This window comes from Microcaecilia unicolor, chromosome 9 (genome assembly GCF_901765095.1).
Source record: "Microcaecilia unicolor chromosome 9, aMicUni1.1, whole genome shotgun sequence".
NCBI classification, from domain to species: domain Eukaryota; kingdom Metazoa; phylum Chordata; class Amphibia; order Gymnophiona; family Siphonopidae; genus Microcaecilia; species Microcaecilia unicolor.
In genome coordinates, this window is record NC_044039.1 from 128268030 (window position 1) to 128389925 (window position 121896).

At 42.4% G+C, this 121896-nt stretch overlaps 1 protein-coding gene across 3 annotated transcripts; it reads right to left on the bottom strand.

Annotated features, from left to right (window-relative positions):
- Positions 1-22082: 22082 nt before the first annotated feature.
- On the bottom strand, positions 22083-121641 carry TEDC1 (tubulin epsilon and delta complex 1). 3 transcript variants are annotated; one of them, XM_030215323.1, is made up of 9 exons: positions 121416-121476; positions 113776-113843; positions 113390-113474; positions 102620-102822; positions 87762-87932; positions 77416-77514; positions 49258-49344; positions 44612-44821; positions 22083-23488 (listed from the first exon to the last, which is right to left on the bottom strand). In XM_030215323.1, the coding sequence occupies exons 2-9, from the start codon at positions 113776-113778 to the stop codon at positions 23087-23089; spliced, it is 1260 nt and encodes a 419-aa protein (XP_030071183.1). In that variant the 5' UTR covers positions 113779-113843; positions 121416-121476; the 3' UTR covers positions 22083-23086. The 3 variants fall into 3 exon arrangements, with proteins under 3 accessions (XP_030071183.1, XP_030071184.1, XP_030071182.1); XM_030215324.1 differs by having other exon boundaries at positions 113776-113846; positions 121416-121468; XM_030215322.1 differs by lacking the exon at positions 113776-113843 and having other exon boundaries at positions 121416-121641.
- Between the last annotated feature and the right edge of the window lie 255 nt (positions 121642-121896).

Here is a 121896-nt window from a genome sequence, read left to right on the forward strand (position 1 = left end):
TTTTCACAGGGCATAAAAAATGTGGCTCTTGCTGTATGTGTGGGATTATGTTAGAAAAAAAGATTTTTATCCATCCAAAATCTTTTCGCGAATTTGATCTAAGAGTCAACACTAACTGTAAATCAGATCATGTCATCTATTGCCTAGTCTGCCCCTGCGGTTTACTATATGTGGGACAAACCTCACGGACGCTATATGTCCGTCTGATAGAACATCGCAGTGTGTTAAATACACAAAGAATGTCTACACCTTTGGTACAACATTATAATACAGCGCAACACTCCTTTGCTGAATTAAGATGTTTTGTCTTACAACAAATAGAGATATCCCGAACCCGTATTGGAGTTGACAGAAGGAGGATTCTGTTCCAGTGTGAACAAAAATGGATACACCGCTTAAACTCATTAACCCCTATGGGTTTGAATGCTAAAATCGAATGGGGACATTTTTTCTAATTTTGAATGCTTTTTTCTAATTTTGAACATTTTTTCTAATTTTGAACATTTTTTTCTAAGTTAGAATATTCTTTCGACTGACAACATCATCTGAATACAATTTCTCTATTTAGAGTGTTCAGATTACTGACTATAAGCTTTTTTGAGGTTTTTTGAAGTCTTTTTTGAAATCCACTAATTTTGTGTTCCGTGTTAAGAGAATGCAAGGAGATGATACGAGCTGATTGGTGAGCCAACCATTGGCATCTGATGTAAGAGAACCTTTAAATTAGAGAAGCCATCTTTATTTTAAGCTGGTCTGTTGTAAAAGGTTGATCCTTCAGCTGAGGTGTTTTTGTAAAGTATATCTTGAGAGAAATGTAGTATGTATTGCTGTATGAAGGTTTTAATACTATAACAAATACATCTCTCTGTTTTGGTTAGACGCAGACCATATGACCCTGAAGCAGGCGACGAAACGGTGGCCATTGTTGGTCTTGGTCGCGTTCAGCATGTACTAACTAAAGAAGGTTTGGACCTTGCAAGAGCTAAGTAACTCTTATGTCACGTTTAACTTGACGTTTGCCCATCATATGTTTAAGAGAAAATTTTATATAAAAAGAAAAAAAGAGTATTAATACATATGATTGGGATAGGCTGCTCTAAATACGTAGGGGTGTTGCCAATGATGAAGCGGTCCAGCCCCCATGAGCTTGTAATATGATCTAGCCGGGGGCTTCTTGAGGCAACATCTCCTCAAATGAACTATATGTATTAACTTCTGTCAGAGAATTAAGCCGATGCTATCATCCTTATATCTCCTCCATATTTGAATGCACTAGTTGATAATAGAACTAGAAGGAGATTACCTTCATATTTTTCTTATAATTTGTCTGCATACAATGCAACACCACAGAAACAGAAAATGTCTTCTAGTATTGTGCAAAATATAAAGACAGCAGATGTAAATTTGAAAAACTAACAAATACCAATCACCACTTTACAAATTAACAAATAGAAATAAAACAAATAATATCATTTTATTGGACTAATACATTTAGCTTTCAGAGGCCAAAACCTCCTTCCTCAGGTCAATTCAGTATAGTACTGTTACAGTGTCCTATCCTGACCTGAGGAAGGGGGTTTTGTTCTCCGAAAGTAAAATGTATTAAAATTAGTCCAATAAAAAGATTACCTTATTTACATGTTCTATTATAAACATTTATTAACACAGCTACAATACTACTTTATCCTAAAGCAAAAAAATAAAAATATATATTTAGACTTTGTTGTCTCTGGTTTCTGCTTTCCTCATCTTTTCACTGTCTTCCTTCTATCCAGCATCTGTCTTCGCTCTCTCTCTGCCATCCAGTGTCTGCCCTCTCTCTCTGCCCCTTCCATCCAGTATCTGCCCTCTCTCTCTGCCCCTTCCATCCACTGTCTGCCCTCTCTCCCTTCCATCCACTTCTGCCCCTTCCATGCACCATCTGCCCCAGTCTGCCATCTCTCTCTCCCCCTTCCATCAACATCTGCCCTCTATCTCTGCCCCTTCCACCCACCATTTGCCCCAGTCTGCCCTCTTTCTCTCTCCCCTTCCACCCACCATCTGCCCTTTCTCTCTGCCCCTTCAATCCGTCTGCCCTCCCTCTACCATCCATCCAGGGTCTGCCCTCCCTCACGCTCCCCCCTTCTATCCCCTCTCTCTCTGCCCCCTCTTTTCAGCCCCCAGTTCCAGCCCCATCCCATATCTCCCACCTGCCCCCCTTTTCAGCCCCACTATCCCACCAGTCCCCAGCCCTTTTCTCTCATCAGTCCCGAGCTTCAGCCCCCAGCCACTTCTCTCTGTCCTCTTTTCAGCCCCTAGTTTCAACCCCAGCCCTTTTCTCTCACCAGTCCCGAGCTTCAGCCCCAGCCAGTTCTCCCTGTCCCCTTTAAAGCCCCTAGTCCCCACAGTTTCAGCCCCCTTCATCCACCACATGCCTTGCATCCCCCCCTTTTCAGCCCCAGACCCATTCTCCCACCTGCCCCAGGCATGGACCCATTTTCCCTCCTGCCCCCTTGTCAGACCCCAGTTCCAGCTTCAGACCCCTTCTCCCATCTGAGCACTCCCCTCCCCCCTCCCCTCCCCAATCCCCTTCTCCCCTCTTTGAGCACCCATCTGAGCTCCCCCACCCTCCCTAATCCCCTTTAAGCACCCCTCTGAGCTCCCCCACCCTCCCTAATTCCCTTTAAGCACCCCTCTGAGCTCCCCCACCCTTCTCCAATCCCCTTCTCCCCTCTCTGAGCTCCCCCACCCTCCCTAATCCCCTTTAAGCACCCCTCTGAGCTCCCCCGCCCTTCCTCAATCCCCTTCTCCCCTCTCTGAGCTCCCCCACCCTCCCTAAAGCGAATGCTACATACCTGTAGAAGGTATTCTCCGAGGACAGCAGGCTGATTGTTCTCACTGATGGGTGACGTCCACGGCAGCCCCTCCAATCGGAATCTTCACTAGCAAAGTCCTTTGCTAGCCCTCGCGCGCCCGCGCGCACCGCGCATGCGCGGCCGTCTTCCCGCCCGAAACCGGCTCGAGCCGGCCAGTCCAGTATGTAGCAAGACAATACAAGGGAAGACACAACTCCAAAGGGGAGGCGGGCGGGTTTGTGAGAACAATCAGCCTGCTGTCCTCGGAGAATACCTTCTACAGGTATGTAGCATTCGCTTTCTCCGAGGACAAGCAGGCTGCTTGTTCTCACTGATGGGGTATCCCTAGCCCCCAGGCTCACTCAAAACAACAACCATGGTCAATTGGGCCTCGCAACGGCGAGGACATAACTGAGATTGACCTAAAAAATTTACCAACTAACTGAGAGTGCAGCCTGGAACAGAACAAACAGGGCCCTCGGGGGGTGGAGTTGGATCCTAAAGCCCAAACAGGTTCTGAAGAACTGACTGCCCGAACCGACTGTCGCGTCGGGTATCCTGCTGCAGGCAGTAATGAGATGTGAATGTGTGGACAGATGACCACGTCGCAGCTTTGCAAATCTCTTCAATGGTGGCTGACTTCAAGTGGGCTACCGACGCAGCCATGGCTCTAACATTATGAGCCGTGACATGACCCTCAAGAGCCAGCCCAGCCTGGGCGTAAGTGAAGGAAATGCAATCTGCTAGCCAATTGGATATGGTGCGTTTCCCCACAGCCACTCCCCTCCTATTGGGATCAAAAGAAACAAACAATTGGGCGGACTGTCTGTTGGGCTGTGTCCGCTCCAGATAGAAGGCCAATGCTCTCTTGCAGTCTAATGTGTGCAGCTGACGTTCAGCAGGGCAGGAATGAGGACGGGGAAAGAATGTTGGCAAGACAATTGACTGGTTCAGATGGAACTCCGACACAACCTTCGGCAGAAACTTAGGGTGAGTGCGGAGGACTACTCTGTTATGATGAAATTTGGTGTAAGGGGCCTGGGCTACCAGGGCCTGAAGCTCACTGACTCTACGAGCTGAAGTAACTGCCACCAAGAAAATGACCTTCCAGGTCAAGTACTTCAGATGGCAGGAATTCAGTGGCTCAAAAGGAGGTTTCATCAGCTGGGTGAGAACGACATTGAGATCCCATGACACTGTAGGAGGCTTGACAGGGGGCTTTGACAAAAGCAAACCTCTCATGAAGCAAACAACTAAAGGCTGTCCTGAGATCGGCTTACCTTCCACACGGTAATGGTATGCACTGATTGCACTAAGGTGAACCCTTACAGAGTTGGTCTTGAGACCAGACTCAGACAAGTGCAGAAGGTATTCAAGCAGGGTCTGTGTAGGACAAGAGCGAGGATCTAGGGCCTTGCTGTCACACCAGATGGCAAACCTCCTCCATAGAAAGAAATAACTCCTCTTAGTGGAATCTTTCCTGGAAGCAAGCAAGATGCGGGAGACACCCTCTGACAGACCCAAAGAGGCAAAGTCTACGCTCTCAACATCCAGGCTGTGAGAGCCAGGGACCGGAGGTTGGGATGCAGAAGCGCCCCTTCGTCCTGTGTGATGAGGGTCGGAAAACACTCCAATCTCCACGGTTCTTCGGAGGACAACTCCAGAAGAAGAGGGAACCAGATCTGACGCGGCCAAAAAGGAGCAATCAGAATCATGGTGCCTCGGTCTTGCTTGAGTTTCAACAAAGTCTTCCCCACCAGAGGTATGGGAGGATAAGCATACAGCAGACCCTCCCCCCCGTCCAGGAGGAAGGCATCCGATGCCAGTCTGCCGTGGGCCTGAAGCCTGGAACAGAACTGAGGGACTTTGTGGTTGGCTCGAGATGCGAAGAGATCCACCAAGGGGGTGCCCCACACCTGGAAAATCTGTCGCACTACACGAGAATTGAGCGACCACTCGTGAGGTTGCATAATCCTGCTCAACCTGTCGGCCAGACTGTTGTTTACGCCTGCCAGATATGTGGCTTGGAGCACCATGCCTTAACGGCGAGCCCAGAGCCACATGCTGACGGCTTCCTGACACAGGGGGCGAGATCCGGTGCCCCCCTGCTTGTTGACATAGTACATGGCAACCTGGTTGTCTGTCTGAATTTGGATAATTTGGTGGGACAGCCGATCTCTGAAAGCCTTCAGAGCGTTCCAGATCGCTCGCAACTCCAGAAGATTGATGTGCAGATCGCGTTCCTGGAGGGACCAGCTTCCTTGGGTGTGAAGCCCATCGACATGAGCTCCCCATCCCAGGAGAGACGCATCCGTAGTCAGCACTTTTTGTGGCTGAGGAATTTGGAAAGGACGTCCCAGAGTCAAATTGGACCAAATTGTCCACCAATACAGGGATTTGAGAAAACTCGTGGACAGGTGGATCACGTCTTCTAGACCCCCAGCGGCCTGATACCACTGGGAGGCTAGGGTCCATTGAGCAGATCTCATGTGAAGGCAGGCCATGGGAGTCACATGAACTGTGGAGGCCATGTGGCCCAGCAATCTCAACATCTGCCGAGCTGTGATCTGCTGGGACGCTCGCACCTGCGAGACGAGGGACAACAAGTTGTTGGCTCTCGTCTCTGGAAGATAGGCGCGAGCCGTCCGAGAATCCAGCAGAGCTCCTATGAATTCGAGTTTCTGCACTGGGAGAAGATGGGACTTTGGATAATTTATCACAAACCCCAGTAGCTCCAGGAGGTGAATAGTCATCTGCATGGACTGCAGGGCTCCTGCCTCGGATGTGTTCTTCACCAGCCAATCGTCGAGATATGGGAACAGGTGCACCCCCAGCCTGCGAAGCGCCACTGCTACCACAGCCAGGCACTTTGTGAACACCCTGGGCGCAGAGGCGAGCCCAAAGGGTAGCACACAGTACTGGAAGTGACGTGTGCCCAGCTGAAATCGCAGATACTGTCTGTGAGCTGGCAGTATCGGGATGTGCGTATAGGCGTCCTTCAAGTCCAGAGAGCATAGCCAATCTTTTTCCTGAATCATGGGAAGAAGGGTGCCCAGGGAAAGCATCCTGAACTTTTCTTTTACGAGATATTTGTTCAGGGCCCTTAGGTCTAGGATGGGACGCATCCCCCCTGTTTTCTTTTCCACAAGGAAGTACCTGGAATAGAATCCCAGCCCTTCTTGCCCGGATGGCACGGGCTCGACCGCATTGGCGCTGAGAAGGGCGGAGAGTTCCTCTGCAAGTACCTGCTTGTGCTGGAAGCTGTAAGACTGAGCTCCCGGTGGACAATTTGGAGGTTTTGAAGCCAAATTGAGGGTGTATCCTTGCCGGACTATTTGAAGAACCCACTGATCGGAGGTTATGAGAGGCCACCTTTGGTGAAAAGCTTTCAACCTCCCTCCGACTGGCAGGTCGCCCGGCACTGACACTTGGACTTCGGCTATGCTCTGCTGGAGCCAGTCAAAAGCTCGCCCCTTGCTTTTGCTGGGGAGCCGAGGGGCCTTGCTGAGGCGCACGCTGCTGACGAGAGCGAGCGCGCTGGGGCTTAGCCTGGGCCGCAGGCTGTCAAGAAGGAGGATTGTACGTACGCTTGCCAGAAGCATAGGGAACAGTCTTCCTTCCCCCGAAAAATCTTCTACCTGTAGAGGTAGATGCTGAAGGCTGCCGGCGGGAGAACTTGTCGAATGCGGTGTCCCGCTGGTGGAGATGCTCTACCACCTGTTCGACTTTCTCTCCAAAAATGTTGTCCGCACGGCAAGGCGAGTCCGCAATCCGCTGCTGGAGTCTATTCTCCAGGTCGGCGGCACGCAGCCATGAGAGCCTGCGCATCACCACACCTTGAGCAGCGGCCCTGGACGCAACATCAAAGGTGTCATACACCCCTCTGGCCAGGAATTTTCTGCACGCCTTCAGCTGCCTGACCACCTCCTGAAAAGGCTTGGCTTGCTCGGGGGGGAGAGCATCAACCAAGCCCGCCAACTGCCGTACATTGTTCCGCATGTGTATGCTCGTGTAGAGCTGGTAAGACTGGATTTTGGCCACGAGCATAGAAGAATGGTAGGCCTTCCTCCCAAAGGAGTCTAAGGTCCTAGGGTCTTTGCCCGGGGGCGCCGAAGCATGCTCCCTAGAACTCTTAGCCTTCTTTAGGGCCAAATCCACAACTCCAGAGTCGTGAGGCAACTGAGTGCGCATCAGCTCTGAGTCCCCATGGATTCGGTACTGGGACTCAATTTTCTTGGGGATGTGGGGATTAGTTAATGGTTTTGTCCAGTTCGCCAGCAATGTCTTTTTTAGGACATGGTGCAGGGGAACAGTGGACACTTCCTTAGGTGGAGAAGGATAGTCCAGGAGCTCAAACATTTCAGCCCTGGGCTCGTCCTCCACAACCACCGGGAAGGGGATGGCCGTAGACATCTCCCGGACAAAGGAAGCGAAAGACAGACTCTCAGGAGGAGAAAGCTGTCTTTCAGGGGAGGGAGTGGGATCAGAAGGAAGACCCTCAGACTCCTCGTCAGAAAAATATCTGGGGTCCTCCTCTTCCTCCCACGAGGCCTCGCCTTCGGTGTCAGACACAAGTTCACGAACCTGTGTCTGCAACCTCGCCCGGCTCGACTCCGTGGAGCCCCGTCCACGATGGGGGCGTCGAGAGGTAGACTCCCTCGCCCGCATCGGCGAAGCTCCCTCCGCCGACGTAGTCGGGGAGCCTTCCTGGGAGGTGGCCGCAGTCGGCACCGCACGCGGTACCGACGTCGGGGACCTCACCCCGGGCGATGGGCCAGCCGGCGCCACGCTCGACGGTACCGGAGGCGCAAGCACCGCCGGTACCGGAGGGGTAGGGCGCAACAGCTCTCCCAGAATCTCTGGGAGAACGGCCCGGAGGCTCTCATTCAGAGCGGCTGCAGAGAAAGGCAGAGAGGTCGATGCAGGCGTCGACGTCAGAACCTGTTCCGGGCGAGGAGGCTGTTCCGGGCTGTCCAGAGTGGAGCGCATCGACACCTCCTGAACAGAGGGTGAGCGGTCCTCTCGGTGCCGATGCCTGCTGGGTGCCGACTCCCTCGGCGACCCAGAGCTCTCGGTGCCGACGCAGGGAGGAGACCGGTGTCGATGCTTCTTCGACTTCTTCCGAAGCATGTCACCGGAGCTCCCCGGCACCGATGAGGAGGACGTAGAATCCAGCCGTCGCTTCCTCGGGGCCGAGGCCGAAGGAGGTCGGTCTCGGGGGGGCTGTACCGCAGGAGCCCTCAGGGTAGGGGGAGACCCACCCGAAGGCTCACCGCCACCAGCAGGGGAATGGACAGCCCTCACCTGCACTCCCGACGATGCACCACCGTCCGACGACATCAGCAGACGAGGTCCCGGTACCACCGACGTCGATGCAGCTATCCGATGTCCCGGCGCCGATGCAGAGGGCCGATGCCTCGATGCACTCGATGCACTGGCGGCCGAGGATGAAGCTCTGGACGCTGAAGACGTCGATACACTCGATACCCTCGGTGCTGATGCCGACGAAGAGCCCGAGAACAACACGTTCCACTGGGCCAATCTCGCTACCTGAGTCCGCCTCTGCAAAAGGGAACACAGACTACAGGCCTGAGGGCGGTGCTCGGCCCCCAGACACCGAAGACACGACGCGTGTCTGTCAGTGAGCGAGATAATCCGGGCGCACTGGGTGCACTTCTTGAAGCCGCTGGAAGGCTTCGATGTCATGGGCGGAAAAATCACGCCGGCGAAATCAAAATCCGAAATGACGAAAATGAGCACCAAAAACTTTTAGGGAGAAAAATCTCGACCGAGGCCGAAAAGAGGCCTACCCCGACGACGAAAGAAAACTTACCGGGGCAAAGACTGAAAATACGGGAAGGGGCAAAACGAAACCCGAGGGCTTCCGGAGTACTTCCCGACAATTTTTAAAGATTTTCCGAAGAAAAAAACAACACGTCAAAGAAAAGGACGCGCGAGGTCGACTTTCCGGGGCTCGACACGGCGAAAACACGACCGTACCGAGTGCGGACAAAAGAAGACTGGCCGGCTCGAGCCGGTTTCGGGCGGGAAGACGGCTGCGCATGCGCGGTGCGCGCGGGCGCGCGAGGGCTAGCAAAGGACTTTGCTAGTGAAGATTCCGATTGGAGGGGCTGCCGTGGACGTCACCCATCAGTGAGAACAAGCAGCCTGCTTGTCCTCGGAGAATCCCCTTTAAGCACCCATCTGAGCTCCCCCACCTCTCCCCAATCCCCTTCTCCCCCCCGACCCGACAGCTGAGATCCGTTCTCCTGCTGCTCCTACCCTGTCCTGCCTTAAATTTTTTTTTTTCGAAGCGCCGGAGAGTGGCAGGCAGCACGCCTCGCACCTGCCCTGCTAGTAAAGAAGATCTCATCGACGTCATCATCGTCCTTCCCACACTGAGTCCCGCCTGCCCTCATGGTAATAGGAAGTTGCCTCAGAGGGGGGCGGGACTCAATGTGGGAAGGGCGACGACATCAGCGAGATCTTCTTTACTAGCAGGGCAGACGCGAGGTGCGCTGCCTGCCACTCTCCGGCGCTTCGAAAAAAAAATTTTAAGGCGGAGCAGCGGGAGCAGAGCACCCCCCCACCTGATGACACCCGGGGCGGACCGCCCCCACCGCCCCGCCCTTGCTACGCCACTGCTGATGGGTTCATCTTAATTGTTGTTGTAATCTGCCTTGGGAAGCCTGTTATAAAGATTGGAAGTAAAATTAAACTCTCCTTTCATTGGGACACATGAAATTATATCTTCACCTCATCTCTTTTGTACAAATGGATTATTCTGTTTTGAGCATGTTTCAGGGACAAGTGGTTTTCATAAGTTAAAACAATAAAAATAAATATTTTCTTTCATGCAGATGTCTCATTTGTTTAAACATAACTAAATGGGCTATAAGCCCCTAAGGTAGTCCATTGATTTTGTTATATTTTGTCCTTGTGATGACTTATACTGTTCCAAAACTGGAAAAACAGTGAGACAGAATAACAGAATTCAGTAACATCCAAAACCTATTTTTTTATGTTTTAATCATCTTTATTCAAAGCACAACATGTTGGTTGATAAGCTTCATACAGAACAAGAAAAAACGATGAACTGTACAACATGGCACAATAAAAACTTTTACAGATAACATATCCCAAGAACTCTTCCCCTCCCTTCCTATAAACCCACCCATTTCCACTCACCAAAATAACAGAACAGATGTGATCAGTGGGACCCAAGCATTACGAAACATGTAAAGTCATAAACAACACGGTGGGGGGAGTATTTTAGATGCTTCCAGGTTTCAACCTGATTAATGTCTGATGCAGGAAATAATTGTCATAAATAAGTAAAGAAATATATAGATAGGAACTCTAAATGTTAAGCACCTGATTTCCATAACATGATTTCTGTTTTAGTGGTGCTTTACCAGGAGAAAGAAACGTGTGTATGAATACACAACACGTGCTAGGGAGTCTCTATAACCAGCCCCCCCCCCCCCCCCCCAATGATTTATCACACTGATTACGATTTATAACAAATTACTACACTACCTATGAAAAGTTATTCCATTATCCTACTTCCTCTGTGTCCATCCATATGCTTCACAAGCTGGCATGTTTGAAAATATAAGTGAAATTATATAAAAACTAGTAAAAAAGCCCTGTTTCTGATGCAAATGAAACGGGGGGCTAGCAATGTTTTCTTCTGTGTGCATGTGGGAGTGTGTGTGTCCCTGCCCTCTGGCCTCTCTCCCCTCCCCCCTCTGAGTGCTTCACTGTTACAGAGCCAGCGATTTGATTTTGTGCTCTGCTGTTTTCCTTCACTGACTGTGTTACAGAGAGGGCGGGGCAGACACTCATAGGGAAACCGGATATCTCGCCCCCTTCACACTTCCGGCTGGAGGCTTCATAGAACGTTGGTTTTGCCTTTTATATAGAGAGATGTTACCAATAAAGAACTGCAACGTGGATGCAGTAGCTCATAGGTTTGTTTGCTTTGAGTGGACATAGTATGACAGCTGCATGGAGAAGGGGAAACACAGACTAAACAAAGTAGCTTCAACTTTTTGACATCATGCCCTCTCCTGTTCTCAATCAAACCTCTTTGGTTTGTAATGCTTTACCCCCACAGCTTTCCTATTGGTTAATCTTTATTCACACTCTCTGTGATTAGAGCAGCCTTCTATTGCTCCACCCCCACAGTCTTCCCATTGGTTAGATCTTATTCACACTCTGTGATTAGATCAGCCTTCTACTTCCCATTGGGTAGATCTTATTCACACTCTCTTTGATTACAGCTGCTCTAGTGCTCCACCCCACAGCCTTCCCATTGGGTCAGTGTTGCCAGGTGGGCGGTTTTCCCGCCCAATTGGGCGGTTTTCCGCGACCCGCCGCAGGAAATTTTTGCCCGCGGCGGGTCGCGGTTTTTTGGGCTTCTTTTTCTTCTGTTCCGCGGTTTTTCGGGCGGTTTTTTGCGGTTTTTTTCGGCCGCGGGGGCGGGGTTAGTGATGTTTTGGGCGGGGTTAGTGACGTTCTGGGCGGGGTCGGTGACGGGGAGGCGGGGCCAATGACGGGGAGGCGGGGCCGATGACGGGGGAGGCGGGGTCGGTGACTGTGGAGGCAGGGCTGATGACGGCGGGGGCGGGGTTGATGATGGCGGGGGCGGGGGTGATGACACGGGGGTGGGGGTGTCAGGGGCGGGGTTTGAGTTTGGGCGGGTTTTGGGCTGGTTTTTGGCCTGGATTGGGTGGGAAAAAAATTTTCCACCTGGCAACCCTGCATTGGGTAGATCTTATTCACTCTCTGTGGTTAGAGCAACTTTCTAGTGCTCCACCTCCACAGCATTCTCATTGACTAGATAATAGATCTTATTTATAGTCTCTGTTATTTATAGTGTCATATTTCTAGTGCTCCATCCCTACAGCCTTCTTATTGACTAGATCTTATTCATAGACTCTGTTTTTAGAACTGATTTCTAGAGCTCTGCCCCCCAACCTTCCTATTTTAGGTCTTACCCAGAATCTTTGCTGCTAGTTTTTCTGGACAGAGGAAGGTCAAGCTCACTCACACAGAGGAGATGATTGGAAAACTACAGCTAGATGGGGGAATTCTATAAATGGTGCTCAAAATTCTGCACCACAATAAATTGGTGCTAAGAGTGATTCTATGTAGGACACGTGACCCTTATGGAATTGCATTTAACGCTGATGCCTGCACTTAACATTGGGTGCCAGATTTACGTTTCCTGAAACCTGAAGAGGTGCTGAGAGAGGACCTGCTGAGGGGAGAAAAATTTCACTTGCGTATCTTACCTGCTGGAAATTGCATTTAAACTTGGGGTAAAAGTAAACTTGGGGTTGAATGGGTAATTTTATTGTCTTGTAAAATTACTCTACTTTTTCAACAGTCAGTTTAGACAGTAGTGTAGCCTTTTAAGTCTGTTAGGGTTTTGTATAAATAGTGTTTTAGAATCTAGTTTTGTATTTTAGGTTGCATTTTAGAGACTGGCATAACATCAGTTTACAGTACAGATACCAGTTGAAGGAGGCCTCTGTTTAGCATTTAATTCCCTCTCTCCCACCCACTCCAAGGCTGATCTTTGATTTATACGTTCTGCAATCAATTAGGAGGTAGACATTGTAGATTGAAGTAGGTTGTTTTTTATTTTTTGCAACAAGTGCTGTGCCTGATTTATATATTTTAGGAATTTGTTTATTAAAATTCTAATTTTATATTGCTGGGAAACTTTTTGCTTTATGTTTTTTTTTCTTATCTTAGTGGAGAGGACTTAGGGGCTCTTTTACTAAGCCACAGTAAAAAGTATCCTGCGATAGTGTAGGCGCGTGTATTGGGCATGCGCCGGGCCAGTTTTTATGTAATAATTGCCTATGTTTTACTTATTCTTTCTGTACTGCACCTTGGGTGAATTTCTTTAAAAAGGCAGTAAATAAAGCCAAATAAATAAATATTTGTTCCACAAGCTCATGTGACTGCATGACAACTTTGTGTCCAGACATGGCTCTAAGTAAGATAAGGGCTGACCTATCATTGGGGTCCTTTTACTAAGCTGTGGCATAATCTGGTTTTAGGGTGCCCTTACACTGGACTTTCCTGTGCACTAAGGCTATTTATACCACAGCTTTAAAATAGCCAATTTTCTATTTTTTGTATTAATGCCCATGCGCTAATTAGCATTCTGCCATTTAAATAAATTACCACTTGAGGACTTACCGCCACCCATTTTGTAGGTGGTAAGGGCTCATGTGGTAATCCTGCACTAATCAGTTAGCAACACACTACTGTGGATGCACTGTTTAGTGTCGGATCACCCACTCTCTGCCCCATGACACGCCCCCTCCTAAAAAAAACATTACAAATATTTTTTCATTGCCTTGATTAGCATGTGCTAATTTTGCAGTTACTGCAGGATGCCTAATGCAGCTAAGTAAAGGGGCCCCATCATCAGTGGCATATCAAGGGCGGGGCAATGGTAGACTTTGGAAGAGTCCATGTGGTTGCAGTGGATCTAGTTAAGTAAGGCTTTACTTTACAGCTTAGAGTAACCATTTGTTCATGACAGACATGGATGCAGGATATTAGCCAATTTGCTAAAGTTCCTTGATGACTGGTAAGTCAAGTCTGATGGGATCAAAGAAGACAAAAATCTGCATAGATTTCCTAACTGACTCAATTCTTTTGAGATGGTACGAGAAAGCCCATTTACAGTCTACAGCAGGGGTTCTTAACTCAGGTCCCAAGTGCGGGCAGTAAGGGGGTGCACACTGTGCAGTCACATGGCTGTCGGGTCTGCCGGTCCCCTGCCTCGGAGCAGGAAGGTGATGTCAGAGGGGGCAGGGGACCTGCACAGCTGACAGCTGCATGACTGCTCAGTGCACTCCTTTACTGCTTGGAGGGAGAGGGTTGGTGGTAGGCTGGCGGGGGTGGGCGGGGAAGGTGATGCACCTGGAGGAAAGGGGTGCTCCACCCCGGGTGGCAACCAAGTTAGGTATGCCACTGTCAATCATGCATTACACCTCTAGTGGGACTATATAGGCAGTGCAAGTGGTTAACCAGATAGTGATTTGTAGAGCAGAGGCAAGGCATCAAAAACAAGAATCATTTATTCTGTGTTTAAGAGCCAATGACTGAAGTTGCTTATCTGTGAAACTGCTTTTTCTATAACCATTACTTTTCTTTCACAGAAGTCCTTGTGAGCATCTGTTGTTTACCTTCCAGCATTAATTTTGGCGTAATTTTCTGAACAAGTCTGTTGCATAATTGGCAGATGCAGACGTGTTTATTTGCTTGATAGCAGCTCACAGGAGAGGGGAAGTGACTCATGTGGTACAACTACTTCTAACTATTTTAACAGCTGTTAATTATAGTCTGTATTTTACATTGATATAAAATAACATATAATCAGCTCAATAATACCTAAGCATACTTACTTGTCAGCGACTTGCAAAAAAAAGTGAAATGGAATGGACTTTAAGATAGACACACTTTTTGTTTATGATATTTTGTCCTGCTGGTAAAAATGGATCGTGTTTTGCCTTTATAAAGCTTGGGTAACTATAGTCGTTATCGATCACATGTACATATTGATCACAGCGATCACATATTTTTTTTTCCTTTCCAGACTTGTTAAAGCTCTTTAGGTTGATGTTACTGTAAGAATCCTTCGAAAATTTCTATGGTCTTTCTTGTTATAACCAGTGGCGGCCCCACCATTAGGCCAACTGAGGCAGGGGACTCAGGCGGCACTTTTTATGGAGCAGCATCTTTCCCCCTTCCTTCCTCAACTCCCCTCCCCAGCCTACCTTTTTTGTTTTTTGAAGTCGTTGTCGGCATGTCCAGGTACAATTCTCCTGCAGAACTAGAAAACAACTCCCTAATGCTCAGCGCTGATATCGTGCCTACATTTGCATGTCATTAACACTGAGCATTAGGGAGCTGTTTTGCAGCGCTGTTGTGGTGATATTTTTGGCACTATACTGAACAGCGCCAGAGTTTTAAGCATCTGCCTGTCAGTTCTTAGGATACAACTAGCCAGTCAGGTTTTCAGCATATCCACAATATCTTGGTGTGTCTCAAGGACTGGGTTGAGGACTCTTAGTCTAGAGTAGTGTGTGCCTCTATTGCATGCAAATCTTTTTCATGCATATTCGTTGTGGATATGCTGAAAACCTGACTAGCAAGGAGGTACTCCTGGACCGTCTTGGGAAACACTGGTCTAGAGTACAAAGGGCTTTCTCATGTGGATTCTTAGGAGGTCTTGGACATAACATAGGAATCACTGTTTCCTCATTGATATATAATGATAAAAATTGTGATGAGTTTGTAGAATTACTTTATGATGATGGAACTGTGTGTACTGTTCTTAAGTTACCAGTACTTGAATTTCACCAACTTTTCTAGAAATAAAAGCTCCTGGGAAAAGCATTTTCCATTTAAGGTGGTTCAGAGAAGCAGACTTCAGTAGGTCAAATGGTGACTTCATAGGGAAAATTAAAACAAGATTAAAGTCCTATGGAACAGGGGACTTCTGCAGTGGTGGTCTGATATGAAGAAATCCTTTTTTAAGAAATATGAAATAATAGAAGCTGGAAAGTTATCCACTGGAGACCAGTAGGAAGAAAGAGCACTGAGATGTACTTTAATCAAGGATGTTTGGAGCCCAGGACAGCAAAAAAGGATAAAAAGTAGTGTGATTGCCATGTTAGTCCATGTTAAAAGTAACGAATAGAAATAAAACAAGTTAGTCCAATTAAGAAAAAAAAAGCTATCATTTTATTTTCCTCTCTTTTGTTTATTTCTATTTATTAAGTATTGAAATATGGTGGTAGGTGGACAAGTGGTAGCGTTGTTATCATTTGTGGAGCACTAGATGAAAAATCTTTTCTATTTGAAAGTGCATGTACACCCAGTAGATGGCTTTATTGCAGCCATGATAAAGTCTTGGATAGGTTTGGTAAAACTGGAGCTCACAATAAACACTGCTAAATTTACATAGTGTGAGGGCTAAGTACTTAAGATTTGGTTGAAGGAAGCTCTCATGTGAAAGAATTACTGATGAAGAACTTTGAAGCTTGAATGGTAATAGAACTGCTAGCCTCTTTGCAGGAAGAAACTAATTCTGCAGATATGGCACTATTAGAATCATGATACCTGATCACTGTTGAAATTTGGGTAGAGTTTTTGTCATCTGATGAATGGGGCGGGGGTATGCATACAGAACAGAGCATGTCCAGGGAATCAATAATACAGCTCAAAGGCAGCCCAGCTAGGGTTAGGCATTCAAGGGGATGGAAGGATGGAGCAACACAGAGAAAGCCTCACTTTCTTGTTCTGGCTAAGAGATCAAGGTTAGGGTTCTCCAATTCTTGAAAGATGGTATGCAAGGATGTTGCATCTATGAACCACTCATGAGGCTGGAGAACTCTGCTGAGTTTATCAGCTATCTGGGAGGGTGGGATATAATCAGCCTGTGTTTGAATCTGATTGGCTACGACAAGGTACCAACTTTTTGCCATTTCCCTCAGGGATCCTATTCCTCCTTTTTTTTCCCATTCACATAAGACATTGTGTGTTGTTTAATTGGACTGAAACTAATTCACCCTGGAGCAGAAGAAAGACTTGAAGAGCGCAGTAAATTGTGTGGCTCTTCAATTCATTAGTATAAAGAAGCTTCTCAAAGTTTGACCACCTTCCTTGTGTATGGTGAGCATCAATAGAATTCCCCAGCCCGTTTGATGCTCCTGTGGTTAGCACTAGTCAGTCTTGTAATAGAGGACAGTGGATGCATATTTTAAGACTAGTGTTGGATATCCACCACTGTAACAGTCTTGAATTGAATTGAAGGATGAATGATAAGAGAGGATGGGAGAACTGATTTCAGCAGGACCTGAGGTAAAATGTTGATTCTAATATAGTTGTAGGAGATGGTTTACCCTTATTTTTTTGTTGTTGCAATTTTTTAACGTTTTATTTTTTTATCTTATGGGCTGGTAGCATCCATACTTAGCTGTTTTATTTCATGTTTAGTAATTTTTAGACCTTTTTAGAAGCTTTAAAGAAGTTCTTCATGTGTTGTAAGGACTCTGATACTCTGAGATTTTTTTCTGTGGCTGGAACACATTGATGACATCATTGGAATGTATAATTAAGCTTCCAATGCATTCCACCACGTTTTTATCATTTTTCCTGTTTTAAAGGATTTTTCAGATGTTTTTTCACAGAATTTTAGTTGTTATGAATCCTAGAACATCTCAGGATGTTCATTTTTTATCATTTTAGCAACCTTCCATGGATGTAAACACTGTCTTTTTTTTTAAGCTCTGGGAATGCTCTCAATTTGCTTTTAGTTCTGCACTTCATTCACATGTTTTTATTGGTTTTGGATCAAGTATTCCTTGATTTTAACTGTTTTTTTATGGTTACGTTTTGGTTACACTATGTATGCATGATATCAGCAGACATATCAGTTAGGATGACACAGCAAGTTTGTTTTTACTGCGTTCACAGTGTTTTTATAAGAGAATGATTCCAGAATACGTAAATACACTGAGATTTTTTTAATGGTTTTACCTTGTTTCAGCCTAATATGGCTGTTGTGATCATCTGTAGGGTTTCTATCCCCCCCTTTTTTTTTTTTTTTACTGCTTTCTATGTTCTAACAGCTGCACCAGCCAGCTGAATTTTGCACTTTACACCAGCTGAGCAAGCCTTTCTGTTTGTTTTAAACGTTTTACACTTGTATATTGTTTGAGTACTCAGATACTAGATTTTAATATGATGTCACTGTTAAAGGTGCTTTTGAGAGTTCCTGTTGTTGTTTTATGTTTATTTATTCTATTATTTTCTTTGCAAAATACTGAAAGTTTCTTTTACAAAGACACGGAATGATTTTATTTTCATTTACAGTGACCTACTGCCCCTGACACACCCATTTGTACTGGCGAAACATGGCTATTCAGACATTTTATGTTGAATTTCTAGAAGCTTTTAATCTGTTGGTGGACCGCCTGCCTGTTTTTTGATATAAACCTATTGACATGTAACCCATGACCTAATACTTTTTGCAAATGAACAGAAGATCTAAGGGAGCTTGCTCTCCTGAAGGTCTTTTATATATCTATCTATCTATATCAAAAGCCTTCGGGAGAGAGTCTGGGGTCCCACGTAATGACAGCAAGCTCATGCAGAACCATCTCAACTCCATATATATATATATATATATATATATATATATATATATATATATATATATATATAGATTAGTGGTGTGTGGGTTTCTTTCCTTTGGCCTCCTAAAGACAGGACAGGAGTAAAGAGCCAGGTATGTGACCTGCTTCAGTGGGGTCTTAGGCAATCAAACTTGTCTCTGTATCTATGTAGGTAATGATGTTCCCTCTGTGTGCTATAAGCATAACAGAAGAGACAGTGGTTCCAGTCATAGTAACATAGTAAATGACGGCAGATAAAGATCTGTAAGGTCCATCCAGTCTGCCCAACAAGATAAACTCATTTTACATGGTATGTGATACTTTATATGTATACCCGAGTTTGATTTGTTCTTGCCTTTCTCAGGGCACAGGCTGTAGAAGTCTACCCAGTACTGTTCTTGTACTAAGTTCTGAAGCTAACATCGAAGCCCCTTAAATTTACACTCCAGCCCATCCCTGTCTATTCAGTCACGATCAGGGCATAGACTGTAGAAGTCTGCCAAGCTCCCGTTTTGTTTCCCAATTACTGGCGTCGCCACCCAATCTCCGCTAAGATTCCATGGAACCATTCCTTCCAAACAGGATTCCTTTGTGTTTATCACACGCATGTTTGAATTCCATTAACGTTTTCATCTCCACCACCTCCTGCGGGAGGGCATTCCACATATCCACCACCCTCTCCATGAAAAAATACTTCCTGACATTAGTCCTGAGTCTGCCCCTCTTCAACCTCAATGCCTCAGTCATGGCCTAAACTGAGGCACAGCAGATGAGGGTCATTATTTTGGAACATTCTGGCATACTGTAGACAAGAGAACTGAAGAACTTGAAATCATTTTTTAAATGAAATAAAAATAACTAAAAGAAGCAAGCAATAAAGCATAATCTTGGAAAATAATATCAACAAAACCCTAGGGACAGCTGTGTTTTGCATCCATGCAGCTAAATAGAAAAAAAGAAAACTGAGGCTTTGAGGAGACTGCTTGTACATAGAAAGGGCCATACATGCTCATAACTTTGCGCTAAGTTCTGGGAGAACTGCACCTTCCTGGTGATATGGTATCATATCACACACTTGTTTGTCTGACGCAATCAATGTAAAAAAGTTTATTTGGTTTCCCATGAGCCACAGGGCCTGCGAGCCATGCTTTGTTAGCTTAGGATGTGCTTACTTTTCTTTGCTAATGTCAATAGATAATTTTAATTTTCTGAGTTCTGAATCTGGATAAACTATGCACAATAGAATATAAGTATTTTCTTGTAGAACACGTGCTCATACATAATCAACGACAGTAACAAGACAATTCCAAAATTAATTTTGGTGTCTTGAATGAACAATAAAATGAGAATTGTTGATTCAAGTTTACAATATTGTATGGCTTCAGCCCTGAGGCTTAGGGATCACCAGCACAAAAGGTGCCGGTACTCAAATGCCAGGCCATCCTTCAAGGGTGGGGTCATCACTGAGGGATCCACCCCACAATAGCCAGGCCCCCTGCAACCAAGTCACAGAATCTATGACAAGGCAGAATTGGTGTGTAGAGCCTGAGCTCTTTCATTTAAACTTGGGGACCATGGGTCAATTTTAGCAGACAATGAAAAAGGTACTCAGTACCCCCTCAAAAAAAGCCCTGGAGATCACGAGGGGCATAATCAAAAGGGACGCCTCGCTTCGATTTGGACTTCCTCGCAAAACGTCACATCCAGGGGTGGGGAAACCCGTATTTTCAAAACAAGATGGACGTCCATCTTTCGTTTTGATAATATGGTCAGGGACGCCCAAATCCTGAAATCTGGTCATCCTTAGAGATGGTCGTCCCTAGACTTGGTTGTTTCTGATTTTCGGCAATAATCGAAACCAAGGACGTCCATCTTAGAAACGACCAAATGCAAGCCATTTGGTCATGGGAGGAGCCAGCATTTGTAGTACACTGGTCCCCCTGACATGCCAGGACACCAACTGGGTACCCTAGGGGGCACTACAGTGGACTTCATAAATTGCTCCCAGGTACATAGCTCCCTTGTGTACTGAGCCCCCCAACCCCCACTACCCACAACTGTACACCACTACCATAGTCCTTACGGGTGAAGGGGGGCACCTAGATGTGGGTACAGTGGGTTTGTGGTGAGTTTTGGAGGACTCGCAGTTTCCTTCACAAACGTAACAAGTGGGGGGCGTGGGCCTGAAGTGCACTGCACCCACTAAAACTGCTCCAGGGACCTGCATACTGCTGTAATAGACCTGAGTATGACATCTGAGGCTGGCATAGGGGCTGGCACGAAATATTTTAAAGATATTTTTTGAGGGTGGGAGGGGGTTAGTGACCACTGGGGGAATAAGGGGAGATCATCCTCGATTCTCTCCGGTGGTCATCTTATCATTTCAGGCACCTTTTTATGCCTTGGTCATAAGAAAAACACGACCAGGTAAAATCGTCCAAGTGTTTGTCAGTGATGTCCTTGTTTTTTTCGATTATGGGTCGAGAACGTCCAAGTGTTAAGCACGCCCAAGTCCCGTCTTCGCTACGCGTCTGACACACCCCCTTGAATTTTGGCCGTCCTTGTGACGGAAAGCAGTTGGGGACGTCTAAAATCGGCTTTCAATTATACTGATTTGGACGACCCTGGGAGGATGTCCATCTTCCGATTTATGTCAAAAGATAGGCGTCCTCTTTCGAAAATGAGCCCAAATCTAATCCATATTCAGTGTAATGGTGTAGGGTTTTTATTCATGCAATATTGTATTTGAACATTCATCTTCTTGTGCCTATTTTTGAATAGGATTTGAACATTTAAGTCAACAGCTTAAAGCGCATGCAATGGCCTAACATGTAACAACTAAGGGACTCCTTAAACCGTCTAAAATCCCAGAGTATGTTCAAACTTTTCTATGCTGCATATAGGGTGACTGCCTTCTGCAATCTAACAATGTGAACTGCCTGTGGAGGAATACTTTTAGTTCTTAATTCTATAGTGCTAGTGGAAGATAAAGTGGAGGATATGTTCTGTGGTAGATTCAGGGTTCAATTTATTTATTTGGAATTATTTGCCACAATTTAGCTCCTATGATCCTACTGGGATCATTCAGACTGCTTCTTTGTCTTATTGCAAGATGTCAGGATACCTTTGCTGCCTTTAAACTATAAAAGCAGTTTTCTTCTTACTTAAGGCCTCAGCATGGCTGCCAACTCCTAAAATGGCTGGTATATGCACATTGTCAAGAACCGATACACTGTATGCTAAACATAATATTTTTTCTCCATGGACAGCCAGAATCCGTCGCTACACTGATGGTGATGTCATCGCCTACCTTTAGAATGTCGGAATTCTCCCCTAGCAACCATTTAAACACCACCACCCTGTGCACCCTCCTTCTTATAATTTATTAATCTATTAACTCAACAGTCTTTTTAATCTGCCTAGAAAGTCAGTTGATTTTCTTTTCTCTCCTTAATTTTTGTTTGTTTTTCATAAGAAAGTGTCTCTTTCAAAGCTAGGCTTTAAAAAATGTCCACGGTGTAAAGGAAAGATGTCATGATTAGACACTCATGATTGGTGTGTCAAGTGTATGGGATCCAAGTATCATGTGTGCCAGGATATCGCTGCGGGTCTGCTGCATGCGGGAAATGAAGCTGAAGGATTTCCTAATTGATGCGCCTGTTGTGGTGGCTCAGACCCCGAAAAAGGCGGCGGCAAAGAAAACATATTAGGGATTAAATCCCTACTACCAGTAAAGCTCTGCCGGTTGTGCGGTCTAATCGATCTTCACTGGTGAAGCGGCAAGTGACTGCACAGCGATCTGAGGCTTCTGCACAGCGGTCTGAGGTAGTGCAAGGTTTAACGGTTAACCGTTCCTCGGAGGCCTTATCCATACCAGCGCTATTGACAAGTGCGCTGGCAGCGTCGAAGATGTCCGAGGGCGTCTCGAGTGTCATAATGTAGTCAGGAAGTACCCTCTTCGGCACAAAGCGGTGCGAGCAGGGTTCCTTCTAAATGGCATACAGATTCCTCACCAATTCCAGTTTTAAGTAGAAAGGATGAAGTTGTGGAAAAAACGGTGTTTGGCTTCCTCATCTTTGTGTTTTGAGGTACAGGAAGCAACAAAAACCTTTGCCTCAACAGCCCAAGGTTCAGCAGAGGTTTTGACAACCTATAGGACCAGAAAGTTACAAGGAACAACATTCAGTAAGAGAAGGGGCATTCTTGCACAAATATTCCATGTTAACATGCAAAGAAGAAACTCAGTAGACACAGCAAGACTGTTACATACTACCAGATAAAGAAACCTGAAATTCTACCAACTACATTGTTACAAGCTGTGAGTAGCTGGGACTATGCACTGCCATAACATGCTCTTGACCAACTAGAAAACTACCATATCATCTTTGCAAGGGTGAAGCTTCTAATAATTTTAAATTACACAGAATGCTGAAAATTACAGCAAGACAGAACTGCAAACAACAAAATACTGGTGGCTACCTTTAATCCCATGTGAAGTGGCCTATTTCCCAAAACAGGTTGTTTTACAGATGAGCTGAAATACAGCTAGTTGCTTTGGCAATTATGCTCCAGAAAGATAGCATGTGTGCTGAAAAGTGAGTTAAACCATAATATTGAGCACAGTCAATACATTTTAAGGTGCGTAGATAATTATTTAATTTTTAATTTGACTTTTCATGATACATCAACGTATAAAACAGCAAAGAAGCATTTCACAGCTTTTATGTCCACTTCATTTATCTTATATATAACCAATTTAAAAAAATACAAATGTGACTCATTATTATATAAACTGTCTACTATATACTTTTTTGCTATTAATTGCATTGATTTTATATGCATAAAAACCTTTACACTCCTTCATATATATCATATTAGAACTAATATATTTGGTATTAAAACAGGCATAAACTAGTAATAAAAAAGATGGATGCATTTTCAATATAGTTGTGTACAGCATTGCTCTTGGAATTTTGAATGCTAATCTGAGAAACTGACACAAAACACGAGCAAAAATGAATTTATAAAAATCAAACACACTCAGGTCAAATTGCCTTTTCCACTTTTTTCAATATGGATTTCCTTTTTGATAGGAGGAATACAAATCACCCCATCCATGCTTTCTGCAATTTCATCTAGCTTTTTCCTGCATTCTTTCTGCAGCTTTTTAAATTCTTTTTCAAGTTTAACTTCTTTTCTACGGAGTTCACTGAGGACTTCTGTGGCTTTGATAACATCTACACTAGACTGTCTGTTTACTGATTTGGTGAAGCCTGCTTTGTCATCTTTAAACACCAGTCTGTAAGAACCATGCATTTCAGTTTTGATGTGGGTACAGTGATATTTAAGATCTTCTGTTTTCTTCTTTACTTCTTGTTCAATTTTCATGACAGTGGCACAAAATTCTCTCATGTTCAGTAATTCTTTTTCTCTTGCTTTGACCTGATGAAAAATATTAAACACATTCAAGCTGATCAGCAAAATATGGTCAAATATATTCACATAAAAATATGATGCAAAATATTAGATCAGAACTGTCTTCTACGTTATGGAAGGCTAGATGTGCTTATAAAAATAATGCATTTGATAAAAAGATCAATGGGGTTGCATACTTTTTATTTTCACCTTAGGTTGTGCATTTATTAGCATGATTTCAGTTTGGGCACCAAAAAAAATTTAGGTGCTCATTTTCAAAGCACATAGACTTACAAAGTTACATAGTACCTACCTTATATAACTTTGAAAATGAGCCTCTATGTGTGAGCAAATTGATTATACACACGTATACCTAAGAATTAACATGCATACAATTGATTTGTGTATTCAGTGCAGTTATTTACCCCTGAATTCCATAAAAGTTGCTAAAAATTACATGTGCAAATTTGGGGGGTGCGCCCAATTTGCATGTGTATTTGTATTTACTGAGCCAATTAATCCCGATAATTGAAATTTTAACAAGCAATTAGTGATAATTGGATTTAATTAAAATTTACACTCGTAAATTTTACACTTGCGTCCAAAAATAGGCGTGGCCATGGGAGGATCAGGGGCATTCTTTTAATTTACACGCATGGTTACAGTATAAAGGGGATTTACATCAAGATTTCATTAGTGTAAATGGTTGCACCTGAACGTAGTCGAGGTTCCTGGCACCAAGCACTATTCTATAAGTAACGACTAACTTTAAGAGCTGTTTATACAATACCACCAAGTGCTTTTTTTTCAGCGTTGACATTTTAGGTGCCACTTGTAGAATTTAGTCTTTAAGGGCAAGACTTGTGTGTCTATTGGTGACATAAAGCTTAGAAAATCAAGCCCTAGAGGGGGCAATTTTCAAGCTACCTGCATCAGCACAAAGTACATAGGTATTTTTCTTTTTTAACCTGCAGTGTCTGCAGTAATTTTCAAAGATAAAGCACTTTTTGTGTGGATAGAATTTTGCAGCAGTAGTACACACATTTTCAATCACAACTGATTGTATTAAATCTTTGCTGAATTGGATAGCAGCGAATACACTGAAGGTTTTGGATCATTTTACTGTTTGTGTTTGATTTACTAACAAGTGGTCATATGATCCTATTCATATTGGTAGTTAGGAATCTTGTAGTAAAGCACTAATTTACCTTTAAGGTCCCAAGTGAGGGGCTGTGCCAAAGCTGCATTTTATAAGATGAGATTACTATATAGGTTGTGATTTTTTTTTCTCCCTACCAATGTCTTTAGAACAAAAGGCTAATCTTTGGTTTTGTCCATATTAGACTACTGCAATTATTTATATTTAGGTATTCCAGCATTCCTTAAACAAGCTATACAATTAACACAAAATATTACAGCCTTTATCAGTACAAGTACACACTATAAGGAGCACATTACACTAGTATGCTATAGCCTACACTGGCTACCAGTCAAAAGGCATATCAAATGTAAAATACTGATGTTGAAACTCAAACGCTCAAAGGCACTGGACTTTATCCCTTTAAGGGTGCCTTAGCAGAATATACAGTAGATCTAGGTTATCCTTGTGTTCGGGGGAACAAATTACTAGCCACCCCATTTATAAGTGTAGCTCATTTAAATAAAGATGGACATTTATAGAAACTGGACCATCTCTGTTGCCTCTAATAGATTAGAAGAGGATTACTAAGTATTCTGGAAAAAAGTAAAGGCATAGGGCCCAATATTCAAAAAAAGCTAAGCTCCAAACTTTATGCTAAATTTGTGCCCTATTTTCAGCCCTCTTAGGAGCATTTCAGCTTAAAAATATCTTAATTTAGGATCTTAAAAAATATGCTCATGTGCCTAGATTTGTAAACCAGATTTATGAGCCCTGTGATGAACATCAATATTTATGCTCCTAAGTTGTTTCCTCTGCCCTAAATTTGCCACTGTTGCTACATACTTTTTATGCTCCTAAATTTAGGAGTTTAGTGAAATTTTGAGTATTAAGTTATGTATTCTGCCCTAGTAAATTTGTAGAGGCCATTAGGAGCATAATGCTCAAAATTTAGGAGCACAAATCCTTTGAATTTCAGGTCCATATTTTTTTCATAGGTTTTGCAAGAGAATTGATTTTATTCATCAACTTTTATGCTGCTAGTTGCAAGGGACCAAATTCAATACATGGCACTGAAAAGAATAAGTGCTAAGCCCCTAAATCTATAAAAGTTGCCCAATTTGAGCAGGCAATTTAATTGAATGAGCTAATTAGTGCCAATAATTGACTTAACAAGCAATTATTGGCATTAATTAGGTTTATTTGGCATATCCGCACCTACAATTTACATGCAATCTGAAAAGAGGGGCATGGAAATGGGAGTATCATGGGCGTAACAAGGATATCCCTAAAATTAACACGCATTGTTCTAGAATAATGGACATACGCACCTAATGTAGGTATATACATTTGCACCATGTTTCAGTTGGTGCAAATGGCTGTGCCTAAAGTTAGGCATGATTCCCAAGTGTAAGCACTATTCTATAAACTGTGCAAGTGTGGCTTATAGACCAGCATTTTTTGGCACAGATTTTGGGGGGGGGGGGGGGGGGGGGGCCAGAATCTAGCTCTAAGTTCTATTCTATAAATGGTGGTGGTCCAAAGTTGGGTGCTGTTTATAGAATAGCGCCTAGTGCCAGGATCCATGTCTAACATTTAGGTGTGAAGATTTGCACCAACTGAAACCTGGTGTAAATCCCAGCGCTTAAATTAGGTGTGGATCCCCCGAATTCTATAACACTGTGCACACATTCTTGGAATATCCATGACCCATCAATACCCCTCCCATGGCCATACCTGTTTTCCAGATCCATGCACAATAATTTATGTGCAAATCTTTATAGAACAGTGCATAGTAAGATGTATGCACACACTCTAATTATTGTTACTGTCAGTGCCACAGTAATTAGTGCCCAATTGTCAGCATTAATTGGCTTGTTACTCAAATTGTGCACGCAAATTGGACATGCCTCCAAATTTGCAAGCACAATTTTTTGCACTATATATAGAATCCAGGGGTATATGTTTATTATCTTATATATTTATATCTGTTTGTAAATTGTTTCATCATCAGATTTTAGACTTCTCCTACTTATCTGAGGAACCTGTCCTCAGTGGGTCACATAAAAGTTTTTTTTGTTTTTAATTTAAAAATGTTGTCTAGGCACATACGTTTTCTGCTTCAACCTAAATTCAGCTTTGGGAATGCCTCATTTTGATGTAGAAAAAGTACACCCATTATAAAGGTATATGCAAATTAAGCTGCAATGTGGATGGGCAGTTTTCAGTCGATTAATACAAGCAAAATTGTTTCTACAAATAGAAATCATTTTGAAAATTAATCAATAAGGAGATAATTCTATAACATGGGTGTCAACATTTAGGTACCAAGTATTCGTATAACTGACCAGGAATACTGGCATATAGGCATGGTATATGTGCACATACATAAGTAAATGCTAATATTCTGGCTATGTGCTATAATGCTTAGTTTGAAGTTGCAGTGTGGGCCTCCTCATATTTATGTGGAGGAGTGGCCTAGTGGTTAGAGTGGTGGACTTTGGTCCTGGGGAACTGGGTTCAATTCCCACTGCAGGCACAGGCAGCTCCTTGTGACTCTGGGCAAGTCACTTAACCCTCCATTGCCCCATGTAAGCCGCATTGAGCCTGCCATGAATGGGAAAGCGCGGGGTACAAATGTAATAAAAATTAAAAAAAAATATCAGAATTTACAGCTGTTGCTGAAGATGTTAGATTAATTAATTCTCATTTTGAGAAGTGCTCTACTGGAGCAACTGAGGAGGGCACTCCCTTTAATTCCCTAGTGTCTTCTGTCCCTCCTGAGAGTCATACTGGGAAATAATATTGGGCTCTGTGCCAGTTTGAGGAAACAGATGTGTAGGTTTGTGCTGAAATAGCAACATACACATGTGCTGCCACAGAGATGCCTATGGAATCATATTCCCTCCACTAATGTTCTCTATGTTCTTCTTTGTAAAATGAATGCTCCCACTGTTCAACTAGTGCATACACATCTGCCTGTGTTATGGTCAGCAGTGACGTCATTATGATGAACCTTCATAGACTAGACAATGTTTTTATTAATTAAAAAAAAGCAACAAAGAGAGGCCTTTGGAATATGAGAGCTTATTCTGTAACTTACTGATCAGACTGTCTCATTTTGTTGGTTAAAAAGCTGAACTTTTAAATATTAAAAACATGTAATGTAAAACAGCATTAATACTTGATGGTATCATCATATTCTCAAATATTATCTGAATATTATTTTCAGTTTATTGTAACATTTTCATGGAAGAGCTCCTTTAAAAGGAGTTTCACACTTCACATACAATCAGCAAGGTGGGGCATTTAGAAAGAAGCCACGTTGATTTCTGAGAATTATAATAATCATTTTTTTTTAATGTTAACTAGCCTGAAAGTTAATTAAATTAAATAAAAACTTCTATAAAGAACAGGGCATTCTGTAGCGTTTTAGGAATAAAATACACAAAATTGCCTCTAATTTTAGATGACAGAAAAATACTTTTCATTCACCAACATCAATCTAAACCCTGTTTGGTCCTATTAAATATGCCTAATTCCTTGAGCTGCTATCTGTCCCTAAACAAAGGACTAGTCAGGAGCAGAGCAGCTCTAAAATTGATGCACTTTTTCCTTTGACATTTATAATGCTAAGCAGGCCAGTGAATTTATAACTTTATCCACAGATTTTCAAATCTTATATGGATAGTATAGGGCTGAATACATAACTAATTGGCCCAACACTCCCGTAGATGAAGGGACTTTGTTTGGAGCGTTACAGGGGTGGGCTAAAACATTATCTTGTTAGCTGATGTGGTCACCACACCAAGAGTAATTCTGTAAAGGGGCATCTACTGGGAGCCTATTCTATCACGGAGAGGAAGGGACTGTAGAGCTTAGGAGCTGGTACAGATGGGCAGACTAGGCACAAAATGATGGAGATAGAAACATAGGCAATATGATCTTTAACACTTATGAGAGAACTTTTCAATTTCAATAGCATTTGGTTGACTAGGTTGAAATACCAGTTTTATATGCATTGTCCTTTACCATTAAAGAATGATAACTTTTTTTCGTTCTACCATTTAAGCAGTATTTCATTTTAAATGTCTTATAAATATATGGAGGATAGAAGGTACAAAAAGAGAATGTACAGAATAACCACTAATATGACAGATTCTGAGATAGATTACTAGTAGTATATTATTTATTCTTAAATGCACTATGATTCAGGGCAGCTCCTATATCCCATATTATTGTGAAATCAGACAGTATAATTGAACTCAAGAAAAAGTGTTGCAAATGTAGTTGAATGGAAGCATTATAAAATACAATGAAATTTACAAGGGTTTTTGAAAAGGAGCAACAGCTACTGATGACATGTGGAATAACACAAGCAGCTGCAAGTCAAATTTTGCCAGGACTTGCAATTTCCTGCAATTAGATAATGTATGCTACATCCTAAAGAGGACACTTATTCTTTAAAAAAAAAGCTAGTTCCCAGGTGCATTGACAGCCATTCTGAAACAAATTGAAAGTGAAGTGCTGGAATGCCAAAGGGCCTAATCTAGCTAGCTGTTATGAGAAACAGAAGGTCTTCTACTCATAAAAAGCAATTATAATTGGATTACTTGAGTTAAGACAAAAATTACAGGTTTAATACTGCTCATGTGTTGTAGGGAGGAACAGTGACACTACTACAATATATTTGATTACAGTACCTATAAACAAAGTCCTTGGTACAGCATCACTGTAATGCGATTAAAGCTGACAGAGTGCTGCATTTAATGCTACTTCAAAAGGCTTTTAAGAATTACTAAACTTTCCATTCGTTTTTGACATTACTACTTCAAAGCAGGGGTTTATAACTAAAAGTTGCTATCAGAATAGATTAGAGAATAAAAATTTGAGCTGCAAAGAATGAATGAACAAATAAAAAATATGTAGATGAAATGTTGTGCCCGTCTGCTGACATTACTAACAATTTAGAGGTTTTTTTTAATGACTGAACTACAAAATTAAGTGGACTGGTCAATACATTTACACTGCATTTGTGAATATTTTTAAATCTTATCAACTGCATTTTGAATACAGAGACAGTGCATTAACATAATTTTAGGTGTAGCCAGTAATTTCTTTAAAAAAAAAAAAAAAAAGTTCCCCAAAATGACTAAGGCCCTACATCTTGTGATAAGAGGGTGTCCTATACGGTGTAGGCCACTGGAGGGCGCTAGAAGAAGGTGGAGGTCGCTAGGACCGGGGAGAGCCCTGGGAGGTCCACAGGTGCAGGCGGTTATGGGCTGGGTCCTGTATAGCTAATTAACCACTTTATACCCCACCTGAGTTGTGAAAGGAAGGGAAGTGAGTTAGCAGCAGAAGAAGAAGAGAGAGCCCCTGAAAGATACTGGCTAACCTTATGGACTTGGGGTGGACTGGGTGTCCAAATGCGATCAGCAGGCTGAAAATCCTGCGGTAAGAAGTCCCTAAAGCATTAGTGTTTGACTGTGTGTCCTCAGTACTTATAGGAACTGTGTGTTCAGTGGAGGGACTGTGTGTCTAAAGAAGAAAAGACTGTGTGTCCGGAACTGTGTGTTCAAAGAGGGGACTGTGTGTCCAAAGAAGAAAAGACTGTGTGTCCAGAACTGTGGGTTCAAAGGGGGGACTGTGTGTCTAAAGTACTGAGAGAAGCAGGCTGCAAAGCCTGGGGTTGAGAGTCCCCAAAGTATTGGTGTAGTACTGAGCCCATGTATCTGTGTGGGGAGGCTCAGTGTGAAGATCTATGAAAGTATAAAGTATTAAGCTAGAAAAAGTGTGCCCAGGGGCTGGAATAAAGAGTTGCCTGAGAAATATGCAGTTGGTGAGACCTGTTTAATTTGCTTAGTGGGAACCAGGTCACCCTGAGCGAGAAGGGGTAGCACACTAATTTGCATATGATCTGCATATTGAGAACCAGGTCACCCTGAGTGAGAAGGGGGATATCACAATCTATAAAAAGTAAAATGCCTAAATTAGGTGCCAAAACATGTTGTTTGCCTAATTTTCTGCACATTACTAGGCCATCGCAGCCAACTCTCTGCACTGAAAAAACAGGTGGAGCATGGGCATTCCTTGAATTTCCATGAGAAAAGTGTATCCAGGAAATGGAGTAAATCCTGATGACGCCAAAGATCCACGCTGAGTTTTGCACCTGCTATAAACAGCGCTCAAATCTAGCCGTGTTTGTCTTTTGAGAGAGTGTGTGGGCGTTTCTGATTATATTTTGTGATATTGGTGTGTGCCTTAACCCTCCCTTAAACCATACTCACCTGAATTCTGTCCTTCCTACTTTTTTCTTTTCCCACTCACCTGCTATACCTTACCCCCACCCCTTCTCTCCTCTCTGACCCTCTATAACATCCCTGTGTGCAGGCAGGCTTGTATGTGTATCTGCAGCCACTGTTGTTTGTTTTGGTGGTGTGTGTGTATCTGCAGCCACTATTGTCTGTCTTGGTGGTGGTGGTGGTGGTGGTGTGTGTGTGTGTAGGGGGGGGGGGGGGAGGGTGTATCTGCAGCCACTGGTGCATGTCTTGGTGGGGTGGGTAACTACAGGGGAAGGATGACTGCTGTGCATTTCATTTCTGCCTCATTTCAGGCTTGGCATAGGCAGAGAAAAGGGGACAGGGAGATGTATATAGACCTAGGACACAGATACCGCTTTGGCAGGCAGAGTACCTGGCAGGCAGAGCACCTCTGTGAGTAGCTGCAGAAAGATATGGAGCCAAGTAATTGAAGGGGACATGCGCTGCCAGTGCATGTCAAGGTGACCATAGCCCTGGCTTTCCTGGGCACAGGAACATTTCAGATCCCTGTAGGAGATGCTGCAAGGATCAGCCAGTCAGCCACATCACATTGCATAGTGTAGTTCCTGGACTGTTTTCTGAGGAGGGACACTCAGTACACATTAGATTCCCCATGTGTGAGGCAGAACAACAGATTATCATGCAGCCTTCTATGAGGTGGCAGGCTTCCCATTAGTCCTGGGAGCCATAGATAATACCCACATTGCCTTCAGGTCACCTTCAGGCAGTGTGGCAGCATACAGAAACATGAAGTCATATCATTCCTTAAGTATACAAGTGGTGTGTGATGCATTTTAGAGAATAACTACTACTACTTATCATTTCTAAAGCGCTACTAGACGTATGCAGCGCTGAATAACAGATGTCTGTGCAAATTACCCTGGTTCCTGCCATTATGCATATGTCCTCAGACAGACATCTATAAGGATTTTCAGAGTGCAGAGATCATAGGGGTATGGCTGCTAGGTCAGACCCACAGTACAACCTACAACTTTCAAAGCACTTACCAATTCTCTCTGTTTCCTCCTACAGGTTGTGAAGTTCTCCCCATTCAACAGGAAGTGACATCTTGAGTTCCTCCTGACAACACTTCCCCCCATCCAGGGAAGTGTAGCAAAAACTCCAATAGGCTCCTCCTCCCTTTTAACAGGAGGTAACCTTGTAGCATTCCCTCCTTCTCAACAAGAGGCACTAGGGAACCTGAAGTCTTACACAAGGAAAATAATCCATAGAAAAATTCTCTTTCAAGTGCTTTTTTTCCCTTTCAAAGTCAATCTGCAAGGCTTCCCCTTTAACTCAGGGTGAATAATTATAAGACATCTGTTATTTTGCCCAACATGCCTTCCTCTGAAGTTTTTCCTGGTAACATGTCACAGATCTGTTACCCTCCTAACACCACCTGGTGCTCTGTCTGGGGAATACCACTTGACAAACAGGCTTCACAGGATATGCAAATTAACTATTCTAAATGCAAATCCACTCCAATTAGCTTCTGCTAATCACTCTGTAGGGATTACTCTTCTTTCAACAAACAATTCATTGCACTGTCTTCAACTGAGCTCTCCACTGGGAGATAAGGGTCTCAGAGAAAAACAGCCACCACCCCTTCGATCGACTTCACTTCACCTCAATTTACAATCCTGTCCTCCACCCTCAGCTGTTGATATTAGAGTCTTATTTCAGGGCTCACAGTGTTCCCTCCACACTGTGGTCAAAAAGTTCCTTATCCTTCTCATTATTCTAGACTTCAAGTAAGTACCTTGTGTTTCTTTACAGAGACTTTCCTTTGGCATCCAGTCATGTTACTTGGCATTCTTCTTGGAGGGCTCCTTCCCCCTTCTCCTTGGAAAAAGGAGTTTTTAAAGGGCTGCATCAAACCAACCCCATCCTTCCTGGGCTCATGCTATATTCTGGAAAATGGACTTGCCTTCTGAAGGGAACTATTCCTACCTTCTGCCACTGGCCCTCCCCTTTCAACTTAGCCCTCCCCAGCTGTGTCTGGGCTATTGTTGAGGAAGGGCTCCCTTTAGTGGTCGCTACCCATCTAAGCAGGCTTCTTCTACTCCTGAGCATCCTCTAGTGGCTCCCTTCAGGTCATTACAGCATCTTCCACCATAAGAGCTCCCTCTGATGGCTAGGTTCTGTCAGGCATGTCCTATATTTATCACAAGGTACATGGCCACCTATGCCCCTGAGGTCTGGAGTATGCTAACAATACTCTGTGTTTATGCCAATGCACACAACAGAAGTGTGTGTAAATTTTCTAACATCTCTCCTCGTTCCATGCAGGTGACCATGGCTATCCACTCAAACCATGGCTGATGACACCCATTGTACACCCGGGGGACCAGCATAGGAGCAGTACAACGATATCCACCTTAAGACCTGGGCTGTTGTAGAGAGGACATTTGGACTACTGAAACAAAGTTCTGGTTCTTGGATCGGTCTGGGGGGGGAGCTGCTGTACCGCCTCGCAAAAGTCTGACATTTTTACAGCATGCTGCATAACCTAGTACTGAGCTGCTACATGCCACAGCCAGAGAGGACAGTGATAATGAATAGAGATGCACCACCTCAGGATCAGCAACTCCCCCAGATCCAAGGGAGAGGACGGGATGTTAGACATGACCTGATCTAGACACATTTTCTGTGATAAGGTGAGCAATTTATTTGAACGGTGCATAACAAAAGTGAAAACGCAAAACCATCAACCCCTCCTTCTCTACCACTCCACCCATTGTGAACCATGTACTGTGAACATGTGGTCAAAAGCCCTCCTACACACCCTACCCATTGTGAACACCAGTGTACTATGAACATAACTTGGTCAAAAGCCCTCTCCCTCCCTCCTCCCCCCAGGGAAGATACAATGTCCTGTAAGGGGATGCAGCTTAACAAATAAGGGCCAATATCAAAGTCAATATCTGGCGTCAGCATCTACCACTGCCCAACAGTGAGGTGGAAGATTCCAAAGAAAAGCAATGGGAGGGATCTGTGTAGCAAAACCTGAAATAAGGTCCCATACAGAGGCAGAGTCCCTGGCAGCACCATGTCCCTTTGGCCAATAGAGTGGTTGGGGTATGCGGAACGGCCCTCACACCTCTTGCTCCTCCCATGTCCATGTGCCAGTCCCAGTCCACCCTTGCCGTGGCTGCTGGTGGAGGCCTGGTTGATGGGCCCCACTAGCTCCTGCGGTGATTGCCCTAGTATGGAAGTGTGGAAAGTCTATGGAGATGACAGATGTTGACATTGTCAATATGGGTGAAGGCTGGCAAGTATGTGGAGCCCTGGAAAGACTTGACAAGATGCTGGAAGGGCTACGTTGTCTCACTAGCTGGGAGGGGAGGATGGTGTGGATGCCCTCTATGCTGGTACATAGCGAGGTGAAGTGGGTCATGCATTGCTCTTTAAATGCTCTCCTAGCACTCACCTTCCCTAATGAGGGCGACAGCTCTACCTGAGCAGGACTTGTTCTTGATAAATATTCTGTGCAACGTTAACTAAAATGTTTTTTTTTTCCATCCTGCTCAGGGTAGCCTGGATGGTATTGTGGCTTTTCAAACTCCTCTAGCTGCTGGTCCTCCTGCATGGTGTCAGACACCTCCTTCTTATCGACCTCCCCCTACGTAGCCTCATCCAGCTCCTCTGCTGCTGTTGGTGCTTCCCTGACCTTCTACCAGCTCCTCCTCCCTTGGAGACTCTGGAGCCACAGCCTTGGGCAGCCTGAGCATCTGCATAAATGGTCAACATGGGACATTAGCATAGCCAGACATGTGAAGACTGTTGGTATGTGGACACACAGCAGGACCCTGCAACAATGAGGACTGAAATGGACATGCTGAATAAATATGGCAACACAGTTCACTACCATGCATGGGAACAGAGGCCTTTGATATATCATCAGAGGCTTCCTGGCACGTAAAATGTTGATTTTCTGACCTGTTATACATGTGTCACAGATCACTGAACCCTAGCAGTTAGCACGCACAAATGTGACTAATAGTGCTGTTACCATGAGTCAAGCTGTGGTCATTTGGTTGTAGCTATCCACCACCAAGTGGGGTTATACAGGGGTGACCATTGGGAATAAGGATGAACAACCAGTGGAATAGTTACATGAGAGTATGGGCAGGGCCATTTACCAGATATGCGATATGCAGAGCCATTTTTCTGTTGGATTAGAGTACTCGCACCCTTTTTCCTGGCTTCCCAGAATGTTCTCTCCAGCCCATGATGGATTCCACCCCCCGCCCCCCCCCCCCCCAAAAAAAAAAAAAAAATTTTTTTTTTTTTTTTAATTAACAAGTTTTGTTTTCCAATAGTGCACAAGCCAGCCTTAAACCTGTGACTCTCTGCTTCAGAGGCAGCCACCTTCCAGGTACAGCTATCTTCTGAACACTGCACTGACTGAGAAAAAACTGTGGTTACTCTGCCCTCTAAGGTGTTCTCGGCATGAGTCCCAACAACTTTTTTCCTAGAAGAAAAGCAGTGGTTATGTGGGATATATAGTACACAGTCTTACCTCTGCGTCTGCAGGCTATGTCTTGCTCTCCAACTCCAGCTGCCAGAGTTGATGGGTCTAATGCACCTAGCACCTCCCTCTCGATGGTTGTCAGAGTAATGTTGCTGCCAGGTCCTTCTTCCTCTCTCCGGTTGTACTTAGTTCAGGCCCTGTTACGCAGATTCCATTTCTTTTTTAAATCTTCCACCTCACAGTTTTGGTGGTATATGGCATTCAGACACTGGCAGATGCGCCGCCGATAGCAAGTTTGGCATTGGCATTCGTTTTAGCTGCAGGACATACATGTTTCCTTTATATTAATGTCCCCATACAGGACATAAATTTTTCCTTTACAATCCTCACTAGGAGGCACAGCTCTGCAGACAAGAAATTACTCTTCCCTGACATCCTGCAGATTCGTGACTCACGCTTCCATGTGGAAGCAGGTTTATACAACATGACGCTTAATTATGACGTGAAACTAGCAGCGAATCATGTGCTGAACTTTTCAGCATGGAAATCATCAGAACTGTACGCTCAGCTGATTGGCGCGGTTCAAGATTAATGTGGTTTTCCAAACACAATCACCGCCCCCCCACACTCACAGGTTTTTGTTGTTGTTTGCATTGCATTTTACATACATAGATGTTTTAACATGATCTCTGCTTCAGTAGGATACTTCATCCTTTCTTAGAGGACCTTTAATTGCAGCTGTTCCCTGCAATCAGAGTTAATTTCCTGTCTCACCTGTGCTGCCATTTTCAATTCACATAGACAGGTAAGGGTGGAACATTCCAAACTTATGAGTGATGTGTATCCCCCTGTGATCTCTCCACTCTGAAACACCTCATGGATGCCCAATTGGCTGAGGACATATTCATTATGGCAGAAACCAGGGTAATTTGCAGACATCTGTACTGGGTGCATCACACACCACTTTTACATAGTTAAAAAATGGTATGATTTCCTGTTTTTATATGCTGCCTCGCTGCCGTCTGAATGCAATGTGGGTACAACCTATGGCTTCCAGGACCGATGTAAGGCCTACCACCTCATAGGTGGTGGTCATGGTCCTTTGTTGTTCAGCCTCACACATGAACAATGCAACGTGCTAAGTGACCCTCCTCAGAAAACAGTCCTGGAAATGCACAATGCAACGTGAGATGGCTGATGCCTGCAGCAGCTCCCACAGAAGTCTGAAAGTTTCCTGTGGCCAGGAAAACCAGGGATGTGCTCACCTTGACATGCACTGACATGGCATGTCCGCTCCAAGTACTGGGCTCCATATCTTCCTGTAGCTGCTCTCAGAGGTGCCTGATAAGTCTCCCCTATTGTATCTGTGGAGTCCATGAATTGTGTTCTATACCTATAGACTTGCTGCACCACCCCTCTCCCTTTCTATTTGCTCTTGAAGAACGTTGGTAGCAAGATTGTTTTGGGGGTTATACTCTGTCCTGCATTCACAGCAGCTACGCTTAATAGAAAGTTGCCTGAAGTTCCCATATTGCAAGTTTGTTGTACCACAGAGTTTCAGAATTTGGACAAAAACTTATATTTGTAGGACAAGAAGCATGTATGTAGAGGTCAGGATCCAGGCCAGAACTATATCCAGTATGAGGGGGCAGACTGATGCACAGCATAACAGATGCTGGTTTGGGGCAGTAACAAGAGTTTTCCTGTTACTCTGTTCCAGGAGGGAGGTTTGTGGCCAGTCCTGAATGTCTGCCAAACTCATTCTGATGAATTATAGGATATGAAGTAGGTAGAATCAGCCACTACAAAACCCAAACTGTTTGGGATACCTTGTCTAACAATCATGGTGACAGGGGAATGGTATACAAATCTGGTGGAGCCTGTACTGCATGTCACATCCCATATATGGGTGGTTTGTGATTGGCAACCTACCCAATGCATTGCTCAGGGCCGCTCATTATAAATATTTGGAGCTCTGGCTATACTGCACCTTGCTCGGGCCAACCACAGAAGGTAACGCTGGTAATCCTGGGATGTTGGGAGACCAGCGGTTCAGGAGAGAGAGTGCTGTAATGGCTGCATATGCGCCCTTGCCCACTGCACCACCTCCAGCGAAGCTGCCATCGAGCCCAGCACCTGAACATAGTCCCAGACCCGAGGGCTGACCATCCGCAGCAGATCGTACACCTCTGAGAACAACTTGCTCCGCTGTTCCTCCAGAAGGAAAACTTTCCTTTGCTTCGTGTCGAACCTCACCCCCAGATATTACAAGGACTGAGTCGGTACCAGGTGACTCTCAGCAAAGTTGATCACTCAACCCAGAGATTGCAAGAGTGTAATGACCTTGTCTGTGGCCACTCGGCTCTCCTGATCAGAAGCAGCTTGAATCAACCAGTCGTCGAGATAGGAATACACTCATATCCCTCAAGTCTGAAGAAATGCCACCAACATGACCATGACCTTGGAAAAGTTACAGGGTGCAGTCGCCAGACCAAAGGGTAAGGCTTGAAACTGAAAATGGCGTCCCAAGACAGCAAACCAAAGGAACCGCTGGTGCGGTGGCCAAATCGGGATGTGCAAAAAGGCCTCCGCGAGGTCCAGCGCCATAAAAAACTTTCCCGGTTGGACTGCTGCAATGACGGACCGCAAAGTCTCCATGAGAAAATAGTGACCCCTCTGAAACTGGTTCATTTTCCTGAGGTCGAGGATGGGCCGGAAAGAGCTTCCTTTCTTGGGCACCATGAAATAAATGGAATATCGGCTCATGCGAACCTCAAGAGGGGGCACCAGAACCACTACTCCCAATTCCTGGAAATCCTGCAGCCTGGCCTATACTGCCACTCATTTGGATACTGTGCTGCACCTAGACTCCAAAAAGGAATTTGCAACAGGAGAGCAGAATTTGATTTTGTAACAATCTTGAATAATATCCAGAACCCACTGGTCTGAAGTGATCTTGGCCTACTCTTGGCAGACGATGGTCAGCTGACCCCCCTACCCGCTGAACCTTGGGGCAGACCGGCTCCCCATCATTGGGAAAAGCAAGCAGCAGCCCCCTGCCGGAAGGGAGCACCAGAAGCTCTCTTATTACCAAAGGAAGAGCACTGCTGGAATCTGGGGCGATGAAAGCCCACCAAGACCAGCCTGGGCGGTACCGGCGCTCCTCCCTAAGTCAAGGCTTCGAAGCCCCCGCTTGAGAAGCAGACTTTGGCTTATCCTCCGGGAGACTTTGGAATCCCCCCAATTCTTCACAATCTTGTCCAAATCTTCTCCGAACAGCAATTTATCCCAGAAGGGTAATCTGGTCAGCCGCTGTTTAGAAGACATGTCCACTGACCAATGACGGAGCCACAACAGATGCCGCAAAGTAACTGCCAAGGCCATCTGCTTGGCAGAAGCCCGCAAGAAATCATACAAGGCACCCGCCAAGGCAAGTCCTACCTCCATCCGAGGCAACTTAGAGACCCATCCTGGTCTAACTCCAGCATCTGGTGAAGCCAGCTTAGCGATGCTCTAACTGCGTAAGAGCTGCAAATCGTCACCTGCAGCGACAGGGTGGCGACCTCAAAGGATCGCTTGAACGAAGCCTCCAGCAGTCTATCCTGCATGTCCTTCAAAGCTACTCCACCCTCCACAGCAAAAGTAGTCTTCTTGGTGACCATAGTCACCAGGGTGTCCACTTTAGGGAGCGAAAACTGCTCCACCCAGTCTGCATCCACTGGATATAGTCAAGCCAAAGCTTTTGCTACCTTGAGGCCCCCATCCGGGTCCAACCACTACGCAGAGATTACTTGTTGAATAGCCTCATGCACTGAGAACGCTCTAGATGGCCTCCGGGTGATTTCCATCTTAGGATTGGATGCTGCCGCATTGGGGTCTGAAGTATTTAAAGCCTCCAACACATCAGAAATCAGAGATGGAAGTTCCTCTTTATGAAAGAGACGCAACGCTGAGATGTCATTTGGTTTCTCCTGAAGGAGCTCACCCTCCTCAACGTCCTCCAGCCCCGTGCACCACAACGAACCCTCTGAAGCGTCCACCAAAGAGGGAGCAGAGGTCACAGGTACCAAGGGCCCCACCTCCAAGGAGGAGGCCATCCGCCTTTGTTTAAGGGCTGGATCTTCCCCTGGGGATAAAGAGAGCTTACTCAGATCTCCAACAGGGCCCTTCGGGGCCACTGGAGCTGGGAGAGGCTGAGGAAGGGCACGTTTTAAAACATAAGCCTGGAGCATAAGCAGTACAAACTCTGGAGAGAAAAATTCTTCCGAGTCTGCAGTCTCCACAGCCCTCCCCCCCCCCCCCCCCCCCCCCAAGCACAGGTCTCGAAGGCTTCCCCGATCACCCTCACTGGGGCTGCCACCTCGGGATCCAGAAGGGAAACAGCTATCCGCCCGACATCCACAGAAAGCAGGACAGGGTCCGAAACCGCATCAGAGGCGGCTGGCAAAATGGCGCATACACTATCATGTCTGCATGGGAATCCGCAGCTTCCACCACCAAGAAGGCACTGTCCTCCCACCAACTTCAGTGCACCCCGCGCTGCAGAAATCAGCAGCCAAAAATTGTTTGCAACATTGAGAACAGCGTTTAGCTATCTGTGCTGCCATTTCCCCGCAGCCTGGGAGTAGGAAGAAAGAACCGGTACTCAACAAAGGAAGAGTAGCACAGTGCACCAATGCAGCGGTGCCTCCCAGCAAGATCAGTGCACTCCGGCTCCCTGATCCAAGGCTGTTCATGTGATGTGCATAGAGCTCTGTGCTCTAGTGTCTGTCTCTCTTTTTATTTTGCTGGTTGAGTTCTTCCCCCCCCCCCCCCAGTTGTGAGGAAAGAAAACTCAGCCACAGACAGCCAAGCCAGGAACTGGGAGAAGGGGGATATCGGGGTGAGGCAGGGACCAAGAATACCAGGTATGCCCCCAAAGAAGGCACCCTCAGCCAACCATCATCTCAACTGGCCACACCACCCAGGAGAACCCCACAGCAACGTCGAACCCAGGGGCTGATGAGAAGGCATCCACCACCTCCTTGAGACAAGAGATATACTAACTGATGGAGGGGCGGATTGTCTGGTATCACTGCTTTCAGTTTGATTATCTCTATTCTCCACCTGCTAGTAGATGAATTTAACCCACCAGTTTCTGGATTATCTACTGCTGGTGCAAAGGAAATTTCTATTTAAAAAGTGTAGGATTATTAGATTTTCTTGAATGACAGGGATGAATATGAATATTCTCGTGGCCTATTACACATCTTATGATCCTAACATCTCACCCTTCTGCTTTCTGCAATGATTATAACTCTTCTTGGAGAAAGGGTCAACTTTTTCATTTTGGGGGACCTTAATACCACTGCGTTTCAGAGTTTTCTGGGATATCAGTGGAGTTTTCTAACATGGTGTCATTGAAAGGTTTAAATTCTAAACACACGAGTGGTCATATTTAATTTTCAGTCTGGTGATATCGAAGTTACCCCTGATGGCTGGTCAGACTACCATGTGCTGCGTTTTAGATTGCTAGGAGACTATTTTAGGGAATGTTCCGAATCAGACATATCTTAAGTTTAGAAACAGATCCACTAACTACAGAAAAATTTCCCAGAGGGTATTTATATTGTTTTCCTCCTAGATTCATATAGTACTGTCTCTGAGCTGCTGGAGGAACAGAATACTAAACTTGTAATGACCATGGAGACACTGTTTCCCCCCCCCCCCCCCCAACCAATGCAGAAATGGAGCATAACAACATAATTGCATGGTATACTGCAACCTTGTATGATTTGAAGCATAAGGAGAGGTGATGAAAATCAGCTGGGTGTGAATCTGACCTAAAGGAAAAGGGAAGATCATACAAAAAACATCTTAGAATATATAATTTACAGGCCAGTGATGCCAGAGTACTTTTATAACTCAACTTGCATAAGCTCATACTCTGTTTAAATTAATGTCAAATCTACATAAGCCAAAACAGAGGGAGGATGTTATTGATACATGGTATGACATAGTTCTTCGCCAGTGCCTCTTTAAGGATAGGGTGCAATGGTACTGTGACCCCTTCCTTAGGAGGCAACTCCATAACAGATAACATGTCTGCCCTGGGCTCCTCCTCTGTCTCCAATTTGAGATGGAAGAAACCATCTCCTTGAAGAAACCAGTGGAAGAGAGACCCTCAGGTGGAGATTTACATCACTCTTGAGGTGGTGAGAGTCAGAAGGTACCCCATAAGACTCCTCCTCTGAAAAGTAATGAGGGCCGCCTTCTGAGTCTAGAGAAAATCCATCTAGGCGGATGAATGCTGAAATCCCACAACAGGTACACAAAAGCAAACAGACAGTGGGAAATAGACCATGCATTCCAGGGACAAATCTTGAAATTGCAAAAGAAGTTTATTGATAGGAGACTCGACAAAGTACTCTGGAGACTCTGGAAAATCATGCAAAAGCTATGGCAAAGAAAATGTTTAACATGATGTGGATGTTGAAGCGCGTGAAATCCTATCTTCCCCTTAAAACCTTCCGCAATTTGGTCCAATCCACTGTACTTATCCACGTTGACTACTGCAATAGTATTTTTATTGGATGCAAGGCCCAAATCCTGAAAAAACTCAAAACTGCCCAAAACACGACAGCCAGACTTTTTTTTGGTAATTCGCGGTTTGAGAGTGCAACACCTCTCTGTGTAAAGCTTCATTGGTTCCCTATTACGGAACAAATTAATTTCAAAATCCACACGCTAATTCATAAGATTATCTACAGAGAATCCCCAGACTAAATGTACAATCTGATTGACCTTCCAACCAAGAATGGCTCTAGATCTTCTCAAACTTATCTAAACTTACATCTTCCCAACTGTAAAGGTAACATATTATGCATCCAACTTCTCCGTTTTGGGCAGTCAGCTCTGGAACGCCTTACCTAGATCTATTCGAATAGTCAATGACCACTTACCTCTTCAAGCAAGCCTATACAAATGATTTGACTTAAATTAGGAGTCCATCTGCACTTCCTGGATCAGACTGTATGACAGAACCTGAAATATGCTTCCCTACTTAATCCTTCTGAATTCATCCCTCTTCCAACTCTCATTATACATTATTCCTTAATCAACAACACACTATCCCAATATACACCCTCTTCCCACTCCCTACCTCCACCTTCTTCCTCCCTTACCCATCTTACTCATCCACATTTTGATGTCCACCTCTTCATACACTATATTAGTACATAAGTACATAAGTAGTGCCATACTGGGAAAGACCAAAGGTCCATCTAGCCCAGCATCCTGTCACCGACAGTGGCCAATCCAGGTCAAGGGCACCTGGCACGCTCCCCAAACGTAAAAACATTCCAGACAAGTTATACCTAAAAATGCGGAATTTTTCCAAGTCCATTTAATAGCTGTCTATGGACTTGTCCTTTAGGAATCTATCTAACCCCTTTTTAAACTCCGTCAAGCTAACCGCCCGTACCACGTTCTCCGGCAACGAATTCCAGAGTCTAATTACACATTGGGTGAAGAAAAATTTTCTCCGATTCGTTTTAAATTTACCACACTGTAGCTTCAACTCATGCCCTCTAGTCCTAGTATTTTTGGATAGCGTGAACAGTCGCTTCACATCCACCCGATCCATTCCACTCATTATTTTATACACTTCTATCATATCTCCCCTCAGCCGTCTCTTCTCCAAGCTGAAAAGCCCTAGCCTTCTCAGCCTCTCTTCATAGGAAAGTCGTCCCATCCCCACTATCATTTTCGTCGCCCTTCGCTGTACCTTTTCCAATTCTACTATATCTTTTTTGAGATACGGAGACCAGTACTGAACACAATACTCCAGGTGCGGTCGCACCATGGAGCGATACAACGGCATTATAACATCCGCACACCTGGACTCCAATCTGTGTTATCTTGTAACCTGTTATATTATGTAAGCCGCATTGAACCTGCTAATAAGTGGGAAAGCGCGGGGTATAAGTGTTACAAATAAATAAATAAATACTGTGTATCGGCCTGCTTCAGGAGTCTTTTATGAACAATCTGACATGTAAAAATATCCAATGGTGAAATGCAACACGAGTAATTGCGCAGTTAGTGGGTCTTGAAAAACACTTCGGCTGGAAGCTCCAAAGGAGCCAGGTTCATGCGTCTCAAAGCAAGTGGGTGCATTTCACCACTGGATATTTTTACACATCAGATTGCTCATAAAAGTCTCCTGAAGTAGGCCTTCTGAGTCCCATGAGTAGTCCCAATCAGAATCCTCACCGCACTCAGACCAGACTGAGTGAGTCTGTGTCTGCCTTGGTTCAGTGGAATCATGTCCAAGCCCCAATCAGCGTCGAGGTGCATCCCTACCCTCAGACTCCAAGGAAGCTTCCTCCCCCGACATCGCGAGCAGTACTGCATGAGTCGTGGCTGACACCCTTTGAGGCACTGGCGATGAAGATCTCTCCATAGGCATGGATGGAGCTCAGGAAGAATCTAGGGCTGATCTGCAGTTGGCACAAGTGCCCTCGATACCTGAGTGAATTGCAATTGAAGCGTCTGCACTTCTCCCTGAGCATTGTTCAGAACTGCTCATTGAAGGCAGGCTCTGCGGAAAAACAAAGACTGAGGGTGACCTGTGCCCACACGTTGGGCGGGAAGGCACCAGTGCATTCACAGTGAGACACTGCTAGAAAATTCTACATTAATCTTGCTAGTCAGAATCCACACCAGGCTCAATTGGATGACATCACCCAGGTGGCCTCCTTGTCCTCGGAGAAAAAAAAAAGTGACAGATAAAAATCGGTAGAATAAAACTGACCAGAGGACCAGCACTATTAAAAAAAAAGTCATAATCATACACAATACAGTAGGCATTGACAAACTGTTCAGCTTTTCTTTCTTATTTTTGCATATTCATATATGCTGAAAAAGAAATGTTTCCAAGTAATTAACATCATTAAAGGCAACAACACCTGGTGGCTTAAACTGTATTATCTGTACCAACTAGTTAAAAGGCAATTTTAGATACCATCTTGCTAATATGACTTATTGGTAATATTTTATAGTGAAGTAATAAGAATAAAGGGCAACACTACTTTGATATAGGTAATCAACAAAATTGTAATGACACACAAAAGTATGAACAATAGTTTGCTCAGCTTGTTAAAGTGTACAAAAACACCATTTAGCATCACAATTTTTGTGCTAATCAGCATAAATTCAAACAGTAAAGACGCTCTTACCTTTTCATTCCATAACACTTTTTTGCAAGATACAATTTCTTCTAGTTCATCATGTAGTCTCACTAAATTGTTGTTCAGCTTTTCAACTTCACCAATAGTGTGAACGTTACCACGACAAAATTCTGCAATCTGCAAAGTATTGTTCTCGTTTCTGGAATTCTGCAACTGTAAACTTCTTGCCTCTTCAAGCTTGCAATCCAATACACTTTCCTAAGAAAAGAGATTATTATTTAAATGATGAATTTATTTTATTACCAGTTGAATAAATGTTGTGTGGGCAATAACTTCCAATTTCAACTTGAGTCCGGCTTAGGAACCAACACTAATCTTGAATTCAGGATTAAATCCTAGATTCTAACTCTGGAGCAGGGGTGCTCAGTGTCGGTCCTCGAGATCCACAAACCAGTTGGGTTTTCAAGAATTGCACAATGAATATGCATCAGATCTGCATGCAAATAGATCTCATACATATTCATTGTGGAAATCCTGAAAACCCAACTGTGTTGTGCACCTCGAAGACAGGCATTGAACACTTCTGCTCTAGAGCACTTAGTAATTTTGAATGATAGTTACAATTTTCTGGAAAAGGTTATTTAGCTCAGTTCTGTCCATTTTGATTGGTAGCAATACTAAACAAAATAGGCAGGCAAACAGAGAATAGTTGGATACTTTTCTACAAAAGTATTTTTGCAGCACGAGCAAACACAATTATAACATCTGCAGGTTTCAGACAATTGAGATTTTCTTAGGAGCACTTCTAGAAGCTTTGTAATATCAAAATTCTTTTGTGATATTCAATATTTTAATGAAAACTGCAAAAAGTAAATATATAGGTCAGAAATATTGATAACTGATCTGAGGAATTTTGACTGCATTCATAATTGTGGTATTTTGGTGCTCTTAACTATTTTTCACCTGTTTGCTCTATGAACCCTTTTCATACAGTCAGAAGCTTTTTAGGAGCATTTCAGAAGTGCAAAGTGCATTTTTCAGATATTCTGTCTGTCTGTCGGTCAGTCCAGAAGTATAAGTATTATGGGACACCTTTATGCAGTGACTTAGAGGAAATTTAGTAGAAAAGTCTACAAACACTCTTGCAATATTGCAGCCAAATTCATCCATGGGGAAGGCCTGGTAGAGTGAGAACACTCAGAAATTGTTAGAAATTGGTGGAAATCAAATAATATGACTATGTCATGTTACAACAGCTACAAATTATTTTCACTTATAATTTGAAAGATTCTGCATGCAATAGGACTTGGCTGCTTCATAGTCATGCTTAAAATTAAATGATATTTTGTGGAGTTTATAAATTTGGAAGCAAAAGTGTATTTCAACATTATACACAAACTACATACAAACCTCAAAGACTTGCATTACTATTTAAGCTACAAGCAAGTGGGTAAAGCATATAGAGCATGGCTCATTAAATTCTAACCCATGTGTGTGTGTGTACCTCTGTTATGTGCACAGTGAGTGCACTTCATGTATTTTGCTGTAGGAGGTAGGGGGAGTTTTGGGGGGTAGGGCAAGTTTGCAAGGTGGGGGTATTATTAAGGGGGCTATTTTTGGGGAGGTTTGCAGGAAGATGGGGCAGTTGTAGGGTGCGAGCCGGCTCCAGCACACCACTGGGTAGGGGTATATTGGGGTGTTTTGAAAGCAGAGATCAGGCAGAGACAGTTTGAAAGGAAGAACTCCCTAACTCAGTGGTTCCAAAACCTGGTCCTGGAGGCACCCTGGCCAGTCACAATGAATATTCATGAGAGAGAATTGCATGCACTGCTCCACTGCATGCAAATCTATTTCATGAATATTCATTGTGGATATGCTGAAAACCTGATTGGCTGGGGTGCCCCCAGGACCAGATTTGGGAACCACTGCCCTAACTCCTAGGTTTCACTGTATATAAGTTTTTTATGCTACACAAACTGGAACTCCTTCCATAGAAATGCAAGTAGACATTTTTTTTTTTGGGTGAGGAGGGACTTACTCCTCTTGAATTCTCCCCCCCCCCAACCGTTTGATTTGGCTCATTTTTTTAATTCAATGTGTCTTTTTACCAGTTTTTCCCACATGCCATGTTTCATCCTATTCTATTACATTTTCTATACTATAGAAGCTGGAACATCTTCTCCCATAGAAATGCACTGGGCTGGGTTTTTTTTTTTTTTGGGGGGGGGGGGGGGGGAGGGGCAGCTCATTTTTTTTTGAACCCCCCCCAGTCCAATCTGGCACATTTTAAAACTCATATCATTTTACCAGATTATCTCTCACCATATTTCATCCCATTCCATTAAATTTTCAAGGAGTTATTTTGCACCCCCAAGATGGAGATAGACACATTAATCTTAATGCCTTTTGGATAATTTTTTCAACTCCCGATGGGTTGGAAAGAATAACATAGAAGACTGCAAGAAAGAAGAGTGGTCCATTATGCCAGTCACTCCCATCACCAAGTTTACAAAAGCTCCCAATTTCATCACAAATAACCACATTAATGGGCACAAGCCATCAACGAGGGCCAATGCCAAATATCAGTGCCCCAAGAGTATTCAATACATAAAGTCCCCAACAAATTAAACAGTAATCAAGGAGACTTATGGGCTCATTTTCGAAAGAGAAGGCCGCCCATCTTTCGACACAAATCAGAAGATGGGCGTCCTTCTCACAGGGTCGGCCAAATCGGTATAATCGAAAGCTGATTTTGGACGTCTCCAACTGCTTTCCGTTGCAGGGACGGCCAAAGTTCAAGGGGGTGTATCAGAGGCGTAGCAAATGCGGGACTTTGGCGTGCCTAACACATGGACATCCTCGACCCATAATGGAAAAAAAAAGGGTGTCCCTGACGAGCACTTGGACGACTTTACCTGGTCGTGTTTTTCTTATGACCACGGCACAAAAAGGTGGCCGAAATGACCAGATGACCACCAGAGAAAATCGGGGATGACCTCCCCTTACTCCCTGAGTGGTCACTAACCCCCTCCCATCATCAGAAAATATCTTTAAAAATATTTTGTGCCAGCCTCTGTGTGTCATACTCAGGTCCATGACAGCGCATGCAGGTCCCAGGAGCAGTTTTAGTGGGTGCAGTGAACTTCAGGCAGGCGGACCCAGGCCCATCCCCCTCCCTGTTACGTTTGTGGAGGAAACTGTGAGCCCTCCAAAACCCACCACAACTACATCTAGGTGCCCCCCTTCACCCTTAAGGGCTATGGTAGTGGTGTACAGTTGTGGGTAGTGGGGGTTGGGGGGCTCAGCACACAAGGTAAGGGAGCTATGTACCTGGGAGCAATTTATGAAATCCACTGTAGTGCCCCCTAGGGTGCCCGGTTGGTGTCATGGCATGTCAGGGGGACCAGTGTACTACAAATGCTGGCTCCTCCCATGAATCAAATGGCTTGCATTTGGTCGTTTCTAAGATGGACATCCTTCGTTTCCATTATCGCCGAAAGTCTAGGGACGACCATCTCTAAGGACGATCAAATTTCAAGATTTGTGCATCTCCGACCGTATTATCGAAATGAAAGATGGACGTCCATCTTGTTTCGATAATACGGGTTTCCCCGCCCCTCCATCGGGACGTTTTGAGAGGACGTCCTCAACAAAACTTGGGTGTCCCTTTCGATTATGCCCCTCCACATGACCCAATTCTACCCCACCCTTTTATCATCAGTACTTACTGCTAGCACCAAGATTACAATGCTCACATGTACCCCACATTAAATTCAAGGAGGCAACAAGGGAACGGCTGCTGGTCTTTCTTTTTTCAAAGTATCACAATCCAGAAAAGTTTCCCATTTTGTCTAAAATCAGCATGGCAACCAGAACTCTACATCTACAAAGCTGCTTTCTGAAGTCAAATTATCTACATATAAATTTGACCATTCAGAAGTTTGAAGGTACATACGTTTCAGTATGAACTTAGCTTAAGCAACTTATATGGGAAGCAGTTTCCAAAGGATTTTACATAAAAAATGCTTTTTGAAAATTGCCCCACCTTGTTGCGGGTAAAAGTGTGAGTGTTGTTTCATAACACACCATACTTTTACATGCAAGGCTAAAGGGGGCAAAGACAAGTCAAAGGAGAAAAGGCACATGCATGGGTTTCACCACACAGGTTTTTAGCTTACTGCAATGCAGCTGCAAAGTCTGCAAGTATGTTATACTCACAGTGTGCACATGAGGATTCTCAAAGAGAAATTTTATATGGAGGGCCCTTTTGAAAATTAAGCTGGTCAGTGCACAGGTACAATGCTGAAAATTGCCCCCTACATGCATGGACCCCTAATTTTACTTACCAAACCTTGTGATACAGATACAGATGCACGCATAAATGCATAGATACAGTTTTAAGAGAAGATGTCAATTTTATGATGTTATTGTGAGGAACAATAGCAAAGATTAAAGTTCTCTTTTGAACCCCCCCCCCCCCCCCCCCCCCCCCCCCACACACACACACACTTACTACTCATCTTGTCAGATTGTAGGGGAAAATGATAATCTAGCAATCTTTCCTTTTATTCATATTTATTCTGTGAAGCACAGGTATATGGTAGCTCAAACTGACCATGGTATTTGAGAAGACTCATTTTGACAATTTTTTTACTATTCTAAGTCAGCAGTTTCAAGCTCTGTTGAATCCTCACCATCCACTGCCAGTAAACCGACTCTACGCGTTTCCATTCCAAATAGGCTTTCAGGCGAGAGTTTTCAGACTCCAGTAATTTCACCAACTGATGGAATAAAACAATTACATCATTAGTTTTATCAGCAAGCTGCTTACTAGAAAAGTATGATCCCTCTTCAGTAAAAAAAAGAAAAAAAAAAACCATCACCTATCTCCCAGTTTAGGGCTAGAAGTATTATCATTAAATTCTATTCATAAGCAATTTTTAAAAATACAAAAATCTCAAAATGGGAAAAAAGAAAACAAACTTGGTCTTACTCCTTGTATTTACCAGTTTTCTTGACTATGATTTAGAAAGAAAACATGCCTTAAAGGAACCCACATCTTTCAGACCTCGACAACGTTTCAGAAAATCTAGGAGTCAGTCCAAAAACGGAGCCAGCAGTGGACACGTCTCTTGCTTCTCCCTCCCATCCTTCCAACATTATCCCAAGTGAAGTTGGGGGAGGGAATATCCCCTTCCAGATCAGCAATAGCTTTTAAAAACTTACTAAGTGCCCTTTTCTTATTTTGTGTCTGTGGGCAAAGAAACTTTAATAAATCAGTTTCTTATAGTGACTCTGCAAATCACTGGCAAAAGCCAGCAGTCTCCCTTTTCAAAGCATGCTGTCAGCTGTGTGACAGCACCCTCTAGATAGGTGAAACAAAGGAAATTGCTTCTGTTTTCATGTCACCAAAACCTGGGTCCCACCAGTCTCTCTCTCGCTCACATATGCTCCCCCCTCCCCATGGGCTTCATCCAGTCTTGCTCACATATACCCACCCTCCAACCTTTGCCCAGTCTCTCACTCACTTATATCCGCCTCATAGCCTTCACCCAGTCTCTCTCAATCCTCCAGTCTTTACTCGCTCATACCAACCCCCAGCTTTCACCCAGTCTCTCTCATCCCCCCAGTCTTCAACTCAGTTATCTCTCTCAAACCCCCTCCTCAGCCTTTACCCACTCTCAGCCCCATCTTACCCTTTACCCACTCTCTCTCTCAACCCCATCTTAGCCTTTCCTACTCTCTAACCTCCCCTTAGCATTCACCCACTATCAACCCCTCCCACCTTCACCCTCTTTCAACCCCTCCCTCAGTCTTCACCCACACACTCTCAACCTCTCCCGCCTTCACCCTCTCTTTCTCAACCCCCCAGCATTCACCCACTCTCAACCCCTCCGTCTTCACCCACTCTCTCAACGCCTCCCTTAGTCTTCACCCACACTCTCTCTCTCTCAACCCCTACATCTTCACCCTCTCTCTCTCTTTCTCAACCCCACCCCAGCCTTCACCCACTCCCTCTCTCAACCCTCCCACCTTCACCTACTTTCTCAACCCTCCCACCTTCGCCCACTCTCTCTCTCAACCCCTCCCACTTTCACCCACTCTCTCTCTCAACCCCTCCCACTTTCATCCACTCTCTCTCTAACCCCCTCCTGCCTTCACCCACTCTTTCTCTCCACCCCCCCCCCCCCCCAATCCACACAGGTCTCCATCTTTTTATCTGCACAAATATAACAGTGCTAGAATCTCCCTACAACCAGTCCCTCCAAATGACACACTGATTACGATTTATAACAAATTACTATTCTACCTACAAAAAGTTATTCCATATTATACTTCCTCTTTGTACATCTGTATGCTGCAGAAGCCAGCTACTTCTACTACCCCAAGAAATTCTAATCCACCCTGTTAAAATGTCCAGAGGTACAAAATACAAACCATTCTGTATACCCTAGAGTTGAGAAATATGCCCTATGAAGCACTGCTATGATTTTTTAATCTGTGGATGAATAAGAAGTTACCAACAATCTTCAGTGTAAGTTCTCCTTTCCTCCACAGTCCCTCCTGCAATAGAAGATGTCTTCTTAGAAGATGTGCTGGTAGCAGGATGTACAGAATCCCCCATGCAAATTTTGCTAGCTGTGGCCAGCATGTTTGCTTGTTTTTCCAAAAAAATAAAAATGTTGTCATCTACCTCAAACTTAAATAAGAGCCCAGTTCGTTAACAGGCTTCAAAGCAGAAAGTGACATGGGGGCAAGGTTTGTCCCTGTCCTCACAGGCTCTGTCCCCATCCCCGCCACTTCCCTGTGGGATCTGTCCCTGTCCCCGTCTCTAATTTATAACAAGCAGAAAATCATTTCTGCATTGTTAAGCTTTTAACTCATTTTGAAATACAATGACAGTAGTATTTACTTTGCCATTGAACTGACCAGTAGCACACAATGAAGAAAACAGGAGAAAAAAAAATGAGCAGTTGAACAGCACTAGTCATTTTATTTTCAAATGCTGGCTCTAACCTCTCCTAAATCATTTGACATAATGTAGCAAATATAGGGCCCTGTTTACTAAGCCACGCTGTAGGCACGCAAACCTTTTAGTTCGCACTAATGCTAGAGCCATCCACAGAAATATAATGGGTGACTATTATTAGTATGCACTAAAATGTTAGCGTGCCTACAGCGCAGCTCAGTAAACAGGGGCCATAGTCAATTTATTTTAGGGCTGCATTTCTGAAGTAGGTGGTAAAAATTGTAAGGCCGTTTATAGCTATTCTGCATGCTGTGTTAGATTCTCTCATTTGTAATTTCTCAATTTGTATTTCTTATCTTTTCATTACTTTTTATTCTTTAGGGCTGCATTTTGATTAAAATTTATAAATCGTGGTTAATCATATGTTTAAAGGTACATTATTTATTTTTCCCCACTGAAGCTCCTTGTGACTCTGTACAATGGAGGGTTAAGCCTTCATAGAGAAGATTCAAGATGGCGACGGATGCTCTCCACATATTCTAAAAAGTTACATTTTCTTCAAAAGAGCATGCCGAAAAGGAAGGTTAAGCCAAAGGGACCACCCCTCCCCGAAGCAAGTACCCTCCTTACCTGGGCAATCATCAATCTCCACATTTTTGGCATCGACCCCGCATACGGGCGTTTCCGCTAACGGGGCAAGGAAGAGCCCTGTTCAGGAGAGCGATTTATCGCTCAGCCCATTAGGACCTGCTATCCCTCCACCCCCGCAACCAGACAGAATCGCTGTACCGAATCTTGGAATTGAAAAAGATTCGAAGGGGTGGCGGACTCCGTTAGTGGAAGTGACACCTGAAAATACATCCAGGAAGGCGGCGGGAGAACGACTACCACCAGAAATGATAACAGGGGACGCCACGGCAGATACGTCTCGAAATGTTGGCTTTGAAGAAGAAATTTCCCTTTGTGCAATGGCAATTCAGCCGTTGGTTAGGCCCCAAGAGGTGTCATTGGAATCAATCTGGACTGCCCTTGAGTCTCCGCATAAGGTCTGTACTTCTTTTATATCAGTATCATTAAATAATGCTATTCAAATAAGATCTTTACAAGAAAAGGTGGAGGGAGTTTTGGCCAAACAGACTAACTTGGAAACAGAAATGGCTAAAGTATTAGATCAACAAGCTCAAGTCTCTGGGGATCGTTTATTACTTCATCGGAAAATAGAAAATTTAGAGAACCTATCTAGAAATTTGGAATCTACCTATATTAAATTTTCCACAATCTCAATATATTACTCCAAGAGACATGTTTGTTCAGTTTCTAAAATAGATTTACAAATATTCAGAACAATCTCTTTCACTTTTACAGAGAATATATTATTTGGATATGAAGCTAAGTCAACAACAAAATGCTCCAACACAGCAGGATAACTTAACTGAAACACTTGATATAACAGACTTTTTGGAACAATCAAAAGAGAATATTGAAACTAGGGCAACTTTAATCATTTCATTCGTATTTCTTCAGGATAAAGAAGCCTTATTAAGACTTTATTTTAAGAACATTCATCCACAATTTAAAGGCAGTAAAGTTTCAATATTCCCAGACATTTCCAGATGGACACAACAGAGAAGAAAAAAGTTCCTGGAAATGAAGCAAGAATCCTTGGATATAAAGGCTTGTTTTCAATTAAGATTTCCTTGCAAGTGTTTATTAATATTAAGAGATAAGAGAAATATTTTCTTTGAACCAGAACAATTACGTATTTTTCTTAATATGCAAAGCAACAAGGAACAGTCTCAGACATGAAGAGGTCTCATTTTTTTTAATAGGGGTAACCTCCTGCTTACTTTCTTTAGGAAATTCTCATTGTTTAGCCAACTTCCTTTGGTATATTGATTAAATCTTGATATTTTTTTCCATAAATAGTGGACTGTTTAAACCAATATAGTATTGTTTGTAACTAGAAGGAAAATGTTGTTTTCTTCTGTTTCTTTTCTCCTTTAGTAATTTGCTATATATTGGTGTATCTTTGTATAAAATGAAAATTAATAAATATAAATTAAAAAACAACACAACCCCCTCCGAAGGGACACCACCTTGTAGGGGTGGAGGGGCTTGTGTGTTTCAATGACTTAGATGGCTATGCTGAAGGGTTACCCATATCAGACAGGCCTCTGAGGAGAAACCAGACAAAGAGTGTCCCAAACTGGGAGAGTGGTAAGATGGTGACCTGAAGTTTGTATGCCCAACGGCCCAGCTGCCCTCTGAAGTTTCATCTTCTTTACGTAAATTTCCTCTCTACAACTGCAGTTACCTTAACTGGGAGGAAGGGGACAACCGGCGGTCAGCCGCCCATGGCCAGCGCTTTATCCCCTGAGCAGCAAGTGTGGGACCACTGCGCGACGAACTGCCCACAGATGAGTCCTTTGATTAGCGCCGGCGAAGGAACGTCAATGCTCTTGGACCTGGAAAAAACAACTCCATCGCTCCCAAATTATTCAACCACCATGCCCAAAGGAGTGGAGGAGTGAATTAGAGGTATATGCTGAAACGGAGAACGTTTACAGCAGAACCCGAATCGGCGGAACCACTCCTAAACACCTATGAGAAATCAACTTGGAGTTTTTGGCTCCCGTGGAGGTTACATTGAATACCATCTGGAAGGCGCTTCGGGACCTAACAGTGGCAGTAAATAATTTTGTTTCAGATATAATTTTATTAGAGAGTTACATGGACAATTCAACTGAACCCTTTGAGAGTAAAAAATTGATATAACAAATGATTCTACATGAGCAAGAAGTGGTTATGATTTTGAAAATGATAATAGACCAGAAATTTTGAATAATAAAATGAATATTATTACAGACTAGTAAAAAAGGCCCGTTTCTGACACAAATGAAACGGGCGCTAGCAAGGTTTTCCTCGGAGTGTGTATGTTTGGGAGAGTGTATGTGAGAATGACTGTGTGAGAGACAGAGTGAAAGTGTGTGTGTGTGAGAGAGAGAGAGTGAGTCTGGGTGTGAGTGTGTTTGTGAGAGAGTGTGTGTGTGAGAATGAGAGTGTGTGCAAGTGTGTATGTGAGACACAGTGTGAGAGAGAGTGTGTGTGTGTGTGCGAGAGAGAGAGAGTGTGTGTGAGACACAGATTCTCTGTGAGAGTGAGTGTATGAGATCAAGCGAGTGTGTGAGTGACTGTGTGGCACATAGAGAGTGAATGTGATACAGTGTGAGACAGTGTGTGAGAGTGAGAGTCAGAAAGACATTGTATATGAGAGAGAGAGTGAGCCCTGCCCTCCCAATCCATGCCCATCTGTCCCCTGCCCCCTCCATTCATCCTTTTCCAGCAATTCCCCTCTCTCCCTGAGCCCTGCCCTCCCAATCCATGCCTCTCTGTCACCTGCCCCCTCCATTCATCCCTATCCAGCAATTCCCCTCTCTCCCTGAGCCCTGCCCTGCAATCCATATCCATCCATGCCCATCTGTCCCCTCCATTCATCCCTATCCAGCAATTCCCCTCTCTCCCTGAGCCCTGCCCTCCCAATCCATGCCCATCCATGCTCCTCTGTCCCCTGCCCCCTCCATTCATCCCTTTCCAGCAATTCCCCTCTCTCCCTGAGCCCTGCCCTCCCAATCCATGCCCATCCATGCTCCTCTGTCACCTGCCCCCTCCATTCATCCCTATTCAGCAATTCCCCTCTCTCCCTGAGCCCTGCCCTGCAATCCATATCCATCCATGCCCATCTGTCCCCTCCATTCATCCCTATCCAGCAATTCCCCTCTCTCCCTGAGCCTTGGACTCCCAATCCATGTCCATCCATGCTCCTCTGTCCCCTGCCCCCTCCATTCTTCCCTTTCCAGCAATTCCCCTCTCTCCCTTAGCCCTGCCCTCCCAATCCATGCCCATCCATGCTCCTCTGTCCCCTGCCCCCTCCATTCATCCCTTTCCAGCAATTTCCCTCTCTCCCTGAGGCCTGCCCTCCTAATCCATTCCCATCCATGCTCCTCTGTCCCCTGCCCCCTCCATTCATCCCTTTCCAGCAATTTCCCTCTCTCCCTGAGGCCTGCCCTCCCAATCCATGCCCATCCATGCTCCTCTGTCACCTGCCCCCTCCATTCTTCCTTTTCCAGCAATTCCCCTCTCTTCCTTCCATGATCCCCCCTCGCATCCATGCTCCTCTCTCTCCCATGTCCCAGCCTGGCCCGCCCTCTTCTTCCCTCCCCCTTCGCATCCATGCTTTCTTTTCTCCCCTGCCCTTCTGCTCCCATTGTTGAACTTTACTGCCCACCCTCTTCTCTCCCCCCAAGATCCCTTTTCTTTTGTTTTTCGTTTTAAATTTACCTCCGTGGTGGCGTTTCCGGCATCGCAGCGTCAGGGAAGGAGGTGGCGCTCCCGACGTCTAGCCTTCCCTTCGCTTTGTTCCGCCTTCTTCTGACGTCATCCTTGACGTCAGAAGAAGGCGGAACACAGCGAAGGGAAGGCTAGAGACGTCGGGAGCGCCGCCTCCGTCCCTGTCGCTGCGCTGCCTGAACCGCCACCAGGCAGGTAAATATAATATACTAAAACGCACCGTGCCTGGGTGCGATCAGTTTGTTTGTTTTTTTTTTCCGCCCTCGCGATCCGTTTTTTTTGTCCCGCCCTCGACGTCATGACGTTTGACGCGAGGGCGGGGCAGAAACGGCTGGGAGGCTTCACACCACGAATCCACGAACCCTTCAGGAAGTGTTTGAGTGACTTCAGAACGTTGTCTTCAGAACGTTCACGGTGCATTTTATTATATTAGATGATTAATATCGAGATTATTGTTTTTCCCAGAGTTCCGGGTATGACTCCTAAAGTTTTCCTCAGAAATATTTCCTCTAATTATTACTTTAAAAGGAGTGAAGCCTGTGAAAACTGGGATTACTTTAATCAGTGCGATTTGAATTAGAGACTTAAGTATATGTATTGTTAAATAACTTCTGGTTTTTAAAAGAAAGAATGTAATCAGATGTATTATTTCTAACTAAATATTGGACAATAAGTATGTTTTCAATGAAATGATTTGACTATACACCGTATTGGCCTTGAAGAAGCCAATCAGATGATCAATGTGGAATAATGAATTAGACGAATAATATCTGGGCCTAATCAGGTTAATACCACGGGTTTTTTTCTATTTACTGTTTAATTGATCTCCTTATCTTGTTTCACTCTCCTTATTTAGTGGTCTAAGGAAGAGAATAGAATTACCTGACTGAAATAATTCCTACATATTACTTTCTCTGTATTTCCAGCAAGTTGTTTTATCGATTGTAAAAATTTAAATGGTTATAAATTAAAAAAAAAAAAAAAACAATGGAGGGTTAAGCGACTTGACCAGAGTCACAAGGACCTGCAGTGGGTAAAAAAAAAACAAACAAACCTTTAATCACGTGATTAATTGCAATTACATTTTTAATCAAAACACAGCCCTACTTTTTATCACCTCTCAAAACTAATACACTGGTTAAATATTATATAAATGATATACTCCTCTTCTTTGCTAGTCATCCACAAACATTCTGATATACTGTCATCTTGCACCAAGTTGATTACTAATTTACATGAAATTTTGACATTGTATAAGAGAGGGAAATTCCTTAGCCTGAAACAAAGCTGAAGGGAGTACTCGTCTTTAACCATGGATAAAGGAAATAATACAACATACTAAAATAGAAAAATAACATTCCCCATGATTTGTAGAGAACGTTTTGCAGGAAACAACTATCAGATGCGATCAATTCTTTACAGTACTATCCTGCCATTATAGCACAAGTCTTATATTAATACAAAAGTTATATTTTGCCAATACCTATTTGGTTTGATTTGGATTACAAAAAGTTTGATTATGGATATCACAATCATAATATACATTTCAGAGACCATTGCAAAAATAGTAATAAAGACTTCATAACACCATAATAAGGAATTTTAAGGATTTTCTTACAAAGATACATTTTGAAAGCTTTTTGAAAGGAAATATAAACATATTGGGAAAGAATTTTCTGAAGTCAACCACTCCAGAACAGCGCTGCTTGATGACAGTTGGTTAAATAACTAGTGTAGCCAACCAACAAAACCCAAGTAATCCACATCACATTTTCTGATATAGCATATAATATAGTGCATGGGATAAAATCATAAATAGTAGCAAACAGAATCTACATCTTACAGGTATTATCTTTTGAGGAATACAGGGTAGACCCAACTTCTATTTGATGTATTTATTTGTTACACTTGTATCCCACCTTTTCCCACTTATTAGTAGGCTCAAAGTGGCTTACATAGTTCCAGAGAGGTGGTTACAGAATCCGGTGTGAACAAATACAGTACAGGGGTACTATTACAGTGACAAGCGCAGTAAACAAGTATTGGTAAATAGGTTGGGGTGATTCAGAGAAAATGTTAGGGTGTGATCATGCGTCGGGGTTGAAAACTGTCCGTTTCCTGATTAAAATGCCATATTTCATTATTCGGTGTTTATGTCAGATACTGTGGGATATGCCTTCTTGAACAGGTGAGTTTTTAGGTTTTTTTCAGAATTCTAGATGATTATTCGTAGATTTCAGGCATTTTGGTAGAGAATTCCAGAGCTGTGTGCATAAGTAAGAGAAACTTGATGTGTATATTAATTTATACTTCAGGGTTTTACAACTTGGGAAGTGAAAAGTTAAGTACGTTCTGGCTGATTCAATTGTGTTTCTAATTGGTAAGTCAATTAGTTCAGACATATAGCTCAGAGCTAGACAATGTATTATTCTGTGAACAAAGGTACAAATCTTGGAAGCGATACGTTCCTTGATTGGTAGACAGTGTAGTTTTTCCCGGAGGGGTTTTGCGCTTTCAAATTTAATTTTCCATAGATAAGCCTGGCTGCCATATTCTGAGCAGTCTGTAGTTTCCTTAGAATTTGCTCCCTGCAACCCGCATATATTCAGTGAAGCAAAGCAGTCATAGTAATATAGTAGATGACGGCAGAAAAAGACCTGCACGGTCCATCCAGTCTGCCCAAGAAGATAAATTCATATGTGCTACTTTTTTTATTTGTACTGTCCTCTTCAGTGCACAGACCGTATAAGTCTGGCCAGCCCTATCCCCGCCTCCCAACCACCAACCCCGCCTCCCAACCACCAGCTCTGGCACAGACCGTATAAGTCTGCCCAGCACTATCCCTACCACCCACCACCGGCTCTGGCACAGACCGTATAAGTCTGCCCAGCACTATCCCCGCCTCCCAACCACCAGCTCTGGCACAGACCATATAAGTCTGCCCAGCACTATCCCTGCCACCCACCACCGGCTCTGGCACAGACCGTATAAGTCTGCCCAGCACTATCCCCGCCGCCCAACCACCAGCCCCGGCACAGACCGTATAAGTCTGCCCAGGGACGTCCAAATCGGTATAATTGAAAGCCAATTTAGGACGTCTCCAACTGCACTCCGTCGTAAGGATGGCCAAAGTTCAAGGGACATGTCGGAGGCGTAGCAAAGGCGGGACTTGGGCGTGCCTAACACTTGGACGTCTTTGAGCCATAATCGAAAAAACAAGGACGTCCCTGATGAACACTTGGACGTTTTCACCCGGACCTGTTTTTCTTACGACTAAGGCACAGAAAGGTGCCTGAAATGACCAGATGACCACCAGAGAGAATCGGGGATGACCTCCCGTTACTCCCTCCTACCCTTAAAAGCATCTTTAAAAATATTGATTGCCAGCCTCTATGCCAGCCTCAGATGTCATACCCAGGTCCATGACAGCACATGCAGGTCCCTGGAGTAGTTTCGTAGTAGGTGAACTGCACTTGAGACAGGCAGATCCAGGCCCATACCCCCTACCTGTTACATTTGTGGAGGAAACAGCGAGCCCTCCAAAACCCACCAAACCCACTGTACCCACCCCCCTTCACCCGTAAGGGCAATGGTAGTCGTGTACAGTTGTGGGTTTTGAGGGGGCTCAGTACACAAGGTAAGGGAGCTATGTAATTGGGAGCAATTTATGAAGTCCACTGCAGTGCCCCCTAGGGTGCCCGGTTGGTGTCCTGGCATGTCAGGGGGACCAGTGCACTACAAATGCTGGCTCCTCCCACGACCAAATGGCTTGCATTATGAAGTTTTTGACATGGATGTCTTTGGTTTCGAAAATCGCCAAAAGTCAGAAACGTCCATGTCTGGGGACGACCAAATCTAGGGATGTCCAAATTTAAGGATTTGGACGTCTCTGAAAGTATTTTCGAAACGAAAGATGGACGTCCATCTTGTTTTGAAAATACGGGTTTCCCCGCCCCTGGATTTCGCCATTTTGCAAGGACGTCCAAATCACAACGTGGGCGTCTCTTTTGAAAATGCCCCTCCAAATATGTATCAACCATGCTATCTTTGAATTGAAAGCGAAGATAAGTTACCTGTAACAGGTCTTCTCCGAGGACAGCAAGTTTCATATTCACACAAGTGTGGGTAACGCCAATCCGAGTCGCCCAGTCCAGCATTTGCCATAGTAAAAGGGAGAGCTTTGAGGAGCACGAGCCGCACTCCACATCGCATGTGCGAGTGCCTTCCCGCCCATCGCATGAACACAGTCTCAGTTTAATACTAAAGCAAAAAATAATGTAAAAATAACCAAGGAGACAACTCCAAGGGGAGGTGTGAGGGTTGTGAGAATATGAAATCTGCTGTCCTCGGAAAATACCAGTATCTTCGCTTTCTCCAAGGACAAGCAGGCTTCTATCTTCTCACAAGTGGGGAATCCCTAGCATCCAGGCTCACCAAAAATAACAAACATTGGTCAACTGGGCCTCGCAATGGTGAGGACATTACACAGATTAACCTGAAACTATATACAATCTGAAAGAGTGCAGCCTGGAACAGAATAAAATGGGCCTAGGAGGGTGGAGTTGGATTCTAGACCCCAAAAAGATTCGGCAACACTGACTGCCCAAACCGACTGTTGAGTTGGTATCCTGCTCAAGGCAGTAGTGAGAAGTGAATGTAAGGACTAAAGACCACGTTGCAGCCTTGCAAATGTCTTCAATGGAGGCTGACCTCAAGTGGGCTACCAACGGTTGCCCACTGCCTCTGACTAGGGGTGCCGGCTGCATTCCATAAAGTGAATGGCAGCATTGAATGGGGAGTCGACTGGAAATTTCTCCTCTCTGCATGTGAGTTCGATGCTGATAGAGAGCAAGGCGCCCAAGAAACCAGGGAAAACTTACTTTCTGACAGAAGCAGCCTAGGCAATAACCTCTTCTCCAGCAAGGATTAAGTCTGTCTGTCTCTCTCTGGAATTGGGACATCCTGGCCTTTTACAATTTGATTGCAATTCAGCTGTTTCATCTGTTTCAACTAAAGCTGATAAACCCCTGATGCAGGCCGGTGTGGCCGAAACACGATTCGTGTCGGGTTTTTATTGATTTTAATAAAGACATTGTTTGGGAAGACATCACATGAGAGAGGACTCTTTTTGGATCCACTGTATGTACCTGGTGTTCTTCATTTCTCCTGTGGAGAGATCACCTTCTGTGGTTGTTTCGCCGTGACATGATCCTCCAAGGCCAGCCCAGCCGGGGCATAAGTGAAGGAAATGCAGCCAAATTGAAATGGTGTATTTCCCGATGGCGACCCCCATCCTGTTGGGATGAAAAGAATCAAAAAGCTGGGCAAACAGTCTATGGGGCCTTGTCCGCTCCATGTAGTAGGCCAATGTTCTCTTGCAATCCAAGATGTGCAAGCTGCGTTCACCATGAGGTCGGGGAAAGAATGTTGTCAAGACAATCGACTGGTTCAGATGGAACTCAAACTTCACCTTTGGCAGGAACGTAGGGTGCGTACGGAGAACTACTCTGTTGTGATGAAACTTAGTATAAGGTGCATCCACTACTAAGGCCTGAAGCTCACTGACCCTACAAACTGAAGTAACAACCACCAAGAAAACAACCTTCCAGGTCAAGTACTTCAGATGGCAGGCATTCAGTGGCTTAAAAGGAGCTATCATCAGCTGGGTGAGAATGACATTGAAATCCCATGACACTGGTGGAGGGTTGACAGGGGGCTTTGACAGAAGCAAACCTCTCATGAATTGAACAACTAAAGGCTGTCCAGAGATGGGCTTACCTTCTACACGGTGATAAGCACAAATTGAACTGAGGTGAACCCATATGGAGTTGGTCTTTAGACCAGACTCTGACAAGCATAGAAGGTATTCAAGCAGGGTCTCTACAGGGTAAGTAAGGGGATCTAGGTCCTTGTTCTTACACCACACAGCAAACCTCCTCCATTTAAAAGAGTAACACCTCTCAGTGGAATCTTTCCTGGAAGCCATCAAGACTTGGGAGACACCTTCCGAAAGACCCAAGGAAGCGAATTCTAGGCTCTCAACATCCAAGCTGTGAGAGCCAGACATTGGAGGTTGGGATGTAGAAGTGACGCCTGGTTCTATGTGATGACGGCTGGAAATTACTCCAATCTCCACGGTTCTTCAGAGGATAATTCCAGAAGAGGAAGGAACCATATCTGCCACAGCCAGTATGGCGTGATCAGAATCATGGTTCCGCGGTCTTGCTTGAGTTTTAACAAAGTTTATCCTACTAGAGGAATCGGAGGCTACGCATCCGATGCTAATCTGTCATAGGACTGAAGCCTGGAACAGAACTGAGGGACCTTGTGGTTGATCCAAGTGGCAAATAGATCCACCGAGGGGGTGCCCCATGCTAGGAAGATCTTGTGGGCTATGCCCATATTGAGAAGCCACTCATGTGGTTGCATTATTCTGCTCACCCTGTCGGCCAGGGTATTGTTTGTGCCCGCCATCATACTTATAAAAAAAGACATCGCAAATCATCTGTTTGCAGATACATTTGGCTGTTAGAAGTACTTATGCTTGGCAATGCAGTCAAGGTGGCTTGGACCAGGGCTTGATGGCTTAAAGCAATGTCTTTCTTTCTCTCCACTGTCCTTTAATTATTATGTAATTTCTTAATCTTCTGTACTATTGCAAATAGCCACAAAGGCACTGCCATTGGTGGTATATCAAAATTAAACATAGAAACTTCAAAACTTTTTGTCTTCTTCCTTAGTACAGTAGCATCTTGCAGAGAAATGTACACAATCTTCATATTGTAGTTTCCATCACCCACCATCTGAATGGCTATAAATAGCTTGAGTCAATCCACTTTGTAGACACTTACCTTCCTTAGAAAGGAGGCCAACGACTGAAGGGCTAGATGAGGGTCTGCCAAACCTACAGTAGCTCATGTGGCCATGGTTCCTCCACTTGTCAGGGATGGGGAAAGAGGCATAGTTCCTAGGCTACAATTAGCTCAACCAGTGAGAAATTGGTCTTGCAGGCCCATGGTTGCATTTTGCTGATCCATTTGTGAATACCCAGAAGTTCACAAATTACATACGGAACACATGCACGTAACATTTGTGTGCATAGTCTTTATGTGCATTAACTCCACCATTATATGCATTATATGAGAGCCAAAGATGCAGATATTTTTATAAACTGTCTCTCTCAGAACACCTTTAACAAAATACTGATACAATTTTGTGTGATTCCATGTATGAATGTGCATGCCGCCTTGTGTTATCTATATAAATGTATTCCCTTAATGAATACTGCATTTTGGTACAGTATGGAATTTTTGTTTGTCTACTTATATAGGAGGTGAAATGCTATAGTAGAAAAATTGGTGTGGATCACTCTAGATTTTATATTTTACTCAGTACTCTATTTTGTAGTATTGTGGTGCATATTTGCAAACTAATTCAGGCATACATTTGGTGCAGGGAAGAAGTATAAGAGCTTTAATAAAGTTTAAAAAATAATTATATAAAGATAAGAGAGAGAGAATGTACAAAGGTGGAAAAATATTCAATTATGCATTGCATATTTTATTGAGTGTATCGAATTCATAGAAAATAGTAATTTGTCTACATTCTAAATACAGTCTTAATCCTTTCCTAAAGAAAAATAGTCGGGTCAATATTCAGACTCCACAGTCTGTTTCATTTAAACATCAGCCATGATCTTTGAAATCATATCCAAATATTTAGCAGTGGTGGCTATTCAGATATTGGTTCTGAATATCCAGGTAAAATGGACAGAGCAGCTGGTCTCTGGGTAACTCCCGGTTTTGCCCCTGGATAGAACTAGGGTGGTGTGCAGAGATTTTCAGCTACATTATCTAGATAATGCTGCTGGAAATCTGGATATAGTACCAGTCAGCGGCACCTATTCAGGTAGTAGCACCTGCTAAAGAGAAAAGTGCTGCTGAATATACTGAGCAGAGTATTTTCTGAAATTCTGCTAATGGTATATGGATGGCACTAACTGAAGAATAGTTTAAAAAGAAACTGAAAATCTAAAGACTTAGGGGTCCTTTTACAAAGGCGCGCTAGCGTTTTTAGAACGTGCTAATAGCATGTGCTAAACATTAGAGACACCCATAAATTCCTATGGGCGTCTCTAGCATTCAGCGCATGCTAATCATTAGCATGCACTAAAAACGCTAGCGCATCTTTGTAAAAGGACCCCTTAGTCAGCTTTCTAGTTTATCTCATACTTTAGCCAGACACATGCTATCTGTGCTTCCTGTTTCTGCCAGTGGCTTGCTGGTTCAACAGCTCAGGGAAACTAGTCTTTGTTCAAGCTCCTTGTTCCCAGGTTTCCTGTTTACTCTTTCTCCATCCCACCTGTCCTCCATCCTTCCCTTCAGACTGTCACCTCAGTACTTCACTCTCAGTGTAGCTCACAACTATACTTTTATTGGATTCCCAATTACCTCAACTAATTTCAAGTTATAAACTCAGACCAGTAGTATATAAACTCGGCTGTTTAAATTTTGCACTAGTTTTAAAGATGCTCTTTCAAAGCTAGCAATATAACCATTACTGATGAAAGACTTTCTTCTCATAAATACATTTAATTACAATTCCTTGAATCTTTGTGTTTTTCTGCAGGTAATAGAGCCTTTTTCCTTTCATATATAATTTATTGGAAGTAATATACTAGCGAATTATCAGTCCCTTCTCCTTTGTTTTTACAGCATTTTAGAAATAATCTTAAAACATACTTATTTAGGAAATGTATTCTGAATTCGAAGAAATGACAAACTCAGGGAGGTTATCTTATGCTGTGTCAAAATTCTTCTTATTTTGTTGCTTTATATTACTTAAAGGGTTTATATAGCTTAGGCTAAATTGATTGTAATTTTTTTTTAATTACTGCTATTGTAACTTTGCAGAAAATGTTCGGGCTCTTTTTTCACTATAATCCACAAAGAATCAGAAGGCCAACAGCAGAATATAAATTACTAGTAAAAAAGGCCCGTTTCTGTTTGTAAGGAAACGGGCGCTAGCAATGGTTTTTTTTTTTTTGGTATCTGTAGAGTTGTTAGTAAAGTGTGTGTGTTTGAGTGTGTGTCACAGTGAGACACAGAGAGTGGAAAAGAGTGTGTGTGTGACACAGAGCTACAGTGTGCCAGAGTATGTGTCTGCGTGTGTGCATGACCCCCTCATTCTGTCAGATGTGCAGTTACCCCCACCTTTTGTGTTTGAAGTTCTAGGACCACAGGGGCGAGCAGTGAGTCTGAGTGTGTGTGTGTGAGAGTGTGTCTGTCTCTCTGTGTGTGTATTTGTGTGTGTGCATGACCCCTTCCTTCTGTCCGTGTTGCAGGGTCGTCCCCTCCCCCCCATGTGTTTGTATTTTCAGTAAATTTTCCTTGTTTTAATCCTGCGATTGTGCTCTTTTGTCCATGCCCTCCATCCATCCATGTGTAACATTTGTCCTCTCCCCTTCCCCTCTCATTCTGTTCTCTCCCCCCTCTCCATGTGTTTTTGTCTGTCTCCCCTTGAAGTTCCAGGCCCCTCTCTTTTCCTCCCCCCTCCCTGCATGTGAGAGAGAACATGTGTGTGTGTCAGACAGAGAGTGTGTGTGTTTGAGAGTGTGTGTCACACAAAGAGTGAAAGACTGTGTGTTGTGTGTGTGTGTGTATGACCCCTTCCTTCTGTCTGAGGTGCAGGGTAGTCCCCCCCCCCCCCCCCCCCCCCCTGGTTTTTCAGTTCCTTTTCTTTTTTTTTTTTTTTAATCTCGTGATTGTGCTCTTTTTTTTTTTTCCTGCCCTTTCTCTCCCATAAGTGTACCTGCTGTTAGGAAAGTTGGTCCGTCTGCTAGGCTTCAAGCAGCTTGCGTTATAGTCGACCCCTGCTGATACGCTGGAGGCTGTGTCTTCACCTTTGTTTTTGTTTTGTTAGTGCGGGTCCAGAGGGCTGTTCAGCTTCCTGCAGCTTGCAGTGTGGTCGAGGGCCCCTGCTGAGTTGCCCGGAGGCTCTCTCTTCACCCTTTTGTTTTGTTTTTTTTTTTGTTACTGTGGGTCTGGTGCCTTTTTTTTTCTTTTTTTTTGCACTTGCCAGCAGCCAGTTCCTGCGTTCAGCTGTGTTTGTTGACGTCATTGAGTTCGATGCTGCCTAGTAGACCACCTGCTGAGGGAGCCACGGTCCCAAGCATTAGAACGTTGGAGGTGAGTTTTATTATATAGGATGTTGTAATGTAATGTAATAAAGTAAAAACACAGATTTGGTAGTCTTGGTCATGGAAGCGCTATGGCAAGTAAAACGAGCTAATATCGCTGTTGTGGGTTGCAATTAACAGCTAGTACAGGCCTTTGAAGCCACTACTATACAGTATAGTAAACTGTAAACATCACTTTATAATGCTTTTAATATAGTTTAGCCTATTAAACTTGATTTTATTTTTCTCAAATTGTATTTCTTCAAAAGGAAAATTTTGGTAGTTTGCATGAGAAAAAGTAATTTAGTGCTCTTTAAAAAGCAATATAGAAGTAAAGATTTGGGACTAAATATTCTTTCAAAATTAGATAAGACTTTCAGGATACAATTGCCTTTATGTACCTTTCCCAGAAAACCAAGAGTGCCTAATATGAAGAGTTGCTCAGGCTGTCTGTCTGTCTACATACATCTGTTTCTGCATATGATATAGAAACACAAATACAAGAGTAGCCACCCAAAAAGTGAGGTGCGGGGGGGGGGGGGGGGGGGGGGGACAGCCCAGGATTGCAGGAAAAGCGGTACAGTGGCAGGGAGCCCAGACTCTGCCACAGCGAAGGAGAAGTTGCCTACCTGAGCATTGTAGAAGCAGCACAGAGGTGGAGAGCCAAACCCCACCACCATGAAAGGACATGCCAACCTAGACCATGGGAGAAGCAGCAGTAAGGTGAGGAGCTGGCCTGGGTGTGGAAAAAGCAGCAGCACATGGGGTGACCAAGCCCTGCCCACCAACAAAGTAGATACTGGCCCAGGGATGGGAGAAGCAGCAGGAAGATGGGGACCCTATGGCCCACACACAAAGAGAGAAGGAACTGCTGGCTTGAGCTACAGAACAGTGGAAGAGCCATCAAGCAGAAAACAAGAAGCTTTGGGGGAGGGGGGTGGAAAACAACTTCCAACTTCCCAGACAAATGATAAACTCTCCTGTCCTCCCTCTCCCCCCACACACATTCCCACACATCCTCTCACACATCACACAGGCAAAAAGCTATAGGCTTTCTATAGAAACAAATACATATCGCACCCCCCCCATATCTATCCTCACTCAACTATAAAGCCACCGCCAGCCTAGTGAAAGACACCGATACTGTTTGCCAACAAGTCACCTATGCAGATAAGCCTGAGTATGCACAATCAAATTTGTCTGGATACAGCTACAGTAAGGTCCATAAAAGACCTTCTACTACCTTTTTACTTTGTGCTATAAGACATAGCTAAGAGCTAACGTAACCCCAAAATTCTGATGTATGTGATAAACCACCTTTTTTAAAGCTTAAGACTACATATTTAGACAATACATTGCAATAAATAATTCATGTGTGTATAAGGATTTGTTGAGTATTTGAACTACCAACTTATAAAATTACGATTGTTTGCCCACTAGCCTAGATATTGCAGACTTTTCTCTCAGTGAAACATTAATATGAGAGTTTTTCTCTGTGGTTTCGGGCTGGTGGGGTAGCCTATGATGAGAGCCAGTCAGAGGTGTCCTAATATAAAGGTACCCTGGGGCTTATGAGGCTAGTTATTATTAATGATAATTTATGTGTTCAAATGCTCATTTAAATCTCTAGAATTTGGAGCAATTATATATGATTTAAATAAATAATTCATCCAAGATTCTTAGACAAGAATTTATCATCTTCTGTAATTATATGGTTTTATGAATTCTTCTTATATGTAAAAAGTGTAGATGTGGGCAATATGATACAATGAGAAACGTTTTAGATCAAAGCAATAATACCATGAAGTAAAATGGATTTGCTTTAATGTCACTACACAATGCTGCCACTTCTTTCAACACTAATTGCAGCTAGAGGACATTACAGTTAAAAAAAATAAATAGATAACATCAAATGAACTATTTTGACATTAAAACTGCCAAGACTCATATAAGAGCTTTTCAGTAATACCATTGGGATACTCTGAAATAGTTGATTATAATTATGATTGCAACTCTAAGAGCAGCAGTATTACTACATCAGTTTTCCAAAAAGTCAGAAGGAAGCGATAGGCTACGGAAACCTGCGCATAAATGACTCTTATTAAAAAACAAAAATCAATGACTACAGGATGCTGGATGTTTTAGGACAACAATCTTACAGATTCTGATGGCTATATCGTTTTTTGCAAGGCTTAGTTGGAGGAGTGCCTGGGTGCTGAATCTGTGGGAATCAGTAAGAAAAACAACAAGCCCTGAGGTTGCATGATAGGGAAAGGTTCACAGCAGAGATTTTAATATGCTTGCAAAATATGGTGGTGGGGAGGGAAGTAGCAGAGGCAGAGTTAAAAGGTGAAGGGGGAGGGGGGCAAAAGGTGTTGGTCTGGGCTTAGAAATGTTTATGCTCATCTAATTAAAATGGACAGGCAGGATGAGCCCAATGGTCTTTATCTGCATCATTTACTATGTTACTAAGATGCTCTGTTTTATCTATTAGAAATATGCAACACAGTGAATCACCAAAAACCTGGCCAAATACATTTCAGTGGAAACACTGCTTTAGTGTACATGATCAATGCACAGGATCTGGGTTCAATTGCCAGGTCAGGTTTTCTTCTCCCCTCATCAGCCATGAGTAGGATTGCTGTACAGGTGTTTACAACTTCTTACACAGCAATGACACCTAGAGGCAGGGATCAGGACCTGCGACTACAGAATTCAATAAAAAGTCCAGGTACATAGCCCCCAAACAAGGACTGTTACTGAAATGATTGGGCTAGGAGTTGGGACAGAATATAATGCAATAAAGAATTTTTAATCCACTACTTTCCAATAAATTGGTCCAGGGTGCATTATGGAACAAGAAACTAGTCAGTTGTTAGGAATATTACAATCTACTTCCTAAAATACAGTACAAAAAATGTACTAAAAAATGGTAAAATTAACAAATTCCTTAGATATATCTATCAAATATTGTACAATTTTTGAAACAAAAATGTTTTTTTTCCTAAAGGATACTGACTTTCCTGTTTCACACTAAAAGAAAATGTGGAATGTTTTTTTAGATGACAAAAGAAAGAGCAAACAAAAAAAAAAAATCATAAAAACTTATACAGCCAAATCCCAAGCTGGTTCCAGTTGAGTTGGAAGACCAAAGGAACAGAAGGAAAAACTGCTGCTTCACAAACTACCACAATCACAATTCACCTCCTCCCCCACCAAAGACTCCTCCATACACACATATACTCACAATCTAAGGAATGCAACAGCATAAGACATGGCATACAGACTCAGACCAATGGTCCATCAGGCTGCCATCTTATCCTTGGCAGTGGCCATTTCACCTAATATGTACCTGGCAGGATTCCAACAAATAGATCTAAAATTTATCCAAAAACTGGGATAAGCAGGGGGTTTACCAGGTCTACAACAATATAAGGTGTTAACACATTAAAAACATAAATAAGAGGGAACCAAGTGGCAGATTTACAAATGTCAACGGGCGGCACCAAAGAATGCTCTGCCCAAGAAGCAGCTTGACCTCTTGTCGAGTGGGCCTTGAGCTTCTCTGGAACTGATTTCCCCGCTAAAAGGTAAGCAGACGTGATCATGTCCTTTAGCCACCTTGAAATAGTTGGTTTAGAAGCCGCCAAACCCTTGCGAGGACCCCAAATGAGCAGGAAAAGCTGATCTGAATGCCTAAAAATCCTCTATGACTCTAAGATACCGTTTAAGTACTCTCCTGACATCCAGCGTCCGCCACTTCTTCTGTTCCTCCTAACTGGAGGAAGAGCCCAACACTGGTAAAACCACCGTCTGGGAGAGATTAAAACGTGAAAGCACCTTAGGAAGAAAAGATGGAACTGGACGCAAAACCACTCGCTCCTTGGAAAACTGCAGGAAAGGAGACCTACAGGAGAGCGCTTGCAACTCGGATAACCGTCTGGACGAAGCAATCGCAACCACAAAAACTGCTTTGAGAGTCAAAACCTTAAGGGAGCATGAAGACAAAGGCTCAAAGACGGCTTAGTAAGCACGGAAAGCACCAAGTTCAGGTCCCAGGCCGGAAAGGTCTCTGACAGGAGGACGAATAAGACCGACTCCCCTTAAAAAAAGGGGCACATCCGGATGACTAACCAAGGACCTACCCAGTACTTTCCCCCGAAAACAAGATAAAGCGGCAACCTGCACTTTCAACGAAGCAAGAGCTAAACCTTTCTGGAAGCCATGTTGCAAAAACTCAAGCATGTCCGCCACAGAGGCTCGGAGAAGAGTAAGATGCCTCTCCAAGCACCATGCGTCAAACACCCTCCGGGTTCTAACGTAATTTACAGACATAGACTGACGATGTGAGTGGAAAATACCCTTTTCTTCAACAAACGTGCCCGTTCAAGAGCCAGACCGTAAGACAAAATCGCGCTGGGTCTGGATGAGGAACTGGCCCCTGAACCAGAAGGCTGACCTGAACTGGTAGCCGAAGTGGAGGCGCCGCTCGAAGATGCATCAGATCTGCATACCACGGCCTGTGCAGGCAATCTGGAGCCACCAAGACCACCGGACCTCCGTGTTTCTTGATCTGCTGAATGAGCCTGCCTAGAAGAGGCACAGGAGGAAACGCATAAAGAAGCCCCCGAGGCCAAGGCTGAAGAGCATCTATTCCTTCCGCCTTGATGTCCTTTCTGCGACTGAAGAACAGAGGTACCTTTGCATTTAGCCTTGAGGTGAAAAGATCTATGAGCGGTATTCCCCACTGATCCGTGATCAGACGGAATGCTTGCTGACTAAGAGACCACTCCCCTGGATCGAGGGTGTGACGGCTGAGAAAATCTGCCTCGACGTTCTCCACTCCCGCCACTTGCGAGGCCGATACAGCCAAAAGATGACACTCCGCCCAGGCCATGAGCTTCGCCGACTCCTGTTGCAAGAGACAACTTCTGGTGCTACCCCTGTCGATTGATATGCACCACTGCTGTCACGTTGTCCGAAAAAAATGCGAACCGCAGACCCGCTCAGCAGAGAACAGAATGTTTCCAGCGCTAGACGAACTGCTCTGGTTTCCAACAGGTTGATCGACAGGGAGGACTCCTGGGGAGTCCAAAGGCCTTGGGCAAACTTCCCCATACAATGGGCTCACCAACCTCTGAGACTGGTGTCTGTTGTCACCACTATCCACTAGGGCGCTTCCAGGGGCATTCCCCTGTCTAGATTGCTCACCCGCATCTTCCAGAAGAGACTGCTGCATGCCTGAACTCGTAGAGGTAACTTCTTCCACAGAGAGTCCGACTGAGGAGACCACCTGGACAAGAGGGTTGATTAAAGCGGTCTCATGTGAGCTCTGGGCCAAGGAACTACTTCTATAGTCACCATCATGGAGCCCAACACCTGCAGATAATTCCGAGCACTGGGAACAGAGTTCTGCAGCAACTTCTGTATCTGCGTGCAAAGCGTAAGAATCCTTGCCGGGGGCAGAAAAATCCGACCGCGAGCTGTGTTGAAGGATATTCCCAAGTACTCCAGAGTCTGGGAAGGCACTAACCGACTCTTCGCGAAACTGACCACCCAACCGAGGAACTGGAGGAACTGAACTACCCGAGCTGTGACCTGTAGACTCTCCTGATACGACTTGGAATGGATTAGCCAGTCGTCCAGGTAGGGATGGACTCCCTCTTTCCTGAGGGCGGCCGCCACTACCACCATTACCTTGGTGAGAGTATGGGGAACTGTAGTTAGACCAAAAGGAAGAGTGCGAAGCTGGAAGAGGTGTCCCAGGACAGCGAAGCAAAGAAAACGCCTCCGTGAGATCCAAAGTAGTGAGAAATTCTCCTTTACTGACAGCAACAATAACGGACCGAACAGTTTCCATGCAAAAACTGGAGACTTTGAGAGCTCGGTTGACTGCTTTGAGATCTAGAATGGGACGAAAGGAACACTCTTCAGGACCACAAAGTAAATCGAATAACAGCCCTGTCTGAGTTCTGAAGATGGCACGGGATAGCCTGAAGATCCACTAGCCTTAGAAGCGTATCCCACACCGCCCTCACCTTGAGCCGAGACCGGCAGGGAGACTCCAAAAAGACATCGGAAAGAGGCCGCGTGAACTCTCATACCCGTCGCGAATAACCTCTAAGACCCACTGATTGGAGGTAATCTGGGTCCACCAATGAAGAAACTGTGAGAGCTGAGCTCCCACCGGAATCAGAAGATTGACCCATGCACCCTCATTGGGAGAGAAGAGAGAAGGATGGGCAAGAGATACCTGTATCGCGTTACCCTTGGCGAGAACCCCGAAAGGACTGTGACCTCTGAAAAAATCTGGACCTCTGAACTTGGGTTCCCCTTCCAGACCGAAAACGATGAAAATCTCGACCATGACCCCTGCCGAATGTTGTGTATCGTACAGCTGGTCTGGGCCTATCTTCCGGGAGATGAGGCACCTTAGTATCCCCCAGGCTACGAACCAACTTATCCAATTTGTCTGCAAACAAAAAGGACCCCTTAAAGGGGAACTTACTTAGCTTGGATTTAGAGGCCACATCCGCGGCCCACCCCCTCAACCAAAGGGACCTGCAGGCAGCAACACCCAATGCCACAGTCTTAGAAGATGCTCTCAACAGATCATATAAAGCATCAGCTAAAAAAGCTGCCCCCATCTCAATCTTAACCCCTCTTAACAGCAGAAAACCCAGAGCACAGAAGAAAAGAAGGCACCTAAGTGCTAAATTACCAATATTTCTTTTTTTTTTTTTTTTTTTACCTGACAGAAAAAGAATAGAGAGGAGACTGATGGCTCACCTCCTTCCACTTGCTGGAGACTGAGAAAATACTGAATCTAGGTCACATGGCCAGGGCTCATGTTTTAAAATGCTCTACAGTTATTTTTTTGTATGCTGTTTGGAATACATTCATGTAGATTGCAAGCAATTCAGACCTATCAACAAATATTGGAGCAGGTGGGGGAAGAGGGGTTGGTGGTTGGGAGGTGAGGATAGTGGAGGGCAGACTTATACGGTCTGTGCCAGAGCCGGTGATGGGAGGCGGGACTGGTAGTTGGGAGGCGGGAAATACTGCTGGGCAGACTTGTACGGTCTATGCCCTGAAAAAGGCAGGTACAAATCAAGGTAAGGATACATATATGAGTTTATCTTGTTGGGCAGACTGGATGGACTGTGCAGGTCTTTTTCTGCCGTCATCTACTATGTTACTATGTTACATGGCCAGGGCTCTTGTTGGTTCCCATAGTCAGATTCCTTTTTTCTCAGTCTCTACCTACTGGAAGAAGTGCACAACCCAACAGTCCATTCCTGGGCCGGTTCGGAGGGACGCTAAGGAAGCATCTTTTTTTTTTCCAACTTGGACATGATTGAAACAGGTGTAGATAAAAATACACTTGACACAGAATTGTCTTCATGTTACATTAACGATGAAAGACGTCCTAATTTTGGGGCCACCCTAGTCCCACCCAAAACACACCCCCTTGCTATATGGACGAACTCAGTGGAAAATGTCTAAATCCTGCCTGTTCGAAAATCGTGATTTAGACGTTTTTGACAGATGAACGTGTTTTATGCCATTTTGAGACATCAATCTGCTTCAAAAATGAGCTCCAAAGTGTTTAAGAGTTAGAAACATATAACATCAGATTTTATCGTTATCATTTTCATCCTAAATGTGTTTTACTTGTATGCCTGACTATACAATCCATACAGAAGCATAACAATCTTCCTGTGACAAAGCATGTCAGGAAGGTACATAATGGAAATACTGTTTCTTCCATATTTTTAGTATTGAAAGAGTTACAAACTGTTTTAATCAATATAAATCAATATTGGCGATTATTTGAGACAGCAATCCTTATCTTGCTGTGTATGTCTATATTGAGAGGATTTGCACAGGAGTGGAAATCAGATCTCTCACAGGATTTTCACTATTTAATCATATGGATGTGTGCCATAGATACTTCAAACAACTAGGATACATTAAAATCACATAAAAAAGCAAGGCAAAGGGAAAGCAGTGTTTTCAAAAGATAAAATGCAGTAACTACTGGGAATGAAATATTTGTTGATAGGGCTGAATTGCTTGCAATCTACAGGAATGTATTCCAAACAGAATACAAAAAAATAACTGTAGAGCATTTTAAAACATGAGAGCCCATCACACAGCTGGCACTATATATAAAAAAATTCACGTTTATATATTTTCACCCTTATGCAAATGTCTTCTAACAAAAAAGCATAGTGACTGTACAAGACATTGTTTGCTTATCTTGGTTGATTTACACAAGGGGGAAGTCAATAAATAAGGTGAATTTAAACTGTTCTGATGCTATGTTTATGTTCACCTTATTTATTGGACCCCCCCCTTGTGTGTCAGTAAAACTGAATATCTACTTATGTACTTCTGTCATATAGGTTTCAATGATGAATTCTCCTTTTTGTGTACGAGGAAATAACTGATCAAATAAAAATGTTGTGCCAGTAATTGCTAACTGGATAGTTTTGGAAAGTGGATTTTCGCAACATTTCATCAGTCCCTATAAACAAATTTAAAAGAAACATGAATTGTTTATATATAGTGCCAGCTGTGTGATGGGCTCTGTCTTAAAATGCTCTACAGTTAATTTTTGCATTCTGTTTGTTTGGAATACATTTCTGTAGACTGCAAGCAATTCAGCCCTATCAATTCAAATATTTCATTCCCAGTAGTTACTGCATTTTATCTTTTGAAAACACTGCTTTCTCTTTGTCTTGCTTTTTTATATGATTTTAATTTGTCCTAGTTGTATGAAGTATCTATGGCACAAATCCATGTGAATAAATAGTGAAAATCCTGGTGAGAGCTCTGATCTCTACTCCTGTGCAAATCCTCTCGAAATAGACACGTACAGCAAGATTGATTTATATTATTTTAAACAGTTTGTATATTACTACTCTGCCAAGGTACTATTTATGGAATGCCATCATAATTAATCATAAGTACAATAGTTAATAGAAAAATATTTATGCATGTTGATTTATTTACCAAGCAATCATTTTAGCCCTCTCTCTCTCTCTGTTTATGTACCAACTTAGAAGAAAAATAAAAATAGAGTTCTGTAAATAAAAATCTGCTCTTCAAACCAGAAATTTGATTGTCAAAAAACAGGACAAGATTTAAGTAGTTCTCTTTGGTTCAAAAATAAAATCTGATACGAGAGAGATTAAAATTAGCTTTGAGGTCATATGATACAAGACGTCTGAAAAAACTACAGCTGGATGTAGCTCCAGAAGAACCCCAAGAAGTCTGTTGTAAAACCTGTTTTTATGAACTTTCTTGTGAAGCAATAGTATCATTTTGACTGAAGCCCGAGAAAACAGCTGAATAAGACAGAATCCTACGTCAGGCCTCGGCATGATATCTGGGACAAGGGAAAATCAGGAGATAGCAAAACAGCCATGGAGGGAAAGAAACTGGTAATGTACTCCCCAATGATATGATCTAGAAAGTATCAACTATATTAGCCATGCTGGAAGAGTACCACCACAAAGATACAATGCCATGGGTAAAATGTGTGAAAAATCGGATCATATGTCCACCACATAGAGAGAATGAAAAATCTGCATGAAATGCAAGGATAACACATTGCTACTGAACAAATCGGAAAGCAACAGAAAGAAGATGGAGCAATAATCTCCAGTAACTGGCTTGCCAAAAGTCAGTTAATGATCAAGCTCTGTGCTCACTTTTTGAAAACTTGCTCCTGGCCAAATTTGGACCGAAGCGGGTAAAGAACAGAGCAGACCTGAGAACATAAAGGACTGGCCCCATAACAGATCATGACAGCAGGTCACATCTTCAACTAGACAAAGCGGCAACCCCAAGAGTTTACTGGAAGGATAAGATGGTGGACTATGAAGGTTGCTGTTCAATGGCTATTCAGTTCAAGTTGTTGTATTTTTTTAAGGAGATGGTACAAATGTGGTCAGCACTTCACCATAGACAGTATGTTTGCCTTGTTGCTCTCAAAATACTACAATATGCAAGAGCAGATTTTTTTTACATCAAGGAGAAAGTGAGGTGGTTTCATTGACCAGCATAACAGTCAAGAGAATGAGGCCTGGAACTTGGCACCTGATGGTGGAGTGTGGCAACTAAGAACTCGTGCCATCTTTTAAAAAGCTGTGGATGATGAACAGTATTCTATCTTTTTTCTTTCTTGCTCTCTATTATTTTTGGGTTTTTATACCACATATTCTGGACACAAGTAGCTGACATGTAATTGCACTATAACACGCACAAAGCCAGCATGCCTTCTGAGCACCTTATGTGACGTTCCATATCGGTGTAATTAGCCGCTTGGGCAAAAAAGTATGCAGGATCAAGTGGTAGATATTACGACTAGGTGCAAATTCTCTATCAAAACATGACAGAGCTCTTGGAAGAAGTCAGGTAAGGATGTGCATAATATGCACGTGTTGCATCAGCAGTAATATTGTTGGCCTTGAGACATTCTGATTTGTTGATGAACTTGTTACACTGGGGTCTTGTCCCACTTAAAACCTAAGTGGAGGGTAGCAGAACTGAAAGCTCTGGTTTTATGATGATGGGTGGCCTCCAAGCTACTGTGAGTGGACATGAGACTTGTGCCCTCTTCCTGCTTGACAAACTTAAAGCAAGCAAGGGCAATTGTTTACGCAGATATAGAAAGACATTATGAACTCAATTCTATAAATGACGCCCAAATTTGGAAGCCGATAAAAATCAGCACTAAGCACTATTCTATAAATGGTGCTCAGAGTTGGGCACCGTTTATAAAAATAGTGTTTGGAGCGAGGATTTACACCAAGTAAAACCTGGTGTAAATTCTCATGACTAAATAAGGTGTAGATCTTCCTTATTCTATAAAACTGCATGTAAATTCCAGAAATATCCCCCCCCCCCAATGGCCACTCCCCCATTTCAGACCTGTGCACAGATCCTGGCACCTAAAGATGTGCAATTTTAATTTATGCCAATTAGCACCCAATTTTCAGTACTAATTGGCTTGTTAATCAGTTAAATTACACACACAAATGGGTATGTGCCCATATTTGTGTGTGCCATTTTGAGCTTCACATATAGAATTAGGATATATGTTAACATACATAAATATAAATGACTTTTCAAACAGTCCACCAAGTCGGCGTGCAATCCTTTTGTTTTAAATAGACTAAGAAAATTAATTTAAACTGAAGTATTAAGCTCTCTTATTTGAAAATCAAATTTAACAAGACTAACAGTTTTCTTTTGAACATAAGCCAATACTTGCATAAATCTTCCTAACTGCAATGACTAATGGGGGGTCCAGACACAAAATAAGGAACTCCACAGTAAATAAATTACCTTATTGCAGTTTTCAGGCTGCCTTAATAGATCTGTTTCAGTGACAGATAAATGGTTGATATTCGGGTCTATGTGACAGCCTCTGGTATACAAATGAATCTGGAATATAGAAATTATTTACAAAGTAAGCCATTTGTATATTTATTTAGTATTTATTTGCTGCATTTGTATCCCACATTTTCCCACCTATTTGCAGGCTCAATGTGGCTTACATTATGTCACAAAGGCGCACACCATTAACAGAATACAAAATATTGTTGCAAATAAGGTACAAAGAATAACAGGTAAATAAGAAGTAATAAGTAAGTAATACAGAATATGTGAGTGGGAGTAAGACAAGGTATAATGCTCAGTAATGATAGTGTGGATTAAAGTGTCTAAATTAAGAGAGTTCAATATTGGCTACTGCTGATGTAGATTAGTCAAGACATTATGGAGGATTCTCTTTGTAAGTCTCTTTGAACAGGTAGGTTTTAGTAATTTTCGGAAGGTTGCCAGATCATGCGTTGATTTTATGGTGTTAGGTAGTTTATTCCATAGTTGCGTACAAGTATAGAAGAAGCTAGATGCATGTAAAGATTTGTATTTAAGACCTCTGCAGTTGGGGTAATGGAGGTTCAAAAAAGTGCGTGATGAACTACTTATATTTCTTGCTGGTAAATCTATTAGGTCTGACATGTATGATGGGGCTTCTCCATGAATGATTTTATGGACCAAGGTGCAGACCTTGAATGTAACACAATCCTTTAATGGGAGCCAATGAAGTTTTTTTCTGAGGGGTTTAGCACTTTCATACTTTAATTTAACTGCAAGAGGGATGGATGCAATTGGGCGATAGTTATGTCATTTAATTTTTTCTTCTGGTCCTTGGGGATAGGTGTGAGTAGTATATTGCCCTTATCCTTTGGGAAGGATCCATGTTGGAGCATGTAGTTTAGATAGGAGGTAAGGTCTGTCATAAAGCGTTGAGGAGCATATTTTATTAAGTAACTGGGGTATGTATCTAATTTGCAGTGGGATTTGGTAAATTTATTGATCACTTGGGTAACGGTGTCCTGTTAATAAACTAAAATTAGTCCAGGTTCTGTCAACTGGGCATTCATCAGTGATAGTGTCTAAACAATCAATGAATTCTTCATAATTGGAGGTTATCAATAGAAATCAAACAAAATAAAACATGGAAAAGAAAATAAGATGATACCTTTTTTATTGGACATAACTTAATACATTTCTTGATTAGCTTTCGAATGTTGCCCTTCTTCGCCAGATCGGAAATAAGCAAATGTGGTAGCAGATAGTATATATAAGAGAAACATCAAAGCATTACTTTGACAGTCTGACAGAGTGGGAGGGTGAGGGTATGCATGGGGACATCAAAGCATTTCATTGATATTCTAACAGGATGGGTTTTGGTAGGTGAGAGGAGGGTAATAAACAGAAAAATAAACAGAGAAATACAACTTTATGGTTTATAATGAGTTAGAAAACCCAGATCCTTATTAAGTCCTGTCTGTTGGGTGTTAAAATATTCAATCATTCTTATTTCAAAGGTCTTACGTTCCTGTATTGTTTTAAAATTACCTTTCAGTATTCTTACTGTGAAATCACTGGTGCAGTATTCTGGTGTGGGCCAACCTTCGAAAGCTAATCAAGAAATGTATTAAGTTATGTCCAATAAAAAAGGTATCATCTAATTTTCTTTTCCATGTTTTATTTTGTTTGATTTTTATTGATAACCTTTAAGAGTGGACTAACACGGCTACCACACCTCTCTACTTTTCATAATTGGAGAAGTTAGTTGGTAATGTGGATCTTAGCTTAATGATTTTCTCGTTGAAGTAATTGGCTAGATTATTTGCTGATGGTGTATCTGTATTGGTTGAGGTGACCGGTGTGGTATCTAGAAGATTATGAACTGATTGGAATAATTTATGTAAATCCTTATAATCTGACCCGATTTTAGATTTGTAGTATGATCTTTTAAGTTTGTCTGATATTATATTTGTACTTTCCTAACATTTGTTTCCATGCTGTAAATGATCGATCATCTTTCATTTTATTCCAAGCACGTTCAAGTCTCTGTGCTTGAGTTTTTAGATTTTTCAGTTCAGCATTGAACCAAGGAAGTGAGTTGTGCCTGCACGATGTTCTTATTTGTAGTGGTGCTATTGTATTGAGTACGTTCTTGCATCTGCTGTCCTAGTGTATTGTTTGGGATCAGTTGGTGCTGTCCATTCGTTCATGTAAAACTGTTGCCAGAATAGTGTCGGGTCGATTTGGCCTCTAGTGGTGAAAGTCTTTCGTTCTTGTTTCTGGATCAGATTTTTTATCCGCCATTGCATGGATATGTTTAGTTTGAAGTGGTCAGACCATGGTACCTCAGTCCAATTTATATCTGTTATTATAAAGTTTTGATCTGAGGAGAATTTGTGTGTTATGAGGTCAAGGGCGTGCCCTTTAGTATGTGTTGCTTCAGCATTAATCCAATTAAATTCCCATAGTTGGAAAAAATCTTTGCATGCTTGTGAGTTTTTTGCATTGTGGTGTTCTAGATGCAAGTTTATATCTCCTAGTATAAGGAGATTAGAATTGGATACACAGACATTCAAAATGAAGTCCATAAGATGAGGCTGGCATTCATGCCAGTTGCCTGGTGGTCTATAAAACAAAATGATGTTTAAATGGTCGAGCAAGGTAGGATGACTTATAGTAAGTGAGGCAATTTCGAGTTGTGGTGTCATAGATTCAGCTATAGTTGTAGCTGTAAGATGAGATTTGTAAATTAATGCAGTAACAAAAGAGAGGGTAATACAGCATACAAATATACAGCACAGACAAAAATTAATGCAATACCTCCTCCTCTTTTTCCATTTCTTGGCCAATGAGCAATTTTGTAGTTTGGAGGGCAAAGATCTAGTAATATTGGGTCGTTGTGAATATGAATCCAGGTTTCATTAATGATTAGTAGATCTAGGTTATCATTGGTTGGTGATTCAATCTGTTAATATTGTCGCCTTGTTGACGGCTGATCTGGCATTTGTGTATCCTATTTGGATTGTTTGAAAGGGATCAGATAAGTTAGGGATTAATTCGATTTTTCTTAGTTGTCTATTAACTGGTAATAGACATTTATTGTGACCATTTTTCCATTGTTTTGATGTTGTTCATGTGATGTATTAATTCCATTATTTTGGTTATTGTTATTGTGACAAAATGGATTGTATTTGGATGGTCGGTAAGGCGTGCAAATTGTAGGAATATTGTTGGTTTCCGGTAGGGGGGTGGTAAGCACATGGTGAATTAAGGTGAGTAGATGATGAAGGATAGTATGGTAATATTCATCTTGGTATTATCTCACTGTGGATGTTATATTGATTAGTGCACAGCAGTGAGTTGCACAGAGGTGGGTTCTTGAGATCGTTTTTCAAAGGGTAAGGTTAGTAACTATTCCAAGATGAAGACAGTTTGAGATGTGCGCAATCATCAGCATTAAAGTTCAAACTCCAGATGAGACAGTGCCTTGTAATACCGATTAGTTTTCTTGGTAAAGGTCAGTAATAGTGACATAACTAGATATATAACTAACTGTAATTGTAAATTGTAAATGTAGCTAACTGAAATTAAAGCAAATAGCAATATTAGATATTCACAATCAGCAGTGTTATGAAATGCAGTAGATTGACTGCCTAGAGGTTGCATCATCTAAATGCGGTTATCTAGAATTAAAGCAAATGACAATTTTATCCATATACATGGTTAAAGGTGATAAAATGTTTAATGAATAATGGTAATTTGATGAAGTAGCAAAAAAAAAAAAAAAAAAGAAAAGAAATATTTTTATTTAGGGGTGATTTTATAACTGAGCACAGACATTAATAGTAAGCACACACTTTTCCCTGCATGGGCACTAGCAGTTTTTAAAAACAAAAAATATACTCATGTTTCAGTTTTAAAAATTATCCTAGTAAATTTATCCAGCTACATTTAACATCTGCTCTTTACCTCACACAAAAATCTCTGGGTTAATTTTACAGGCATTTTTTCAAAAATATATGCATAAACCCCCTCACCTACCCCATCCATGGGAACCCTTCCAGTCCATTCAGGTCATAGCAGCAAACTTTTCAAAATGATTAGGGGTGCTCAAGCGAATGTGCCCTGATCAAAGTAAAGGAGTTCTCTCACTATTGGGGGTGCTCAAGTACTCAAACAGAATGAGAACAGCAAGCACTCTGGTAAACAAGGTGACTAGCAAAGCTATGAAAAAAACTGAAGAAGATAAATGGAAGACTGAGGAGGCTGTTTAGCAGAGCACCGGGTAGCCAAGAAAGCTTGAACGAGAATGTAGCAGGATCAAAAAAAAAATCAGCAAAAAAAGCATGTGTACATTTGGAAACAACAGGAAGACGTATAGTAAATGCACCAAATGATCCAAGGCAAAATAAAAAATAAAAACAGAGGGGTTTAACTGGGCACACATGACTCCTTACTTTCTCTTATCAAATATTAGCATAACCAGGTATATATGTGCAAGCACTTACGCTAACCAGTTCATGCATGTGTCTAAATGCTTAAGATATGCATGTTAACTTAGGGCCTTGTTTACATAGTCATGCTAGAGGCGCGTTACAGTTTTTAGTGCACGCTAACCATTAGCACACGCTAACTGTGTAGGCGCCCACAATATTCCTATGGGCACCTACACAGCGTGCACTAATTTTGTGCAAGCGCTAAAAATGCTAGAGCACCTTAGTAAACAGGGCCCTTAGAGTATAAGTTATATGCGTGAGTCCTGCCCATGCCCCACTCAGATTCTGCTTACATGATAAATATATAGCTAGATTTTATTATAGTTTACCATTTGGTGAGGGATGCTCGGTAAATTGTAATTGGAGCACCTTTCATAAGGTAACTATGAATGATTTAGATTCTATGTGTTTGAAATTTGCTAAACCTCATTGCCATCTGGATAGTTGTCCAACATATTTAATGCAGTCTATGCCCACAGTATTTAAGGAATCCCTGCTTTATTAGATTGAAGATCACCTTGTCATTGGTAGTTTTCAAAAAAAAAATTTCTAAGATCATTCTTACGCCCATTGTAAAATAATCTGGCAGTTTCAAAAGGGAGCTATAGCCAACTATAGGCCGGTGGCATCTAGCCCTTATTTTATTAAGATAATGGAGTCCTTGGTAGCAAAATAGCTGGTGTCCTAGCTGGATATGTTCAACCTATTACATACGTCACAATCAGGATTTCGTACCGATCATTGTACACCTTTTGATTACAATACTAGATTATATGAGAAAATATCTGTGTAAGAGCCAAAACGTTCTTGTCATGCAACTAGATTTGTCCAGCACTTTCGATCTGGTGGATAATAGAATATTATTGGAAATTCTTGATAGGTATGGTGTAACTGGTAATGTTTTATCTTGGTTTAAGGGATTCTTAACCTACCGGTCTTACTGTGTAAGGTTTCAGGGATCTAACTATGTAAAGTTTCAGGGAGAAATATCTGAGTGCTGGTCCCCCTCTTTGGGGATACCCCAGGGATCACCATTATCATCAGTATTATTTAATCTTCTTATATCTTCGTTGGATCATATTTTGGAGAAAGAGGGTTACATAAGTTTCATTTATGCTGATATTACTATAATTTTAACTGTAGCTACTACTTTTCAGATCCTAATTGATATTGTTTCTCATTGCCTTCTTACTATCAACAATTGGATGTCATCTCACTATTTGAATAAGGAAAAAACTAAATTTATATTAATAGGGACACAGCAGTATCAAGAAATTAGATCAAATCTGCTGATTCATGGGAAATGTTTTGCTCTTGATAAATCTATAAAACTTTTGGGTGTTATATTAGATAATAAATTATCTATGGGCATCAGGAAAATTCTTTAGTAAGGAGTTCATTATATACTATGAGAAAATTAAGGGTTATTCACAAATATTTGTCAGTAGATCTATTTCAACTACAGCTACAGTCTCTGATTCTTTGTAAGCTCAATTGTTGTAACATTATCTATTTGGGTTTACCAAAATATCCATTGAGAAAAATTCAAACTGTCTAAAATGTGGCTTTATGCCTAATATTCTCCCTTAAGAAACAGACAGAATTACAGCCTACTCTGTTAAGCTTCACTTGGTTGACTGTTGAGGCCAGGATACTTTTTAAGCTGGATTGCTTGTTATAGAAAATGAATTTGGACAAGTTCCATTCTATATGATTTCTCTTGTGCATTACTCATTGGTGAGTTATTTATATCTTTCGAAAGTTGGCATTATTTGATTTCCCGAGTACCCAAGGTATTACTTCAAAGAAATTTGGTAATTATCTGTTTGCCTTTCAGGTTGCTAAAGTTTGGTAATTTACATCAGTTAATTTACAGCTTATTACTAACTATATTATGCTTAAGAAAGGCTCAAAGACATTGCTCTTTCAGATATATGTGACTAAGAAATAATTGATTGAAGTTACCTTTATTAACTAGTTTTCTCTTATGATACTGTTTAGGTTCAAGTACATCTTGTAATCATACTGTGTAATTTCTTAGACTACTGTGTTCTAGAATCTTGCTGTAATCCGCTGTGAACCAGCTGCAGGAGTCACATCAACATTTAATTGTTAAGATATATCTTCAACACTTCATGAAGCAGAAAGCAAAAGCAAAATGGAGGCTAGAGATTGCTCCTAGACTGTGGGGACTGAACATATCTCTCTGATACCAGATCAATACATCATGGGGCACATTCAAACATGTGACATACCATTTGAGAGAAGGCATTTTTATTCCTACTGTGAGTTGCTTAAGGACATGTTTTAATTTTATAATAATGAAGTTGCAAATGTGCAAGCATTTTTCTTCATTATAGTCTTTTGAGCCTTGCATCATCCCTGCTTTATTTCTCTCTAGTGTAAGCATTAGTTTTGCATTATTGAACTGTGTATGCTGTGGCTATATATATCATCATTATCTGTGCTCACCAACCTGGCCTACGTACCTAGATTTATTCAATCACAGTTGCACATTTTAAATCAGCATATTAAAAGAGCCCAATACAGTTTGTGACTTTTTGCCTCATCTATACCATAATGCATTCTAATTATCGTTTTTAAAAAGCAGAACTATAAGGCCAAAAAAGAAATGTAAGACACAACTGAATAGATGGCAACAAAATAAAACTTACAGGTAACAACCCTAACAGTGTCAACAGTAGAGCTGTACCTAATAGCATATTTTACTATTCGGCTGAATACAAAATAATGAAAAATGTTATTTGGCCGAATATAAATAATGGGCATTGAGCTTTAACAAATAAAGGAAGCAATGTGAAATCAGATATCAAGTGTTTATTCTAGTAGGATTAGCACAGTACAGCCCCAGATTATTCGTATTCGAATTTAAATCACTATTTAGCCGAATACAAATGTATTCAGGGCACTATCTGGGGCCAAATTGAATCAAATACGAATATTCAGTACAGCCCTAGTCAACAGTGCCCCCTCTAACGAGGCTTCTATTTACTAAGTTTCATTATGGCAATAAAAGTATATTATTTGCCAATAATGCAGCTTAAACACTAAAATGTTGACCCTAAGGCACTTTAAAAAAACGAGCAACAAGGTAGCAATTATAGAAAATGAATAATGTCGCTTGTAGTAAACTTTCCAAGCTACATTATTCATTGAAAGTTAACACTTCAAGAGATGTTTCTAACTTTTCTCGAAGGAGAACTGACTTGCTAACTGGTGACTCAGTGCTCCTTGAGTGCTTTGAAAGGGGCAAGCTATGTGATTAAAAAGAAAATAGATCCCCCAATCCCTGATCCCTTAACAAAAATGAGTATTCCCAACTCCAAACGCACCTGCCGGATTGAGCCTGCCATGAGTGGGAAAGCGCGGGGTACAAATCAAAAACAAACAAACCCAAAAAGCAGCTACTAGGGTAAATTTGGATGGGCAATGGAAAACAGGAAGGATCCATAATCACACCTACCCCATGGTCTTCCACATATCCCTAGCAGTAGTATCATGCTAATAACATAAGGGAGAATGAGTTGGTGCCCATTGCTGTGGTTGGGAATGTGCAATATTCCCAGCCACAAGAACACAAAATAAATTTACTATGGAATTCACTAACCCAATGTAATGGGGTACTGTGGATTAGTGACCCCATGACAAATTTTCCTATGGTTAGTAAATACTGGCAAAAATTTGTAAGATCCCATTTTCATGAACTACTGCCACTAATTACTAACAAAACTATAAAAAACGTCTATGATTAAACATATATGACAAAGATACATGAACAGCGCGCTAGTCCATAGCGACTTACCAGTAAATATACTAAAGAACACATCAAAAACATTAGAAATGTGAAATTGTGGGAAATAGTGCTTCTTTATGCACATAATTGAATCTCTCTTACTCTAAACACAAAGATATTGAAAAATTGTTGTGATATTAAAAAGAAACCATTTCAGTTTTTAGGTACCTTTCCTTTGTTTTTGCCCAAGGGCACCTTAGATTTGAATAAGCTTTTTTTGTAATATTAGTTTTCAGTATTTATTGCTCCTGCTACTCCACAGTATACTTTTCTCATAAACAATTTATGATCTGCCTGCTCTTAGATCTCAGGCATTTATATAGCATCAGCTACTCTGAACGTTGGTTCTACTAATAGTACTCTAACTCTGTAACCCATTGGCAACTGCAATACTCAGAATAACACAATCACAGAGAAGACAAAGAAAATGGACAAAAGATAACTGAGGCAGCGGCAGGAATGCAGAGTAGATTTAAGAGTACTGAAGATATTAAAAAGAGAAACAGAGCAAGCAATGGGTCATGAGGCAGTGGGTCTTAAAAATTAGAAGGCTTAGATGGGTCATAGGTTTGTATATTCAAAATGTGGCCAATATTTTACTCTCAATATTCCTTACATACAAAACATCAAGAGGCAAATAAATCAAGTCCACATCAATGGGGAGAGAACAAACAATTACAAAGGAAATAAAAAAATTGCTCATAACATTTTTGATATTATTTTGTGATCCATCTTTATAATGCAGGGGCCTAACTAGTCAAGCTCAATTTCAAATATTACTTCACAATTACCTATTATAATGGTAATTTCAAGGGGGAACACATGGGAATGGTGTTCCTACAGTTAGCATGGTGACAGAATAACAAGGAAAGCGCTGGTCCCAAGCAAACAGTTATATAGTTCTATTATGTTTCGATTTACTGTTTTCAAGTTTACCTCATTTATTGTATTTTAGTTTATGCTTGGTTATTTTACTATTGTAATGCTATTAACAAAATTGTAAGTTTTATGTTAAATTGTGCCTGCTGTACACCACCTTGAGTGAGTCTCTTCATAAAGGTGATTCATAAATCCCAATAAATAAATATTAATTGTCATTGATTATATTCAATGTATTACGGGTGGGTCATGGATAACAGGTCACACAATTGATGGGTCATGAGCCACCTTGCATGACCCACTGCATGCTCTACAGAAAAGGTTAAACAGTCTAACTCTGGGAAAATAGAAATAGGCCATTTTAAGTTTAAATCTATAACTTTTCAATACTTCAAAATATGAGACATTATTTTGAACATCTAATACATATCTGCTGCTCCTTGTGATCTTGGGCAAGTCACTTAACCCTCCATTGCCTCAGGTACAAACTTAGATTGTGAGCCCTCCTGGGACAGAAAAATATCCAGAGTACCTGAATGTAACTCACCTTGAGCTACTACTGAAAAAGGTGTGAGCAAAATCTAAATCAATAAATATCTATATTTAGTGATTACATTAGCAATACTGTATATAATTTGATACTTGATTACAATACTACTACGTATTAAAATGAAACTGAGCAAGTTCTCATCACATGCCCGATGATGCCAGAAGAGTTCTGTAGGATGGGGAAAAAAATGATCTTCCAGTTTTACAACAGCAGCTAAAGATGTTTCTTAAGGCAAAACAAAACATTGTCCTGCCACCCAACAAACATCATAGAACAGAGGATAATATGTAATGCACCTGTTTACAGCATGTTCTGCAGAACAAATTGTACAACCATGGCATAAGGCAATAAAGTTTGCATGTTCAATGGCAACTCTTTTTAAAACTGGTCAGATTAGGGCCCTGTTTACTAAGCTGCGCTGAAGGTGCGCAAACATTTTAGTGTGTGCTAACGATAGACACCCATAGGAATATAATGGGCATCTCTATTGTTAGTGTGCGCTAAAACGTTAGCGCGCCTACAGCGGGATTAGTAAACAGGGCCCTTAGTTAGGTGAAGATGATCTAGTTCATACCTTGTGCAAAACAGCAACTTCCTCTAGCTTTGCTGTATGTAGAGTCCTCCAGCAGAACCGCAGTTTTCCATTTAACCACTGTAGGTATCTAATATCAGTTTCACCTCGCTGGGAAAATGGTAATGCAGTTTCTTCCTTACTTTTGCACCTCACGGTTTTGATGGTGTCACACTACATAAAGATGATGATAACAGTAATTCAAAATATTTTGTTTCCCTTTGTGCATACCAACAGCAAATTGACTAGTACAGAGATTAATAAAGGTTGAGCTGTTAAATCACAGCAACTTGGCTGAATTCTTCTCATAGAATGTGTCTTGATATATAATATTATATTGCTGTTTTGTAGTGTGCTGTTCTATTTAGGTAAGATAGAAATTAAATAAATACATCATGCCTTACACTCCCCGCAGACAAAAAAAAAAACTCTTTAAAATGTATCTGTAATTAAAAATAATGCAGCACTATTAAAAAGCACTACAAAATGAACGCATACAAATTAGCCAGCAACAGAAAAGGATGCAGCTGTTAGCAGGTTGCACTTAGAGCAGTAGTTAAGAAGTCATAAAGGTAAGAGTGTGCAAAAATCAATTCATCCCTTTAATCCACAAATGCCGGCTGCACATCATGTTGAACATTAACAGCTGAAAATGAACAAATAAATAATAATTGCACAGAAGAGGACTAAAAATGAATGCAAATTTCTCTTTGGAGAAAGAAGCAGATTTTAAGGAAAAGCTTGAAATATTTTGGAATCTGAAACCATGATGCCGTCAATTAATGACAGAATTCCATTTCCTGATCATCACTGTTAAGCACAGTAAGCTATGCTTTATAAAGCACTAAATGCACCAGATGAAATCACTGTGCTTGAGAAGCCATTATCTGACATCTAATCGGAGCCTGATTCAAATGTAAAATGTAAGGAGACATGCCAATTGCTTGAAAATAAAATGCTGATGGTTGCCGATATTACTACACCAGCTATGCTTTTTGTTTGACAGTAAATAGGGCTTTCCACTACAACAAAAAGTCCTTGATAACCATAATACCATTTTAAACCAAAAAAATATGAAATGATTCAGAACATTCTGTATAGAAAAACAAGCTTACCACTGAAAGATCTGTTTTTGTTGTGGAGACCCTGGGTCACTCCCAAGGGATTTTTGTACTTCGTGTTTTTTTTTTGTTTTTTTAATTTGGATTTATTTACTACCTTTTTGAAGAAATTCACCCAAGGCAGTGTACACAGCAAGAGTAAGCCAGACATAAGTAAAAGACAATGACAGCAGTAAAAACATTCAAGTAACAGTACACATTATGGCACTGTATACTACTGATAATATTCACATAATACCCATTAAAACATCTTAATAGACAGTACAGGGTAACATATAGACAGATAAGATACAGTAACAGGAGTTAGATAGAAATAAGGCTGACTTAATGAAAACTTGCACATGAAGTCAGAAAACGTGCAGGAAAATGTTCTCAGCCAGTGTAGAAGTGAATAAACAAGTCCTGCTACAGTATATACAGCTAATGTTAGTCCTTGTGTGTGTATGTAGCAAGTTAGTTGCTTTTTCCATTAACGGCTTGGGAGAAGAGTCAAGATTTCACCTGCTTCCTGAAATAGAAATAGTCTTGCATAAAGCAAGCCTTTCTGGGAGTGTATTCTAATGTGGGGGCTACTCTTGAGAACGAGAGGCAGCTTGCTGGCATATGTCACACCTTGTGTGATTTCCTTTGGAGAGGGTATGCTTATGGATATTCCTTGGGAGGATCTTAGCAATTTTGAAGGTGTGTTCTTCTAATGCTCTGGCCCATTTCCTTTCAGGGCTTCCAAGATCAGACATTTTAAAATTTAGTCCTGTTTTGTACTGATAGCCAGTAATGGTGTGAATGCTGTAGCATTCTGAATCAACTGGAGCTGATACAAACCCTTTGCAGTCAGACCAACATAGAGTGCATTAAAATAATCCAGCCCTGATGTTATCATGGTGAGAAATCACTATTAAAGACTTGCCCTCTCAATGTATGGAAAGAGACAGCATAGTTGTTACAAATGATAGAGGCAGTTCCTGAAGGTGGCTTGAATTTGGGAGGGGATCATTGTAACAGCTGAGTCTAACTGTACCCCAATGGTCCCTGACCTGTGATTTAAGAGGGAGACCATAGCACCCAAAAGGGTTTTTGATGTCAGGACCCATAGGAGTTCAGTTTTATTTGGGTTTAGGTAAGTTTTGTGTTTTCAGTCCATTCTTGAATTGCTGTCCAAATGTTAGACAGATTGTTCTGGGTTGTAGGCAAGTCTGGTTGAACAGGTATGAATAGTTGCAGGTTGTCTACATAGATGTAGAACTGTGTATCCATCAACCAAATCAGCTTGGCTAGTGGCTTAAAGCAGAAAATAGGTGACAGTATCAAGCCTTATGTACCTTACAAGTCGGCACTCATGAATCAGAAATAAGGAAACATCCAAGACCCAGCCATGGACAAGCCCAGAGGCAGAGCAAAAATACCTCAGTCCATCAGGCAGGCCTCTAGAGAGCTAAATCTGTACCTGAATGTAACGAGCTACTACTGAAAAAGGCGTGAGCTAAATTAAATAAGGACAAACTCAAAAAACCCACATCACTACACAGAGCCAGCAGAGTTCTGGCTGGCTATAAATCCAAATACCAAACAGGTGCCCCAAGGAAAGCACAGCCCAAAACCACAGGGCATCATGACAGCTGTGTGATCCATATGATTCCAATGGAAAATTCCACATCAGAGAATCTAAGGCAAACACCAAGTCAAGAGTGTGGTCTGCTTCCTGAGTTTGCTTCTCAATTAGTTGAATAAGACTTAAGACCTTTATCACATTCACAAACAGGCTTATTTTTGAAAGTGATCGCCGGCCATTTCCCGACATAAATCGGGAGATGGCCGGCCATCTCTCAAAAGTGGCGAAATCGGTATAATCGAAAGCAGCTTTTTTGACAGCATCGCCGCTTTCCTGTCGCCTCGCCAGCGAAAGTTCAAGGGGGTGTGTCGGCGGCGTAGCGAAGGCGGGACATGGGCGTGGCTACCAGATGGCCAGCTTTCGCGGATAATGGAAAAAAAAAAGCAGCGTTAAGCAGAATGTTGGAAGTCATGTAGTTCATCTAGCTTGTGGTGAATGGATTGGGGGTTTAAAAGAATAACTTTGAGTAGTAACCCCTTGCTTAGAATTTCTATTTGCTGTGGCTGACTAACTTTTGTAAGAGGTATAGTGGATCTATGGTGTCATCTTTCTCCAGAGTTTAGGAGCATTATTTGTATATGTATTTAACCAGGCCTATAACCATTTTTGCTATTTAAGCTCACAGCACGATACATCTTGGGCTGGTCTTGATTCTCCTAGTTAGAAGTGGGGCTATTCAGGAGCGCTCAGGACCAAGTTAGAGAATGACCTCTTCACCTGGTTGTTGATGCTAATTTGTTTGTACTCATAGTAAAGGTGCTGGCTATAGGAGGCTTATTAGCATCAAACTGTTTTGCCAACCTACCTCTCTAAGCTAAAATAAACAATCTTGATCCTTCCTGATGTTGATCCTCTCATAATTAAATGTTTTACTGAAAGGGTTAAAATAATTTTATCTTGCTAGAATGTTTCAACTAGAATAAACTGTAGACTTCATAGAAAAAGGACTCATTTTTTATATCTGTTCAGTGTGGTATACACCTAAAAGCACTAGAGAAATGTTAAGAAGCAGTAGTAGTAGTAAGCTGACAAAAGCACTGAAGTTTACTGTGTCTAAAATCTGTTATATTTTGGATACACATAGGTGCACAGAAACATTATGTTATTTATCTTATAAATAACCTTGAATCTACATTATTTATAATTCTCATCATTACTGCAATAATATAATGTTTTCAGCTTTAGATTTTTAGGCAACAAGACATCAAAATTATGACAATCATTTTCTCTACATGCCTCAAGCAAATTTAATAAGCAGTGTGATTAACTATGTTTTTTATTCCAAGAAACTACCATCTCCTGCTGAGTTAAGCTAAGTACACTTGGTATTTAGAAAACAAATGTTTCTCTAAGTAGTCAAGTAATAGCAGGCTGGTGAAAGTTGGTTGAAGAGCAAGCAAACCTAGGTGCATAGATTTTAATCATGTAAAGGAAATACGCGCATGAAAGGAGATCTCTAAGGATAAATCACTTTGTACTAATGGTTATGGTTAAGCTTACTTGATATACCACCTTTTTAAAAAATAAACCAAAGCAAAGATATCCCTTCCTCTCTGGAAATCAGCCCTCTAATCTTAGGTTTGGAGCTGGCTGCCCAACAAAGATTCAGAATTAATCCCTCAACGTGCAAGGTGATATGAATGGAGAGAAAGTGACATCACTACCACTGATGGCAGCACAAAGCAAAAGTTCCATCAGGTTTTTGTCAAAGAGTAAATTACCTCCCCAAAAGTGCTCCCACAGCAGTTTTTCTATTCCTGGAAGGTCACTATCAGGCTCATTTTCGAAAGAGATGGACGTCCATCTTTCGACATAAATCGGCACATGGACGTCCATCTCCCAGAGACATCCAAATCAGTATAATCAAAACCCGATTTTGGACATCTCCAACTGCAGTCCATCGCAAGGACGTCCAAATTTCAAGGGGGCGTGTCGGAGGCATGGTGAAGGCGGGACTTGGGCGTGCCTAACACTTGGACGTCTTTGAGCCATAATCGAAAAAAGCAGGGACGTCCTAAGGTAAAACTTGGACATTTTTCACCTGGATATGTTTTTTTTACGAATAAGACACAAAAAGGTGCCCAAAATGACCAGATGACAACCGGAGGGAATTGGGGATGACCTCCCGTTACTCCCCCAGTGGTCACTAACCCCCTCCCACCCTCAAAAAACATCTTTCAAAATATTTTGTGCCAGCCTCTAATGTCATACTCGGGTCCATGACAGCGCATGCAGGTCCCTGGAGCAGTTTTAGTGGGTGCAGTGCACTTCAGACAGGCAGACCCAGGCCTGTTACGTTTGTGGAGAAAACAGCTAGCCCTCCAAAACCCACCACAAACCCACTGTACTCACATCTAGGTGTCCCCCTTCACCCGTAAGGGCTATGGTAGTGGTGTACAGTTGAGGGTAGTGGGTTTTGGGGGGGTTGGGGGGCTCAGCACACACAGTAAGGGAGCTATGTACCTGGGAGCAATTTATGAAGTCCACTGCAGTGCCCTCTAGGGTGCCCGGTTGGTGTCCTGGCATGTCAGGGGGACCAGTGCACTACAAATGCTGGCTCCTCCTACATGGACGTCTTTGGTTTCGAAAATCGCCAAAAGTCAAAGACGTCCATCTCTAAGGATGTCCAAATCCAAGGACGTCCTTTGTATTTTCGAAATGAAAGATGGACGTCCATCTTTTTTCGAAAATATGGTTTTCCCCGCCCCCAGATTTGGACATTTTACAAAGATGTTCAAATCCCAACTTCGACGTTTCTTTCGAAAATGTCCCTCTATGATAGCATTCTGATTTTGGTGAAATATAAATTGAGGAATTCAAGTATTCAGTGATAAAAAATAGTGGTGGGGGTTGGGTCCTGTGGGCCACCCAAGAGGCAGACAAAATTAGCAACTGAGCTTCCAAAGATAATTCACCCTGACCAAACTGGGTTTGTCCCCAGGCTGCAAAGTGCAAATAATATTAAGTGGGTGCTAAATCTGATTTGGCATCCTGTTTGTGGTTACTGATGCTGAAATGCATTCAAAAGGGAAGGGATAGGGAAATGGGACTTGATATACTGCCTTTCTGAGGTTTTTGCAACTACATTCAAAGTGGTTTACATATATTCAGGTACTTATTTTGTACCAGGGGCAATGGAGGGTTAAGTGACTTGCCCAGAGTCATAAGGAGCTGCAGTGGGAATCGAACTCAGTTCTCCAGGATCAAAATCTACTGCACTAACCACTAAGCTACTCCTCCAAGGATGAACTGGGAGTTTAGAACATAAAAACAGAGTTGCCATTTTGGGTCAAACCAAGGATCCAGCTAGCATGCTGCTTAACCTCAGAGATAAACTGAAGAGACTTATGAATTGTGTGGGGTTAATGCAAGAAACATATGAAATACATCAAGTGTCGCAGTAACGCAGCTCAGAAATAAAACGAAAAAAAAATATTTTAAAACATTAAAAAATTGAGTATACGTATAAGCTGGTTTGTCCACACATTTAGGAAGGTCGGGGGTTTTGTCTATGATTAAATTTGTCACAAGTAGGGGTCCACCTTACTGGTGAAAGTGAAAATAGCCCCGGTGACTATATGAGACTTTCCCCTATACTATATATAAACTTATAAACACACTAGTCACTCCTGCTTTAATTTCTACCATTTTGGTTTTGCACACGTGTTGTGATTAGTAGATTAACGCCTTAGCAGGTTGGCAGTAACCTCAGAGACAAGCAGCGGTTTCCCCTAGGTCTACCTTAATAATAGTTTATGAACTTTACCTCCAGGAATTTGTCCAACCCTTTTTTAAACCCAGCTACATTAACTGCTTTTACCATTTGCTCTAGCAATGAGTGAACAATTTTCTCGTATTTGTTTTAAATGTGCCACTAAGTGCAGTTGTATTGATGGTGAAATTTACCTGTCAGTCCAGGAGGGGGATATTTGAGGAGGAATGGACGATCTTTCTGCGTTTCCTACAGATACTGTGAGAAGGGGGCAAGAAGAGGGGAAGGTCAGGAGGCTATGGAGTCAATGGAAGATGTAATTTTAAGTTTCGCTAAGGTCTGTTATGTATGGAAAGGAATAAGAAAAAATTTTTTATTAAAAAAGGCAACATGTCTCCCATGTAATATTCCAAACCCCCCCCCAAATTATCTTGGGCACATCCATTGCCTATGAAAAACAAATTGCCTCAGTTATCAAATTGTTTCAAAAGTCATTTTGTGATTCTGGGAAATAGGGTTAAACAGACATGTAGTGTTCTGCTCAATCCTGCCTGTGACAGGTAAACGCAGAGGCAGAGAAGCTTGTATCCTGGAGATAAATGCATGGCTGTGTAGATGGTGTTGAAGTATGTTTCAGCTTCCTGGATCATGGGATGCTTTTCCAAGTCCTGCTGAGCAGAGATGGCGCCCATAACAAATTAAAGCACACTTAATAGGTTAGCCAAAATAGTATCATCAGAGATAGGTAAGTAAAGCCCCCAAGATAACTAAAACAAAAATATGGAAATAGGAGGAAAATTGCAACATCTGGAAATTATGTATACTAATGGCCAAAGTATGGGAAATAAAGTTTCATATCTAGAGGCTATAAGGGAAATAGTTCACTTGCGTTTAGTGGCAAACAAAGAAGCACGGCTCACACAGAAGATCTGAGTCGAAAGGGAGGAGTGACACTATATGGAAATTTTAAAAAAGAACATTAATGCAATAGAACTGCAGGGCTTACAAGGTGAGGAGGCGGTAGTATGTTAATCTAGAAAGAGGAACTGAACACCTTTTAATCTTGATCAAATACACAGACCTCCGTTGCACGCAAAAGAAATATTTAACTAAAGACATTCACAATACTGCTTTTAAAGGGGAAGTGCAATTCATAAGTGATTTCAATTTGCCCGATGTTGACTAGGATATCCCTGCTGTGGTGGTGTCATTTAAAAAAAAAAAAAAGGGACCTTGGATTCTCTACAGGAGGAATTATTCTGCAACTAGTAACAGAACCCACATGGAAGGGGCCAATAGTGGACCTAGTGCTTATGAATGGGGAGTGTGTTTTGTTCCGATATTGAAGTGAGTGATCATTTGGCATCCAGTGATCACTGGATTATGTGGATCAGTATTGGGACACAGGTGGAGATGAGTCATTCGTACGAGAGGGTCCTAGACATCAGAAAAACTAACATTATCACGATGGGGGAATACCGCAATGAGCTGGATGGAAACATTTTGTGAAAGCAGTAAAGCGGCAGGGAAAACCAAAAGGAAACACTTTAAGATGATGAACATTCTTTTTTTTATTTTATTTGAATTTCACACTTAAAGTACAAGCATTTACATTTTAAGAGGCATATTTTCAAAGCACTTAGCCTTCCAAAGTTCCATAGAAACCTATGGAACTTTGGAAGGATAAGTGCTTTGAAAATGAGCCCCACTTGTGACAGAAACTCAGAGTAAGTATTTTATAAGAAATCCATCAAATTTTAAAAGGAAAAATAACGAACTCTTTCTTAGACCACCTAATCAGAAAAAGAGTAGGGGCTAGGTAACACTGGTGGTATTATATAGGAAAAGGAAAAAAAGAAAACATAGAAGGCCTGGAGATACTCCACATTTTAAACCATTAATCCAGATTTTCTTAACATTCAGATAACTATCTAGCTACTTTTTTCATTTGCAAAAATTCTTTTAGCTGCTCAGGTTCAAAGAAAACATATTTTTTATCTAAGTAATTTACTAAGCATTTACAAGGATATGAAAGAAGAAATCTAGCACCCAAATTTCGTGTCTCTTCTCTAAGCATCAAGAAAGCTTCACGTCTATCCTGAGTGATTTTCACCACGTCCGGATAGATCCAGATTATATCACCAAGAAACAATTTTGTTGAATTTCTAAAGAATATTTTCAATAGCGAATTTAGGTCTTGTTCAAACACCATCGAGATAAGTAAAGTTTTTCTTTCCATAACTGTAGTGTTAGATTGTTCAAGGAAATCAGTCAGTGATGAACATTCTTGTTAGGAAAGCAAAAAGAAGTAATAGAAAATGGAGGCTATGTCACGGAACCCAGGATATTGAGCCCTTGGGCTGCAGTCAGGCTGCAGCAGACAAGTCTTCTGGGGAGGCGCAGAGCAGAGGCGAACAAGGCACTGAATACAAACAAGATACCAGACATGACAAATAGACAGAGCACACTCAAGACAAGGTGAAACCAGAGCCTGGCTAAAGTAAAAACCAGGAACAGAACTTAACAAAAGCAGGAACCAGGAACAAAGGAAAAACACTCATACGGGCCACAAGGCCGAACTGGAACCCACCTGTAACAGAGTTCAAGCATACGGGCCGGGCCGCAAGGCCGAAATGGAATCCACTCATACCAGAGGGAAGGGAAAAGAAACAGAACGGAATCTCCTGAGCAAGTGCTACTCAAGCAGTGCACACACCCTGCACTAAACAGAGCCACAAACAAGGGGTCAAAAGACCCTACACACAGGCACAAAGAAAATGAAGGGGAAAGAACAACCCCACTTAGACTCACATGGTAGAAACTACAAGCAGGGCTTTTTTTGAGGGGGTACTTGGGGGTACTGAGTACCGGCACCTTTTCCATGTCTGCTAAAATTGACCCATGGTCCCCACACCAATTCTGCCTTGTCATAGATTCTGTGACTGGTTGCAGGGGGCCTGGCTATTGTGGGGTGGGTCTCTCAGTGATCACCCTGGGTGGCCTGGCATTTGAGTACCTGCACCTTTTTTTTGCTAGAAAAAATGCACTGACCACAAGTAAAAGATAAGAAACCCACACAGGGAGGCAAGCACAGGGCTGTGCTTAAAACCATAGCTATAAACAAATAGTCCTAACCAAGTCAAACTGAAATCACACAGAGAGGTAGCTGAGGTAGGGCTGAGCTAGTAGTCCCAGCTAAACAAAAGAGCTGTCCACTCGTGCCACACAGAGAGGCAGCTCAAGGCTGAGCTAGTAGTCATAGCTAAACAGAACACCCACTCAGAACCAAACAGAGAGGAAGCTCAGGGCTGTGCTAGTATACACAGCTAAACGAAAGAACAGCCCACTCGTGCCACACAGAGAGACCGCTCAAGGCTGTGCTAGTAGTCACAGCTAAACGAAAGAGCAACCCACTCAAACAGAAACCTCCCAGAGAGAACTCAAACAGTAAGCACACAGGGAAAACTCAAGACAAGGCCACACGGCCGTCGTAAAGGAACACTCAAGGCTGTGCCACACAGCAGTCAAGGATAAGGAGATGCCAATCATAGGAACTCTCTAGGCTGTACCATACAGCACTCAGGGAAAAGGGAAGCTACTCAAAGGAATACTCAAGGGTGTGCCACCCGGCATTCAAAGATAAAGGGAAGCCACTCATAGGGATACTCTAGGTAGTACCATAGAGCACTCAGGGAAGAAGGAAACCACTCAAAGGAATACTCAAGTATGTGCCACCTGACACTCAAGGAAAAAGGGAAGCCACTCAAAGGAATACACAAGGCTGTGCCACAGAGCACTCAAGGGTAAAGGGAAGCCACTCATAGGAATACACAAGGCTGTGCCACACAGCACTCAAGGATAAAAGGGAAGCCACTCATAGGAATATACACGACTGAGCCACATGACACTCAAGGATAAAGGGAAACCACTCATAGGAATACACAAGGCAATGCCACAGAGTCAAATAACAGACACTAGAGACAAAGGGAAAAGCAAGCAAAAAGGGAAGGCTGCCTTAACATACACAAATCAGATAAGGAGCAATGCTCACAAGAACCAGGAAACAAACAGAGCAAAGAGTTAAAGCAGGCTAAAGGGAAGGGCTGCTTCTAATATACAAATCAGAAAGAAGCAAGGCTTACAAGAGCAAAATAACAAACACTGCAGTCAAAAGTTTAAAGCAAACAAAAGGAAAAACAAACAATGTTCTTACCAGAACTCAGTCAGCACCCACAGCCGGGTAGGGAAAGGGAAAGCAGCAGGGCCGTGCCTAGGGTCTCTGGCGCCCCCCTGCAGACTATCAGTTGCCCCCTCCCCCCCTCCGTGTGGCACAAGATGCAAAGGAAATAGGAGCTGAAAGATGGAGTGCATCTTTGTGGGATTGCTCAACAAATAGATCACAAATAATTTATTTATTTATTCATTTTAAACATATGGTTTACAAAGATAAATATCTTTGAGGAAATATTACAGGGCATATGATACACTTAGTTTCAAAAAAAGCATTTTCAAATACATACATCAGCTGACTCAAAGCTCTGAATTAGTCCACTTATTGAGACCCAAGATGTCCTAAAGAATAACCCAAGAGGAGTTGGAAATTAACAAAATTAACAAAACAAAAATTTAGGCTTCTTATTTATACAATCCCTTTAAACTATGAGGAGTGCCCAGATTGCCTCCTGGCCTTTATAAAATCAGAAAGTTGATCAACCTCATAGAAAATACATTTCTTTTCCCTGTATATTACAACACATTTGCACGGGAAGCGCAATTGAAACTTGGCCTGCAATAATATCACATCTTGTCTTAATTCAAGAAACTTCTTTCTTCGCATTTGTGTCCACTTGGATACATCAGGAAAAATAAGAATTCTCCCTCCTAGAAAATCTATCTTAGATCTCTGGAGATCACAAATAATTTTTTATGATTTTTAACTGTGAAAATGATCGCTCACCACTTGCCACACTGACAGGAATTGTCAGCAATATTTTTAGAAACAAATTGCTATACATTACAAAATAAGATAGAAGATGTAAATTCTCAAAGTGGACATATTCCAAACACTAAAATGAAAATAAAATGATTTTTGTGTACCTTTGTCTGGTGACTTTCTTTTTCTGATCATGCTGGCCCAGTATCTGATTCTGCTGCTATCTGTCCTCTTAAGTCCGTTTCCAGGGCTTCCTTTCCATTTATTTCTTTACTTTCCTCCTTTCTTCTTCATTTCTTGCTCTATATCCATTTCCAGCAATTTCTTCTCTCTCCCTGGGTCCTGCCCTCCCATCCATGTCCATCCTTGTCCCTCTCTGCCCTTCCCTCCTCCATCCATAGCCAGCAATTCTCCTCTCTCCCCTCCCCTCCATTTCCAGCAATTTCTCCTCTCCCTGGGCCCTGCCCTCCCATCCATGTCCCTCTCTGCCCTTCCATCCTCCATCCATAGCCAGCAATTTTCCTCTCTCCCCTCCATTTCCAGCAATTTCTCCTCTCCCTGGGCCCTGCTCTCCCATCCATGTCCATCCTTGTCCCTCTCTGCCCTTCCCTCCTCCATCCATAGCCAGCAATTCTTCTCTCTCCCCTCCCCTCCATTTCCAGCAATTTCTCCTCTCCCTGGGCCCTGCCCTCCCATCCATGTCCATCCTTGTCCCTCTCTGCCCTTCCCTCCTCCATCCATAGCCAGCAATTCTTCTCTCTCCCCTCCCCTCCATTTCCAGCAATTTCTCCTCTCCCTGGGCCCTGCCCTCCCATCCATGTCCATCCTTGTCCCTCTCTGCCCTTCCCTCCTCCATCTATAGCCAGCAATTCTCCTCTCTCCCCTCCCCTCCATTTCCAGCAATTTGTCCTATCCCTGGGTCCTGCCCTCCCATCCATGCCTCTCTGCCCTTCCCTTACCTCAGCTCCGCGCCTGGGGCCTGACGTCAGAAGAAGGCGGGACACTGAGGGAACCAACGAGCGCGAAGGGAAGGGAGACGTCGGCAGCGCTTTCACTGACGCTGCTGCGACCGTCGGAGCCTCGGAGGTAAAAGGTTTAAAGGCCTCGGCGGCGCGGAGCTCAGGTAAGCGGCGAGGGTAAGCACTGCGGTGGCGCCCTCCAGAGGTCGGCGCCCCCCCTGCAGTGCTTACCCCGCTTACCATATTGGCACGGCCCTGGAAAGCAGGCAGAAACAGAAATGCTTGAAATGAACAATTCAAAGAAAGCAATTCTGAATAGAATACCTTAGAACTTTTGCCCAAATCTTTGCAAAAGTGTTTGCACAACATATTCTCAAGGCAAGAGATTCTCCTTTCATTGTGTGGCAAATTAGTAAACCCCTATGCAAAAGGCAAGCTATCAAAATCCTCCAAGGAAAATGTAAATTTGATCTTCAGTCGGTAAATTTCTTTCTAATTTCCTTTAGTGACATTAGTGGGTCAACTTTTAAATGCCACAATCAGCATGATTTTTTAAATGCTTCCCATGGCATTTAAAACTATTCTGTATATTTACTCAGGGCCAGCTCTAGGCATGGACCAGGTGAGGCACTGACTCAGGATGGCAAAAGCCTGCCTCACCTGCTCAACCTTCACAGCAGAGTACATGTTTTTCTCTCATCATCACACACACTGAGCACCCTCTCTTCCACCCACAGTACACGGGCAGGAATCACTCCTTCTACTCCTCCCCCTCCCCCCACTGTCCGATTTCTCTCCCCTCTCATCCCCTCACCTCCTGCTGTTACAGTTTGCCTTAACATTCCTCTCAGCAGGATACACAGACTCTGGGCCAAATGCACTAAACTTAACGAGCCAGCAACCTTGTTTTTAAAACTGGTTCTAGCCAGTTTAGCGCCCAAGTAGTAAACCGGGACATGCACAAAAGGGTTCTCCGAGCTACTTTCCTGTCACAGTAGCAGCTAACAAAAACGGAATGCAAATGAGCTAATTTTTATTATGTGAATGAGACGCACTACCGTTTCCGACCCCATGCACAAAAGCAGTCCCTACCTTTACCATGGAAATTTTAACGTGAGGTGTGGACCTGCCGGTTCTTCATTATTGCAAGTAGGAGAAGGGGAGAGACAAGGCAGGGAAGATGGAGCACAAAAAAAAATAGTATAACAGCTTACACGCAGCTTCTTTGCGTGTATGAAAGACAGAGGGAGGGAGAGAGGGATCACAGTATAAAGAGATGCTGAACCATGAGGGGAGGGTGTCAGGGAGAAGAGTGAGAAGAATAGCAAGCACAGAAGGTAGAAATGCAGTAATGGGAAGTAGATAAAAAGGGAAAAAAAGAGGCTGGAAAAGAAGACAAGAAATGGGAGAGCTAGGGGGGCGAGGAGATGGGTCCCAGGGGCGATAGGGGCAGGAATGATCCCCAGTGACATCTGCCCCAAAGGCTGCCTTATATGGTAGCTTGAGCACTTTAGCAACAGTACTGCAAGACTACCACTAGATGTTCACAGCATCATTTTTAAGAAGGCAGTCGCCAGGGCAGGAATGAGTGGATATCACTTCTGTCCCTATCACCCCTGGGGTGAGTCAGAGCATACAGCCAGCCTTGAGGAGGGTAGTGAAGGAATCTGGCTGGAAGGCAGGAGGAGGGTGGAAGCTGGCTGGTTTGGAGCCGATGCTGGTGTGCTGGCTGTAAGGGAGCCAGGGAAGGAGAGGAGCAGGGATTGCTGAAACAGTGGGAGAGTGCCAATAGTGGAGCATTGATGGGGATGAGGGGCACCAATACAAACGGTAGCTTAGGGTGCCACAATCCCTTGATCTGGCTCTGTATTCAGTACTGCTATCTGGATAGCAAATTTATTTATTTATTTATTTATTACATTTGTATCCCACATTTTCCCACTGATTGCAGGCTCAAAGTGGCTTACATAAAACTGTAGTAAAGCTACAGTGCAAGAAGTACAATTATGCAAATTGAGAGTAAGATAGGAAACAACAATTAAACAGCAATAAGTAAAAGATAATAACATGAAATGGTGTTGAATATGCGCGGAGAGCAGTGACTGACGCTCACTCTATGGATAGTGATGATATTCTGCGACTATCTACATAGCTATGCAAATAAATTTAGGCCAGGAAAATGGCTGTCCTTAAAACACATGATGGCAGCTGAATTTCACTAATAATATCTATAGTGTTTGGCAAAATGCCCACACTCCGGCCTTGCACCATCTGGATAGCATCATGGCAGTCGATAAGGATATTCAGTGCACTACCCAGAAAGTGTCACGTAGTATTGGTAGATGAGGCACTTACTCATATATCGGCTGCTACTATACGGATAAATGCTTTGGAATATTCAAAACTAAATTCTTGGGAAAAAAAACATCTAGTAGACTTCACTTCACCTTCTTCATATTTTTCATCCTTCCAGAAAAGTCCTAGTTTAATCATGTGGAGAAATTAGAAGAAAGAAAAGCCTGCTCACCATGCAAACTGAGATCTCATCACCAACTCTGATCTTGTTCGCTTCCAGCAGTTTCTCCAATACATGCTGTGTATGCAAGAGCCAGGAGAACGCTAGTAGCAGCTCTCTGCTACCCTGTGATCCATCATATGGAAGGTGGTAGAAATCTAAGATACCGTAGCCATAGTACCACAGGACTGATTTCACAAATCTAATTTGGGCATCTGCAAGGTAATATATGACCATCACTTAGACTGCATTACATACGTTTATATGGTATCTCCAAAAGCATCAATAAAACCACAATAGTATAATTCAGAACCCACCAATTCAGTTACAGCACATATAGCCAATTCTTCTGCTTTGATTTTAATTGTTCCTTTTTTCAGTTGAGTTTACCAAGCACCAGGTACTGGTAGCCCTTCTGGCAGCATTACCATAATAATGGATCCTTGTCATACAAAGCCATAAACTGATGTAAAGAACACCAAAGTGCAGATTTTTTCAAAGAGGCATCTATTTCTCTTTCCCAGATGCAACGTCAACGTTCAAAATGCAGCTTTAAAGTGAGACACACTGCAACCCAGCTTCTTCTCTTTCCTATGAAAATATGAAGTTCCCATCTTTCTCCATTTTCTCATTTTTTTTTCTTTTGATTTTTATACTTTGCTGTAATTAGTAGGGCTGTACTGAATATTCGTATTCAATTTGATACTGCATAGTGCCCTGAATATATTAATAGTGATTTAAATTCAACTATGAATAATCCGGGGCTCTACTGTGCTAAATCCTACTGAAATAAACACTTGATCTCTGATTTCACGTTGCTTCTTTTATTATTCATTATGTTAACGCTCAATGCCAATTATTCGTACTCGGTATTAGTATTCAGCCAAAGAGTCAACTATGCTAATCGGTACAGCTCTAGTAATTAGTGATTGTAAACCATTCAGAAGATATCTGATGAGAGGTGTAACAAACAATGAATACACCTGAAACCAACTTTTGCTATTTTTTTTTTACATTTATTCCCAAAGATCCTAGTAGTTACAGCTAATTAAACTGTAACTATTTCATCGTATTGGATTTTGGAGGATAAACACAGACAGCATGATTTCATATCAGGTAAAGAAATATTTCATGACTTCTTTAATACAGCAGTTTTAACAAAAAATAAAACTATGAGATCCTTTTACAAAGCTGCGCTAACAATTCTGGCGTGGCAAATGCGATCAAGCCCATAAGAATTGAATGGGCTTTGTCGCATTTGTCACGTGACTTTGTAAAAGGAGCCCTATATTTGCAATGTCTAAAAAGCTTAATGAATGTTAAGCTGAGAATTCTATCAAACCAAGGGGCCCTTTAATGACGGCGTTGTAGAGCTACTGCGTGGGTAGCGCATGGCAAAACAGAACTACCACTGGCGCACCCAGGCGAACTTTGATAGTTCTGGGTTTGCCGTGCACCATTTCCCACACTAGAAAATAATTTGTCTAGCGCGGGGGCAGGGAGTAAACAGGCAGAGTGGGCACACTGCTGCGCGCTGCCCGATTACTACCTTAGTAGCGCATGAGCCCTTACTACCTGCTAAATAGGTGGTGATAAGGGCTCAGGCGGTAATGGCCGCACATTAATTTGGAAACTAGCACTTGGCCATTATGGAAGAAATTGAAATTCAAACATTTTGAAGCCATACTAAAAAGTGACCGGAGCGCGCTGTAAATTCACGTGCTAAAACTACTGCCAGCCACTTTTTAGCATGGCTTAGTAAAACGACCCCAAATCCTAGATATAATCACTTTAAATAAATATTACTGAAAAAAATCATTAGAAGATAAGAACTGCTTTAATTGTCAGCCTGCATAAAGTAACCAATGTTGCATTCTTCCCTTCTTGATCATTGCCAGGAAACATTTTAAAAATGGCAATTCAGCCGAAGTTGTGACATATGGAGCGACATTTTAGAAAAAATATGCAGAAGGGAATTCCAACTAAACCGCTTGCTTCATTTGGCATTTCCTGGATTGACTGAGTTTGGGTGTGGGAGCTTGCCCTGCCCTCTACTGATGACATCAGATACCATGGGTACTTTAAACAGCATTGTGCCTGCCTACAACTATTATCTGGCTCTACTAAAGTGCTTCATTTGGCATTTCCTAGATTGAGTTTGGGCGTGGGAGCTTGCTCCGCCCTCTAGTGATGACATCAGATACCACAGGTATTTTACCGCGGCGCACCGTTGCTCAGCGTATTGCCTAAGGTGCAAGCCAAAGGCGTGTACCTTAGTGTATGCCAGATTGTTATGAAGCTTTGCTGTTGGAAAGTATATTAACTTTTGCTTAAATTGGAAGTTTCAGAATTTGTAATCGTGTATTGGTTGAATGTTTTACTAATATTGTGCTTGAGTTTGTGTTCTGTGAAAGGATATATTCAGGAAGAGATTATGGCTCTACTGCATTAATTCCTACAATCATTAATCGGCCAAATTAGTTCGGATATTTGAACTCATTTAGGAATCAGAACAACCTGTTGGATTGCATGCACGGATGTTGAAAAATAATACCAACTGTGTTATGTAATAGACAGAAGTCATGGAAATTACAAATACAAAGGGACAGTCAAATTTACAATTGAAATCTCAAATTCCTTTGGTAAAGGAGAATGTACTTATTAGACTATGAAGTTACAGCGTGTTTGTATTTTAATGCAAGATCAATTTGTGGGAAAGTACAGGTTATAAAAGATTTTATAACAGATATTAATCCAGGTTTAGTTTTTATTTCTGAGACATGGATCCAGAGATATTGATTCTCCATATTTAACTTCTCTTTGTCCTAGTGGCTATAAAGTTGTAAACTGCCCGAAAAATGGTAGGAGAGGGGGTGGTTTGGCGTTAGTTTATAGAGGGTTTTTTACATAAAGTTAGAACAAGCATATTGTGGTAAATACCATGAAATAATGCTATATCAATTTTTAAATTGTTCGAAGAAAGGTACTCTTTGGTTTAGTGCTAATATATAGACCTCCTAAAAGCTGGTTATCAACTCAGCAGAAGGGTTTTTTTTATTACTTTTTCTGTATTCTATTCAGTTTACTGATTTAATAATATTAGGAGATCTAAATTTGCACCTTGAGGATAATAATGATCCCTATGTAAAACAATTTAAGCAATGTTTATCTTCATTGAATTACATTTTATATTCAGATTTACCTACTCATAATCACGGTAGTCAACTAGATTTTATAGCTTATACTGCAGAATCAAAAGCTATTTCTCTGGACCATCTGCATTGGTCACCTTTAATGTGGACTGATCACTTATCTTTCTTTCTATTTGAAGGTTTTTGATTTTAGAAAAAGTTCTAGCCAACAAAAATGAATTAAGCTGCAGCAGAAAAAATTAGATGTATCACAATTTTGGGAAAGAGTTGTTTGCAAATTGGAAAAGGAATCTTCTAATATTTCTCCTAAAATTTGGGATGATACAATCTGTCCATTGTTGAATGAAATGGCTCCTCTCGAAGGAAAAAAAAAACAAACGTATCTATGAGAATCCTTGGTACAATGAACAGTTGGCAATTAAAAAGTGAAAAAGTAGAAACCTGTAACGTCAATGGAGGAAATGTAAGGATGATCTGATATATTTAACTTGGAGAAATAAGATTAGGCTATACAAGTGGCTCGTTTCTCAGGTTAAAAAGAAACAAACATGCGCCTCATCCCCAGAGGAGAAACCAAGCAAACCATTCCCGAAGAAAAGAAAGGGATGTCAAGTGTCCAAGAATGCAGTCCCGCTAGAGCTCACAGCAGAAAACATGAGCAGGCCCCAGACAACCTGCCGAGAGAACCACACATGGTCTGCAGGGAAGGCGCCCGCAGACAAGGAAATAGGTGGCTAGACTCAAACTCCAACACAGCATCAGGCTAACCACCAGAGATGGTATTATGCTCATCTGCCAGAGAGAGCGAGGCGTGCCCCATAGCTACCATCCCGATAAGGAGCTTGGCTCTATAGCAGTGAAGCAGGACGTCCCGGCGAAGGGGCAGGAAAACTCGTATTATCGAAACATCTTTTCAAGCAAGCTTACACTAATGACCCAACTTAATCCTACTAGCCCATCTACACTACTCTTGCTCTGACATTGACTGACACCAATTATACCTTTGGCCTTATCTCCTAATCTCCTTATACTCACCCTCCAATCTTTTCTTCTCCATCTTTCTATACCATACCCCTCCCAATCTCCTTTCCTCTTACCTATCCTAGCCTTGTTTACCTCCCCATATCCAATTCAATTCATATATTGTTAAACCTTACTATTATGTTTATTACAGTTGTAATATTCTTCTTACAGGATTTTTGTAGTGTTTTTTTTTACTATGTAAGCCGCATTGAGCCTGCTGTGTGTGGGAAAGCGCGGGATACAAATATAATAAATAAAAAAAAAGATGGGCGTCCATCTTTTGTTTCGATAATACAGTTGGGGACGCCCAAATCGCGAAATTTAGGTCGACCTTAGAGATGGTCGTCCACGATTTTCGGTGATAATGGAAACCGAGGACGCCCATCTCAGAAACGACCAAATCCAAGCCCTTTGGTCATGGGACGAGGCAGCATTCGTAGTGCACTGGTCCCCCTGACATGACAAGACTCCAACCGGGCACCCAAGGGGGCACTGCAGTGGACTTCACAAATTGCTCCCAGGTGCATAGCTCCCTTACCTTGGGTGCTGAGCCCCCCAAAACCCACTCCCCACAACACTACCATAGCCTTTACAGGTGAAGGGGGGCACCTACATGTGGGTACAGTGGGTTTATGGTGGGTTTTGAAGGGCTCATATTTACCACCACAAATATAACAGATGGGGGGGTGGGCCTGGGTCCGCATGCCTGAAGTGCACTGCACCCACTAAAACTGCTCCAGGGACCTGCATACTGCTGTCATGGAGCTGGGTATGATATTTGAGGCTGGCATAGAGGCTGGAAAAAAATATTTAAAACATTTGTTTTGAGGATGGGAGGGGGTTAGTGACCACTGGGGAAGGGGAGGTCATCCCCGATTCCCTCCGGTGGTCATCTGGTCATTTAGAGCACATTTTTGTGGCTTGGTCTTAAAAAAAAAAAAGGACCAGGTAAATTCATCCAAGTGTTCATCAGGGATGCCCTTCTTTTTCCATTATCAGTCGAGGATGCCCATGTGTTAGGCACACCCCAGTCCCGCCTTCGCCACTCCTCCGACACGCCCCCGTGAACTTTGGTCGTCCCCACGACGGAAAGCAGTTGAGGATGCCCAAAATCGGCTTTCGATTATGTCGATTTGGGTGACCCTGTGAGAAGGACACCCATCTTGCGATTTGTGTCGAAAGATGGGCGCCCTTCTCTTTCGAAAATAAGCCCGACAGTGTAAAATATAAACTTGGGAATTCTTTTCGTTGGAATCCGCGTAGCGGTGTGCCACAGAATTCTCCACTTTCTCCTTCTCTGTTCAATATTTACTTAAGTTCATTGGGTAAATTTCTTGTTGATTTGGGTATTTCTGTCTTATCTTACGCTGATGATATTTTTCTCTTATGCCCTGGTTCGGCGAATTTTCAGATACTATTGCTATGGTACAAAGTTATATCTCAATTATTGATGAATCAGCAACTACACATTTTTTAGAATTGCATAAGCAAAAGACTAAGAGCCCTGTTTACTAAGGCACGCTAGCGTTTTTAGCGCACACTAAAAATTAGTGCGCACTAATGCTAGAGTCACCCATATATTCCTATAGCATTAGCGCGCGTTAAAAACAATAGCACGCCTACAGTGCAGCTTAGTAAACAGGGCCCTAAGTTTTTATGGTCATCTCACAGATAAGATAGTAACATTAGCTTCTGGAGAAAAACTAACAACCTATAATCATTCAAAGGTTTTAGGTATTATAGATGCTAAACTATCATATGAAAAACAAATTAATGTACTCAGTAAAAAAACTTTTCTTCCAGCTTAGAGTTCAGAACAATTAGATCCTCATTATCTTGAAGCAGTTTTAGAATTATAGCTCAGGCGGTGCTGCTTCCTCAACTAGATTATTGCAACTCTCTTTATAATGTTTCAACTGAGCTGCAGAGACGTTTATAGTTTCTGTAGAATATGGCAGCAAGATTGATCTTTGGTTTGAATAGATTTGATGGAATCACTCCTGTTTTGAATGGTTTATATTGGCTGACTTCAAAAACGTATATAGTTTAAAATTATTACTTTGATCCACAAATTATACCAGTTTCTATCCAAATGATTCCAAATTATTTACAATTTAGGAAGGCATAGAAGTTCTATTTGTTTAATAAGTATTAAGGATTTTTTTTTCTTTCCTTTTGTTTGTTTACCTTTCTATGAACTGCTTTAATTCCTTGGCTGATTTAAGCTGTATATAAGCAACGGAATGGAATGGATTAAATTCTGAAGGAGTTGGGGAATTACTAAAGTTTCCGTCTCAAGGTCGGAAACTTTGCTTCTCTTGGACTTTGTTTGGGTTTTCCGTCATTTTAAAATGTGCATTATGTCAACAGAAGCTGAATTTGTTCGAGCTCCCAAGGTGGGAAGATATTGAGGGCAGAATCCCGGCACAGCATGGGACACAGGAGAGTCCCAGCTTTCGGGAGAAACATTTGTCCTCCTCTAACCAAGGTCCCCCACCGCTTTGACAGTTGCAGACCATGAAATTGGCAGCGGAGACCCTAAAGAAGGAAGTGGTCTCTTCAGTAGCCATTGTGGGGGATTATTCTGGTTCTAGAGCCATAATTGGTCTATTGGCGGTGGTTGCAGGAGAAAACCCACCTGGAAACATGGCAACTGGAGTTCCATCTTTGCCGGTTAGTGGGATGGCCCTAGAGGAAAATTTCCATGTCTCTTCAGAGAAGGTATCTCCCTGTTGTAGGTGCTTCCAAGAATTTTACATTGGAGTCCTTGGGTGAGGCTCTGGTGCATTTAGAGTCTTCCATACAGTGCTGTTCTCTGAAACTTTCTTCTTTGGTACAATCAGTACAGAAACTGGCTCACGCATACAAAGGTAGTGTTATAGAGAAAGTTTAAAGATCAAATTAATTTATTAAAAGAAGAGTCTGGGAAAATTAAAGTAGTACAAGTTTCCATTATTAAGGATAAATAAGTGTTAAATAGAAGAATGGAGTCTTTGGAAAATCAAGTTCGACATCTTAAACTTGATTACTGCGGGCCTCTTCTTTTTCCTCTACCATCCCGCTCTGCATCTTGTTTGTCTGCTGTTTGCTAAGACCAGCTTAACGGTCTCACTTTAACTTATTATAGCTAGCGAGTGTTATACATTCAAGACTATGTGCACGGAAACTACTATTACACTTACACTTGTCTAGTGTTATATGTTCAAGACTATGTATGTGGATACTGTAACCCGCCTTGGATAAAGGCGGGATATAAATGTAGTAAATAAATAAATAAAATCTTTGTGTGTTAAAGTTTCCTATAAGTGTGGTTTTACCACTGGAAGCTTTTAAAAGATCTCTTACAGAAGTGCTGGAATATCCTTTGAAAACAATACCACCTATTGGAAAAATGTATTTCTTACCCAAGTGGAAGATGAAGTCAGTATCTGTGGGAACTATGGTAACTATTTGAATGCTTCACTGGGTTCAGAAGATAGTTTAGACACCTCTGGAGTTATTCAGAGTGCCACGGCTGTGGTGGTGAAAGCTACTTTACTTGTTTCTTTGGTGTTTGAATAACACTTGAACTCAGTGATGTGGATTTATTTTAGGAAAGCTTCAAAGATATTTGAGGGTCAAAAAATTTGGATTTTTCCAGATCTCTCCAGGGCTACCCAGGAAAGGTGTAAGTTATTTCTAGCAATGCGCCAAAAGAAAATCTCTTTGGGTACAGTTTTTCTTACGTTATAAATGTGTGGTTAAGTATAATAATGAACAATATGTTTTCTTTATCCCTCAACAACTGAGATCCTTAATGTGAAGAAATTTCCCTCTGGGGTATTGGAGGTTTGATCCAAATGTCCCTATGAGATTCTCTGGAAGATAAGTCTAGTTAAATATGTAAAATGCCCGCTGTCAATCAGTTTGTACTTTGGTTTAGTTTCTTATTAAGCTTCCTGCTGTTTTCTTTCATTTCCCTCCCTAATCCTTTTGTGGGCTAACTAACCCCCCCTGTTTACTAAGCCATGCTAGCAGCTGTCATGTGCTAATGCCCACACAGCCCATTCAATTTGAATGAGCTGTGTTGGCATTACTGTGCGGCTTAGTAAACGGGGGGGGGGGAAGAGTAGAGGTATAGTATATTTCCTTTATTTGTAATTTGATTATGTTACATTATAAGCCTCTATTCTGTATTTCCTTATGCAACAATGGTCTTGTATTTTGTATTTATATCTGAAATGATTATAAATAAAAATGTATGCTATAAGTCTATTCATGACAGTTTATTTTCAGTCCAGAGAGCTAGACACTGGAATTCATTGCCTAAAGATCTAAATCAGATGATATCACTTTCTTTTCCAGAAACTTTTAAAAACTTAGGGGTCCTTTTACTAAGGTGCACCAAAAGGTGGTCTGTGATGGTGTAGACGCGTGTATTGGCCACGCGCAGGTTCATTTTTTAGCGCACCTGCAAAAAGGAGGTTTTTTGGGGGGGGGGGGCAAAAATGGACATGCGGCAAAATGAAAATTGGTGCATGTCCATTTTGGGCATGAGACCTTACCACCACCCATTGACCTAGCAGTAAGATCTCATGCATTAACCGTACAATGCCAATTACTGCCCAGTTAGTACCATGTGTCGTAAAATTTCTGGCGCACCTACTCGATGCACATACAAAATGAAATTACCGCACAGGCTACATGGTGGTTCCAAATTGGCGCATAACATGGCTTAGTAAAAGGGCCCCTTAGAGTTTAATAAGTATATTTTCGAGGACTGATTGTTTGTTGTTTTGTTTTTTTTTTTTTGTCGGGCTGTTCATTTAATGTGTTTTAACACGATTAATGCGTTAACATTTTTAACTTTGCACTAATAATTTCAGCACAATTAATTGTGTCATGCTGCTTTCTCCCACCGCTGCCTCCCTCCCTGGTGCTCCAGCTTGTTCTCTCCTTCCTGCCGCTGTACACCAGCAGCCTTTTCTCTCCTGCCACCCCACTCTCCGGCATCTCATCCTGCCCTGCCCGCCCACCACCTCTGAACTTGCCTTGTACACACGGCAGAATTAAGCACATGGTGCTCCACTCCTCTCTGTAAATGGAGCCCTCCCTCTCTAGCGTTATGCCTCCTCTGATGAAACTTCCTGTTTCCTGCTATAGGAGTCGGACGCTAGAAAGGGAGAGCTCCGGTTACAAAGAGGAGTGGAGCAGCATGTGGTTAATGCCACTGTGTGTACAAGGCAAGTTTGGAGGGCCACATGCTTAGGGGGTAGGGGTGGGGGGGGTGGGATGAGATGCCAGAGAGCGGGGTGACAGCTGGTTGGCGGGTGTGCGGCAGACAGGAGTGAACAAGCTGCAGGAGCAGTGCGGAGAGAATGGGACAGTGGTAGAAGAGAAAAATATATGCAGGAGGGAGAAAGAGTCAGAGAAACGGGGTGGTAGGAAAGAAAAGAAAAGGCAAATGAAATGAGATGCTGCCTATAGAGAGGAAGGGAAGAGAAGAGAGTTGGTGCCCATTGAGAGGAAGGGAATGGAAAAGAAGAGAGTGTGTGCCCATATAGAGGAAGAGAAGATAGATGAGATGGTGCCCATTCAGAGGAAGGGTAAGAGAGGAGAATGGTGCCCATGGGGTGGGAGGAGAGACTGGAGGAGATGGTGCCCAAGGAGGGAAGGGGAGGACAGAAAGAAGGAGAGAGATAATGCCCATGGATGAAGGGAAAGGGAAGGGATAGAAACAAGACAGATATAAGGAGGAAGAAAAATGGCAGAAAGTTGAATGTGAAAGTTGTTGTAGAGTAAGAAGTGAAGAAGACAAGAGAGAAAAGAAACAGTGAGGAGAGAGGAGGCCCTGAAAATAGAGTTCAGAGCACAGACAGAGGAACAGAACCAGAGATGGGGAATAAGATGATTAGAAAAATAAAATCACCGGACAACAAAGTTAAGAGAAATGATTTTATTTTCAGTTTAGTAACTGAAGTACAATATGTCAGTTTTGAGAAATTACATCTGCAGTCTATATTTTGCACTACACAGCTGAAAATGTGAGGGGGACACTGTATATGCTACCAACCGCGGGATTAAAGAATTTAATCGCGGTCCATCGTGTAGTTAACCCTTTTAATCAGTGAACAGACCTAAAAAATGCCAAAATAAACTACAATGACACCACTTTGCCCCTTTATAATACAATAGCTCTGGTTCAACAGTTGCTGTTTCAAGTGTGGATATCAAAACGGATACACCCTGCCTGCCAAATTCTGCAAATCAGTACTCTCCATCATATACATCCTCCAAGTACACTCTGATTTCTCTTTATCTTTAGACCCCCTAGGAGCCAGTTTCCATTCGCCTCATTTGCCTCTAGCTTCCCTGCCTTATTACCCTTATCTCTGCCTTCAGGCTACTGAGTATAACAGCCAGTCACTGATCTATCCTTGCCGTTTTCATTCCCATCTAACTCATTATCCTTTCATACAGTTTTGAGGTTATAATTTTAAAAAATAATTTTCTCTCATTCACAAAAAAAAATTAAAAAAACAGAAATTCTTTCATTTCAGGTTCACAGTATCCACCATATACAGATGTTTCCAATTTTACATTTATATAGTATATATATGCTGTTTACCTATATTTTCGTCATTTAGGTCACTAGTTCTAGCCCCACAAACTTTCTTCAGAAGACCGTACAACAGCTTCCAGAATTCAGCAGTCTAAAAAATAAAAGACATCTCTCAAATTAACCTGTTTTCCACTTCAAATGCCTTCCTCTTTTCAGTTATAAACCTACATCTAGGGTAGTGAAAAAACATATCAGCTGCTAATGTGCAAAGGACATAGAAATGCAAACATGATAGGAATACACAGGAATTTAGTCTTGGCACTGTTCATTATTTTAGTTGCTATTTTGAAGACAAATGTATAGTAAAATCAGTACATGCTTAGTTACCACAAAGCTGAGATAATTAAATGTCAGGCTGATTGATTAGCACAGCATTCAAAGATAAGCATTACCATAAAAGAAACCGAGGTTCAGAATCTCGGGCAAATCAGACTTTCAGATATCATAGAGATGACCCTTGCTGCTACAATAAATGGAAAAAACCTCTGCATTAACACTTATACATAAGGTTCAGACATCTACAAACTACAAAAGGTGGCTGATCAAAATCAGCTTCTCAGTCTTTTGCCTTTAGTTATGAACTAAAGATGGTCTCTTATCTCGACCTAGCTAAAACTAAAAACCTGTACAATATGAGGAGGAGGAATCAATGCCCTGCCATATGGCCTACTGGGGACATAATATTATAAGCACTACTAAAGCAGGAGGATTAAATCTACTTTAAGTAAAATAAAATCTTTCATAAAGGACAAAATAAACATCAAGAAACATATTACATTAATTTTTTAAACGTTAACCACTACTCTGGTTTTAGAATGTAAAGATCTATAGCCTCTGGTGTATCAGAGCTATTAACCCTCAAACTACCATGGGAGAGGTTTTTTTTTGCTAGAATTTTTTTGCCTATCTTGATTACTTTAACTGTCTTTAGGTATCGGTAGAGAATGCATGTTCCCACATTTTGATATATAACACATACATGTAACACAGTTGTATAGAAATGTAGCATGCTTGGTATTAAAGTTACCCAGGCGGTGGTGCTAGCCACCCCACCAAGAACAAGTCATGACGCCTGCGCTGAACATGTCTGCTTTGGTCTGAAGTTGTCCCTTGGTTCATTAATAGAAGGAAAGTGATATTCTATTTCCTCCCATAATTTGGTGAGTGTACTTATTTATCTTGGAAGATATGTCATCATCGGAGGTCTATTTATTGTAGAAATGGTGTTAGCACATAGTCATAATAAGCGTTTTTCTGCTAAACAGGTCTTAGAAATTCTTTTAGCGGACAATGATAGTAGTGATGTCAAAGTCATTGATTCTGATAGCCGTTACTATTTGCCAAGTGAGGATGTCTCAGAATTAGAGGACAACATTGAAACCTGTGGTGAGAATGACAAAGAAAGTTGTGCCGAAATTCCACAAGAGACTGCATCTTCATTACCGTCGACAAGAACTGCGCAAGCTGGCAGTCGTGGCAGAGCTCAGCAGCAGCAGCAGACTAGTGAAGATCGTTCCAGAGGAACACCAGTCTCTGATGTGATTACAGCATGCTCTGGTTGCCAATGACAATTGATCGCTGCCCTGCTAATATTGTCTGTGAAAGGTTTGGCCCACGTAATTTGGCTCTGAACGTGATGTCAATAAACAAAATCTGCAAAACTTCTGTCACAGATAAAATGATTCAGCTCTTAGTAAAGCGCACGAATGAAGGTGGGGTAATAGATGAAAAGTTCAACAAAAAAAACATCCAGCTTGCATCATAAGGTTTGAGCCTACTTGTACCAATGAAATTTGGGCATTAATAGGCCTCCTGATTTACCATGGTTATTATCAGCCAGTGAAAGGCCTCTTGAACCTTCAGTCAGGTCATCTCATATTTACTGCCACAATGCCACGTGCTCAGTTTGAATTGCTGCTTCGTGTACTACGTTTTGACAACAAGGCCACAAGAGATGACAGAGTGGCATTTGACAACTTTGCAGCTACACGCAAAGTGTTTGACATTTTCAATGACATATGCAGAGATAACTGCACATTGTCTGACCATTGATTGTCAATTCAGAGTATATGTGCCTCAGAAGCCTGGGAAGTATGGCTTGTTGTTTCATGTTGACACATGCCAAACATCAATACATGTCACGCATGCTTCCGTACACAGGAAAAGCCATGAACACACCTCTGCAAAGCACCTCAGTGATCGTGAAAGAGTTGTGCCAGCTTATCTATGGTTCCAGAAGAAACACTACAATGAACTGTTACTACACAAGTGTCGACTTCGCCGAGGACTTGATTATGAACCATAACCTAACAATTTGTCAGAACAATCAACTCCAATCGGCTGCATATTCCTGAAGAAATGAAGACGACCAATGGCAGAGTAGTGTTGAGTACGAATTTTGCTTGTTCTGATCCTGTTATATTGCAGTCACATATCCCCAAACCAAAAAGGAATGTTTTGCTACTCACAACAGAACACAATCAACTTGATATTTCTCAGACAGAGGATCACAAACCAGAGGTCATTTTGGCATATAACGAAGATAAAGGTGGCGTTCACATTGCAGATATGATGCTTGATACTTAATGTTGTACAGTTGCATCAAGAAGATACTACTTATCATTTCTATAGCGCTACTAGATTTTGTTTTCTACACAATCGTCGATATAACAGCCATAAACTCCTTGTTAATTGGATGCAAAAACATGCAGAGTTGAAGGAAAAAAAGAAATGTCAATGACACCGCTTATTTCTGACTGAGCTTGGCGAGTCACTGGTTCTTCCAATGGTTGAACAGCGGGCGGCAAATTTAGTGGGACTTCAGAACAATTTTCAGCAAGCTGTGCCATTCTGGGAAGACCAATCACGTTATCCTCAGCTGTATGTTCCATCAGCAACTGTGCATCAAGATATACTGTGTGCATGAAGGAATCATACGGAGAAGGTTACAAAAAGCAGAAGGACAATACCAACAGAGTTAGGCAGAGCTGCGGAATTTAAGAAGCCAGCATGCCGGCCAAAACGATCACCTGCACCATGTACAGCAGTGCATGAAGTATTAGGCCTATATATTAAGTTTAGCTGTTAGCATTAAGGCAGTAATTAGAATTTTGTTAGACTTTTCTGTCTGCAACTTAAGTTGAAAATAAAGAATAAAAGATGCGCATACGAAAGAAATCCTTTAATTTTTACAATTCAGACGTCGTTTCTTATTTATTATTCCGCACACTGCTAGAAACCAGCTTTGTTGACTGCTTAACTTGGCTTCTGAATAGCCTTCAAATGATTTATTACATGGGACCAATAATTAATAAATCCACAAAAATATGGGGGTAGTGGAAACCACCACCCTCCTGGTAGTGCATCTTACAAAAAAATCTTGGTAGTTCGAGGGTTATTACTACTAATAATCATTTCTATAGAACTACTAGACTTACGCAGCACTGTACATTAAACAGATATGAAAAAGTCCCTGCTCGACAGAGCTTACAATCTAATCAAGACAAACAGGATAAATAAAGGATTGGGGCATTACTTATGGTGGGAATGACTACAACAGACATGGGTACTAATGCCACTTAAGCCTCACAACCAAACATTATCACTAGCACATTTTGACAAACTAGTTAAAAATAACAACCATAGAAACAACCCCCCCCCCCCCAAAAAAAAAAAAAAAACTAGTCAAGGGACTAATAATAACCCTTTAGAAATTACTTAGGCTCATTTCGTGCACTTTGTTGACTGTAGTGAATGATCTCTGTATGAATGACTATCAGGCTTATTTTCGAAAGAGAAGGGTGCCCATCTTTCAACACAAATCGGGAGATGGGCGTCCTTCAACCAGGGTCACCCAAATCAGCATAATTGAAAGCCGATTTTGGGCGTCCTCAACCGCTTTCCGTCGCAGGGATGACCAAAGTTCACAGGGGCGTGTCAGAAGCATAGTGAAGGCGGGACTGGGGCGTGCTTAACACATGGGCGTCCTCGGCCGATAACAAAAGAAGGGTGTCCCTGACGAACACTTGGCCGACTTTACTTGGTCCTTTTTTTCTTAAGACCAAGCCACAAATATGTGCCCTAAATGACCAGGTGACCACCGGAGGGAATCGGGGATGACCTCCCCTTACTCCCCCAGTGGTCACTAACCCCCTCCCACCCTCCAAAAATTTTTTTATAAATTTTTCCAGCCTCTATGCCAGCCTCAAATATCATACCCAGCCCCATGACAGCAGTATGCAGGTCCCTAGAGCAGTTTTAGTGGGTACTGCAGTGCACTTCAGGTAGGCGGACCCAGGCCCATCCCCCCTACCTATTATACTTGTGGTGGTAAATGTGAGCCCTCCAAACCCACTGTACACACATCTAGGTGCCTGCTTTCATCCCCAAGGACTATGGTAGTGGTGTACAGTTGTGGGGAGTGGGTTTTGGGGGGCTCAGCACACAAGGTAAGGGAGCTATGCACCTGGGAGCTTTTTCTGAAGTCCACTGCAGTGCCCCCTAGGGTGCCCGGTTGGTGTCCTGGCATGTCAGGGGGACCAGTGCACTACGAATGCTGGCTCTTCCCATGACCAAATGGCTTGGATTTGGTCGTTTCTGAGATGGGCATCCTCGGATTCCATTATCGCCGAAAATCGGGGACGACCATCTCTAAGGTCGACTTAAATGTTGAGATTTGGGCGTCCCCGACCGTATTATCGAAATGAAAGATGCCCCCCCCCCCCCACCCCAATCATGTTTCGATAATACGGTTTTCCCTGCCCCTTCACGAAGACGTCCTCAGGAAAACTTGGGCGGCCCCGTTCGATTATGCCCCATCCATAGGTCTTTTCTATAGTATTATAGAGTTCTTAGATAACATTGTCTTTTTATGTTTTTATAATGAATTGTAAACCGCTTTGGTCTTCCTAAGCTAAGCGGTATATTCAATTTTAAATAAACATTCATGAGTTTTAGAAACAGCTCTTTCAAAATAATATTAATATGCAGGGAAAAACCATTATGAAGGCAATTTGCAAGGTGTTTTCTTAGGGGCCATTTTACTAAGCTGCACTAAAAAGTAGCCAGAATTATCCCCCGTGCGGGGCTTTCCCGCGCACTAAGGCCACTTTTAGCATAGTGGTAAAATAGGCCAATTTTCCATATTAATGGCCACACACAAAGAAGTGGGAAAAGGAAGACGGCTTGACAGGTGATGGAATAAACAATCAAATTTTATTGCTGACATACAAAAGGCCCGACATGGCACCACATTTCAGTACAAAGTGCCTGCCTCAGGAGTCTGGCAATGTTGAGTTCTACAATTCTAAGAATAATGCAGCCATACAGTGAATAAATGAGTACTGCACCTTTCAAACGTAAAATAATGAGTTGAGAAATGCAGACAGGTTGTTCTCCGCTAAGCACGTCCTGTCTGAATTTCTCAACTCGGTATTTTACGTTTGGAAGGTGCAGTACTCATTTATGCACGGTCTTTTTAAAGAGTCTCACACATTGTTCACTTGGCTGCAACATTCGTTCACTTGGCTGCATTATTCTTAGAATTGCAGAACTCAACATCGTTAGACTCCTGAGGCAGGCACTTCAGTGCCGAAACGCGGTGCCGTTTCGAGTCTTGTGTATTGCAGCAATAAAGATTGATTGTTTATGCCATTATCTGTCAAGCCTTCTTCCTTTTCTCACTTCTTTGTTACTATCTCGTGGAACTTATTTGTTTTCAGTTACCTCTTGGTTCACGCACTAATTTCCCCATTAGCTTAAGGCCATTAGCAAATGAGCCCTTACCACCCCACCAAATGCCCCCAGCGCTAATAAATAAATTCTATTTTTTTAGCATGTGGGAAGCATGTGCCAATCCTGAACCTACCGCAGGATGCCTAAGCATGCTCCACAGTAGCGATTTTTACCCTGCAGTAAAACTTTAGTACTTACTGCTGCTTAGTTAAAGGGCCCTATAATTTGTAGTCTGAAACTGTCCTCCCTCAATGAAGCAGACAAACCACACATTTTGCCAAACTGAGATAAGGCATTTCTGGGATCAGGCTTAGGTCATGGGAGAAAAATTTAAAACGAATAGGAGAACATTTTTCTTCACTCATCATGTAATTAAACTCCGGAATTCAATGCCAGAGAATGTGGTAAAGGCGGTTAGCTTAGCAGAGTTTTAAAAAGGTTTGGACGGCTTCCTAAAGGAAATGTCCATTATTAAATTGGACTTGGAGAAAATCCACTATTTCTGGGATAAGCAGTATAAAATGTTTTACACTTTTTTGGGATATTGCCAGGTATTTGTGATCTGGATTGGCCACTGTTGGGAACAGGATGCTGGTCTGTCCCAGTATGGCAATACTGATGTACTAATAGTACACATGAAGCCCCAATTTTGCACTGGCCCCACGCTGGGTCATTCACAATTTCTCATTTACTTAAAAAAAGACTCATCGAACAAGAAGCCTTTTGTAAAATAAGTATTAAGGATACTGTAAAACATATAAATACCAATACAGTACATCTAGAGAAACACATTCAAAACCAGGGCAGCACCATTTTGTTTTTGAACAACATATTCACATAAGATCTAGATTACACACAACTGGACATCTGAAAGAAGCTAACTAAGGGGGCCAAGTGAACTCTTTCTTTCTTTATTTAGAGGTGGTTTATAACACCAGACATAACCATAAATCGTGCCCCCCCCCCCCAGTCACTAGTAGAAGCCTCAGATCCAAATGCGCTGATAGCTGGCACTTACATCTGCCTCAACTACAAGCTAAATGGTAAAATATACTTTTTTAAGAGTATGCATGTATTGCCATTGTAAAACTGAAAATAACATATTTTTGCCAGCATGCCCAAACCATTTCCATTACATGTCCCTTTCCAAACTGCCTACTGCAAGTCTAAACATGTAAACAGTAATTTTAGGAAAGCACTGATTTACATACATAGGGAATTTACAAACATAAATGCCACACAAACCGTCTAAAATGCCTTCCATAGATTATACTGTCAAATCTGCATACATTATTTACCATGGAAAAATACCTTAATAAAAAGGACTACAAATAAATGTCTCTGGGTACTCTACCCATGCCAGTTTCACAGTGAAAGCATGGAGGCTCTTCCACTTTGAAATCTGGTACAAGTCTGTGGGTTAGAAGCAGCTATTTACTTTGCCCTAATGCAGACAGTTCTAAAACGTTCCTCTATTGTTTTTATAACTAAAAATTAGTTTTAAATTCTCACAGCTTCTTTTGGATTTTTTGTTTGTTTTTTTTTAGCAACACAAGTACCTTTTTAGCATGTATCACTTAAAAGTCACTAAAAAATAATTTATAGCAGTAAAATGTACATTTTTAAATTAAAAATCTGCAGTGATTATCATTACTTTTAAAGTATCTACTGCAAAGTGTTAGAGCAAGTGGATTACTAAAAGCAACTGCTATCAACACCACTGAACTACAGAAAGCTGCATTATGGCTTGCATCCACAGATTAACAGGTGTCTAGAGAAACAGGTGGCCTTGACATCTTTATTTTCATATACTTATAGATTTTAACTTAGCAGGTCATTAATACATTTTTAATTTTAAATACGTATGCCTACTCTGTCCTGAGAAAGAAAAGAATGCAATGCATTTCCAAAGGTCTTTTAGTCCATTATGTTGACGCTAAAGGCTTAGTTTACTTATATTTTATTCTCTCAGTGTGTCTATGGAACGAAACTAAATATCACTCAAAAAAGCATTTATGCCACATGATAAATCGTAGAATGCTGTTATTTGCTACAAATATATTTGAACATCAGTAAGGCACAATGCTGGCCATAGGACCCAACTGTTCCAAATGATTCAGGGCGCTACACCCAGGGGAAATCACCCCTTCCTGGACACAGTCAAGGAGTTTGGTCAAGATTAGGGGTTCTTAAGCACCAAACAGAATTAACTCTAAATCAGTGAAGGATTTTGGAAGTGCATTTAACAATCGTTGAGAAAAGGTTTTGACTCTGACGGTCCGAGCCTGATCTCCCTCACCGCCTCTGGCCGATTGAATTTCGCCTGCCTGAAGGTTTCCGGGTTGATTCCGAGCCCACTCAGTACACGGCACAGGGAAGCGATCGCTTCTTTCAACCGGCCGTTCACGGCGCGACTCATTTCCAGCGGGCTCAATTGCGATCTCTTTTCAGATATGGCGCCACCAGCTCAGATGTTACCGCCAAAGATTCTATTGACCAGCAACCGGATCCTCCCCCGCCGACGAAACGTGTCCTACGGCCACGGCCAAGAGCGAAGTCGAGACAGACCTGAAGGCGTCAGACATCTGACGAGTTTCTAGAGAGCGCCCTCTCTTGGAAAGAGGTCCTAAAATTTTACATAGGGGGGGAACGGGGAAGTTGAAACAACCGCGAGTTCAAGGCACATCATCACCGAAACCGTCCAATTGCGTTTTTAAATTCAGTGTATTTGGGTACAATGCTGCTCCAATATGCGCTTTTTATTCTGAACCAAATCCACG

What these genes read in the sequence shown, in the direction of transcription:
- TEDC1 (XM_030215322.1), bottom strand. Translation starts at nt 121,535, where the DNA reads ATGAGTCGCGCCGTGAACGGCCGGTTGAAAGAAGCGATCGCTTCCCTG. An exon ending in AATTCAATCGGCCAGAGGCG is followed by an intron (nt 113,475 to 121,415) that starts GTGAGGGAGATC and finishes TTTATTTTTTAG; the next exon opens with ACTGCTGAATTCTGGAAGCT. An exon ending in AAGTTGCTGTTTTGCACAAG is followed by an intron (nt 77,515 to 87,761) that starts GTATGAACTAGA and finishes TCTATATTCCAG; the next exon opens with ATTCATTTGTATACCAGAGG.